Consider the following 105,446-nt stretch of genomic DNA (forward strand, 5'->3'; position numbering starts at 1 on the left):
TTAGTTCAGGCCCATCTCGGTAATGACTCTGGGCTTCATTTTTCATTGGCCTGCACCTTTGCGGAGCCATTGATGCTGGTGCAAAGCAAGTATGCATGGTAGCACTTTGCACTCGTTCGGAGGCTGTGCAAAGGGCAAGATATCTGAGACTAGTGCCCCAAGGGGATGTGAGTTAAAGAGACTGGCAGGCAGCTTAGTTCCCAACTCTGACCTCTCCTAACATCATTACAAATCTGATCTCACCCACATCAGCTTTGCCCCAGCTTTAAGAGAGTTACTTTGATTGACACCAGTGTAAGTCAGAGGAGAACCCGGCCCAGTGCCTTTTGGGTTTTAAATATCATTCTGGGGTTTTCAAATCAGTCCCTCGATAGTTAAACCCCTGGTCGCCATCAGTCCCACGCTGAAAGGCCACTGCTAGCTACGGAACATGCTGCAGGTTGACTGCAAACTCTGTTTCCAGACTGGCCTCCTTCCCCCAGCTGCTGACACTGGTCACCAGTCTGGGACCCAAACAGGGGAGGAATCCCAAAGAGAGTCACTCACTGGACAGCGGGGAGGGCAGTCAGGAAGAGAGGTGATGAGTGCTTGGCAAACAGGGAAGCATTGTGAGATGAAGGTTGGCTGCGTGGTCAAGCCCTGAGGCTCAGGAGATCTGCGTTTAATTCTCAGCCCTGCTACCGCTTCTGTATGTGACTTTGGGGACTCTGTGCCTCAGTTCCCCACCTGTAAAAATGGGAGTGGGAGTTCTTCTGTTGTCTGGCTAGTCTAGTTAGCATCTCCTCCAAACTCCTGCCGCTCTCTCTCTCCCTATGTGTATTAACAGAGCCCTGCCCACAGAAGTCCTGATGGCAGCAGGAGTCTCTAGTTGCTATTACATTGCATTGGCCTGTGGTGTCCTGGAGGCGGTGCCTGGCTCCTTTGTGACCCACCCAAGCTGCCCCCTCTCCAGCAGGTTGGTTTCTTGAACCTTGTTACATTATAGCTGTCCCTTATCAAACACATCACAAGAACCTCATGGACACATTCAAAAAGGGGGCAGGGCAGCTGCTCCGTCCCCCTCTGGAGCCTCAGCTCAGCTTCCTCTGATCGCATCCCCGGTATTTATTTTTCACATCCCCTGCAACATCGTGTGTGTTGTAACCTGTGTAAATAGCGTATCATCTCCAACAACCACGTGGCTCAGAAACTATTGCCTTTATATTATTATATATATTAAAAAATCCCCTCTCTTCTATTTTTGTATGGTTGTGTCCCAATCCTTTATGTATGCCATGTAACATGTAAGTTTCCTATTCCATATTGTGTGGGGGCATTTTACTGCTATGTTACATTTTGGGTTATAATTAAAAGGAATAAAACTAGTTCCACGTCGTTGTTTTCTTTTAGTAATTTCTAAAGTGGAGGCCGTGCCCAGATTCATAGAGCTGAAAGCCAGAAGGGGCCAGTCTGATGAACTAGTCTGACTTCTTGCATACCACAGGGCAGAGAACTGCAACCAGGGATTCCTGCAGCAAGACACAGTAATTTGTGGTCAAGCTAGAGTATGTCTTTAGGAAAGAGACATTTAATTTGATTGAAAGATGGCGAATGCTCAACAATTCCAGTGGATCTTTTTTTCCAGTCTGAATGACAGCCCTGGAGACAAGAGTCTTCTGTCATCAGGTGCATCCTGGGTAGGAACTGCACCAACTTCCCCAGCATTGTATCTCAGCCCTGACCTTGGCCTCTCCACTGAGATTGACAGCAACGGGGAGCAGTTAGTAGCAATGGAGGTGGTGTTTTTATGGTCTCTTGTCCCAGATGGGGGATTGATTGAGACCTCCCAAACTCATTTCACATAGGCTGCCAAACAGCCATCATGTGGTAAAGCCATCTGGGCATCACTGACCAGAGCTGTATCCGGCCCTACAGGCCAATTTACACCAGCACGTAACACTAAATGGAGCTTCTCCACTGTAACAGAGACCACTGAAATCAGGGGAAGCCTTTCTATGGCCCTCATTACCATAGTATCAGTCTTTAATGTATTTAGCCTCACAACACTGCTGGGAGGTGGGGCAGTGCTGTTAGCCCCATTTTACAGATCAGAAACTGAGGCATGGAACAACTGGGTGACTAGCCCAAGGGCAGGCAGGGCGTCTGTAGCAGAACGGGGAATTGGATCCATGGCTGTATAGTCCCAGGCTAGCACCCTAACCACTGGACCATCCTTCCTCCCTGTTAATCTCAATAGGCTTTGAATCAGACCCTCGAGAGGAAATGTTTCAGACTCCATTCCCAATCCACGGTCAATCCAGTCCACTTGTCTTTGTTAGCAGACAGCTTGTTAAAGTTGGTAGTGAATCAGGGCATTTTGGAGGAGTCCTTAAGGAAGTGATCTTCAGGTGAGATCACTGTAGATACTCAAGGGCAGGTAGCGTAACCCGTTCAGGGAAATTACACAGGGGTTAATCACGCAAAATGCCTTTGATCAGACTGGGTGAGCCCGTCAGTCCTTTCTCCACCTACTGCCCCGGGTCATATTTGAAGGTGGCTATTGGTACATCCCATTGTCGAGGCAGTACGGACTTGTAGACTGGGCACTGGCCTGGGTGCCAGGCCTTGGTTCTGTTCCTGGCTCCGCCAGTGACCTGGTGTGTGACCTTGGGCAAGTCACTTCCTCTTGGTTTCCTTCCCCGTAAGACAGGGATAATGAGACTTGCCCAACTTTGTACGGCTCTTTGAGATCTCCAGTGTGATAGCACACTCCAGTGGCCCCTTGAACAGCATGCAACTTCCCACTGTGCAGCTCAAAAGCCCTTAATGCAATTGTATACATTCAAGCCATATTGCTGCAAAGTTGGACCAGAGTCACTTTAGTTCCGCCCCAAAATGGCTGGGGAATATCACCGCATTCATGATCTTTGAGCTGGTCTCTGGAGCTGTGGGTGTCACGTTTACTTCGTCCATGGACACATTAGATCCTGTCTCTGGTTTTCTCTCATGCCCCTTGCTGAATTCAGTGAGATTGAGAGAAGGGTATGGGGCCAGATCCCGGGGTCACTTACAAGTGAGGATACTTTGAAGAAAGAATAACTGAGCTGCATGAAGTTGTTTCTCAGTTTCTACTTTTTACTGAGAAACTTCTGCTCCCATAGCTGAGATTGGAGCACAGATTAGCTTAAAACAACAACAGCACACAGCACTGGCTAAAAGAGCAGGACAGAAAAGCAAATTCCTGGAGGCTTTGCACAGGCATCAGTCTGGCTGGTGCAGACTGAGCCAGAGGGTGTGTTTGAGTGTGTGTGAGTGTACACAAGTCTCTGCAAGTGTATGTGTGTCCATGAGAGAGGGTGTGTGTACAATGTGTGTACAAAGTATCTGAGTCTGTGATTATGCATTTGTGGGTCTTTGGGGCCACACGAGTCTCTATTAAGCGCATGGGTGCTTGCCTGTGTTAGCACGTGCCTGTTTGTACATATGTGCGAGCAGACCCATGGCAGTCAGGCCACGCCCACAGCTCTGGGCAGGTGCATGGGAGCCCTGTCTCTAAGGTTGCTTGGCACAAAGCATTTATAGTAGTCGAGATGATCAGCTACATAGATAGAGCCAGATTTAATTCCAGCATTAACCAAGCCTCTGGTTTTGCACCCCCAAAACGCATGCAGGTGCAACCAGCTGCTTCCGCCAAACATGCCCTTGCAAATAACTGGGGGTGCAAAACTGCACCAGAAAACTCTGTTTGTAAAGAGGAGCCGGTGTTTGAAAGCCTGACCCACACGGTCGCGAGGCAAAGGCAGGACAGACTGGTAAACCTCTTCTTCACATGGGCGAGCAATGACCTCTCTGACTGGTGCTTTTCCTTACTATTGTTTGGAATACAATAGCGCTGACTGAGATCCCTGAATGAGACATCGTTCAGGCCCCAAAGAGCAACTTGCCCAACCTCATACAGCAGGGCTGTGGGTGAGCGGATGCCAATGCCAGCTCCCTATCCACTAAGCCACACGGCTTCCCACATGAGCAGATGTTTACCACGGTGAGTAAAGGATTTACAGACAGATTAGCTTGATCAGCGGAGTGCCTGGGACATTGGTCTTCCGGGGTAGAACAGTGCCCCTTATTACTTTAAAGGAGCTTTCTTCCTTAAGTGAACACACATCCCAACTTGGAATCTGGCCACCCAGATTTCTCTTATGAATAGGGCTAACAACATCAACACTGCCCCTGCTGCAGACATATCATCATGTGCCCTAGCCGGCCCCGGTGGGCTTGGAGGGGCCCCTCGGGGCTAGCAGGTGAAGAATGCACTGTGCACAGTTGTGACTGGAACGAGCCAAGCCCACGGCAAGCATCTGTTTCGACTTTGTGTTGGGTTTCTTCCAGCCTGGCCAAGTCTCCTCTCTATGCAGAAGAAAGAAAGAAAAAAACTCCCTCAAATATGTTCCTAATATCAGCATGTGCCATAAAGGTTTGGTATTTCACAACACAACTCCGGCAATTGAGACCCGATGTGTGACTCCTCCGACACCCCCACACAACCTCATCCTTTGCGAAATCGCAGGAGCCGCAGTCTAAGACCGGCTGCGGCGATGGCTGGGGATCTTCACCACAGTTGCTGTGTGTATGTTTGGGGTAGGGGGAACACACGAGTCTACTCAAAGAGTTTGCTCTCAAGGGGTCATAACTGACTGCAGTGCAGAGACCTAGCACAAGACCTAGGCACAGAGCAGACCCAGCACAGGCCCCGCCCACTGGGCCTCACAGAACTAGTACGCGCCCCTCCCCCTGGGCCTCACGGACCTAGCACAGGCCCCGCCCCCTGGGCCTCATGGACCTAGCACAGGCCCCGCCCCCTGGGCCTCACGGACCTAGCACATGGCCTAGGCACCAGCCATCAGCACCAGTTAAGTCCTACTTTAGCCCTATGGGTGGATGTGGGACCTTAGTAGCGCCCAACTCCCACCATGGTTTGCCACTGGCGGGATTTCAGCGGAGCTGGTGTCACTCCCGGCCTCATGCAAATTTGAGCCCCGCTGAGTGGGGGGGGGGGAGGAAGGGGGAAAAGCCCCCTTCTTATTGGCCGTCTGCCTCTCTGCCCGCCTCCTCCAGGGGCAGAGCAACCAATCAGAGCTCTATCTCCCTGTCCTGCCCCCTCCCCTCCTGTGAGCACCGCGTGGGCTCCTCTCCCTGTCCCTGTCCCTGGAGCTGCCCCCCCTGGCTTGGGAGGGGTGAAGAACCGCAGGGGGCATGGAGGTGAGGTGCTGAAATGGGGGCTGGGGAGCTGCTGCGGCAGAACTGGTGGGGGCTGGGTGGGGGTGGGGCAGAAGTGGGGTGAGGTGGGGGTGGAGGAGCTGGGGGGCAAAACTGGTGGGGACTGGGTGGGGTGAGGACAGAACTGGAGTGAGATGGGGGCTGGGTGGGGGTGGAGGAGCTGGGGGCAGAACTGGTGGGGGCTGGGTGAGGTGGGGGCTGGACTGGTGGAAGGTGAGGGCAGAACTGATGGGCGTCTGGGGGGCAGAACTGATTTGGAGACGAGGGGCACAGGGTTGATTTGATCGTTGGGGGACAGAATTCATTGCCGGGGGGTGAAAACTCCTGCAGCAGGGGCCAAAATCCTCCTACCCAATATGACTGGGAGCATGGGCAGCATTAACACACTTTCTGTCTCAGTCTGGGCAGGGGCAGTTCACCAATTGTTGGGCAGACTGAAAACCCCCCACATAATCTCTTTGTAAATAGACACATGTTTTGGGGGGCCAATTTCCTGATTTGTTGGCATCCAACTCATTTATTTTTTGATCTCTTGAGGCTGGCAGTACCCTGTGTGGGACTGAAAGGGGGATCACGCCTTCTGCTGGGCTCTCTAAACAGAGGTGAATTTCAGATTTCTCCATTCCTAACTCAAACCTGTCCAGGTCCCATGTTCCGCCTTTGCTTATTGACGTTGGGTCAGATTGTGCTCCCCACTGAGCATAGACATGAGATGCCACCGAACTGCTAGGGTTTGGGAAGGTCAGGAGGCCAAGTAGAGGGTATCCACAATCTGCAGCCACGCTCTGTGTCAGCATGAAGAGGGTGGGGGATGAGGAGGGGGCTGATGGCTCCAGGAATATGTTGACCTGGTGGGTCCATACCCAGCTGTAGAGTCCAAAGGCTGCTGCAGTAGTAGCCGTAGTACCCTGCCTCTGTCTGGCTAAGTATTTATGAGGGTCCTCTCAGTGAGGTATCTGAGTGCGGACACAACTTTCCCGCTTTGTCTGAAGGCTGTCGCAGAGAGATGGGTCATATATCTCACTGTTGTGGTAGGATCCATGGTCATCACATCCCATACCCGTCCCTACACCCTGTGGGAAGTAGTAGTAATAACAACAACCTCTAGCTGTTATCATCCAGAGATGTCCAAGCAAAGGAGGTCAGGATCCTTATCCCCATTTTACAGATGGGGAAACTGAGGTGCAGAGAGGGGGCGTGGCTCCCCCATGGTCACCCAGAAGGCCAGTGGCAGAGCCAGGAATAGAACCCAAGTCTCCAAAGTCTCAGTCCAGTGCTTTGCCCACTATGTGTCAATATACCTAATGTACAGATGGGGAAACTGAGGCATGGTGAAGTGAAAGGCCTGATCCCATGAGGTGCTGAGCGGTACCCACTGCCCTCAGTGAAGTCAATGGGACATGAGGGCATTCAGCACCGTGAGGGATTGAGACCTAAATGCCCTGCCTCAGATCACAGAGTCATAGCAGAGCCAGGAGTCCAATAACCCATGGTCCCTTGCTATAACCCTGAGATATCTTTTAAATGTACTAAACTGGGTCTCCTGGTTTCATCACTAGCCTTGCAGCTTCCAAAGGGAACCTGCTGTTTCAAATCCACGGCCAGATTCGCCAGTTCACTCCCAGCATGAGCCCCGTTTCGCTGGCCAGTTCTGTAGGGTTGATTGCATTGCCAGAACTGTGCAAAGCAGCTGGACCATACCTGTAAGTCTGGTCCCCTCTCGTTACCTGATGACTTTAAATGACGCCGCTAAAAACTGCCTAGTGCTGCATTTCATGCAGGTATTTGCATGGCCCAGACTGCAGGGCAACTAGATACCCATGTCTTAAAAATGTGTTAAACGGCTGCTGAATTATTGAATCGGCATAAAGCCCCAGGCAATGTGTTTTTAATTATCTGCTGGCTTTCAAGTAACTCGTCCCATTAACATCCATGTGAAACACACAGCCAAGGCCCTGAGCTCATTGAGAGAGGAACCCATGATTTGCCAGGGGCCCGTAACTCCCTCAGGATGATAGCGATTCCCTTCCTATCCTTCCCAAGCTAAGCCTCATAAACTTCTATTGCCCCCAGCGCCTATGGCGGCATTCAAAGATTCCTGTCTTGAACGCGGCACCAAGCTGGTTGGAGACTTGGATACCACCCACATGGTTCTCAGACTGTCCTCCTTAGATGGTTAAAAGGGACTGTGGAGCGAGACCAACTGAATTCGAACCTGACCAACTGTTTCTACGTGAAACAACCTCCCCGGATATTCTAAGGGCTTCAACCTCGGAGCTGGGGTCAGCGTCTCAGCATGGCCTAATGGAGCCTGGGAAACTGAAGCCCCCTCTGCACTAAAGCTCCTCTCTCATTCTGAAGATGTCCCGACACTACTGTTCCCCTGGCTTCAGTGGGAGTGGACCTGCACCTCTGGTTAGTCCTGTGGGTTCCCAAAAGGGTCGATCAGCGGGGGGCGGAGGAGGGAAGGGTGGGTGCGAAGGAAGAATGACCTAGTCCGATGTCTCACCAACAAAAACTCTGTTCTTGGCTCTTCCATTGACTTGCCGTGTGAACGGTGCAAGTCTCATCTAGTCTCTTGTGGGCTGTAAGAGTTTAGTCTAATTTTAGTCGTTGGGTTAGTGTGTGGGTGTGGGTGGCCCGTGATACACAGGAGATCAGATGCGATGCTTGGGTAAAAAGAACAGGAGGACTTGTGGCACCTTAGAGACGAACCAATTTATTTGAGCATCAGCTTTCGTGAGCTACAGCTCACTTCATCGGATGCATACCGTGGAAGTGAGCTGTAGCTCACGAAAGCTCATGCTCAAATAAATTGGTTCGTCTCTAAGGTGCCACAAGTCCTCCTTTTCTTTTTGCGAATACAGACTAACGGCTGTTACTCTGATGCTTGGGTAGTCTCTTCTGGCCTTAAACTCTCTGACTGTAGCTCACTCAGTCTCTCTGTGTCTTGGTTTCCTTATCTGGCAGGGACAGGGAACTGTACGAATGCTTAGCGATCGAGCTGGTTGGGAAATTTTTCAGGGGAAAGGGTTGATTTCGACACATTTCCCATTCTGAAAAAATTTGGAAATAAAAAAAAAAGGTTTAGAAATTGTCAGTGTCCCATTTTGGACGGTTTTGAAATGAAAAGATCCAATTTCAGTTCAAAACAAATTTCAGAGTAGCAGCCGTGTTAGTCTGTATTCGCAAAAAGAAAAGGAGGACTTGTGGCACCTTAGAGACTAACCAAAGTACTCCTTTTCTTAGTTCAAAACAAAACTTTTTCTTTTAAAACGTAAGTGAATGTATAGTCAAAGGCTTTTTAAAATAAAAAATGTTGAAACTGAAATAAGCATTTTGAAATGATCAACTGAAACATTTCAGTGGACCCAAAGTGACTTTTTTCCAGATTTTCAGTTTGCCAAATTTTTGAGATTTCCACTTCTCATCCTGATTCGGGACAAGAAAGTTTTTTGAAATCTTGACAAATTTTGCCGGACAGGAAATACATTCCCTGCCCAGCTCTTCTTCGCATCAGGGTCCCTGATCTAGAATGCTACCATAATATAACCATTATTCGTATTCCAGTAGGCGCTGTACAAACAGAACAAAAACAGTCCCTACTCCAAAGAGCTTACAATCCAAGTATAAATCACAAGATGTTCCCAAAAGGCAGCTGGCTCCTTAGAGAAGTAGAATCTCTTGGAACTTGCGTCTGGGGCCTGTGGCTTGTTTTGCTGTTGTTATTTCTGTTCTCTCTCTGATTAAATCCAAATGCTTTCAGCTCACCAGGGAGGTGCATGTCAGGGTCGGGCTGCATCTAACTTTACCTTACAGTGTGTATTGTGTGTGGCTAGCTCTTTCCTCCTTTGATTAATCCATCCTGTCTGGCAGCACCTTTGCCCAGGGATCTGGAGCTTTCCCTTGTTCCTTTAGTAACAATACTGAGAATGAAATCCTGGTGAAAAATACAAGCTTCTCCCCTGGCTGGCTGCTGGCAGTGTAATTAATTCATTTGTAATTGATTAATATGGTGGAAATGCAGTTTGAAAAACAGGACAGTCCCTGCCCCAAAGATTTAGCAAAGCTAACGTGCAACAAGAGACCACGTGGAACAAATGGCAAGGCAAAAGTGTACTGATCGTGGTTAGTAGAATAAGCAGTGGACTAAACACGCCCATCGCCTTGTGTTCTGTAGGCATCAAGGCAGAGGGGATTCTGAGGGAGGAGAACATAGGGCCTTTGGACTCCCATACCTGTGGGGATCTGGGCCTTTATTGCTTTTTTTACAGGGAGCTCTTCCCAGGCAGAAATGCCCTCGCTGCTCAGGGATCAGTGTCTCAATTTATTGCAGCCCAGTGTGTTGCCATCAGAAGCACTCTTATGATGTGTTTGTATTCCAGTAGTGCTAGATGTCCATGCCAGGGTCAGTGCCCTGTTGGGCTAGGTGCTGTATGTACACGTAGTGAGAGACAGTCCCTGCCCCAGAGAGCTGACAGTCTAAGTACACAAGACAGACTCAAGATGGGAGCAGAATATCTACAGACGGGCACCTGAGACAGAGTGATGAAGGGCTAGATTTCCAAAGGTATTTAGGTGCCTAATGATACAGGTAGGTGCCTAGGAGGATTTTCAAAATGCCTCTGCATGTTAGGTTCCTAACTGCCATTGGTTTCTTGGGATGGGCCTGGACTAGAACCCTGGACCTAGACGCTAGATGCACACTCCATACAACCCCATGCCCCACCCCTTCCAAGCATGGAGGATTGGAATCTGGGTCTAAACCTGAATCCTCCAGGACTTTCATGAATGGCTGTCTAGTGCAGCCCCACGGTAAGGTTGGGAAGCGTTTACCAGTGCCCTGTGGCGGAGGGGAAGGAGGAAAAATGCTCCAGCCTTTGGCTCCAGGGGTGAGGCATCCTGCTCTACACAAACGATAGGTGCGGGAAGAACAGACTGAAGGGGACTCGGGAGTTTGCAGCTGGGCTGTAGAACCAAAGGTTGCCCCGTGGTTTTTTTGGGAGGCAGTGTTATCGAATGGCTAGGGCTCTGTACTAGAAGATCTATTCTTGACTCTGCCATTGATCTGCTGCGTGACCTTGGGGAAGTCACTTCCCCCTCTCTAGAGGGAGGATCATGACCCTGGAAAGTGCTCTGAGATCTACAGCTGAAAGAGCTACGTGTGCTGGCAGTGGAGATTTTCAAAAGTGACTTAGGTGCCTACATGCCATTGGTAGCATTCATGCTCCTCAGTCCCTTAGGTGCTTTGGCTAGCCTGCCCTTGTGTCTTTTCTGCATAGCATCGTCCCTCTCTGCCCCTGGAAAGCCAGGCCTGCGCAGAGAGCGATGATGAGACATTGGCTGGCTCAGGGGCAGGGCCAAGAGCTCACCCCACGTCCACCTGCGTAAATACAGTATGTCACTGCAGCGCTCGCCTCGCTGCCAGCCCAGGGATCGCTGGCTCTCTCTTCTGTCTGCTGGTGGGGGGTGGGTGCAGGAGCCAGGGGCAGAGGGGCTGTGGTTTCACAAGAGAGGTCTTTGTTCTTTTCCTCGAGGCCCGCTCCAGACTCCCATTCCTTTTCCGGTCAGCCTGCTGGGTGTGAATTTACTGCTGGGTTTTGACAGCCTTGGGAGGCTGGAGGCCTCTGCTAATCCGCAGCACAGACCGTGCCAGGGCAACACCTCTCCCGTAAAGGGCCTCTGCTGGCCCCTGGCCTGGGGGAGGAGGGATTGCTTTCCAGTGCCCATTCAGTCTTGGGCCTCTCTCTGTTGCAAGTGCTAATTGTTCCCTCATGCAGCTGTGATGGGGGCACTTGTCTATTGGAAACTTGACTGAGACCTGCCAAACTCATGCCACCTAGAATGGCAAACAGCCACCAGGATGCAACACCTTTGTCATTGACAGTGTGGGCTGGGCCCATTAAACCCCTTCCAAGTCATCCATTCTCCCCCAGCTCACGAGCAAGAGACATTTTTATTGTATGTATCACCGTAATACTTAGAGGCCCCAACCAAGGCCCCATAGGTGTGGTACGGTGTAAGAGATAGGCCCTGCCCCGAGGAGCTGAGTGTCGATAGACAAAGGAGGGATTATACTCCCCAATTTATCCCCAGGGCACTGAAGCCCAGAGAGATGAAGTGACTTACCTGAGGTCACTCACTGTGTCGGTGGCAGGGCAGCGAACTCAGTTCTCCTGCCTCCCATCCCAGTGCCTTAACCACACAAGACCATCTGCAGGGTTGATAGGCTTGTATGGGGCATTCGCTGGGGCGAAGATTTTCAGAAGTGGCCCCTAATTGTGGGTGTCCAGCTTGAGAGCTGTAGGGCCTGATTCCCAGAGGTGTCGCTTGATGCAATTAACTGGGGCTTCCCAGCCCTATGCCGCACTGGACCCAGCACGGCACAGCAGCTGCTTCACACGTGGCCGGAGAAGTGCTGTTTACGAGCTGCAAGGTTTAGGGCCCCAGTGGAAGCCGGCTGGCTCCAGTCCTGGCCGGGAGTGGATGACTCAGCTGGGATTCCTGCACACGGGTCACTCGGCTGGGCCGGGCCGCTCTTTGGAGCATGGGGCCGCCATTCGTCCCTGCCATGGAACCGCCAGCCGGGGGGGTCTACAGCTCGCGCCTCGAGAGGTGGGTGTAGCTGCCTCCCGCTCAGACCCTGCTTCCTGGTTCAGTGTGGCCAGGAGGGCGGGAGCAGAGAAATCTCAGTGTATCTGGAATAGGGTCACTTGTTCCACAAGGAGGTACGATGGCTTTGCAGGCAAGTGAAAGGCAAACTCCAGCTGAGCTCCAGGCAGCGAGACAAGACAGGTGGGCGTGGGCCACTGCAATGGTGGGAGACCTCCCAAACTAGACACCATCTCCCCGATCAGTCTCTGTCCTGAAAAATCACAGTTTCCCTCCAGACTTCAAAAGACGAAGACATCATTATCTCCAGTCTGCGCCGCCTTCTGCCTCTTCTCAGGCCTCTCTAGATCATGATGGTGTTGGCTAACCCCATGCTATCCCCATCCTACAGCTCATGGGCTATTGAGGAGTGTCTGAGCTGTGTGCAACGTTGGGCATGGCCTGTCATTGACCAGGGGGCACCTGGCCGTGTGGTCATCGAATCAGCATTCTGCATTCAGTCTGCACCTATGAAAGGAGCCGTGGGGCTGGCAGTCCCAGCCTCAGCGCAAGGCCCAGAGGTAGCCAGGATTAGAAGCTGTGACTTAACAGGATGAGCCTCCCGATGCAGATCATAGTAGGCAGTATGTCAGCGTGGGGTGGCTTGGGAGAGGCAGTGTTGACTAGTCATTGTAGCAAAGGACTGCAGCAAAGGTGTCTTTTCCCAGCTCTTGGGAGGAGTGCTGTTTAGTGGCTACTGCAGCGGACTGGGAGCTAGGAGTCCTGGTTCTATTCCTGAGGCTGCTCTAACTTACACCAAGCACTGGGCAGGGAGCCTCAGACAATGGGGAGCATATAGATGACTTAAAGCTACCTTTACCTTACCTACTTCATCCCCTCCCCAGGAACAGAGTAAGACAGCAGGGGGTAAAGGGTGCGGGTCTCTGTGTCCATGGGATGCTCTCTGGGGTTTTTTAACATGCCTGGGGCCTATTGCAAGCCAAGCCTGCTTGGGGATGATGCATCCCAACTGGTTAAGAACATAAGAACGGCCAAACTGGGTCAGACCAAAGGTCCATCTAGACCAGTATTCTGTCTTCCAGCCGGTTTCAGAGTAACAGCCGTGTTAGTCTGTATTCGCAAAAAGAAAAGGAGGACTTGTGGCACCTTAGAGACTAACCAATTTATTTGAGCATGAGCTTTCGTGAGCTACAGCTCACTTCATCGGATGCATACTGTGGAAACTGCAGAAGACATTATAACACAGAGACCATGAAACAATACCTCCTCCCACCCCACTCTCCTGCTGGTAATAGCTTATCTAAAGTGATCATCAAGTTGGGCCATTTCCAGCACAAATCCAGGTTTTCTCACCCTCTGCCCCCCCCCACACACAAACTCACTCTCCTGCTGGTAATAGCCCATCCAAAGTGACCACTCTCTTTAAAATGTGTATGATAATCAAGGTGGGCCATTTCCAGCACAAATCCAGGTTTTCTCACCCCCACCTCCACCCCCCTCCAAAAACCACACACACAAACTGTCTTCCAGCAGTGCCCAATGCCAGGTGCCCCAGAGGGAATGAACAGAACAGGGAATCATCCAGTGATCCATCCCCTGTCGCCCATTCCCAGCTTCTGGCAAACGGAGTCTAGAGACACCATCCCTGCCCATCCTGGCTAATAGCCATTGATGCCCATACGCCCATCACCTCCTCTTGTGTGGTCTCCTGGAAGTAGCACTCCCAGCCCAGGTGACTGGTTGGCTGCTTGAAGGCGGAGCAAGGCGTTCAGCTTCAGTTTCCCTGCATTAGCTTTACAAGCTGGCTGCTTTCCCCCCTCCCCGCCCCCCCCCCCCACAGCTGTTCTGGGGCCAAGCTAATAGATATCTAATTCCACCCCAAGGGAAATTGTCAGCTACAGGATCTGGCTGGGGATTGGGGTAGGGGGCACTGACCCAGCTGGCTGGGGCTCAGGAATGAGCCCCGAGGGCTTTGTTCTGTGTGACTCAAGAACCAGAGGCCACTGGGTAGCCCCCCCACTGGGCAGGTAACATCCCCAGGCTCATCAGCCCAACCACACGTCCAACAGGAAAGCAACATCAGCCCCCAGCAGCGACTCCCTTTCCACCCGCATTATGTGTGGCCTGTGCTGGTGGCCAGCCAGGTCCCAGAAGGAGTCTCGGCTCGTTTGACCACTGTCGCCAGTTGCGTCATTGCAGGGGGGATTGAGAAATGGAGGGGGAGGTGGAAACAAGCCCCCGGCGGTGCAGCTTGTGCGATGGGTGATGCCAAAGCCTGCCCCAGCACACGACACCACCGGCCACCAAGGTACAACGCCTCCTGGGGGGCGGAAGGCACCAGCCCACTTCCCTTCTCTCTGTCTGGGGGGGGAATAGCAGAGGCAGGGGCCGCTGGATACGCCAAGGCAGGGATGAAAGGCTTCTGGAGGAGGCGTTGACTCACTTAGTGATCTTAAGCAAGTCTCTGCCCCAAGCTGTGCCTCAGTTTCCCCATCTGTAAAATGGAGAGGATAATTACTCCTGAGGGCATTCTGCGCCAAAAAATTAAATATTCTGCGCCAAAAAAATTAAAATTCTGTGTACAATATTTTAAAATTTGGCAAATTTTATTTGTCAGATAAATGTGGAGGCTCCAGCATGGCACTGGGGAGTACAGGCCACTGGCTGCACAGAGGTGGGAGGTCACTGTGCAGCTCCCTCCCCTCCACTCCCCCTCAGACACGGACTCAGCGGTGAGGCTGCACCCAACCCTGACACAGCGCAATGCCCGGGCCTGCCCCAGAAACACCCCATGGCCCTGCCCCTCCGTGCCAGGCAGGCTCAGCAAGGCAGGATCCAAGTGTGGAGGGGCTTAGTGTGGGGGGATCCAGATTTGGGTTGAGAGGGTTCTGTGTGGGGCAGTCTGGGTGCAGGCGGTTCAATGGGGGATCCCGGTGTGTGTGGGGAATCTGGATGCACAGGGGTGTGTTGTGGGTGCAGTGGTAATGGGACTCTGCAGGGGGGTCCACGTGAAGGTGGTTGGGGCTCAGCCGGGGGGTCTGGGTGTGGCGGGCTCAGTGGGGTGGGGACCCAGGTGCAACAGGTTGGGGCTTCGTGGGGTGGGGATCTGGGTGTGGCTTGTTGGGGTGATCCAAGTGCAGGGTGAGTGGGGCTCATAAGGAGGTTTCTGAGTGTGCTGGGGTGAGGCTTGGCAGGAGGGTCCGGATATGAGGGGATCCGGTTGCATGGGGTTTGGGCAGATCGGGGAGCAGCTCCCTGTACAGGGATCCTTCCCCCTGCAGCTGAGGAACAATGGGTGCAGGAAGTATGTTTGGAGGGGGGGGGGCAAGTTTGCAGAGCTTCCTGCAGCCGGGGGAGAAATCTGGGGGTAGGTCTGACCTGGCCCTGGTTGCCTTGCAGGGGAAGAGGAAGTCCTGTCCTCCCCAGCCCAGCCTGGACTAGCAGCTGAGCCTGGCGCAGGGTAGGAGCCACCAGCCGGGTCTCCCCCAGTTCTGCCTCCTGCCCCACAGTGATTTACCTCTCTGCCAGTTGCCCTGGTCACCCAAAACATACTGCTGGGGAGGGTCGCATGACCGTTCTTGTGGCTTCCCTTTGCTTCCTCATCAGAAAGTCATTGTTCTACAAGGAAACAAATAAATCTGCGGGGGACATAAATTCTGTGCATGCATAGTGGCACAGAACTCCCCAGGAGTAAATAATCCTTCTGGGAGGCCTAATTTTGTTAGTATCCACAAGGTGCCCATAGAAATGCCTGTAAATAATATCTGGAGTACGATACCTTGCATGGCAGGGGGACTAAGTCTAGGCCTAATGGGACACCAGCCACACCTGCAAGCCACAACCACCCTCCCCAAGGACTGCAGACCTGTCAATCATTGCAGACAGGCTGTATCCCCTCAGTGCTCTTTATTTCCAAGCATTTTACAGCCATGAGCCCATTAACTTGCACACCCCCACCCTGGGAGAAGTAAGAAATACTGATCATTTTGTCCACCACTGGGATGCACCCACCTCTGGGGTGGAAGGTGGCAGCTGTTTAACAGTCTTGCCGGAACACTACCCAACAGTTTAAGTCAAGAAGTGAAGGAGAAAGCAATGGAAACTGCAGAGAGAAGTTGAGAGGGGCGGGACAGAAGGCAAGAATTTGACACACCAACTTATCCTCCCCGGGCCAAGTATCCTCTCATGTTTGGGTCCTCTGAGGGATAAATAGCTACAGGTGTATAGTCTCCAGCTGTTGCTAGTTCTGGGGGAGGCAGTGTGATCTAGTGGTTTCAGCAGGATTGGGGTGCCGGGGGGGGGGCAGGATTGCTGGCTCTATACCTAGCTGTGGAAGGGGGGTATGGGCTAGCGGTTAACCTGACACCCTGACTGTTGCCAGAGGTTATTTACGGGTTACAAAGGGACGGGGCGTCAGTCGCCTCTGAAATAGTGTCTCTAGCAGCATAGTGCCCCCTAGCCGCAGCCAGACAAATGCTACGTCGTCGCATTCACAGGCTATGCCTGTGCTCGTCCTTGATGCCGCGAGGCTGTCTCCATCCCGGCCCCTTTCCTTGCAGGGTAGATGTGTGCTGGGGCTCTTTCCGCTGAGTTCTGTGGGCTTTGGATCGGGCTGTAAGTAATGCAGCCAAATACGCCCCCTGCTGGCAGACCAGAGAGCAGCAGGTCCCTTCTTGCGCTACGGGCATACCAATGGGCTCTTACTCTGGCTCCAGAGGTGAGACCTGCCCCCTTGATCCACTGACCCCTGGCCCGGCTCAGGTGCACCCACCCCCTAACACGGAGTGCAGCTGGAGAGTCACTGCTCCTGAGGATCTGCTCCAAGGCTTGCCCCAGCTACAGGCCCAGACTGGGTGTCCCAGCTATCCTGGTGCAATGAACCCCTTCTCCTCAATTCCTACTAGTGCAGAGGGCTCACCCCGTGCATGCCAGGGCTGCAAGGACCAAGCATGTGGCTGCCTCTTGCACACAGGGCTGGGGAGAGGCCTGGGCAGGCTCCTTGTTTGTAGCTCCACCCCGCTGCCTCCTTAGGCTGGAAATCTCCAAAGGCAGCAGAGGCAAACAAACGGGGCCCGAGCTCGGGGAGGAACCCGTTTTTGAGGCGCAAGCAGTGATGGTTCCAGCTTCTCCCAGCGAAGCGTTTCTGTCCCTGCAGGGTGATGGCTGGAGGGATACTAGACCACAGGGCAGGTGTCAATGGAGGTAACAGGATGGATCAGCCTCTGCCAGGTTTTCAGGTGCCAGCTGGGCAGAGGTGTGTAAGTGGAACGCTCCAGCGTTGCGGGCCCAGAGGCTTTGATGCTGGTCAGCGTGAGAGTGGGGCCCACGCTGCCTTGGGGTGGCTGTCTGGGACAGCACAGTGAAAAGGGTTTCGGTGTAACTGAGGCCAACAGTGGGGGTCTGTGTCACCGCTAGTGGCTGGGCTACATAGAGGTTTGTGAAGTGGACACAGAGGTGGCTTTTCTAGCTCAGTCCATAGAGGCCTGTGTGCTTAGATCCAAAGGTTGCAAGTTCAATCCTGGGTGCAGCTGACCCACCTGGGCTGTTGTATTACATCAAGCAGGATACATAGATTAGGTGATGATCCTCCAGGCAGTCTGGGAAAGGCATGTATCCTTCTGTACACCCATTTCGTGAGGCTGCGTAGGACAGGGAACTGTGGGTCCAGAGAGCTAGGCTTGTCCTGAAATATCTCAGGCAAGATCATGGGCATCACCTGTCTACCCCTTTCACCTGAGCATCTCCAAGCACTTCACAGATACTAACTCATGAGGCGCTCAACAGCCCTGTGAGGGAGGTACCTTTCTCCCCATGTTACAGATGAGGAAACTGAGGCACAGTGTGAGGAAGGGACTCACCCCAAGAGCTGTCAGTGGGCAAGTGGGAATAAAACACAGAAGCCCTGACTGCTAGTTGCCACTAGACCACGTGTCCCTCACAGAGCTGGGAATAGAATGCAGGAGTCCTGATGCACATTCCCCCCATCCTGAACACCAGACCCCATAGACTTTATAGTGAAATGCATGTTAACTGCCCAATAGAGAAAGATCCCTCCCTCTTTTTCTCAGTCCCAACTCCTCCCTCTTCAGAATGTCTGTCACACAAGGAGCCCCCACAGCTCTCATCTCCAGCATTAAAAGCGCTTCAGCACATCCTGGACCCAGGAGATGTACTTGGAAATCCGAGTGTAGATGTCTGGGTACCTGCGATTCCCACACCTCTGCCCGGAGAAGGAGACTATGCCATGTACCCTGCCCCCACAGACGAGGGGGCCCCCGGAATCACCCTACAATGCAAGAGGAAACCTGTTAGTAAAGGACGAGACTAGCTAAGTCTGAAGGAAGAGGAAAGTCTTAGGAAATCAAAACGAAGCCTGGAGCTGGCCCTGTATCACCCTAGGCAGAAGAGAAGGGTCAGGTCTGGACTGCAGTGAATATAAAGGGGATTTTTACTGAAGGAGGCTGCTGGATGCAGACAGACCCTGGGGTTCTCCCTGGCTCCCTATTCCCCTGACTCCTGGCCTGGCCTCGAGAGGCACAGCGCTGCTGCCTGCACTCCAGATAGCAAGCCACCAGTGTGGGGAAAGTTTCTGTGGCAGTAGCCTTACCAGGCATGGATGGGTGTTGTGCTGGGTGTGAAAGGCCACACTGCTGGGGTCCTACAGGGCACTATCCCACAACACTGAAGTCTAAAAACCACTTGGGTGACTGGGCGCTGGAAGGAAACTCGGAGTTCTGGCTGGAACTGACCGAACCAGGTGGAGAACTTCAGTGCTGGAATCGGAGCGGGCATGGATCTGATCCTGCAGGTGTCATGGCTGGCACGGACAAGGCACTACGGTGGGGAAGATCACAGCACCAGCTATGGACTGGCGCCGGAAGCAGCTTCAGGCTTCCCTCCAAAGCTGGGTTTGGCAGCGTGGGCTCCGCAGGGGCGCCTGGAGGAGGAGAAGGCGCTTACCGAGCAGACCCCCTGGAGGGTGCTGTTGAGGCTGGCCGCACACAGCATGTCGTCGTTGACGTGACCCACCCACAGCGCTTTGCAGATCTTCCTGTCCACGATGGTCGTCTTGGTCTCCCTGAGCTCGGTGGGGATGGTGCCAAAATTGGAGGTGTCGCCCCAGCCCAGCACTCTGCAGACAACCCCGGGAGAGAGGTCGGTGTTGGGTCGGGGGAGCCTGATCCGCTTCACAAACTGGGTAAAGATGGCCGACTTGTTCAGCTGGGGAGACGAGAGCAAACGTGACCCATGTTAATACTCGGGGGGCGTCTGTCTCGTGCTCGTGGCTGAATCATGTAAAGAGGTTCACGAGCCTATAGCTGCCCCGCCTAGCCAGTGGAGCTGGCAGGACAGGCGCGGCCCTGGGTTCAATCACTGCTGGGGGGCTGTGATACAAATACAGTCCCATTTCTTGGTTTATCCACACCCACACCCACACCCACACCCAGCTCTGGTTTTGCCTCTTCGAATGCACAGGAGCCTGTCTCAGCATCACACGCTGTTGAAAGCAGCAACCCAGCGGCTCCCATTTACTAAAGTTGCTGACTCGCAAAGTCACGCAAAGAGAACCCGTCGAATGTGATCGCTGCAGGGTTCGGGTCAAGCCAGCGATGGTGCAGCCATCCATCCTTCAGAGCCTCTGCTCCCTGCCTTCCTCCACACTCCAGGAGCCAGATCCAGCTTGGCTGGAAAGCGGGTGCAACTCCACTAAAGCCCCCAGACTTGCAGAGGGCTGAATTTATTTTTTTTCAGAGCTGTAAGGCCACCTAGTGGCTGATTTAGTTATTCCTCTCCGGAGACTCCCTCATTCCACTGCACAGGTGGCAGGGAGAGATTTTTCCATTCCGCCCAGGGCTGCGTTTCCTGTTCTGACCCACATCCCGACTCCTGTGCCACCTTCAGACAGGAGACAGGGGCTGGTACTGGGGCTGCTTCTGTCCTGCTGCCGCCGAACTATGTCGGGCTGTCCCGCGGCTGCCATCAGCAATGCCCCTTGCTGTGTCCCAGGGAACCCCAGGCCCTGGCTGGGGACAGCCGGGATTGCAACATGACAGTGAAACCGACTTCATTTTTGTCCCTGTATTTCACCTCCTCCTCCACAGTCTCACCTAAGGCCAATGCAAACCACTCACGTTCCTTTGAACCCACCAGCTTTGAGCGGCTTTGATCTGGGCCCCACACAAATACCTGCCTCCCAGCTCTGTGGGCTGCACTCTTAATGTGAACGTGACATCAACAGATTAGTCATTTAACCCTCTGGTTGGCATTTGCTGCAGTGGGTCCAATTCAGCCCTGTTGTGACCTCTGCTGGCTTTAGTATGGTCATCAGACCCGGGGGAAATTTGAGCCTGATTTCCCAGTGGGGGTGGAGGATGGAAGGGTAAGGAACAGAAGATGGGAGTTTGATTTCCCGCCCCCCCCCCAAAAAAAAAAAAGAAAAAGAAAATTCTCTCTAAACTCTGAGAATTTTGGAGCCGCTGAAGGTTTCCATCAAGGTTGTGAGCTTCTCTGTTTCCACCAGGGATCTAAGGAAACTCCTGTTGTGACCAGAGCAACTCACTTCCAGCATGCGGATGTCATTGTGGACCGTCCGGGCATTGAAGTGTGGGTGCATGATGGACTCCCGGATGCTGAAGATCTGCTGAGAGGCCTCCTGGTGTTTCAGGGAGTGAGCCCCCAGCACGACACGCAAGGAGGGGGAGTGTCTGAAACGAGAGAGGGATTGAAATCAACCCGGGGCTGGCCTGCCTGGCACAGGGCTGGAGCCAGGAACAGGCCAGAGAAAATAAGGGGATGGGAGCACAAAATGGGGGGCATGCCCACCTGAAAGGGGCAGGAGCTGAGCTGCCCCTGCTGGGATTTGAACCTGTGTCCCCAGCAAGGGTAGAGATTTCAACTAGGTGCTTAAGCTTTGTTGGGCTGGGCTGAGGGCTCCTGGGAAGGTCCCTGAGCTGAGCAGTGGGGCAGGATATCTTCCACCCCTTGCAGTGAATGTCAGGGGAGCAGGGTTTATTTCACATCCTAGGGGAATGCAGCCATCATGGCCAAATGGGGTCCCCCAAAGCGCCGTGACTTACCTGGGAATCACACAGTGAGCCGCCGTCATCACCCACTTGTGCCAGACCAGGAATCCCCCGCAGACGTGCTGGCCATCCAGCTGGATGGAAGCAATGTAGGGCCGGGAATGGGGCTTGACTTCATTCCCCCCGATAATCCAGCTCCCCAGGGCACCTGTCCCAAACCAAACAGCTGTTTGGGTGGGGGGCGGGAGGAAGAATCCACCATCGAAAATGGATGATCTTGGGGGATGGGGGGGCAAAGCAAGGATTCCCAAAGGGGCAGGGAACCATGGGGCTCTGGGAATGGCTATGTCAGAGCATTGGGGAGACGCACCAGGGGCTGGATTATGCAACCCTGACTCAGACGAGTCGTCCCCTCGGGGTCAAATCCGACTGGACGCAGCTCCATTCACTTCCACAGGGGCTGCGCCCACGGGCCGGGAGGTGACATCTCTCCCCCAGCCTGAGGCACAGGCCCTAAGTACACCCAAGGTCATGGGGAAGATGCTGGGATTAAAGCTCAGCCCTACCTGGCTCCCAGACAGAGGGCAGTAGATCAGACCTCTCTTGAGGTACTTATGCTCAGGAGCATGGGGGGAAATCCTGGCCTCACTGAAGTCAATGGCCACTGTCAGAACGCTGCTTGACATTTGAAGCATTTCTCTTTACACCCCCTTGGGCGGCAGGGCTATCATCCCTCCCTTTACACAGGGGAAACTGAGGCATAGAACTGAAGCAACTTGCCCAAGGTCACGCAGCACATCTGGGACAGTGCTGGGAATTGAACCCAGCTCTGCCAAGCCCCAGCTTGGCCATACTTACTAACCACTAGGCCATACTTCCTCTTTCTGTACATAGCCACCCACCGCAGCTGTCTCAAGACCCTATGCCCTGCCGCTTCTCAGCATCTAATTGCTCAGCCCAGGAGCGTCTGTGCTCAGACACCCTCGCCTCATGGGTCCTCCCCACTGAGCCCCTACTCCCCTGGAGGGGCATCATAGTCTGTTTTCCTTTACCTGCCGGGATGAGCACAAGGAGCAGCAGGCTGGTGCTCCCCATGACGGCTCTCTTTGCTCCTGCACGCTGGGGGAGGATGGTGAGTGCTGACGGCTGAGGCTCTGGGGGTTAAGTAAGCCCGGAGGGCATGGGAGGGCCTTGCAGTGCCACTATCCCACATAGCTAGGTTGCTGCTAGGCTCTCGGCCTGCCCTGCTGGACTTGGTTCCTCTTCAGTTTGCGGGCTTGTGCAATCCCTTCTCCCCAGCCCCTGCGGTAACAGCCACAAGGGAGAAACCTCAGGGTTCATGCAACTTCAGGGGGGCAATTTAGACACACAAAGAGGGCATGGGCTCTGTGCCTTTGCAGGGAGCGGATGTGTTATCAGGCAGCGCAGAGGCCCCAGCAAAGGGGTCCTGCAGATATGTTATTTAGGAGCTAGCTAATCACAGGGATCCCGTCTGCCCTTGGAATGGCGGAAAAGTCAAGGTCCTATTACACCGGGTCCTGCCCACATGCACAGCAAGGAACAGTCCCCACCCCAAAGTGCTCGCAATCGAAACAGACAGGACAGACATAGAATTCTTATCCACATTTTACACATGGGGACTGAGACCACAAGTGGGACTGTCCCAAGGACAGCTGGGGGCTGCCAGGAATTGAACCCTGAGCCCAGGTGGGGAGGGCTGCTTTAGGCCCATTTTCTAGTGGACAACCCCTGAGATGGAGAGAGGCTGGGTTGAGTTTCAAGACAACCCTGGTTGTGTGTCAAGTGAGCCTGGCCCAGTGTATGGGGTTGGGTGGAAAACAACCTCTCTAAGCACTCGGAGGGAGGGACTGTCTCTTCCTGCATGTCTGTACAGCACCTAGCACAAGGCCCTGAGCTCTCTGGCTGCTGCTGCAATACAAATAAATAATGATTAAAAAGCATGTGACTATGGGAGGCCACATTGCCTAGTAGTTAGGGTCCTAGTCTGGGGCACAAGATGCCTGAGTTCTTGTCTGACTTTTGCTACTTACCTGCTGTGTGAGCTTTGCCAAGTCATTTCCCTTCCCTATGCCTCAGTTTCCCCATCTGTAAAATTAAGATCATAGGCCCAGTGCCTCAAAGGTATTTAGGCACCTAACTCGCATTGGGAGTTAGGTGTCTAAATACTTCTCAGGATCTAGGCCCTGATACTTATGCCCCTCTGAGATGCCAGAACAGGTAGAATAGACCTCTTAAGACTTTCCATAGCACTGCAGTACCACAGCTCAACAATACTGTGCGTTTCCCCCCCAAACCCAGGTGCGACTTGGTGGGTTTGGCTCAGTTTTACTTTAAAAAAAAAGCAAAACCCACTCCAAACAAAATGTAGGGGCTGGGATAAAAATGGGGAATAAGACCACAGGGATCAAAACTAGGGAGACAAGATTGCCACGGACCCCAGCCAGCCACACCCATGGAGCTTCCAAGAGATCTAGTCAGTGGGTGACTTCTGCACATGTCAGCTGGAAGTGGACAGTCATCCTGCCAGCTTCACCTCCACAGCACCAAAGCTTCTGCAGTCAGAACTTGGCCACAAGCGTGATGCAGGACAGAGTCTGGCTTGCTCTGCTAGAGCTGCACACAGGCTGCAAGCTAAGGGGAGGAACCCTGTATTTGCACACATGATAAAGTGTGCACCTGGGAATCGGGGACCTCAGAGAGCAGGTGGGAGGGGTACAAAGAGGCCGGTTTTACACAGATGCTCTCCTGGCTTTTACAGTGGAAGAATTTTATATGTTTGGCCCACAGGACAAACCTGAGATCCAAATTTCAAATCCTCCCCAAGAAGATCAGACCCAGAATTTTATTTCCATGAGAGAGATCAGGGACTGGTGTGAATTTAGATTCCCTGTTCAAATGCACCTGCAGATCTGACAGCTTGGTTCAACTCATTAGAGAGATAAGGGCCAGCTGTGAAATTTGGCTCCAGATTCCAACCCCACCCATTGATGTAAGGGTTTGGTCCAGCCCATTCTAGCGATAAGGGTCAGCTGTGAAATTTGGATTCCGATTCTAAACTCACATGCAGATCCAGATGTTTGGGTCAGCCCACTATAGAGACAGGAGAAGTGTGCAAAGGATTTTCCTGCCAGTGTTTAGGAAGGGGTTTGTGATTTGGAGCGCTGATCCTATCTCTGCTAATTGGATTCAAATTCATCCAGTGTTCTTAGGCCTATAAAAGTGGAGTAATTCAGGCTCCTGCTCTGGACTTAAGGCTTGAATCTTTCACCATATGGATTTCCCAACCCTAGTAGTGGTTTTAGATTCACCATCTTTGCTTCCTGAGACAGTTTCTTAAAGGAAACCGTTGTGTTGAGGGGGGAAAAAAAAGCCCAGACTTTCCTGGCACCCAAAATTTCTCTCTTCTCCCGCGGCTGCCACTTCCCCTGGGTTCACACAGTATCCAGCCAGCAGGGTCATAAACTAGATCCAAGCGCTCAGTAGAGCATCTTGGCTCAGCTTCCCGCTGGCAGAGACACCACTATTTAGTACATGCTCAGCCAAAGCGGTTTGTTTAGATACTATAAACGCACCCACAGCCAAGTCGAATTGCAGTCTGCGGGGCCACCCTGGTGCCAGTGGGGACAGAACTCAGGTCTGCCGGTTTTTGCAGACCACTGAGCAGTTCTGATTCCCTCCAGTAGAGGCCAGGGGTGCCACATACAAACGCACCCTCCATTCCTCAAACCTTAGATGGTTTCAGTTCCCAAGGAGCCACCGGCACCTGCTAAGGGCGGTCCTCTGGGGGAGGAAACTAAAGCCCCCCCCAAGCAGCCCTGGGGAGATGGGTGGCTACTGGGGGACGGGAGAGCTCTCACAGTGGTGGAGGCGGGGACGGACCTTAGCATTGCAAGCCAAGGTGGGGCTGTGATTTGTAGCTGGGCACTGTTGTAGGTGCAGTCTTCAATGGGGGAGAGAGCGGACATCCAGGGCACTTGGCAGGCGAAGGGTAGAGGGGTAAACACCCAGTCAGCACAGGGGACGGTCCAGCAGAAAAACTTGGAAGAGTCTGTCTTCCGCCAGGTTGTCGGCTGAGCCCCAGTGTTGGCTAGTAATCACCTGAGAGCCATCGGCACCTGACTTACCCTGGGCCATTGTCTCTTTGCGGCCATCGTCCCTCCAGGAGGAAGACAAGCAGCCAAAGCAGGGACTGCTACCCTGGGGAGGTCAAATGGGGCCCAGCTGGGACCACCCGGAGCATTAGCCACCCACCCCTGTTGTAGGGGCAGTAGGATCCAGGTCGTGCCTCCCTTCTCCACCATGTGGCTTTGGGGGGAGGAAAACGGAGAGGAGGGAGACAGGGACTCCAGACAGCTGGAGCAGAAGCAGGCCTAGCAGGGGCCCATCGACCATTCGGAGAACTTGCTGCAGTTTTGATCAGACTTCATGTGCTCTCTGCTGATTACTACTAAAACGCCAATGTTTTCCGGGCGAAACTTGCCTTATTTCAGCACCTCTTTGGGCGCGCTCACCAGCCGTGGCCAGTTTGGGGCCCCAACTCTCTCTTTGTGGCCGAACTTGCCTCTCTCGGTGCAGTCCCACCGGTAGAAGGCCCTGGTGGATGCAGCGTTACCTGTCGTGGCAAAAACAACCCTCCAGGAGCAGAGCCACAATACTCCATCCCTCTAACAACGACTGTTCGGGTCCCAGGGAGCAGAAGTTAAAATTGCCTGCGTGTTTTTGAAATGCCTTTCTCCCTGCTAGCCCATGGGTCGGCGTAAAGCTACAGCTGCCTGGCCCAGGAAAGAAATCCTGGCCCTCCTCGGCCTGTGGGGGGAAGGGGCAGTGCAACAGCGGTGTAATAAACACAGGATGAAAGACATAAAGCCAGACGCTGCAGAGGGCATGCAGCAGCCGGGGCACAACTGGAATGAGCAGCAATGCCTGGCCCAAGGGAAGGAACTCAGGCAGTCCTCCCAGAAAGCAAGGGAGGGCCCCAAAAAACCTGAGACCTCACCCTCCAGCCTTGCTGCTTCTGTGCAGAGCTCATGGTTGCACTTGCTGGGGACTCCCGGCAGCTGCCAGTGACAAAACTCGCTGAGGAGGGCTGCATGGAGGATGCAGACCCTCTTTGAGAGCCAGCCGGCCCTGGCCCAGAGGAGGAACCCACTGAGGAAGGACAAGGGAGCTCAGGGAGCTATTTTCTTTCCTAGCTTTTTAAAATAAAAAACAGCAAAAACTTTCTTTATGGGCCCCGAACATTAATCTCCCCTCTTATCCCTCTTGCCCTCCTCTAAATGATGGCCAAAAGTAGAAACAAGGAATGGCCTTTTGAACTGGCCAGTTTATTTGAATGAGATGCACCGGCAGGCAGGCCAAAAAAAACCCCAACCCAAGAGAGAGCCAGGGTTGTAAGAAAGCCAGAAGCCGTTCTGAAGTGCCCCTCACCCAGCTTGTCCTAGAATTTAAGGCCAGAAGGGAGCACCAGATCAGCTAGCAGAATCTCCTGTGTTATCACAGGCCACCAGCATCCACCCAGCTACCTGCCACACACTAAACCCAACAACAGGAGTTAGATCAAAGTATTACGGCCCGCCAGAGACTAGACTATTCTGTGCCCCAGGAAGAGCGACAGGCACCAATGCCCGAGGTCCCTGCAATGGCAGGGAATTGGTTAAGGGAGATGTACCCAGATAATCCCAGCAAGTGACCTGCCACTCTGCTCCACGGAGGAAGGTGGAAAAAAAAACCCAGGTCACTGCCAATCTGGCCTGGGTGAAAATTCTTTCCTGACCCCACATATGGTGATCAGTTAGATCCTGAGCATGTGAGCAAGACCCAGCCAGCATCACACAGGGGAGAGAGAATGCTTGGTTCCACCTCAGAGCCCTGGCCTTCCCCATCTAGTGTCCCACCTCCAGCCGTGGCTATCCCTGATGCTTCAGAGGAAGGAGACCAACCCCCACCCCCCATACATTGGGGCAGGGGAATTCCCTTCCTGACCCCCTGCAAGTGGCCAACTAAAGCCCTGAAGCATGAGCTTTAGGAACTCAAGTCATAAACCAGAAGGGGACCCCCCAGGGTTGCTGAGCCCTACCCCCCACCATCTCAAGCAAATCCATCATACAGTCACACTCACCAATGTATCTCAGAAATGATTACGTTGTTTGCTCCCACAACTCCCATTGGGAGGTTGTTCCAGAACCTCCCTTCTCCGATGGTTAGAAAACCTGAATTTGTTCATGGCCCATTTACACCCATTTGTTCTTGTGCCACCATTGTCCTGTGGCTCAATAGCTCTTCACTGGCCCTGGTATATATCTCCCTAGTGTATTTATAGAGTGATCACATCCCCTTTCAGCCTTCAATTTGCTATGCTAAACATGCCAAGCTCTTTCTGGCTCCTCTCGTAAGATAGGACCCCCCTCCCGCTCTGTCCCTGATCATGCTAGTAGCTTGTCTCCACATCTGTTTCAGTTTGAATTCATCTTTCTTGAACATGGATGACGAGAACTGTGCACAGTATTTCAAACAAGGTCTTACCTGGGCCTTGTACAATGGCCTTAATACTTCTCCATCTCTACTGGAAATGCCTTGCCTGATACATCCTAGGGTCGCATCTGCCTTTTTCACAGCCACATCTCATTTGCTAGCTCATAGTTGTCCTGTGATCAACTCACCCACCCAGGTCTCTCTCTCTTCTGTTGCTTCCAACCGATGAGCCCCAGTTTGTAGCAGAAATTCTTCTTATTAGACCCTAAGTCTATTAGACCTTGCACTTGGTACTGCTGAATTTCATACCATTGTCTCTCCAGTCTTCAGAGTCATCCAGATCTTCCTGTATAATATTCCGATCCTCCCCTGTATTGACGATGCCTCCCAGCTCTGTATTGGCAATACAGGTCAGTAGCACACTCCTACTTTTTATGCCGATGTAAATAATAAAAATATTGAATAGAATTGGTCCCCAGACCGATCCTGGAGGAACTCCTCTAGTCTGACAATTCATCTTTCAGAGCAACTTGTTACCTTCTCCCCTTTTGCCAGTTTCTTATGAAGTTTACAATTCTGATATTAATCCCCCTCTTCTCCACTTTGAAAAATTTCCCATTTGGTATCAAGTCAAATGCTTTACTAAAGGCCAGGTATATTAGATCTGCTGCCTTTCCCTTATCTAAAAAATCAGCTTTTTTCCCAAAGAAGGGAATCATGTTATGCTGGCATGATCTACCTTTGATAAACCCAGGTTGTATTCCATCTCCTTTCCTGTTTACCTCCATCTCTTTAATATTTTTTTCCTTTTATAATTTTGTCCCAAAGCCTTGGATACTACTGAGGTCAGACTAACAGGTTTGTAATTGCCTGATTTATTTTTTCCCCCTTTCTTAAATATAGGTCTGACATTAGCGATTCTCCAGTCATGTGGTGCTGCCTGCAAATAGGTAGATTTATTAAGAATCCCTACTACCGGACACGCAATCTCATGCACCAGTTCTGCCAGTATTCTGGGAAGGAAATGATCTGCCCTGCCCTGATTGGAGTTCATTAAGTGCTTTAAGTTTTTCTTTCACCTCAGGAGGTCATTTCAATTTTTGTACACTCATTTCCATAAACTGTCCTGCCTTCATGCCTATGTTCCACGTTATCATCCTTTTTGAAAACCAAGGCAAAGTATTCATTTTAGTGTTGAGGCCATACCTAGATTATCTTTAATCTCCTTCCCATCCACACTGCGTAGGGCCCAACCTCAGCCTTCCTTATTCTCTTTATATTTCTATGACTAAAAAACCTCTTCTTATTTATTTTCATTTCATTGGCAAGCGCTAATTCAGCTTGGCTTCTAGCAATTCACACGTCATCCCTACATTTTCTAACTCCAAAATGTCACTTTCTTTGCTGATCAATCTTTTCTTCCATTCCCTACAGGCTCTCTGCTTACTCCTAATAACCTTTTTACTACGGTTCTTCATCCAGCTGGGTCTGGAGAATTTCCCTACCATTTTTGCCCCTCGTGTGGGATGCAAATTTCAGATCCTTTTTGTATAGTTGAAGAAATTCCAAAGCCTGCTCTACATTTCAGCCCTTGAGGTCTTCAGTAGCAGAGCAGGGAATAAACCCTCCATTTCTTGAGTCCCAGCCCAGTGTTCTGCCCACTAGGCCACACTGCTTCCCTTACTCATTGCAGGTGGCTTTATGGTCTAAGCATTTTTTTTTCAGTTGCCCATGGTTCACATCCCAAAAGGGTCAACTCCTCCCTCCTGTGGAATGGTTTTTTGGATGATTATTGGTATTATAGCTGCGCCTAGAGACCCAAACTGAGATCAGAGCCACGTTGTGCTAGGCCCTGATTATTATCCCTGTGTTCCACACAGAGAAGCTGAGGCCCAGAAAAGGGAAGAGCCTTCCTCAAGGCCATGCAGGGAAACTAGCAAGGTCAGAAATGCAGCCCAGTTCTTCTGAGCCCCAGGCCAGAGCTCAGCAGTGAAGAATATAACGTTCTGATGGTGACTTGCGGGAGAGCTGAGCTTTGCCCTATTTGCTTAACCAAAATTTCCCCTCACCCGCCCCCTGTGTTGTGCATGGTTTTGGCTACCTCACTGCCACCCCAGAGCTGGCTGCATTTCTGACTTTGTACGGATATGATGCAGCACGCTGGGTTCCTTCTCAGCTCCTGTTTCTCCACCCCAGAGCTGGCTGCATTTCTGACTTTGTACGGATATGATGCAGCACGCTGGGTTCCTTCTCAGCTCCTGTTTCTCCACCCCAGAGCTGGCTGCATTTCTAGCACTGTCCAGATAGGGCTGGTAAAGCACGCTGGGGATGCAAGGAGCCCTGTACTTTCATTTCAGAACAACACCACCACATTTCCCAGGTGAGCTCAGAACGGCAGCTGCGGTCATTGTAAAGAAATCGAAATGCCCCAGTCCCTCCTTCCGTCCCCTCTTCCTGCAGCCTGTAAGACCGAGCAGGCTGGTTTTGCACCATGCTGAGTCAAGGCCGGACCTGCAGGCTGTCAAGTGAAGCTTGCTTAGGAATTTGGAGACACACGGATGTTAAGGAAATGGGATCGGGGGGGGGGGAGGCGGGGCGGGAAATAAGTCGTACTAGCTCAGTGAGTCCATCCCTGTCCCGGCAGGTTGCAGGATGCAGGGGAGCCAGGTCTGGGTTGGTGCTCACAAGCTGTCAGGCACTTGGAAGGGATGCAGCCTCCTTATTGAACATGTCCAGGCGCTGCTCAAGGTCTCCACTGAGCCTTATGTTCCTGGAGACTCTCCGAGCAGCGGCAGTGACAGGCGACGCCCAGCAGAAGGTGCTGTTAGGATGCTGGAGAAGGGGAAGGGGAGGGAAAAAAAAATCCCTTCACATCCCCAGCTCAGCCATCCACCGCCAGCCAGCCGCACTCAGGACAATAACACAGCTGTGGATGCTGAACGGCCACCAGCCGCTTGCCACCTCTCCCACAGCCTGCTGCCTGTGAGCGGAGAGACAGCAAGGCGGGGACTCACCCAGGGCTGGCGTTTGCCTTTCCCTCCAGAGCTTCGCCTGGATCCGCGCAGGGCTGCGAGCCAGAGGGTGAGGCAGCTGGGGGATTGCAGAGGCTGGGAAAATGGAGTAAGTACCGCTTTTCCCCCTGCTCCGGCCCCGGGCATGTGTTGGAGGCTATGGGGAGACCAGGTGCATCCAGCCATCTGTCTGTCTGTCTAGGTACTTATATAGCCTTCTGTTTATATAGCCTTATATAGCATCTCCCCTCCCCACTAAGCCAACCACCCTGTCCCCCCGCATCCATCCGTCAAAGCCTGCTGAGGTTGGATTCAGGGCTCATCTCCTGCTGACGATGCCCCGGCCTCTTCTCAGGAGCTGGCCTATCGGGGCTGGCTTCTCCCTCCAGCTGGATACAACCTCCCCTTGCCCCTGCTGGTCCTGCCGGCCAAGGTGACAGCTTGGGCTCCACGAGGCCGGGGAGCCAGGGGGCTGCGTGCTGGGGGAGGTGGGGAGTGTGGCGGGATCTTCCTCTCTAACCACGGCCCTGGGCATTTGCGGGTTGGGGAGAAGGAGCGGGAGGGCCTGTCTGACGTGTTGCCACCGTTCGGCGTGATCACGGGTGGGTGGGGGTTGGCGCATGTGAGGGTGCAGATGCCCCCCCCGCCCTTGCCTGGATATTTGTGCAGTGACTCAGAAATCCGAGCGTGCTGTGCCTCTTCATAGACAGGGCCTCTGTGGTGTAGCGATGCTGACCTTATTGTTTGCATATGGACGCAGGGCCCGGAGAACCAGGCTCAGGATCAGGGCCGTGCTGAGTCGGGGGCTGGGCAATCCCATAGGAGATGTGGGTGCCTGCTGCAAAGAGCTTCGTGTTTAGAAAGACAACAGGTGGAGGGAGGGGGGAGAAGCAGCGAGATCAGGCAATGGAGGGACATGGCTTGGCGGCCCCGAATGGGCCTGGGAATTGTGTTTCCCCCGCAGGACTCCAGCAGCTTCGTCCCCTCAGAACTGCTGACTCCAGGCGTAATCACCTGGGAGGGGACGCAGCGGGCTTGCCGCGGCTCGGTGCTCCAGGTAACCGGCCGGAGTGGCTGGTGCTGGTGTGTCTGTTCTAACTAGCACCCCCCTTCCCCGGCCTCAGCTGCTCAGGTCTCAGCCCTGGGCAGGACGAGCAACAGGGTTTCCTGTGGCAGTGGAGGATCAGTGCCCGGTCTGCCCCCTTCTGCCGTGGTTCACTGTCAGGCGCTGGCAGCCCTTGGCGAGCAGCGCCCAGCTCACCGGTGGAATTCCGCTGGGTTCCTGGCTCCTCCGGGGTGGCCCCTGCCTCAGCACTGGTGACTGACCATCTGGGAGCCAGATGCCAGGTGCTCAACAGGTCCCAGCCGTCTGCTTGCCGTTCGGGTGGCTCGCGCCGGGCCTGCAGCAAGAGGGGGTGTCCCAGGGCTTCCTCTGGCCACCCTCCCTCCGCTGTCAGCCTTTGATTCTTCCCTCGGAGCTATCAAAGGAACCGGGAGGCGGCTCATCTGGTCAGTGGCTGGTGGCGGGGGGGAAAGCTGGATCCTGGGGAGGCATTTGAGATGTATCTCTGAGGCCTGAACACAGATTCTCTGCAGGGGGTGGAGGCAGGAGAGCTGGCTGCATGGGGAGCCCCCAGCTACTCCATCCCAGCCTCTCCCAACAGGAGGCGCTGTGTGGCATGGGGTAGGAGCTCCCAGGTTCTCCACTCTCAGCCTCTGCTAGTAGGAGGCACTGTCAGGAGCAGGACAGGTTAATTAGCTGTCGGAGGCATTCCAACCTACCCCAGTCTTGACACCTTCTACCAGGAGGCACCTCATGCAGTGGGGCAGGAGAACTAGCTATGGGGAGTTGGCAACATCCGCAGGGCCGCGGAGGTTCACTGCAGGGAGTGGGGTCCGAGCGCTGGATGGCAGGAGTTGATGGTGATTTTAGTCCCAGCCTCCTGGAGCAGGAGTTGCTGCAGGAAATGGCTGTAAGCCAGACTGGGCTGGGGGGAGTGTGTGGACAGACTGTAAACTCTGATACCCATGGATTCCTCAGATCCCAGCCATGCCCGGGCTGAGAATGTCCTGGGAGCATTTCCACGGCCCAAGATCTTGGCGCCAGGCCATAAGCACCTGCAGCTCAGTTGGCTTTAATGCCTGTTAATGTGAGAGCCCCCTGTTCCAGCTGGCAGAGGAGCATCAGCCTGCTGAGTAGCCAATGGGCTAGAAGCCCCTGTTTTTGAGGGTTGCTGTGGGCTGGATACCTGGCCATAGGAGGCCTCGGCAAATCCAAGCTTGATGCTTTGGGAAAACTCCTTGGCATGTCTAAAGTGGTTTCTCTTTCAGCAAGAAAAACTAGCACGTAGGCTGCAAAACCCCACCATTGCAGACAGCACCCGTGGTAGGAGGGAGCATTGTCTAGTGGGCTGGATAGCAGGCTCAGAACCAGGATTCCTGGGTTCGATTCCCAGCTTGGGTCGGGGAGTGGGGTCTAGTGATTAGAGCAAGGGGCCTGAAATTAGGACTACTGGGTTCTAATCTTTAAAAAAGGGAAGAAGGAGGATCCTGGGAACTATAGGCCAGTCAGCCTCACCTCAGTCCCTGGAAAAATCATGGAGCAGGTCCTCAAAGAATCAATCCTGAAGCACTTGCATGAGAGGAAAGTGATCAGGAACAGCCAGCATGGATTCACCAAGGGAAGGTCATGCCTGACTAATCTAATCGCCTTTTATGATGAGATTACTGGTTCTGTGGATGAAGGGAAAGCAGTGGATGTATTGTTTCTTGACTTTAGCAAAGCTTTTGACATGGTCTCCCACAGTATTCTTGTCAGCAAGTTAAGGAAGTATGGGCTGGATGAATGCACTATAAGGTGGGTAGAAAGCTGGCTAGATTGTTGGGCTCAACGGGTAGTGATCAATGGCTCCATGTCTAGTTGGCAGCCGGTGTCAAGTGGAGTGCCCCAGGGGTCGGTCCTGGGGCCAGTTTTGTTCAATATCTTCATAAATGATCTGGAGGATGGTGTGGATTGCACCCTCAGCAGGTTTGCGGATGATACTAAACTGGGAGGAGTGGTAGATACGCTGGAGGGCAGGGATAGGATACACAGGGACCTAGACAAATTGGAGGATTGGGCCAAAAGAAATCTGATGAGGTTCAATAAGGATAAGTGCAGGGTCCTGCACTTAGGACGGAAGAACCCAATGCACAGCTACAGACTAGGGACCGAATGGCTAGGCAGCAGTTCTGCGGAAAAGGACCTAGGGGTGACAGTGGACGAGAAGCTGGATATGAGTCAGCAGTGTGCCCTTGTTGCCAAGAAGGCCAATGGCATTTTGGGATGTATAAGTAGGGGCATAGCGAGCAGATCGAGGGACGTGATCGTTCCCCTCTATTCGACATTGGTGAGGCCTCATCTGGAGTACTGTGTCCAGTTTTGGGCCCCACACTTCAAGAAGGATGTGGATAAATTGGAGAGAGTCCCGCGTAGGGCAACAAAAATGATTAGGGGACTGGAACACGTGAGTTATGAGGAGAGGCTGAGGGAGCTGGGATTGTTTAGCCTGCAGAAGAGAAGAATGAGGGGGGATTTGATAGCTGCTTTCAACTACCTGAAAGGGGGTTCCAAAGAGGATGGCTCTAGACTGTTCTCAATGGTAGCAGATGACAGAATGAGGAGTAATGGTCTCAAGTTGCAGTGGGGGAGGTTTAGATTGGATATTAGGAAAAACTTTTTCACTAAGAGGGTGGTGAAACACTGGAATGCGTTACCTAGGGAGGTGGTAGAATCTCCTTCCTTAGAGGTTTTTAAGGTCAGGCTTGACAAAGCCCTGGCTGGGATGATTTAACTGGGAATTGGTCCTGCTTTGAGCAGGGGGTTGGACTAGATGACCTTCTGGGGTCCCTTCCAACCCTGATATTCTATGATTCTATGATTCTATTTACAGCTTGGGAAGGGCTGTAGGATCCAGTGGTTAGAACAGGAGACTGGGAACCAACCAGGGCTTCTGGGGCTAACTTTCTGCCTCAGTTTCCCCACCTGTAAAATGAGGCTAATACATTCCAGCCTTGTGGCACAGCTATGTAGATTAAGTCAGTAATATTTGTAAAGGGCTGTGAGATCCTGTGATGCTAGAGAAGGATGACAAGGATTAGAATCATAGAACTGGAAGGGACCTCGAGAGGTCATCTAGTCCGGTCCCCTGCACTCAAGGCAGGACTAAGTATTATCTAGACCATCCCTGACAGGTGTTTGTCTAACCTGCTCTTAAAAGTCTCCAATGATGGAGATTCCACAACCTCCGTAGGCAATTTATTCCAGTGCTTAACCACTCTGACAGGAAGTTTTTCCTAATGTCCAACCTAAACCACCCTTGCTGCAAATTAAGCCCATTGCTTCTTGTCCTATCCTCAGAGGTTAAGAAGAACCATTTTTCTCCCTCCTCCTTGTAACAACCTTTTATGTACTTGAAAACTGTTCTCATGTCCCCTCTCAGTCTTCTGTTCTCCAGACTAAACAAACCCAGTTTTTTCAATCTTCCCTCATAGGTCATGTTTTCTAGACCTTTAATCATTTGTGTTGCTCTTCTCTGGACTTTCTCCAATTTGTCCACATCTTTCCTGAAACATGGCGCTCTGAACTGGACATGATACTCCAGTTGAGGCCTAATCAGCACGAAGTAGAGCGGAAGAATCACTTCTCGTGTCTTGTTTACAACACTCCAGCTAATACAGCCCAGAATGATGTTTGCTTTTTTAGCAACAGCGTTACCCTGTTGACTCATATTTAGCTTGTAATCCACTATGACCCCCAGATCCCTTTCCGCGGTACTCCTTCCTAGGCAGTCATTTCCCATTTTGTATGTGTGCAACTGATTGTTCCTTCCTAAGTGGAGTCCTCTGGAGTACTTTCCTTCCTACGTGGAGTACTTTGCATTATTCAGATTAAATTATTATTAAAGCCAACTGGCTGACTTAGTTGGGTCTTGAGAGTCAACTTGTGGATGATACGCCTGGGTGTATGGAGGACGCTCCTCCAGGCATTATCTGCACACACAGGTGTTGATGCATGCCTACACTCAGAGAGACCGGGCCTGACCTCACACCACTGTAACTGTGTCATTGACAGGGGAGTTGCTTCTGGTTTGCATTGCTGTGTGTGAGAGGGGAATCGGGCCTGCGGCAGGAAGGGAGAAATTGCCCTGCTTTTCCTGAGGCAGGAAGGATGGTGGAGTGATTAGTTCCCTGTCTGGGGATATGGGAGAGCCGAGCTCATTGCCCAGCTCTGCCACAGGCATATTGGGTGACCGTGGGCAAGTCTCTTAGCCTCTCTGTGACTCAGTTCCCCAACTGTACAACTGGGGCAGTAGCTTCGCTCAACCCCCCAGTGGTGCTGTGAGCATAAATATACTGTGGACTGTGAGGGGCTCAGATACTCTGTTGACAGGGGTCATGCAAGTGCGTTGATAGATGTTTCCATGTGGGGATGGCTGCCTCTGCAGGTAGATTATAAATGTACCAGCTTCTAGTATCTGAGAGGGAAAGTTACAAGTGGCTGTCTGGAGCTTAGTCTGGCCTTCCTGGGAGCAGGAAAGAGCAGTGGTAACTCCCACCACCCGGTTATCAGCAGGGCTTGAACCTAGAACCCAGAGCCCAGACCTCTACCACATGAGCTAAACGTTAACCTCTCTCTCTTGGCTGGTAGCAATAGCAGGCTCTTATCCTCTGTGTAGGGGATGTATACTTTGCAAGTATGTTATACAGGCATCCGGCTGCTCTCTCTGCTTCTGCCGTTATCCCCAGCGCCCTCCTCTGACAACAGATGCTAGCAGGCTTGAGCCTACTGGAAGTCAGGAGCAAAGCACCCATTGAAGCTAAGAGGAGCACAATCAGCACAGCAATGAGACCTATGTTAGGATGCTCCTGCTTCCTCTCTTGCCCCGGGCCGAGTGCCAGCAGAATTCACATCAGATGCCATGTCTTCCCCATCACTTGGTCTCTAATGGGATCTATTTTGCTTTTCATATTGTGGGGGCCAACGGACTGCCCTGGCCCATCGGGTACCTGATGCGCCTTCTAAAAACCTGCACAAACTTTAGGCCAAATCTGGAAGTTCTCAACTTTGCAAAACTGCAACTGACTCCAGAGAGAGCCGGGACTTGCATAGAAATGGAGTCAGCGCTCCCGAACTGACCCACTGCAATGAAAATAGCCTGGTTGGGGTCATTTAAATTCCCTGTCAGTTTCGCTCTCTGGCTGTCCTACCCTAATACAGCATTACAATGTGTGAGCTACAGAGCGTACAGGGGGATGTGTTTGCGGGGGTTGTTTGTCACTTGTGGCCTCTGGATTTATTTATTTTTAATTTGATGGGAATGTTTTCTGGTCTTTTTAAAAAGCAAAACCAAACCTAAATTTGAGGTGACGCAGTTCCCCCTTCCCCACCGGGCACACACTCGAAAGGGCATGGAGATGCCCATTTCTAAGTATTGTGCCACTTTACAGGTGGATTCACTGAAAAGCAAAGTTCCGCAAAGCACAGTGGTTTGGGGCGAGGTTTTGGGCAAAGCCTTTTTTTGGCTCAGAGCCACATGAGGTTTGAGCCCCGCTTCAGCCTGAGGTTCATTCTGAGTTTGAGTAAACCCCAAAACTTGCAGGCAGGTTCCCTTGATGCCTCTATGTTCCATCTGGCTTTGCCACAAAGCTGCATAGACCCAGCCTCCCCACTGTTCCTCACAATCAGGCCCAGTCTTGTTTCTCGAACCGTGGAGCACTTGGTCTTGGAGCCCCAACGCAAGGAAGCACTTAAGCATTGAAGTCAGTGACATTTAGAATCGTCAAATGTTGGGCTGGAAGGGACTTTCCCATGTGGATCATCAAGAGGTCACCAAGGCCAGTCCCCTGCGCCAAATCGAGAGCAGGTAAAGCTAGACCATCCCTGACTGGGGTTCCTCCAACCTGTTCTTAAAAGCCTCCAGTGACGGGGATTTCAGCCTCCCTTGGAAGCCTGGTCCAGAGCTTAGCTATCCTCAAAGTTAGAAAGGTTTTCCTCCTATCAATCCTAAATCTCTCCAGCTGCAGAGTAAGCCCATTACTTCTCCATCCTACCTTCAGTGGAAAAGGAGAGCAATTGACCCCTGCCCTCTTTAGAACAGCCCCTGACAGATTGGAGGACTATTCTCAGGTCCCCACTCAGCCTTCTTGTCTCAAGACTAAACACGCCCAGTTTTGTTAGCTTTCCAGCAGAAGCCTAAAATTAAGCACGTCCTTAAGGGCTTTTTCCTGAATTTGGGGTCTGGATTTGTAGCTGGGGCCTGGGGTTATTCTGGGGACTTTTAGAAGGAAGGTTTCATGCCAGCTTTGTAAAGCCATGGCAGTTGTTTGGGATTTGGGTCCTAGTTTATTTGAACCACAGGGAGGGGTTGGTTAAAATTTTCCATCACTCACTCAAAGGCCTGGAGAGCGCTTCTCAATGCTATTTTTTTCTTTCCTCCTCATGGCACCATTTGTGCTGTTAAGTAAATGGAGATTTTATTTTTCCCCCTCTAACTGCTCTGATTTGTCCCCTGCTCCGCCTTTCTGACCTCATCTGCACCGATGCATCTCGTTAGAATCATATTCCCTGCGCCTTCTCCACTGGTGACTCCAGAGAAGAGAGTCATTTTTTAATATGGGGGAGAGGGGTGCGATTTTTGACGTCGAAGGCTTGGAAACTATGCAGGGAGGTTGTGGTTTTTCAATGGAGTCTAGAGTCTCCTGCACCAGGATCGTCCATTGGATCCACATGGACAAGCCTTTACTGAAGTCAGGGGAGCAATGAACCTCTGGAGAGGTTGTGACCTCTAGCGGGGTCCCCATTTCATGACCCAGTCCTGCTGAGACACAGACAGACAGGTGTAGGAGTTATGCCGAGGACGGATGTGACAACTGGATGGATGGCTTCCCCCCCCGGCACATAAGTGGTGGATGGAGGAGGAACTGTGAGAGCTGGATGGGGATCCAGAGCCTGGGCAGAACAGCAGGAGATGGGCCAGCCGTGAATTGTGTTCAGAGCCCCAGAGGGAGGGGGCCCAGCGGGCAGATCAGCACTTCCTGGCACAGCCCCTGCCTGCCGCTGAACAGAGCCGGTGGCGTATTTTGCATTTCACTCATTTCCAGCCTGTTTTTATTTGAATGTCACATTTGGCGGGTTATTTATTTAATTCATTAACTCAGGTTTTAAGAAGCTGAGTGAAACTGACACTGTCCATCTGAGAGGGACTGATCTGACAGCGGGTCCCAGAGTCTGAGGATTTGGGTTCTCGGGGGGTGGGGGTGGGGAGGGTTGATCCCATCTCCTAACCGGAAATCTTGATCAAGCTAAAGGCTCAACACTGGGGGTTGCTGTGTTTGTATTACAGTAACACCTAGACCTCACCACCCAGATCAGACCAGGGCCTTTGTCATGCCAGGCATTGTACATACTGTGGGAGTCAGTCCCTGCTCCCCAGGGTTTACAGGACTCAACCGACAAAGGGTGGGAGGAGAAAGGCAGGCAGAGGAGCTAGGGTGCCTCACCCCAGGTCACGTAGCAGCAGGGGCACATTTAGGAATAGAACCTGGTTCTCCAGATTCCCAGCCCAGTGCTCTGGCCCTTAGACCACACGGCCTCTCCAGGCGCTAGCTTTGGCTAACTGGCTAGGAGTTTGGACCCAAGCTGCTTCCAGGGGAAGCTGTAAACCCCCCGCCACGGACAAGTCCCCGTCCCTCCAGTTGGACGTTTCTCCCTCGCCCTGGGAAGTGCGTGGTTGTGGCTCAAGGCATCAGTCGGCTCACGGAAGGTTCAGAGTTCATATGCTCACCCGGGAGACGGGATGTTTCTCTGAAGCGGAGCAGCCCAAACCTCAAAGAGCTCGAAGGAGCGGAGGCCCTCTTGGGAAAAGGCTGGCACCGCTCCTTCTGGGCCTGGCAGGGAGTAGCCGTCTGGGGGATGGATCTGTGTGGTCGAGCTCACCGGATCTAAACTTCGTCAGGGAGTCCCGAGCTGGGCGGTTTTGATCTGGCTCCATCTCTGTTGGCTGCAGGGCCAGCCAGAAGCAAGAGCTGCCGTGGGTGCAGGGATCTGAGCTTTCTGGAACCCGGGGTTTTGTCTGAGTTGGAGCTAACCAAGAAGTGAAGCAATACTAGGGAAAGGAACTGCAGGGAAACAGCCCACTGTGGCCTCCGGTTGTGGGGGAGGGGTTCATTTTCAGAGTTTATCCTAGTTAAAGCTAGCGTAAAAATTGGAAGACGTATGAAACCTCATGCTTCAGGGCATAAGCCAATCTCTAAATACTAGGGATCAGGAAGTTTATTGCTCCTTCCTCTGTAGCAGTGGGCACTGGCCCCTGTAGGGACTAGACGGGCCGTGATTCTGATCCCGTCTGGCCATCCCCATGTTCAGAAGAGCTGAAATTCCAGTGGAAGTCACGAGGAGCTCATCACGTCTAATTACACCCAGGTGTCTCTGGTTGGGTTCCCCAACAATAAGACGCTCTGCCAAAAATCAGCACCCATCTTGGTCTTAAACTCAGGCAAGGCTACCTCGCTCCAAGGATCCATCCCCGCTGCCATGCCAGGGTGGGATTGCACCGTGTGTAGACATACCCACAGCAGCACAGACTGTGCGAGCCCACCCAGATCCCTTCCTGATTACTTCCCTGGCTAGCTCATACTGCCTCAGCTTCACTGCTCCAGGACCCAAGTTAGCGAGATTGAAGCTGGCTCAGGGGTGTTTACATGCACGCACTCACACTCTGTGCTACCCCAAGGTACACACCTCACTCCCATTACCACAGCACCAAAGCTCCTCTCCTGGGAGGTGGGGCAGGGAAATTATCCCCATTGTACAGATGGGAAACTGAGGCATGGAGCAGCTAAGTGACTTGTCTGAGGTCACGCGAGCTGGGCCAGAGCAGGAATCTGAACTCAGGTCTCCTGTCTCCGAGGCGAGCACCCTACATTGGGCCCTCCTTAATCTCCATGTCTGGAGTTCTTGAATGAGGTGGTGACAGGGTTAAGAGCTCGCAGCTGCAGTTCGTCTCATCCATAAACACCATGGGTGTTTCTAGGCAGGACCTCGCCTGAGTGGGGCTTCTCTTACCAGAGAGGAGCTGGAAACCACCGTGTCTCAAGGCCCTTGAAACCATTGGGAAATAGCTGTAATTTCCCAGTCAAACTGGCTCCCAGAGCGTCTGGCATCAAATATTCAAAGACTCCATTTTCTCCTGGCACGCCCAGCCCATGTCTGAGCTGGAGAATCCATCAGGCAACTCTGCTCTGCTCTAATGCATCCTGCACTTTCAGGATCCTGGGGCCGTCTCCTCTCCCTCCCCAGCTTCTCACCCCCCCCCCCCCGAAAGGCAGGTGCTTGGGGATCAGGGATGCTGAGCCCTTCTAGGTTGTGGTAAAGGGAAGGGAAAGCAGCGAACCAGTGAATAGCGGGAGCAGCTGATGGGAGAGGAAGGAGGGAGGTAAGCTGCATTTCAGTAGCATCCTTCATCCCCACGTGTCTATATAAATAATTGCCACTGGGATGCAGCCAGCTCTGGGGCAGAGGGCAGACAGCACAGAATGCACCCCATTTCACACGGCGCTCAAATGGCTTTGGTACCAGGCTCATTAGTGTCCATGCAGAGTGGACCGAGTGGTGGTTTCTCACTGTCAGGACCCAGCTGAGGAGGGGCTGGCTTGACCCTGCTGGGCTTTGAACCCCCGGAGTCTCGCTGCAGAGCTGATGCTGTGAGCACTAAGGGCCACATTTCCTGGGTGCTCAGCTTGCCAGACTTTTGGATGAGCTCAGCTCCCAGTTAGGCCCAGCTTTGGGATTTTCAAAGGACCCAAGGGAGTTAGGCACTCCCCTCCCGCCACCCTGGGTGAACTGCACTGAGATTTGGGTGCCTCGTTCCCTGAGGCTCCACTGAAAATCTGATCCTGGATTTTCCAAAGAGCTCAGGACCGGGCTAGCCCCCCACTCGTGAATGTCTGGCCCAGAGGTGTGTGAGCAGCGGAGGCAGGGAACAAAGGAAGGAAAGCAGCAAACAGATCAGAGGAGTCCTCCTATTGCCAACGCAGGGTCTCATGGCGGGGTTATTGATTAGATGTTTCCGCTACAGGAATTTGTCCAGACTCCAGCAAGAGGAGCCGTTCTGGGCCCCGTCGGTAGCAGTGCTGGATTCTGCATGCATAAGCCCCCTGCTGTCCCGTTTAGCTACTTATATGGTCCCCATCACCGTGGTATGTGAGCCCCTTGCAGTTGTTACCAGACTGATGTTCATAGCGCCCCTGTCGGGCAAAGTGGTCCAATTGTCCCCAGTGTACAGATGGGGGGTGTGGGCCCAGAGAGGCTAAGGGACTTACCCAAGGTCAGACAGAGAGCGGGTAAGTGTCTCCCATGGTGTAGGCTAGTGCCCCAAAGAACTGGCCCATCCTCTTGCTCCAGCCCCAATGGGTTGGCCGAACGCCAGACTGGCCTGTCTCGTATCCTCCAGTGGGTTTGACCCTTGGGGAGTCATTTCGCTGCATGCCATAAAACGATGCTGGATTTCCGAATGTGATGGGACAGGAGTGATCACCGGCTATGGCATGATCCTGGGCACAGGCCACATGAAGGGCCACGGGCACGGGATGGGTGCGGGATATGGTGCGATGCTGGGCACACGTGACAGGGCCACGGGGACGGGGTGGACGCTGGATACGGTGTGATGCTGGGCACACGTGAAAGAGCCACGGGGACGGGGTTTGCGCTGGACACGGTGTGATGCTGGGCACACATGACAGGGCCACGGGGACGGGGTGGGCGCTGGATACGGTGTGATGCTGGGCACACGTGACAGGGCCACGGGGACAGGGTGGGCACTGGATATGGTGTGATGCTGGGTTCATGTGACAGGGCCACGGGCACGAGGTGGGTGCGGGATATGGTGTGATGCTGGGCACAGGCCACATGACAGGGCCACGGGCACGGGGTGGGTACAGGATACGGTGCGATGCTGGGCACACATGACAGGGCCACGGGGACGGGGTGGGCGCTGGATACGGTGTGATGCTGGGCACATGTGACAGGGCCACGGGGACGGGGTGGGCGCTGGATATGGTGTGATGCTGGGCACACGTGACAGGGCCACGGGGATGGGGTGGGTGCGGGATACGGTGTGATGCTGGGCACATGTGAAAGAGCCACGGGGACGGGGTGGGTGCGGGATACGGTGCGATGCTGGGCACACGTGACAGGGCCACGGGGACGGGGTGGGTGCGGGATACGGTGCGATGCTGGGCACACGTGACAGGGCCACGGGGACGGGGTGGGTGCGGGATACGGTGCGATGCTGGGCACACGTGACAGGGCCACGGGGACGGGGTGGGTGCGGGATACGGTGCGATGCTGGGCACACGTGACAGGGCCACGGGGACGGGGTGGGTGCGGGATACGGTGCGATGCTGGGCACACGTGACAGGGCCACGGGGACGGGGTGGGTGCGGGATACGGTGCGATGCTGGGCACACGTGACAGGGCCACGGGGACGGGGTGGGTGCGGGATACGGTGCGATGCTGGGCACACGTGACAGGGCCACGGGGACGGGGTGGGTGCGGGATACGGTGTGATGCTGGGCACACGTGACAGGGCCACGGCCACGGGGTGGGTGCGGGATACGGTGTGATGCTGGGCACACGTGACAGAGCCACGGGGATGGGGTGGGCGCTGGATACGGTGCGATGCTGGGCACACGTGACAGGGCCATGGGGACGGGGTGGGCGCTGGATACGGTGCAATGTTGGGCACACGTGACAGGGCCACGGGGACGGCAGAAGTTTGAGAATCTCTGCATGGGGCCTGCACGTTGGGGTGGGACAATCCTTTATTTTGACTGTGACAAACTGGGCAGCGCTAACTCTCCCAGTGCCCTGGGCATGCTTAGCCCAGTGTTACAGCGCCAGAGACCGGGGTGACCAGTTCCTCTGTGCAGGACGGTTGGTGGATGACAAACAGGGCCTATAAATGAGAGACGGGGCACCAAGTATTGGGGCAGGGAGGTGTCGGAGCTGGGGCTTCAGCTCATCACCACAATACGGCGCCTGCCGTGACATCGCGCTGAGGATCTGAGCTATCGTCAGCCTCGGGGAGGGGCAGGGCATTGGTCAGGGCCCACTGTGGGGGCAGCGTCTCTGGGATGTGTCGCCTCTGTGTCCCAGTGGCTTTTTCATCCGCTGCCTGTCCCGGAGTCTTCATCCCAACCAGCTGCCCCTGCCCCTGCTTAGCTCTTCCAGGGCTCCCGGCTGGCGGGGACGCAGTGGGGGCAATGCAGCTTCAAGCCACATTAACTCACAATGGGACTTCTGCATGGAGTCATCCACGGCCAATGGTGCCCCGGAGAGAGGTGCATGGTTGGGAACCCTTCTGAGGCCCACAAAAGGAGCTTCTACGGGGTGCCAGGATGGGGACAGTGCTGAGGATCCGATTCCATCCCCCTCCCCCCCGAGACAGATCCATGCCACCTGAGTCCCGTCTGTCCGCTGGAGCAGAGGGAGCGATGCTGTCCACTGTTCCCCCTGCGATCCATTCTTCCGGGGCCCCAGCATGCTCCTGGGAACTAGTCCGGCTCCCCCCTTCATTTCTTCAGGATTTTAACCCCCCTGCCACCCTGGAGACCTGTCTGTTCCATGGCCCCCATCACTGCTGCAGGCAGCCCCCAGTGGAGCAAAGGAAGCTGTGGAAAACCTTGGCTCCAGGCCCATGTTATCTGCACTCTTGGGAGATGGGGTTTGGGAGGAACCGGTCCTCTCTTGACCCCTCTCCGCGCTGCTGCGCCTTTCCATGAACTGGGACCTCTCCTCTCGCCTGGCCCTGCTGATTGTTGATTTGTTTGCTTTTGTTGTTGATTATTGTCAATTACTCACCTCTCCACAGGGGTGGCCCCCTCTCCCCCCCACCCCCCCGACCCCCGCTCAGCTGTGGATCAAAGGCACTGAATGGAAGCAGTGCTAATCACCAGCTCGTCAAGGTGGATTTTATAGACTGCTCTGCAGACAGACCCGTTATGGTGTTGAAAAGCAACTGTGGTTTGCTCCACCCCAGCAGCAAAAGCGGGTTTAGCTCTCGGCAGAGTTAGAGGGCATGGGGCCAGATCCTCAGCTGGTGAAAGTCGGGATAGCTGTATCCCCTTCCATTTTGCTATACTGATTTACCCTAGCTGAGGATCTGGTCTATTGCACTTAAACCATCAGCTGCTGCCCGGGCCCACCTACACTAGGGCTTGCAACCTTGCAAATACCCATGGAGCCAAACCGGTATTCGCAAGAATGGGGGCTTTTGGCAAAGTTTCCCTTTGTGGGACCACAACTGGCCACCAGCCCCTTCCTGCCTGCCCCTGGGTACAGACAGCAATTGGTTGGGGCAGGGCTGGAATGCGGGGAAAGGGAGCCGGGCGAGAAACTTGAAACAGCTCTTTGCACATTTGGACGCTATAAAGGGAAAAACCAGAGGAAGGCAAATAAACATTATTGTTCCATGTCACGGGGAACGAGACAAAAGGTCATAGATTTTCCTTCTGAGCGTGGAAAAAAGGCATGGTCAGCATGGGTGAGAACGCCGGGCCAGTGCACTCTGTGATTGTGGGGGTGTTTTTGTTTGTGTGAGAAAGGGAAGCCTGTGGCCTGTGTGTTTGTATCTGCACATGCAGCAGGAGACTGACTGCGGGGGTGTGAAAGAAGGGGGATGGGATGATGTGGGCTGGAGAAGCAGGGGAAACTTGGGGGGCGGGACACCGGGTGAGATTGTGGGGCTGAGGCTGCATGGACGGATGTGGATGAGACTGGGTGTGTGGGGTCTCCAGCAGGTGAGCCCGTGTGTGTACCAGGCTCGGTGGGGAGACAGAGGGGTGGGTGACACTGTGGGGTGTGAGTGTAGGAGCTGGGGGGGACGTAGGGTGTACACACGCCCTGTCCCCTGTAGCACAGCCCGGCAGTTCCCGGGCAGGTGGCTGGCTGGAGCCGTGCCCTGGGCACCTCTGGGTATATTTGTTTCCGTAGCAGATCCATCACTCAGCCGCAGATCCACCTGCCTCCCCTTCTGCGCATCAGCCGGGTCCCTTGGTGCCTGGTTAAGCTCCGTTACCATGACGACGTTGCCAGGGCACCCGCCTCCCAGTGGTGTAAGCTATAAATCACCAGTAAGTGGCTTCCTAATGGGGAGAACCAGAACCACGGAGGCCCCCCCCACAATCTGCTCCAGTGGGGCTGGGGGACCAATACCAGCCCTGGCCCAGATTCCAGGCCTATCAGAGGGGCTGAGATGTGTGGGGAGAGAGCCCGGTCCTGGAGCCCAAAGGTGATTAGTGATTTGCGCAGTCGTTTCCCTCCTCTCTTCCCCCAGCTCCGATTTGCCATCGATAAAACATCAGGAATGGGGCTCTCCCTGCAGGGGAGCAATGGCAGGGGAGTGGGGGGGCAGCACAGGGACCGGCTGCCGAGACAGACCCATGCTCCCCCATGCACCTGAGCCAGCTCCAGACGGCGCCTTCTGTTGTCCTCCTCTTCCCCAGCTACCTCCCCTTCCTGCTCAGATGCCTCTCTCCTTCCTAGGCTCCCCACACCCTTCCCTTCTCCTTCTCCAGCACCCCCTCTCCCTTACCTCCTTTCCAGACTCTTCCCCCATCCACCGCTTCCCCACCTGCCCTCTCCTCTCTTTCACAATACTGCCCCATCCCCCCTCTTCCTGCTGCTTCTGCCCCAAGATAGAAAATTGCCCCAGGAATCGCATCAAATAGCGTGTCCATGGGGGATGCCCTTAGCTACAGACATGTCGTCCCCATCGCCACCCCACCCTGCTGGGGACGGGCTAGGGAGCTGGCAGCCAAGAACGTGTCACTGGGTGACTCTGTTTCTCCCCATCTCAGCAGGCTGGGTGGGTTTCCTGCCAGGCTGCAGGGAGATTGATGGGAAGTGGAGGCCAGGTACCACCCCTGCCCTGACAAAGCACTTCCAGTAACCCGCCTCTCTTATAATAAAACCTTAATTAACTTAACCAGCCAGCAGCTGGCTGGAGAACAGAGCGAAGCCTCCCTGCTTGGCTAATTGCTTCTCCTTCACCAGACACTCCCAGCCCTTCAGCTTCTGGTCCTCCTCCTCCAGGCCATGTCCACATGGGGCCGGCAATGTCCATAGGGAGGACGCTGATGGATTTGCCTAGGGCTGGGTGCCCAGCCTACGAAACAGCTGATATGGAGACAGAAGGGTTGTCCCCTCTGTGGGGTGGTTTTGTTCAGAAGGGTGTTGGCTGGCTTTCCTGTCAAACATGGCAGCTTTGGTCCATGGGTGTGAATGTGTGTGTCTGGGATCCTTCTCCCTGTTTTGCTTCACGCTCCGTGGTACTTGCTTCCCAGCCTCCCACGACACCCGGCCACGCTTGCTGCATGATGAGAATTGAGAGGATCCTAAGTGCAGGCTTCAGATGCCAGCAGACGTAGAGGTGCCAACCCTCCGTTCATCTCTGCCAGCCACAGATCCAATCCAGCCGCTCCAGCGAACGGAAGGGAAGGGAAGGGAATATCTTGGCAAGGTTTCTAATAGTGGTGGATTCTATTTTGACTGAATACATTTCAATCCAAATTAAAAACCCAGCAACTGTTAAGTTGGGGGTTGACAGCTGCCATCTTGACAGACCAATGGGGGACTGAACTGGGAACCTTCAGAGCTAAAAGCATGAGCGGTTACAGCTTGAGCTAAAATCCTAACTAGTGATGACACAGAGGCCCCCTGAAATACACATTCACCCAGGGGTTTCATTAGCACCTTTCCTGAGCAGTAGAAAAGTTCCCAGATTCTCATTAACTTTAATTAACAAAGTTCCAACACAAAACAGCACGAAGAGGTTCTTGGACCCTAGGGCTTTGCAACAGTCACTATCCTGCATGGGGGAGAGAACCCAGATCTGCCTGCTCCCATGTTGCAGGCTCCTACTTGGCTGAACGAAAGGGGAATCTCCCTGAGGTGTTAGCAATACCGGACCTATGACACACAGCTAAGCAGTTCTGATTACACCTATTAGAGCAGTGATTCTCAACCAGGAGTCCGGGGCCGCTTGGGGGACTGCGAGCAGGTCTCAGGGGGGGCCACCAAGTGTGGCCGGCATTAGATATGCTGGGACCCAGTGCAGAAAGCTGAAGCCCCACCGCATGGGGCTGAAGCCCAGGGCCCTGAGCCCTGCCACCTGGGGCTGAAGCCTGAGCAACTTAGCTTTGAGGGGGGCCCTGTGGCGTGGGGCGCCGGGCAGTTGCCCTGCTTGCTACCCCCTAAACGCCAGCCCTGGCTTTTGTATGCAGAAACCAGTTATTGTGGCATGGGGGTGTGTGTGTGTGGAGTTTTTATAGCAAGTATGCACACATAGTCGCTTGTTCCATTTTATATTGCCTGGGTCTGATTATTAAAGTCTTGGGTGTAAAAAAGCTGAAATGGCTGAAAACTTAATTATTGGATGGGAACAGATGGCAAATCCCAGTGATAACTGGACCCAGTGGGATTCTAACCCAAAAGCCCTCAGCCGGGCTGGTTTTCATCACCTCACACTGACTCAACAGGCATTCTAGGCTTTGGTGGGCACACAGAGTGACATTACTGGAATCGTATCTAGACCAGGGGCTCTCAACCTTCCCGGACAACTGTACTCTTTCAGGAGTCTGAACTGTCTTGTGTACCCCAAGTTTCACCTCACTTAAAAACTACTTGCTTACAAAACCAGGCATAAAAGTGGCATCGCACACGGTTACAGACAACCTGCTAACTCTCTCATTTCTACCATATAGTTATAAAATAAATCAGCTGGAATATCCATACTGCACTTACGTTTCAGTGTACAGTACATCGAGCAGTATAACCAAGCCATTGGCTGGATGAAATTGTAGTTTGTCCTGACTTCGCTAGTGCTTTTTATGTAGCCTGTTGTAAAACGAGACAACTGTCCAGATGAGTTGATGCCCCCCCCCCGGAAGATCTCTGCGAACCCCCAGGGGTACGTGTACCCCTGGTTGAGAACCGCTGATGTAGAGAGCACCTTTCTTCTTGAAAGATGCCCATCATTTCACAGTCGCCCCACTTCACATACCACTAAAATGTCGCTGCCCCTGGGGTGGAGCACGGCGAGTGTGTAATGATGCCACTGCCAAATTCAGGACAGGAAAGGCACAAGAATACTGTATCCAGGGGAGCGGTTTGGTTAGGGGGCGGGTAGATGGAAAGAAATTACCCAGTTGCCCAAGACTTCGGAAAGTGCTGTGGGCTCTTTAATGGCGAGAAGCAGGTCAGCCCTTGGTTATACATCTCACCCACAAAGCAGCAATGAACTCTGCCCTCCAGCCCCTGATGTGGGATGTGGGGTGGGCGCTTGCAGAATTGCCCAAGGTTTGACAATGTACATAGCAAGTTCTTCGTGCTTAACAGGTGTGATTCTCAAGGAACTTTTATGCTGCTCAGACCCCATAAAAAACCCTGAAAGTGGGTGGAAATGGCCCCCTGGGAATCCCCTCCCTGCCTCCCCGCGCAGGGGGTCTCCCCAGCTGGTATCAGGCTGATGTAAGAGCTCTGCAGTGGCCTTGCTCTCAGACCTCCATGTATGGGGTGGACTGTGGGCATGGCCCAAATGCCCTGCAGTGATCTGGACTTGGCATGTGCCTCCCTTGCTGTAAAGGGTTTGAAGCAAAATTCTGGATCCAAATGCCCCGGAGCTCTGGGGAAGTTTGGCCCCAAACCCTGCAGCTCCGACCGAGTGGTGGTTTGGGGAAGGGGGCCGTGGGGAAGTTATCCTTTTCCACCCAGCATTTCAGTTTTACTTGTCACTTTCCTATATTCGCCACTTTGTAAATGTTCTTTCTAAGCAAAAGCATCTTCTTTTCTGCCTGGGCCTGGCCCTGCACAGAAACCTTATCTAGCAAACCCAGAACAGAAAGATGATCCCTGCCCCAAAGAGCTGACAATCTAAGGCAAGAGATTACAGGTGGATATGGACAGGGCTGTGCAAGGAGACAAGCCATGAGGGCTTGCAGCTGTCCCTGCCCAGCTGTCAGGCATCCAATGAGCGCAGCTGGGCCACAGCAGAACCACCAGAATAAGGTGATCCGCAGCTGCCTCTTAAGCCCAGCAGCTGCAGAGGATCAGGGGAGGCTCAATGCATGTGTCTGTGGGTTCTTTACCAGCCCTGTACTCCCCTTACTCCAAGCCCTGCTCCTAGCCTTGATCCAGCTTAGACCCTGCCCTGCTCCTGACTCCAGGTAATCCAGTTCTGACCTTTAGCCCTGGTTCTGACTCTGTCTTGGTCTTGGGCTCTGGCTTTTGGACTCTGATGTTAGTTCTAAAGGTGGGCTCTGATCCCTGGCTCTGACTCTCTCTTTATCCTGGGATCTGGCATTTGGGCTCTGACCACTAGGCATGACTCCTGCTGTGACCCTGAGGCCTGACCGCCTAAGACCTGTTCTCCTGACAGACAGACAGTGCTGTCACTCAGACTCTAGTGCGAGAGGGAGGCTTCCAAATAAAGTGTGGAGAGAGATTTCCTAGCATCCCATTTGAATCCCAGGCAGCCACATCTTTCCTGCAGGGCGGGTGGATACTTTACAAGTGGCCTTAACTTGAATCCTGAGTTAGGGAGACTCCCTCTCAATTGGAGAGACTTGGCAGGATCACATCTGTCCCCGAGACTGCCGTATGGGAAGGGAAAGAGGGTCTGGGCTTAAAGGTGACCTGCAAAAGAGCCAAAAATAATTGGTGGCTGGCTCCTTTCTGCAGAAAAAAGATCCTGAAAAATGTTTGTTTTCATGGTTTTTCCTGCTTGTGTGACTTTTTTGTTTGTTTGTTTTTTTTGTTTTTTTTAATACATTCTCTTGCCTTAGCTTGTACCCTCTTTTGGGAAGTAACATTTTTGTTTTGTCTGTACAGCGCCTAGCAGTGGGGTCCTGGGCCACGACTTGGGCTCCTAGGTGCGACCGCAATACACACCATAATAATCAGCAATGCCGTAAATGGACCCGCCTCATATGATCTGTGAATAAATCTGTAACCGCACGGTAAACCCAGCCAGTGCTACGTTGAACTGACTCATCGCATCTTGTCCTGCATCAGCTACAATCTGCCGAGTCCGATTTTACACTGCTGGGCATCGGTTTCGGCTCGTCACCTACCCTGCTGCTAGTAGCTACAAGGTTTTCTTGGCTGACGCCATGGCAGAGATCAGTTTGAAGAGGGGAAAAAGTGCTGGCTAAGTGGATTGTGATGGGGAGCCAGGGAGCAAAGCTGGAAGGTGCACGTGGGTGAAGCAGTGTAGCCTAACAGACTGCTGGCAGGGGCCCGTGCAGTGGAGTATAACCGTACTGTTCCACCTCTGTAAAATGTGTGCCAATCCCAGGATGGAAAGCTCAGTATAAAGGTACTATAGTAAAACCCGTGAGCTGTACCAGCCCCTGATTCTGGATTTCAGAGGTGTCAATTCTTGAGTCTTGCAATATTGGGTGTTTTTTCTGAAAGCCCCAGCTCCTGGAGTCTTGTCGTGATGGGGGAAAAGTTCACTTTTCTTTCTTTGAAACAAAAGCTGAGTTTCTCTCCCTAGTGGTGGTGGAGAAACCTGTGCACCAATAAGTGTCTACACTGCGCACACTTCAGCCTGGGTCTGTGGGGCCTGGGCTGGCTGACTTGGTATTTCCAAGCCTATGCTTGAGCCTCAGCACTGCTTTGTAAACCTGGATTTACAATTGCTGGAGCTGGGTCTCACGGCTGTGCTTACCGCGTCCACGCTGCGCTACGCCGACCTTCTGATGCGTCCACACTGCAGACTGACAGGGCATGGAGCCAAGTTGCAGTGGGACGTGGGCTTTGACCCACCTCTGGAATCGGTTGCTAGGACCCAGCTCCTGAGTGCTGGCTGACCCTGTGTCAGACTGACTTGTGAGTGGGAAGAAGAAGGGGGGTTGGGTTCAAACATGGGTGGTCGGCCAGGCCTAGTGTGCAGAGTAGACGCACCCGGCTCAGACACCAGAAGGCAAATACAAAGAACCCAACGTTTACTCTAGTTTGGGGGTGCGGGGGGGAATAGTGGGATTTCTTTGCCTTGGATTGCAGGAAATTTTCTCTCCTAGGCTGTTACAATTACTGGCTAAGATTGCTGCGCTGACCTTTCTCCCTGCTTTGTGCCAGACAACAGCTCCTATCCAAAGGAAGCGTTTGTAAGCTTGCATCAGGATTTATGTATGTTCAGACACCGTAAGCTGTACTGCAAGTTGCATAGAAGACGGGGGAAGGGGATGCAACCCAGAAAGTCCCCCAGGGGGGTGGGGGTAGAGATCAGCTGTTCTCCACCCCTGTTATTTATGTTCTGTAGCTTCTGCTCCTCTACACAAACGCTGGCCTTGGCTCGGTAAGCCCCGATACTTGGACACCGCTCCCCTCCCATGATCTCAACTAGTCAGAGTTCAGCAAGAAACAATGGGGAAAGGGAAGGGTTCTGTCCGGGCCTCAGAGCCGGGGATGTGTGGGGTTTTTTTTTGTTTTGTTTTGTTTGTATTTAAAATGATTTGAAATTTTGAAGTTACTCATGTAGCAGCCTTGGAACAGAAGGCGGGTTGCCAAGCATGCCGAACAGGATAGGCTGGCTAGAGAGGGGGTGGGTGGGTGGGTGGGGGTGTGTGTGTACACACTTCCCCAACGCAATCACAGCATTCCTTCAAGTCTCACACAATTAAACAATACAAAAATTAAACCTTCTATGATTTTTGTTGTGTTTTGCGTTGATTTCATGCCCTTTAAGCATCCCTAAGAAGGGAGAGATTAATGAGGGTTTTTTTGTTTTTTTGTTTGTTTTTTTTAAACAACTCCTTCTTTTTCCCTGTTTGCTGAGTCTGGTGACTTCACTGCAGATCTCCCCCCCTGCACACGCATCCCCAATACACGCCCCCCCCAACACACACACACACACACACACACACACACACACACACACAGACAAACATATGTGCAGGCACATCCCTCCATTCCCAATATATCCTCTCTCCCTCACGCCCTTCCCTCCTACAGCACATTTGTCATTCTTTTCCTCCCACGGGGCTGTGTGTGTATGCATGTGTGTAAAAATGTGTTTGCAAAACAAACACACGCACACACATTCTTTAATGAGACTTCTTCCCATTCCCAACCCCCACCCCTCTCGCAAAACCCATCAGCTGAGAGCATAACCTGAATTCTCGAGCTAGCCAGCTGAAAGAACGGAAAGGAAGTGGGGCGGGGGGAGAGCGGCAGCAGGGGAAGAACCAGCGACAGTGGACCCCTGGAAATTCCCCTCTCAAGGCGATGGGATCAGAGCCAAGTTGTATGGGCTGGGGCTGGAGGCTACGGTGATGGGTGTGGGGCTGGGCTGGAGGCTACGGTGATGGGTGTGTGACAAATATGAAAGAGAGCGAGTTGTCCAGCAAGATCCTGAGCTCTCTTGGGATGAGGCTGGGGGGTGAACGCTCCTTGCGAATGGGGGGAAAGAAGGAGGGGAGGGGAGGAACTGAGATGCTGGGATGGGACAAGCAGCCAGCTACAGACTGGGAAGAAGGGTCCCAGGTGTTCCTACCTGCTTCCAGGCCCATTCCAGCCTCTCTGGATCCCGCTCTCTGCTCAATCCTGGATGCACCAACCCCAGCCCCGCTGGGTCCCACTTTCCCCTCCAACCCACCTCGGCATGTGTGAGTTTAAGGGGGGGGGTGTAGAGGCGCTACTCCCATTTCCCCCAGTTCCATCATCTCTGGGTGATGCCCAGTAGGAGCTGAGGGTATTCAGCACAGGATTGGGCTCCCAGGAGCCCCTCCTTTGAGGTGCTCCCCAGCGGGAGCTGAGAGTGGTCCGAGCCGTCCAGGATCGGGCCCTTAGCTGAGTGGAGAGGAAGCAGATATTTTCAGTCCCTGCGCCCAAAGTAACAGCAACATCTAGGTTGCCCAGAAACGGGATGGAGCTTCCCGGCATCTGCAGAACAATAGTCCCAGCTAAATCCCTAGCACTGGGACGGGGCTTTTTGTCTGCGAAGGGCTTAATTAATGGATCCACCCCACTTGCCTCACTTGACCCTTCTCTATGTCGTTCCCCTGGCCTTGTAACAGTGATCGCAAGCTCTTCTGGACGGGGACTCTCCCCGGGGGTGTGGATCATCTACAGAAGTGGGGGGGATCCTTCTCTTGTATGCGTCACTGTTCAGCAAACTGCTGCCTCCCCAGGGGTGGCAAGGTGTTGCAGGTGTAATGCCGACAGACCCCAGTCCTCGGGATCGAACCGGGGAGCTTAGTGCATGACCCCCTGCTGCAGGAGCTAGAAGCCAGCTGCCTCTTAGCTAAGGCTGTAGAGCAGACTCCTTCATCTCTCTCTGTAAGTGGTCTCGGCTACATGGGACAGAACACCACACCCAGGAGGTGCGTGGGTTACACAGGCCTCCCCCTCCAGTCTTCTAACTGTGGGCTCCCCCGGCACATCTTTCGCCATCTGCATCGCTGCCCTGCAGCAGTCACGCTGCGGAGATTGGACTGAGCCAAACTTCTGCCTTGTGGCAACTGCTCTGGCCGTTCCAGCCAGCAGCCAGTTAACCCTAGCTCAGCTCTGCATCCTGGCTTGCAAACAGGTGGATGTAAGTTAGGGCTTCTGAAATTCATCAGCCTGCCTGTCTCTATCCCCCAGTAGCCTAATTCTGGCCCAGACTGACCCTCTTCCTTTGCCCGCCGTGGGGAAGTTATGATCCAGCAGCTTGGGCCTGTCTGTATAATGGGTCAGACCACAATCACACACTCACTACCAACACACACATGTGAGTCTTCAGAGACTTCTCCCTTGACTACCCGGCTGCGAGTCCGGCCCCAGGAAGACCTTGGCAGAGACACAGCAACTGTATCGCATTTGATGCCAAGACGTGCCTTGTAAATATGAATAGCATGGAGTCAGCGTCTCCCTGTGCAAGCGCGGCTGAGCTGGGATCCAGAAACCGGTGGCACGATTAGCTGCAGAAAGACCCTCATGGGCAGGGGCTGCCTTGCAGACGTTGGAGGGCATCAGCCAACAAACACACTAGGCATGGTTGTGGGGTCGCAGATGTAGCCAAGTCATTGCATCGCAGGCTGTTTAATGTTTGATGCCAATGTAGTGGAAGAAAGAGAGACATTTTACTTGCATTAGAGAAAGAGCAGAGAAATCTTTATGCTCCTGAGACCTGGCTGCTTTATCCACCCTGCGCTGCCTCAGCTCTGTGTATCACTGACGTCTGGGGGGCGTTAAGGGCCATTCCCACTGGCCATTCCCAGTGCCAGCGGAGGCCGTGATCCGTCCAGAAGGGGTTTCTCAGTCCTTGAACCAGATCACGCCGTTGCCAAAAGCATGCTACTGGGGGGAAAGGGTCATTATATATTTTTCCCCTCTAAGGACCAGATAAGGGGGCTAGCAACTGGGCTGGGGGTTCTGTGGGGAGCCACTGCTGGAAATACAGGCTGGGAGCTGGCTAGATTTGTAACTGACAAGGGTGGAGAAGTGATTGTGCAGCTAATATGATCTCCGTGTGCTGAAGGCATCAAGTTAGTTTGTAATGACATCAGGAACTGGAATCCTTTCAGACCGCACCTGTAATATGGGCCCCCCTTATTAATCTGGATGATTATGGTAGCACGTGGAGATCAACCAAGATCAGGGTCCTGTTGTGCAAGGTGCTGTACAAACAAGGCATGGTAGCAGTCCGTGTCCCAAAGAGCTGACAGTTTAAGTGGACAAGGAGAAAGGGATTTAACACACAAGCAGAGGGCTTGCAGCAGAGGTGCACCCCCTGGCTTGAAGAGGTTTCCATCATAGACAGGGTTTCCAGTTTAGTTCAGTGGCTTTCATAGAATCATAGAATATCAGGGTTGGAAGGGACCCCAGAAGGTCATCTAGTCCAACCCCCTGCTCGAAGCAGGACCAATTCCCAGTTAAATCATCCCAGCCAGGGCTTTGTCAAGCCTGACCTTAAAAACCTCTAAGGAAGGAGATTCTACCACCTCCCTAGGTAACGCATTCCAGTGTTTCACCACCCTCTTAGTGAAAAAGTTTTTCCTAAAATCCAATCTAAACCTCCCCCACTGCAACTTGAGACCATTACTTCTCGTTCTGTCATCTGCTACCATTGAGAACAGTCTAGAGCCATCCTCTTTGGAACCCCCTTTCAGGTAGTTGAAAGCAGCTATCAAATCCCCCCTCATTCTTCTCTTCTGCAGGCTAAACAATCCCAGCTCCCTCAGCCTCTCCTCATAACTCATGTGTTCCAGTCCCCTAATCATTTTCGTTGCCCTTCGCTGGACTCTCTCCAATTTATCCACATCCTTCTTGAAGTGTGGGGCCCAAAACTGGACACAGTACTCCAGATGAGGCCTCACCAATGTCGAATAGAGGGGAACGATCACGTCCCTCGATCTGCTCGCTATGCCCCTACTTATACATCCCAAAATGCCATTGGCCTTCTTGGCAACAAGGGCACACTGCTGACTCATATCCAGCTTCTCGTCCACTGTCACCCCTAGGTCCTTTTCCGCAGAACTGCTGCCTAGCCATTCGGTCCCTAGTCTGTAGCTGTGCATTGGGTTCTTCCGTCCTAAGTGCAGGACCCTGCACTTATCCTTATTGAACCTCATCAGATTTCTTTTGGCCCAATCCTCCAATTTGTCTAGGTCCTTCTGTATCCTATCCCTCCCCTCCAGCGTATCTACCACTCCTCCCAGTTTAGTATCATCCGCAAATTTGCTGAGAGTGCAATCCACACCATCCTCCAGATCATTTATGAAGATATTGAACAAAACCGGCCCCAGGACCGACCCTTGGGGTACTCCACTTGATACTGGCTGCCAACTAGACATGGAGCCATTGATCACTACCTGTTGAGCCCGACAATCTAGCCAGCTTTCTACCCACCTTATAGTGCATTCATCCAGCCCATACTTCCTTAACTTGCTGACAAGAATACTGTGGGAGACCATGTCAAAAGCTTTGCTAAAGTCAAGAAACAATACATCCACTGCTTTCCCTTCATCCACAGAACCAGTAATCTCATCATAAAAGGCGATTAGATTAGTCAGGCATGACCTTCCCTTGGTGAATCCATGCTGGCTGTTCCTGATCACTTTCCTCTCATGCAAGTGCTTCAGGATTGATTCTTTGAGGACCTGCTCCATGATTTTTCCAGGGACTGAGGTGAGGCTGACTGGCCTGTAGTTCCCAGGATCCTCCTTCTTCCCTTTTTTAAAGATTGGCACTACATTAGCCTTTTTCCAGTCATCCGGGACTTCCCCCGTTCGCCACAAGTTTTCAAAGATAATGGCCAATGGCTCTGCAATCACAGCCGCCAATTCCTTCAGCACTCTCGGATGCAACTCGTCCGGCCCCATGGACTTGTGCACGTCCAGCTTTTCTAAATAGTCCCTAACCACCTCTATCTCCACAGAGGGCTGGCCATCTCTTCCCCATTTTGTGATGCCCAGCGCAGCAGTCTGGGAGCTGACCTTGTTAGTGAAAACAGAGGCAAAAAAAGCATTGAGTACATTAGCTTTTTCCACATCCTCTGTCACTAGGTTGCCTCCCTCATTCAGTAAGGGGCCCACACATTCCTTGGCTTTCTTCTTGTTGCCAACATACCTGAAGAAACCCTTCTTGTTACTCTTGACATCTCTGGCTAGCTGCAGCTCTTTTCAGCACCCATGGCTTGCAGTTTGCACAGCCATGCAAACTAATGACACAGGGGATTTGATCCCATTCCCGCAATCCCAAAGCACAACAAAAAGTGGCCTAGGGCCCTGTATAAAATTACAGCTGAATCAGGGGATCAGGTTGCACATGGTAAAAGGGTATGTAGATGGGTGGTAACTGTGCTAAGGCCTTGGGCCGTCCAGGGTTTTCACTGGAGCTGGTTGGAAAATAACTATTTTTTCATGAAAAATTTCAAAAGAAGCAGGAAAAAACCGATTTGCAATCTTGGCACAGATCTTTCCTGCTTAGTCTTTTCAATGAAGAAATGTTAGATTTTTCTGACAAATGTTTCCCAAAGCCAAACAATTTTGCATCTTCAGTGCTGGGAAAGTGCAATCATTTTTTGTTTCCAGGCTTCCACTAAAAACCAGGCAAATGTCATAGGCAATGAAAATGTTCATTGAGTTGCCTAAACAAGTATCAAGGGACAGTTTTCACCCACCTCTGGTTTTAACTCTATTCTGGGATGATGGTTCTGTCCTGTCTACATTACAGCTTTGAACCAGGACGTAACTTAATCACGCTGACTTGATGAATAGATTCATCGAATTTAAGGCCAGAAGGGACCGTTATGATCATCTGGTCTGATCCCTGACACTGTCCAGAAGATCAGACGAAGCAAACTGGAGTTTGTGGGACATGTGAGTGAGACGAGTGGAGGAAAATTGCCAAAGCAAGTTTTTTGGCAGGGAGTGGTGCCAGGGTTAGGGGGCGCCTGTGGCAAGCGTGGTGCGGGGATGTGGCTGGGATGTGGGATGGTGCCCTTCTCAGGGCTGTGAGAAGACTGGAAAATGTGGAGGAAGATTGGCGGCCAGTGGCTCCCGTTCATTGTGATGGGACTCTGTGACGCTTTGCACTTTGAGGAGCAGGCCAGAGAATTTCATCCAGTTACTCCTGTACTGAGCCCAATGACTTGCGTTTGATTGAAGTATCTTCCAGCCGTGCTTGCTGTTGTGTGTGGCGTAGCTGGGGCGGCAGCCCAAGGCATCACAGACTAGACACCCGGGATCAGTAGCCCCTTCTAGGAACTGGGCTGCTGGCTTTGTAAGCTGAACTCTGCAAGAGGGAGCCGGCTGGCTGCACGATTCTCTTCCCCTGGAACCATATTAGGGTGAGGTAGGGTGTGGGTCACTGTTTTCCGTAGTTCACTTCCCTGTAATGGGTTTTCCTTCTGTATCTCATAATGGGGATAGGAGAATAAATGCTCATTGTATTCCCCACCCTCTCCCCTGGGACCTGTTCAGCCCCCAGGCCTATTAAACACATAACTACGCTCCACTGCCGGGTAGTTTTATTACTTATTAGCAATACAGCAGCACCTGGTGGTTCCATCCTGCCAGGCGCTGCACAGGCAGCCGCAAAGAGCTCACGACAACGGAAGGATTATTACCCCCCAATTTACAGAAGGGAAACTGAGGCACAGAGCAACCTTCTCCAAAGGTGGCGAGAGCAGGGCTGGGAAAGGAACCCCCATCTCCAGGCTCCCACCACAGAGCTGTAACCACGCCACCATCCTTCCTCTCCATCCTGGAACACCTAATCTGGGAGTAGAGGTTTTCAGTAAGAACAGGTGCAGCATAGACAATGGCTGCTGAGGCTCCCTTCACCTCTTAGCTGGCGGGGTCCCCTCTGTAGGGGATGGAGTGAGCCGCCTGGAGCCCTAGATCAGAGGTGAGGAGGCTGGTTACGAGGGAAAGAGGCCTGGCAACCTAACAGGCAGGTGTGTGGCGGCGATGGTGGGCAGGAGGGATGGGTGTTGTCCGAGCAGCCAGGAAATCCCCCTCTTCTCCCGACGGCTGCAGTAAGTGTCTACAGCAGCAGCCTGTTCTTCCAGCGAGCCTTGCTGGGTGCATTTCCCCTTCCCCTGTGGTCCATGGGGAATAACTGTGCATGGCCCATTTTGATTAAACCTTAAAAGCTGGCCAGTCTCTCCTAGTGGGGTGGGAGCCAGGCAGCTGCCCCTGAGTCACTCTGGAAGGTGAACGGTGGGTGGATGTCACATGATCCCCTGTCCTTCAGCTGGCCTGGCACCAGGGCTCACGTCCAGGGCAGGAGCTCCTGGGACGCACGTTAATGTATTTGCCCTTCACCAGTGGCATAAATTAAGACTACAGAAGCTCCCTGCCCCCACCCACCCACCGACACACACATGTGGTCTCCCTCCCTCTGCCTGATCCAGAACTAGCTGGGCCCTGGGGCATCCACCGGCTGATAAATATGCAAGGCCGTGATTTCAAAGCAGGTCCTGTGAGCTAGCTTTGGGGGTGGGGAGGGCGTGCTGCACAAGAACCAGGGGTCCCTTTCCCTGCCGCTTCCTTTATCGCCCCCCAGCGGGGTGGGTGCCAATGTTCCCCACAGCCACAAGTCTGGTTCTGGGCCAGAACATCCCTCCTGCCAGGGCCCTGGGCTGACAGGACCCCGCAGCTGCAGCAGTGCAAGTGAGGCAGGAGGGCAGCTGGAGCCCTTGGAAGATGTGGGTGCAATTCTCCGCTCCGCCACCGACTCCCTGTTTGACCCTGAGCAAGTCACTTCATCGCTCTGGTTTTCCCTATCTGTACAAAAAATCCTTCCTTCACCTGCCTTTTCTGTTTCAAGAGTAAGCTTGTTGGGGAGAGACTCTCTCTTACTCGGCGCAGTGCGGTCCTGAGCTCAGTGTGAGGGGGGCACAGTCATATAAAGTGGAAGGGTGTTAAATTCTGGGATTTGGGGAACTTCTTCCCCCTACCCCAACACTATGAAAGTTCCCAGCCCTATGTGCTCTGTGTGGCACTAAAGAGCTGGGGGCACTGTCCGTAACCGCGCCGCTTTGCCACAAGTCTGCCTCCCGCGCCGGTAATGCGAATGGCCCTGGGCCTTTGGCGAAAACCCCCCAGGCCGGGGGGGGGGGGGTGTTTCCTGATTCAGAGGCGCTTTGGAAACCTCGCTGAGCTTTTCAGGCGTGTCTGAAAACCAGACTCTCTCCCCCTCCTTCCCACAGGGAGGCAGAAACCATCGGGGCCTCGGCCACCTCAGCCGGCTCCACCACTGTTAAAGATGCAGCAGCAGCCGCAGTCCTAGCTCCCCTGCTTCGGGCACAGAGCCTCTGGTGGCTGCCGCCGGCATGGGGCACCCACCCACATGCCTCCCCCAGCCCCAAAGTGCAATCTGCAGCCCCACCCATGACGGCTAAGTCCAGGACCAAGTGTGACCCCGTGTGGTGACAAGAGGCAGTACGGGCTGGAACTCGAGGGCCGGAGGGTGTGTCTACACTCGCTGCGAGTGAACCTCCCAGCCCACGTCCAGGGGCTTGTGGGAGCAGGCTAAAAAAAAAATCTGTGTAAACGTTGCTTTGAGGTTAGGCTTGAGCCCATGAACGGCAACCTCCACGCCGCTATTTTCAGTGCGCGAGGGAGCCGGCCTGGGAGATCTCACTGCCAGATGAGGTGTAGCCATAACCTGAGAGAACCCCAGGGTCTGTTCATGTCCGGCAGCCTCACTAAAGAATTCCCTTCATATTCCCTAGAGCTGAGCCCTGTCTCTTCTCTGCACCTTTTGCCATGGCCAAGCAAACATCTGCTCCCCAAAGGAGCTGTGCAAAGAACTCGGTTTTGGGGTCACTGGCCGGACCAAAAACATAAAAACAGTCACTTTGGGTCAACCTCCGATGAAAAGTTTGTTTTTCTTTGGCAAACAGAGAAGTTAAAAACCGGAGGGGAAGCAAAACCTTTCGGGTTTGAGTTTTTTCTTTTTCTTTTTCTTTTTTTTAAATTGAAGTGAATTTTTCGACCAAGTCACTTTGAGTAAAAAAAAAACAAAAACAAACCGCCCCCAAACATTTTCATTTTTTAAAGTCTATTTGTTTTTAGGGTTTCCCTTCCCTCCTGTGACCACCACAATTCAGCAACCTCAAAGTTTCTTGACCTAAATCTGCATTTTTTTGGGGGGGCCAAAAAAAAAAAAATTCCAACCAGAAAAGCCTGCCAGCAGCTGTCCCAGCTTTTACGGGAGCAATGAACCTGCACAGCTGGGGCAATTGTATGTTCCTGTCAATGACCAACCAAGGGAGAAGCTGCAACAGAAAGTCCTGGGGTCTGTGTGTCGTCACCTTCTCCTGGACCTGGCCGTGTTCGCCGGGGCTATGTATAGATGGAACAGGGACACTCCTTTCATTGCTGTTGAACTGTTTGGGCTGGGGCATTTATGGAGGGGTGGGATCCAGCTGGCTTCCTGCAGGTGCAAACGCCCCTGGCTGCGTGTCTGACTTTGGCAGCAGAGTGAGCCCAGGGAGGCTGGCTAAGTGGTGTGTTACTGGAGTGCTGATGAGCAGGGCCCCGAGCCTTACGCAAATCACAGTCACAGCGAGGCGACGGGGAGCTTCAGGTGGGTCAGAGCAGCAATTTCAAGCTGTTTGACGCCGATTTCTAAGTCCTCACTAGAAAGGCTGCCCTGCTCGCCACGGAGCCTGCAGCTGCTCTGCTCCCGGGCTGCGACACTGTCCCAGCGCACGGCTGAGCAGGGTTGGGCTCACTCCCCGGATGGGCATCCTCGAACCACAAAGGGGCGCGTTCCACCATGCCAGGTCCCGTTGCTGTGTGTATGACAGTGGGGGTTTGAGATCCCAGCTGAAATCTGTGCAGCACCTAGCACAATGGGGCCCAGACGCACAGCAAGATAGGGCCACTGCATGCTTCCCCGCACCCCACAGCTTGCAAGCTGAATAGACGAGAGGGCTTTCCCCATCCTGGAGCTGAGCCCCATTGGGGTTCCCATGTCAGGGCAGGGAATGAAACTAAGATCTCCTGCCTCCCACTCCAGGGCCTTAGCCACAAAAGCAACCTTTCTGTAGGGAGTATTCGGATTTGGTTCTGACCCGAAACCCCGGGCTGTGTGTGCTGGGCCTGTCTCTGTCTTGAGACACAGCCCCCGGCAGAACCCCAAGGCCAGCCACGGGGGTCTCGCAGCCCGCAGCATCGCTTATTCTGGAGCTGCGGCAAACGCAGGCCGCAGCCACCTGCCTGGTGTCCTCTCTGCCTGCCCTTGGTTGTCCTTGTTCGGAGACAGCGACAGGCCTGCTCCCAGGACTCGGCGAGAGAAACGCTCGGATCCCTCCCTCAGCACGGTGGCTCAGGGCCACACTCAGCAGAGAGGGCAGCAGGAGGAATGAATTGTCCAGAGGGAGTGACGGTCCGAGCTCTGGGACTGGTGTCTTTATACACCCGAGGGTCTCTTCTTGATTCCAGACTAACACCCCCTCCACCCCGGGGGAAGCTCTGTAGGTCTGAAGTTTAGGTTCTTCTGGATCACGTCTGCCCAGAGGCTGTTTGAGCTGCCACCGACCTCCAGAGTGCTGGGAAGCTCCCAGGGGCCGCTTTGCAAATGTTACGTTGGCACTTCTAGCTTCGGGAAGTGAATGGAAACTGTCCCCACAACAGGCCCTTCTGCAGCCCACCCCCTGCCCATATTACCATTGTATCTGAATGCCTCACAATCCTACTCAATGTATCCTTACAAACCCCCGAAGGGAACAGTGCTCGGTCCCCATTGCAGCACCAGGGAACAGGGCCAAGAGAGACTAAGGAATGCAGGAAGCCCATGGCAGAACAGGCAGATAGGGGTTCGATTCGCAAGTTCCCTGCTACTGTCCTAAGCATTAGGCCTCTTTCCCCTCCTTTAACTTGAGCTACACAATTTGGCCCTAATATGACAGCAAGAGCCATGGGAACAGGCCCTGCAATAACAGTTAATGGGCTCATAAACACGAGGCCTAGCTGTTGCCAAATTATTTGCCGGGATCAAGGCTCATCTGTACCCTTTTTAACTAGATCAGTTTGAACCTGGTATAGTTAAATTGGTGCAAACCCCTCGAGTGGTCAGTTACACTAGTCCAAAGGTGCTTACACCCATATAGCTTAGTCCTGGGCAACAAAGGGAAATTTTTTTGGGGGGGGGGTCTAACCTAAGGTGTGAATAAATCCATCTAGTTGTACCAGTATAATCCTCCAGGTAGACTCCTGCCCCAGGGTAAACATGACCTTTTTTCAGGTGAGATTATGTTGCTTGAGAAGGGGTTTAAGCTAAACTGGAAAAAGAAGCCACTGTTCTACAAGAATAAGCCCAGATCTACACGACAAATGTTTGCCAACACAGCTCTGTGTGTGTGTGTGTGGAGGTGCAGAGATGTGATCTTCGGCCAACAAACAAATGTGGGTGGGAAAACCGAGACACAGAGAAGCTAAGGCAAGCTGGGTGAAGTTTTCAGATGAATAACTGATTTGCCAAAAAATGCATTTTGAGTATGCTGGAACCTTCTGCAAATTCGGGTCAAATCTGGCAAATAGTTTTGACTGAGCAAATTTTTTTATTTTTATTTCTTTTGAAAGTCAAACTGTTTACACTTTTCATTTCACGCCCAGGTTTTTGTTTAGAAGGTTAGTTAGTTCGTTCCTTTCAAAAGAAGGGTAAAATAAACACCCACGCGCTAAATGAAACAAGCAAAAAAACCCCAGTCGTTTGGAGTCAAATGAAATGTTTTGTTTGACCCTCCCCCCCCCCCAAATTGTTCTCAAATTTTTCCATTCGGCCACCAAATTGAAAAATCATGTCTTCATCCCGTGCTGAGGCCATGTCTACACTACCGCTTAGGTCAGTACAGTTTACGTCACTCAGGGGCGTGAATAAACCTCCCCCCTGAGCAACATCACTCACACCGACATAAACCCTGGTGTGGACAGCGCTGTGTCCCACCAGTATAGCTATTGCCCCTTGTTGGAGGTGGATTAATTATGCCAACGGGAGAGCTCTCTCCCATCCGCATAGAGCACGAGAGATCTTACAGCCGCATAGCTGCATGGGTACAGGTGCGCCTCTGTAAGGGCACTAGTGTAGACATAGCTGCAGGCTAAGTGACATGCCCATGGTCACACGGCTGAGCAAGGACTAGGACTGAAGTTCCAGACCTCTAGAGTATGCTGCCTTCTAATTAGGATGCAGTGATTTGGGGAGTGCAGCAGGTTTCTATTTTCCTAACTGGATCTTCTCCCTCCCCATTGATTTCACGCCCAAACCCTCCCACCTCCCTACCCCAGCTCCTCTGACTTTCACTGGTGCTGAAGCAGCACCTTGGCAGTTGGGAGGATTCCTCGCCTTCGGACAGCTCCTCACAGCTGGAGCGACGCTGTCTGCCGTACTCTGAAGCAGGCAGGGAGTTAGCTTGTCCACAAAACTCCATTTGTCTGGTTCAAGTCCGGCTCAGGGACACTGAGCCCGCAGTGACCGTGAAATCCAAAAGGCCACGTGGGATCCTGTGGAGACGCTGGGAGACCCCCATTCACAGGCTGCCGGGCCAAGGAACACTCTGTTTTAGCAACAAGTGCACAGACAGGATACACAAAGGGACAAAGGGAGGGCTGCAAAGGAAGGGGAAAGTTCAGCCATTGTCTGGGTGCTGTGTCCGGTTTGCTGCGGGCCACAATGATTCTATTCACAGACACACACCCACAGCATGCGAGAGTCTCCCCTTCCCCAGCTCGTCTCTTCTCCTGTGCTCTGACACTCCCTGCGTTCGTTTGCTCTCGTTGCAGGATCACGGAGGCTGGCGCCATTCAGCAGGAGAGGCTGCAGGCCATAGCGGTAAGTGGTCCTGTCCCATCTCCTTCCGTCTTCGATATAGTACAACAAATACACTGGGCCTCGAGCAGTGGGTCTGGCTGCAAGTAGCATTTCGTGGCAACATGGCTGGCCCCCCTCCAGACCAGGGGGTGGTAATGTCAATATGCCAAAGCCCAAATCTGGGATGCAGGGCGTCACACTTGGCTGGAATGAGGGATAAATAGAACGTATTCGTGCAGCAGCATTATAATGCCAGTGGGATCCCTTTCTTCAGGGTGAGTAGCTCTCTCTGTGACCCCAGGGCAATGGTCCGTTAGTTCTGATCTAAGTACACTGTCGGAGGCCATGGGAAGCGGAGCGTACATTAGAGTAACCCCGAGGCTGCTCTCCTAGGAGGCCAGACAGGGCCCTGAACTGGCTCGGAATACGGGGAGTGCAAAGGTCAACTTAATCCCCTCTTCCTCCCTACTGTTTCTGCCTTACATGCAGGAGCAGCAGGCTCCCAGTCTTTCCGATCGCTGCCCCTCCTCATGGGTCTAGTTATTTCCCCATTTCTTCACACTGGCATTGCTGTTTGATAGCCAAGCACGGCCATCCCAGAGACCAGCACCCTGGAGGGAAGGGGAGGTGTAGACCCCAGGGAACCATGGGCAGAAAGAACACAAAGAGACTCAGAAGATTAATCCTGACAATCCGTTCCCCGCCCCATCCCCACGACCCTTCCAAAAAAGGTATCCTTGAGACTACAGGGAAATCGTGGATAACTAACGCAAAGAAAAACAATACAAACCGCCAGGAGCTGGTGTCACAGTTACCTGCTCTGGAACAATGCTGGGCTGGTTTTTGGAGCAGAGGAATGGGAGTCAGGATTCCTGGGCTCTTTTCCAGGTTCTGCCACTGCTTCCCGCATGAGTGTGGGGAAATTGCCAGGCCTTGGTATCCCCAAAGATAGCTACTTGTCTGGGCAGTGGTGGGGCTTAATGGTTGAATTAACGAACGGCCTCCGAGAGGCTGGGGTGAAAGGCAAAAGAATGTCTGATTATTCGTTGCTATTACTAGTTCCCCAGCCAGTGCAATGGAAAGACACCCAGGGCCAGATCCTCAAAGGTATTGAGGCTCCTGACTTCTGGGGTCTGGGGCCCTTTGGATCAGGCCCCACAGGAAGGCGATTTCTTGCTTGCAAACAAGATTCCCATGCCCGCTCAGCGGATGGAGGTTTTGGCAGGGGCTGACTCACTCACCGTCTAGGACCCAGAAAAACGCCGGCTGAGTAAGCCGTAACCGGGCTCCTCCTGTGGGTCTGAATCCAAGCAGCTGATTTCCAGGGCGCTCGCATCTGGTGCCAGCCGGGCTGTGGGTGAGGCGAGATTCCCCTGCCTCTTGGCCAATGAGGGCGGATGGGGCTTGCTGGTTAGCTGACTCCTTCCCAGCTGCCTGGAGATCTGGCGGATGGTGGTGTCCGTTTCTATGGGACTTTCGCAAGTGTGCAGAGGCATCCGGTCAGGGCCATGGTTCACTGGTGGGGGCCTGACTTCTAAAGCCCGGGGAGAAACAGGCTGTGTAAGGGAGCAGAAAGGGGTATTATTGTCAAGAGAACAGGAAGTGTCATCCAGCAAGGAGCTGAGCGCCCCCTACAAGATGCCAAGCGCCCTCCACTCCCAAAGGATCAGGCCCACAGACATAAGGTGGCTTGTAACGGGAGCTCCCCAGCTCCGGGTGGATGAGGATGCAGATGTGGAGAACCAGCGCGGAGGCGTGTAACTGCTGGACGGTGCAGTCTCTGCCTGGTCCTCCTTTGAGACGGAGCCAAGCGGGGTCCTCTCCCCGCGGCCGCATGTTGGCTCCCAGCCTGCACCTTTGTGTGGCCGCCTTGCCTGCCAGCTTTCCAGGCCCCGCCTGCAATCGAGCCGGTCGCTGCCACAAAAAGGGCAAATTGTTCTGGGCCAGGGAAGAAAACGTGTGACGCTTCCCAGGATCGGGACGTGGCTGAACTGACTCGGATGAAATTAATCAGGACCGATCCCAACAATGGTGCAGTGACTGGAGGTGGCTCGGATCTTCTCCAAGGGCTGGGGAAATCCAGTTCTCATCTTGTTTCCAGGTGGGGGCTTTTGGAAAAAGCAAGGCCCAGCCTATGAGGCAGTGAAGACTAGTGGACAGAGGCACTAGATTAGCACCCAGAAGATCGGGTTTCTATTCTAGGCCCTCCCACTGATCTGCTGTGTGACCTCGAGCAAGTTACTTCAGCTCCCTATCTGTGGTCTGGGAGTAATCACCCTTGTGGGAGGTCATTCTGACTGGTCTAGCCCTCTGTGTCCTAGTGTTGATGGATTAGAGCAACCCTCTAGCAGGAAGAGCACTCTTGGGGTTAAAGACTTGGGAATCATTAAGAAAGAGATAGATAATAAGACAGAAAATATCATATTGCCTCTATGTAAATCCATGGTATGCTTACATCTTGAATACTGTGTGCAGATGTGGTCACCCCATCTCAAAAAAGATACATTGGAATTGGGAAATGTACAGAAAAGGGCAACAAAAATTATTAGGGGTATAGACTGGCTTCTGTATGAGGAGAGATTAATAAGACTGGGACTTTTGGAAAAGAGACGACTAAGGAGGGATATGAGAGAGGTCTATAAAATCATGACTGGTGTGGAGAAAGTAAACAAGGAAGTGTTGTTTACTCCTTCTCATAACACAAGAACTAGGGGTCACCAAATGAAATTAATAGGCAGCAGGTTTAAAACAAACAAAAGGAAGTATTTCTTCACACACTGCACAGTCAACCTGTGGAACTCCTTGCCAGAGGATGTTGTGAAGGCCAAGACTATAACAAGGTTCAAAAAGAACTAGATAAGTTCATGGAGGATAGGTCCATCAATGGCTATGAGCCAGGATGGGCAGGGATGGTGTCCCTAGCCTCTGTGTGCCAGAAGCTGGGAATGGGTGACAGGGGATGGATCACTTGATGATTCCCTGTTCTGTTCATTCCCTCTGGGGCACCTGTCATTGGCCACTGTTGGAAGACAGGATACTGGACTAGATGGCCCTTTGGTCTGACCCAGTATGCCCGCTCTTATGTTCTTAATGACCCAGAACTGGGAGTCGAGGTGACTGGGTTCTTTTTCCAGCTGCGGAGAGAGTAAGATCTAGTGGTTAGAGCAGGGAATTATGAGTCAGGACTTCTGGGATCCATTTTCAGCTCTGCTGCTGCCTCATTGTGTATGCTTGGCCAAGTCCCTTCCCCCGTCTGGGCCTCAGTTCCCCTTAGCTGTAAAAGGGGGATAATGAGATTTCCCTGTCTCACTGCACAGTTTAGGAGGCTTGATTCATTTGTGGTAGTAAGGGGTGTGAAGAAGGCATGATAGAAATGCAGTGTTATCTAGTGGATAGGGCACCAGATTGGGAGTCAGGAGCCCTGGGCTCTATTGTCCATTCTGCCACTCACCTGCTGGGTGAGTCATGCCCCCTGCCTGTACCTCAATTTCCCCTCCCACCCTTTGTCTGTCTCTGTTTCATGTATAAGCTCTTTGGGACAGGGACTGTCTCTCAGCGTGGCTCTGTGCAGCGCCAGGCACAATGGGGCCCTGATCTCCGCTGGGCTTCTTGGCTTCATTGCAGTAGAAATAGTTCATCATAATAATACTTGAGGTCCAAGTTCGCTTTGGCTCTGGGAAAACAAGAATTCTGGGCATGTGTGTGAATGTTGTTCCCTTCAAATCAGGGCAGGCATCAATTGCAAACAAGAGACGTTATTGTCTGAGTAGCACAGGCTCCCATTTAGTCTGAAATACACGTGCTTCAGCCAGTGTAATTAAATTAAAATTCTCCTGGGAGAACACGGGGGTAAGTGAAGGGCAAATATATTTCACAAAAACCCGATATATAACGCAAATACATTGCAGATGTCCGATGAAACCCGGGGCTGCAGCATGTTCGCCCACCCCTCTGGCCCCTTCCAGCGGGGACTCCTAGCGGCTGTAAAGCTAATAGGATGACAACAATTTACAGAGAGCCTCGTTGAGACCAAGGCCCTGCTGTGCCAGGTGCTGTACATGCACATAGTGTGAGACAGTCCCCTCCCCAAAGAGCTCACAATCTGAATAGACAATGGGTTATTCTCCCCATTTTACAGATGGGCGAACTGAGGCACAAAGCAGTGAAGTGACTTGTCTAAGGGCAGGGGAAGTCTGTGGCAGAGCCCAGCTTTCCTGAGTCCCTCTCTAGACCATCCCTTTTTTTCCCCGCTAGGGCCCAAACTGGGACAGCCGAGAACTGATTTTCAGAGCTGCTGAGGGCAGTCTCCGGGCTGTTCTACTTTATACGAGCTGCTAGCAGCTGGCCGCTAACTGGGGATCAGCAGAGCCTAGCGGTGTCCCAGCTGGGCCTGTCGCAGCGGGAGCGAGACCGAACACACGGCAGGTGCGGGGTGAGCTGAAGGGGAATGGGGAATTCCAATCACAGCTGGAGGGCTTGGGCCTCGATATTTGTTCTTTTGTTGTCGTCCTCCTTAATCTGAAAGGGAAAACCTCGAGCCAGGGAAAGCGGCATGTTTGGTCTCAGTGCATGGAGTAAGACACAATAGCTGCCTTGATATCAGCTGTTAGAATGAGCCTGGCTCCTGCCCAGCTCTCTCCCCTCTGTCCAGGGTCTCCAGGTCCGTCGCTGTCGCTCAAAGGCTAAGTGCAGCGAATCGATCTAGGCACAACCGCCAATCCCAGGCAGTGGGGCAATCCCAGGCAGCGGGGCAATCCCAGACAGCTGCTTGGAAATCCAGGCCCTCGAGCCAGGCAGCAATTCCCCTTTCTCCAGGCATCAACGATGGGATTTAGGATGCGTTCTCTGTGCCACGGGCTGGGGGGCATTGGCTGGGTAGCTGCCGGGCATTGGTGGTGCAGCGGTTTGTTGGAACTGTAGCTGTGGGGTGTTGGTTGTGCCGTGCGTGGCGTAGCTGTGGAGTGTGGTTTGTTTAGCGGTCGTGCATTCTTTGCGTAGCTGTGCGTTGTGCAGGTCGCCGCTGAGCACTGGTTGTGGATGGGGCAGTGGTCAAGCATTGCCGGTTAGTGCAGCGGTTGTGCATTGTGGCGGTGGCGAGCGTGGGGAGCGTTTGCGTAGCTGGCCAGGCCCGGGTAGTTGTGAAGCGCTGTTTTTGTAGGTGTGTAGTGTATGTGTGTATTTGTCGTGTATTGTGTAGCTACAATTTCTGGGTAAGATAAAAATGAGGAAAAAGTGGGGCGGGAGTGGAAGGAACAAACCCTAAAGGAGAAGAATGTTGAGGGGGGGGGAATCCTCTCTGGCCTGCCCCATCCACGCCTCCTGCATATCACAGTGATGGAGCCGCAGCAAGGGCTGAGACTGGAGAAATCTCAGCTGTTGAGTTGACTAACTTGGGGGAGGGAGGGAGCAATTTCCTGAGTCAGTGAGAAAGGTCAATCTAGTTAAAATTGACTCTGAGAACAGGCCAGATCCCCGGCGGGTGTAGATCAGCCTCGCTCCCATTGGCGTAGATGGGGCCGTACCGATTTACACCTGCTAAGGACCTGGCCCGACACCTGCCCACTGGGTAAGGGAAACCAGTCCCGCCGGCGACTCCCCATTAGTCTGGGAGCTCGGCGACTTCGCAGGTTCCGGGAGGGGCTGACTGAATCACTGACCCACGGGGGAAATGGCTGCAGACCTGCCCCAGGGCCCATGTTTAAGCACACGCCTGGCTTTAAATGGGTGAGCCAGGCCCCCTGAAGTCAACGGGACGCCCCACCTTCTTAAAGCTAAATCCTGGCACGGCTGTCCTAACAAACATGATTAATCATGAATTCATCCTTTTCTTTCCCCCTTCTCCTCCTTCTCCTTCGACTCTCAGGAGAAGAGGAAACGTCAGATCGAGATCGAAAATAAAAGGCGGCAGCTCGAGGACGACAGGCGCCAGTTACAGCACCTAAAGGTAGCGATGTGGCTCTGGGCCCATGCCGCAGGGCTGAACCCGAGTGGGACCTGAGCCAACCCCAAAGCGTGCCCAGAACCGCAGCCCAGTGTCGCTGAGAAAGAGGGTTCAGGGGTTCACCTGGGGCTTACGAGACACGGGGTCAGTTCCCAGCTCTGTCACAGACTCCCTGTCCAGCCTTGGGCAAATCACTTAGCACCAGATTGATCAAGGTATTTGGGTGCCTAACTCCTCATTTCAGGGGTTAGGCACCAAAATATGTTTACAGATCTGGCCTGGAGCTTCTCTAGGCCTCTGGTGCTATCTGTGAAGTGGGGTGATGCTACTGCCCTACCTCCCAGGCTGTTGGGCAGTGAATAAAGACTGTGAGGTGCTCGGTAGAGCACAGTGATGGACACTTTTCACATGGTTAGTGGGGTGGGGGAACCATTCCCCCCAAACTGTGCGACCCTTCAAATGTGCTTTATCCTTTCTCCACCTTCCCCTCTGCACCCAGGTATTCAGTTCAGTGTTTCATTGCATGGTCACCTTCCAGGAGCAGGTATGATGGACTCGAGCAGCGTTTCTCAAACTGGGCTCCCTGAGGGTATTCCAGGGGGTCCGCGGGTCCCGCTGATCAACTCCTCTCCCATCCCTTCCAGCGCCTCCTTCACCCCGGGGAACAGTAGTTCCCTGGCGTGAAGGAGGTGCTGGGAGGGAGGGGGAGGAACGGGGAACTCTGGGTCCGCGCCACTCCTGGAAGCGGCCAGCACGTCCCTGCGGCCCAGGGCGGGAGCAGGGGCTCTCCGTGCGCTGCCCTCAACCCAAACACCAACTCCGCAGCTCCTATTGGCTGGGAACTGTAGCCAATGGGAGCTGCGGGGGTGGTGCCTGCAGGCAGGGGCAGCACGTGGAGACCCCCTGGACCCCCGTCTAGGAGCCACTGCCAGAGGGATGTGCCGGTCACTTTCGGGAGCCGCCCAAGGTAAATGCTGCCCCCCCTCACCCATCCCATACCCCAACCCCCTGCCCCAGCCCAGAGCCTGCACCCAAACTCCCTCCCAGAGCCCTCACCCCCTCCTGCACCTCACCCTCCTGTTCTAGCCCTGAGCCTCCTCCAGCACCCAAACTCCTTCCCACACCCAAACTCCCAGCCCAGAGCCTGCCCCCCCTCCTGCCCCCCCACCCCCTGCCCCAGTCTGGTGAAAGTGAGTGAGGGGGCGTGGCCTCAGGGGAGGGGGCGGGGCAAGGGCTGAGTGGGGTAGCTTGGGGGGTCCCCAAAAATTTTTAAATGAAAATGGGGGTCCTCGGGTTGCTAAAGTTTGAGACTCGCTGGACTGGAGGGTGAGCAATTAATATTGCCACATCTGGGAAGAGGCCATGAGAAGCTGTATTCCTGGAGCTTTACAGATCAGGGGTAGCAGGGAAAGATCCGGGATGCGGACATGCCGCTTTGAAGGGCTTCCTCTGAAAAGTTTCCACAGCGGAACGAGCAGCTTGGAGAGCAGCCATCCCCTGCTCACTTGAGCCAGGTGGCAAAGTCTGGGGGCTGACCCTAATGACTCACTCGCCCTCAGAAACGTGCCATGGCACGAGACATCCCCCTTGCTAGAAACAGCTGCGATCACCTAGAGACAAACCCACTGGGCTTTGGGTTTCCCCGAAGGCCTGATCTGAACAGCATGGCTAGGCCAGGGCCTGGCTCTGAGTGTGTCTCTGGAGAGGGGAAAGCAACATTTCCCCAGCACAAAGAACGTCCCTCGCTCCTCCCCGGGACTGCTAGGCTGTGCCTGAGGACCTCTGACATGGGCTGGGAGGGCTAATCGCTTTTCTGATGAGCCCCAGACTGCACAAGGTTTGAAACCACACCAGTGTAGCAGGCCATGGCTGTGTACAGAGACAGCATGGTCACGGGTGGGACTTGAATCTGCAACCACGAGGACCCAAAGCCTATGCTGCTACTGCTTGAGCTAAAGGACCAACTCCTTCATCCCTGGCAAAGTGCTTTTGGATGAAAAAATGTTAGCCAGCTCGAGTGGGTGGTTTGGTTTTCCTAGGTGGGAGGGAAGGAGTTAATGGACAGACCCTGAATGAAGCATCCACTGGGAGTTTGACCCGAGTGAGAGGGAAGTGGTGAATTCGCCATCTCTGGATGTCTTCAGATCAAGATTAGATGCCTTCTTGGAAGTGGCTTTAGCCAACATGATTGGGCTCAATACGGGAGTGACTGGGTGAAATTCTCTGGCCTGCGGGATACAGGAGGTCAGACTAGCTGTTTTAATGGTCCCTTCTGGCCTTAAGCTTGATGAAGACACCTGAGGATTCACGCTCAGATGCGATGATGATGGACAGCAGTATAGATAGATAGATTCAGCCCCATGATGCAGAGTGATGTCCTTGCTAATGTTCTGCAGGGCCATCATCCCCTTGCTAATGTGTGTTCCTGGGAACACCACCCGCACCCAGCGGCTCCTCCGGTAGGAGGTGTCATGGTACCGCTCCAGGAGGCCCATTAGGGGAGACCCCAGTGCTCAGCCTTCTCCCTGATATGTTGGTGGCACAGGATTGTACCCCAGGTGCTCACACCAGTGTCCCTAGTGCAGAGGATGAGGTGGGAGGAAAGTAACCGGTCTCTCTGTATTCCCTTCCCAACCCTACCTAGTCCAAGGCTCTGAGGGAGAGGTGGCTGCTGGAAGGAGCCCCGTCGTCCGCCTCCGAGGAAGACGAGGCCATGAAGAAGCAGATGCAGGAAGACGAAGTGAAGACCAAGGAGCTGGAAGAAACCATCCAGAGGTAATGGCGAAGGAGTATATGGAGGGCACCCCCCCCGGAGGTGAGGGGAGCGGGAGGCCACTGGTGGGTGCAGAAAAGAGCGCACAGGGTAGGTGGGAGCTGGTCCCGAGAAGAAAGTAGCAGGGTGCCAACAGCTACACCAAGAGGTTGGAGGCAAATGAAGGTGCTCATTGGCTTTGCACTAACAACTCACTTCCCTACACCCTTCACCCCACCCTGGTCTCCCTGCGTGCCCCTTCCCTGGCCTGTCTCTGCAATGTCACGGACATTTGTAGCCCCACTTGTGAGTGCCATGCAGATCAGCTGGAAGAAGCCATGTTCTTCAGGGCTGATGGGACTATCACGCACAGGAGACCCAGTTCCCTTTGCATGTGGACTAGCTGGCTCCTGCTCGGAGAAACAGCCACCTGGAAAGGGACCCATGGTGAACCCCAGGTTCACAGCACAGGCCTCAGACCGCACAGAACACACGATTCTGGAGCGTTCGTCTGGGGTCTGAGGTAGCGTGGTTTGAGCAGGTGCCTTTGAGTCAGGATGCTGAAGTGCTAGGCCTGATTTGGGGAGGCAGTGTGATCTAGCGGTTAAAGTGGGGGTGAGGCACCAGGACTCCTGGACTCTATTCCTGGCCCTGCCACTGATTTTATTTGTGTGACCTTGGGCAAGTCATCTAATCTCCCTGATTCTCCGTCTGATTCTCCGTCGGTCCATCCCTACCTCACCGTGTGGTTTGTACGTAGAGCTTTGAGATTCTCTCATAAGAGGTGGTAAATATAAGCTATTCTTATAAGTGGGGCTAAATCCTGAGCTCTTGACTCAGACCTTTGGCAAGCAAAGCCCCTGTGGCAATCACTGGGCATGTTGCCTGAGCGAGGACCGCCGGATTCGTACTCCTGCTAGCAGCGAGTTCATGTTGAAGCCCTGAAGACACCTCGTGCTATTTTGGCTTCTCCAGTCCTGGAGTGTCTCCCGCTCTGCTGTACCTGGGGCCGGGTGTCAGGGGGAGAGCTGTGCATAGCGGTGGGGGGCTTTGGCGGGGAATAGGATGGAGGGGAGTGAAGGATTATGTAGGAGGGGCAGCTCAACTTCTTCAGGCGCATCCAGCCGGCTGGGTGTTGCCAGGAAATACAACGGGCTTGAGCTCCCCGTTCCCACACGGGGAGCATTCCAAGCTCCCTCCGTCCAGGAGCTGCTGACAGAGGCACTTTTCCCGTCCTCTCCCCACGCCGTGTGGAGCGAAGTCACTGTCCGTGCATCCGGGGCAGAGTCACAGCTCCATAGCTGGGCTGCAGAGCGGGGCACCGGGGACTCTGTTGGCTCTGCATCCCTTTCTAAGTCCTGAGGTTTTTTTCCAGAGCCGTCCTCCTCCTCTGTCACTTTAAAGCCTCCCGCAACCCGTCCAGCAGCCTTGACCTTCTGACTATGGTGTGCTGGCAGCTAGGGCCGGTGGGAAATTTTCCATCTAATCTGTTTTTGGCTGGAAATCAGGGAGTTCAAGTAAATGGGATTTTCCCAAAAAGTTTCTGCAGGAAATTTCAAAATGCTGCCCCGGTGCCTCGGAGGAGTTGCAGTTTGGACTCCCATTCGGCTATGTGGGAAACTCATCCAAACTTCCCCTCCCCTGAGGTATTGTTGATGTATGACTCCCTCCCCGCACCAAAATGAGCCGGGGTTTGGAATAGCAGCCGGTGACGGATTGGGATCATGGAGGGGCATCGGCAGAGCTGGATGTAGAGTGTCTGGGGTTGGAAGAGCCAGGGGCGATGGGTCAGGACTGATCTGCAGTGGAGACGGTTGTATGACATCTGGCCTTGCTAACACTGGCCATCTCCAGCCAGTACTGTTAGTTCGTCCCCTCCGTTTCTTAAGTGCTAATTTCCCTCCCGGTTCAAAGGCCAAGCAGTTTGGTTTTCCCCCTGTAATTTTCTCCTCATGCAGAGGGGATTTCAGAGCGCACTTGCTTTGTCCTTGTGGGGAGAGGCCGACAGTCACGCGCCCAGAACCCTCGAGCAGCCATCAGCGGCAATTAGGAGACGACATTATTTAAAGTGAAAATCCAATCGAGACTGGGAGGGGGAAAGGAGGGAAATTGAATTTGTCAGGAACCTGTGACACTGTAATGCTGCCCCCGGGGCGGTATGCCTCGACACAGATGGATTCGCTCCCCCAGCTCTCTCCCTAATGGCATTTGTGCTTTTCATGTTGCTGGAGGCTGCCGAAAGCTTCCCAGCTAGACACACAAACTCAGGGCTGAGGGGCAAGGAGCACTTGGTGCCATGGACAAAGCTCCATGACAATATACAGTGGAGGGATGATCCTAATGTTGGCTGCGGGAGGGAGGGGTACATTAGCTGGGCCTTTCCCATCTCTAGCTCGTAGCTCCTAAGAGTCTATGTCTCGCATCCGTCTAGACCCATTTTGCTTTCTCAGTCTCAGGGACAAAGTGGGTTTATACCGTCTCAGCTGATCTGTGTTCCTGAAATTGATCAGAGCCGAACGCCTGTCCCCTCACCACCTGGGCTCTGCCTTTCCCTTCCCCTCCACGGATGACAAAGGGGACGCCCCCAAGGAGGCCAGTCACAGCTGCTTCTTGCATGGCTGCACCACCATCCACAGACAAATTGGACTCCGCATTTCACAGCGAGCACCAATCCACCCTGCAGTTTCAATGGGATGTGACCGAGAGCAGAAGTGAACCCAGTCTGTGCATTGTTACATACGTGCTCAAGGTCCTCGTTAGAAGCAGTGGGAAGTCTCGCCTATTGCAAAAAGTGCAACCGTTTCCCCTTCGCAATTCGGAGATTAAGCGGGGACATGAGCGCGGTCTTCAAATAGTTGAAAGGCTGCCATAAAAAAGATGGAGAAAAGTTGTTCTCTCTTGCCAGAGAGGGCAGGGCAAGAGGCCAGGGGTTCAAACGACAGCACAGCAGATTTAGATTAAATCTCAGGAAAAACTTCCTGGCTGTAAGAACAGTAGGACGATGGAACTGATGCCTCGGGAGGCTGTGAAAGCTCCTCCACTGGGGGCTTTCTAAAGGCGGCTGGACAACCATCTGCCTTGGATGGGTTAGACACAACAAATCCAGCATTTTGGCAGGGGGGTCAGACTAGATGACCCTTTAAGAGGTCTCGGGGATTGGGGCGGTCACTTTCAGACTCGTTAGAACTCTGTCACCAATCAGAGTACACTTAAGCATGTATGCAATGTGATTGGCTAATGGCCTAGATGGCACTGATTTCTGGGGAGGAAGATATGGATTCCCTCACGTGGCTGTTTTCAGACCGCTGTGATCTGGGATTTGTCTCCTGTACATAGCAGTGCGCACGTGGTATCAGATATTTATTGTTATTTGGTAGGTGGCATTGGCTGGCTAGTCGGGAAGGAGTCGGACTGCTATTTAGCCTTCCAGTGGATATTGAACCACGGCAGCAACCAGATCTGGAGTGCTGGCTTTGCAGTCATATATCTTAGGAGACTCCGATGAGTTAGAAGGAAAAACGAGAGACTTTTACCCTCTCCCACTAACCTCCTTCTTGTTCATTCAGCTGCCAAAGAGCAGAAAGAAAAAGCCAGCAGCAAAGAAGCCTTGCTAGGAGAGGTATCCCAGCAGCCAGAATGCAGTAAATTACTCCCTCTCTGTCATGCTGGCCATTAATTACAGAGAATCAGTGCAGATATAGGTCAGATCCAAAGAGGCCATTGTGCCTGTTTAATGGCACAATGGATTTTTCAGAGACCAGAGCGGGGAAGGACGCTTTACAAACAGGAGACCAAAATAAAAATCCGCTGAAGGGGACACTGTCAAAATAAAAATTGTGAATGTCCAGTCCGGATGGTGATCTCAGCTATAAGTACAAATCTGGAGGAAGTTCACTGACACCCTGGTTCCATACCAGCAGAAGTGAGGTCAGAACGAGGCCTCTTTGGTTAAAAATTCCCTGCCTGAATGGCTAATAACCACAACCAGTTGGGAAATGAGGACAGGTTTTTATGAGAAATTGTGAAGCTTTTGGGGGCAAAAAGCTCAGCAAAAATTGAAATATTTCATTCACCTAATAACATAACAAATATTTCAGCTGACTAATAACCCCGGAAACCCAAGGAACATGATTTTAGTCTGATCCAAAGCCTGTGGATGTCAATGAGAGTCTTTGTATTCACTTTGATTGTTTTGGGATCGAAACCTTGCACCACGTTGGTTTCAGTGAGGCTGCTCAGTTGTAACAAGGATTACATTTGCCCCACGTCCACTTTGCCAACTCTTGCGATCTAATTTTAATTTAATTTTATCGCGAGTCTCATGATGTTTGGAGCTTTTCTTAAATTGCCAGCTCCCAGAGTCATGTGAATGTAGAAAAATCTTGGCTTTTATTTTTAAAAAGTTTCTGACCTTCACGGTTGCAGAGAAAAGTTTGAAAGCATGAACATAAGAATGACCATACTGGGTGAGACTAAAGCTCCATCCAGCCCAGTATCCTGTCTGCTGACAGTGGCCAATGCCAGGTGCCCCAGAGGGAGTGAACCTAACCGGTAATGATAAAGTGATCTCTCTCCTGCCATCCATCTCCACCCTCTGACAAACAGAGGCTAGAGACACCATTCCTTACCCATCCTGGCTAAAAGCCATTAATGACCTGTGTGTGACTTAAAGGCTCCAAAACCAGAAAGCAAATACCCAAGCTATATTATTATCTCATTTTTAAGCCAATATTGTGATTTTTATGGGGCTGGACTCCTGATTCTTGAATGCTTGAGCATAACAATTCTGCAGTTTTAAAAATCTGATTTCATTCTCACTGCTGATACTGTTTGTTTATGGAGGATTTTTTGTTTTTGTTTTTGTTCTTTTGCATTTCACGCAGGTAGCAAAACTAGTCTCGTTGGTTTCATTTCCTAGTTTTCACCACGCGATGCTTTTGTGATCAGGAGACAGTTGCTGCAGGCTGGGATATTCCAAGCCTCCCCAAGGAGCTGTTTGCAAAACTGATGCTTGTTTTAAACATTTTCATGTCTGGCTCAGTGCTTTGCAAAAGTAGGGGAGTCCCGGAGCGGTTCCGTTTCATCACATTTACACCGGGTATATTTTCATCTGTGAGTAAGGAGCGGGAAAGCACTGGAAAGGGACGCAGGAGATCTGGGTTAATTCTCAACTCTGCCACCAACTCAGTGTGCGACCTTGGCCAAGTCCCTTAGGGTATGTCTACATTGTAATGTAAGCCCAGGGTTAGTAGAACTCGAATGAGCAGATCCCGGCTTTGTGAACTGAGGGCTTAGTGTTTACACTCATTTGTAATCCCAGGTTAGGAATTATTAAACCCCGGGATCCAGCCTCTGTGCTGCCTTATGCAGGCCCAAATCCAACCACCCATATCCCAGACTTCCTAGTGCCCTCCCAAAATGTGGCCATTCTCGCACTTTGTTCATGGTGCAGTGTTGGAAAACATTATTATCCACCAAATTTGACTGTCCAGAAGACTGAGAATGTCGACCCATGGGATTGTTGGATACTTCTGGCAGATTCCCAGAGTACCAGTCCAGTGGGGCTGCATCTACACTGCAAGGCAATAGGCCTTGAACTCTGGGTTCTGGCTTGACTGAGGCACTCAGACCCTCCACCCCATGGGAGCCTGGATTTGAGCCCTGGGTTAGCACGATTTGTGTATTGATAGAAGGGGGGTTGGCATGAGCCTGAGTCTGAACCCTGGGCTTACAGGTGTGTCTACCCTGCAATGAAATACCCATGGCTGGCCCACTTCCGCTGACTCAAGCTCACGGGGCTTGAGCTGCAGGGCTGTAAAATTATGGTGTAGATGTTTGGATGTGGGCTGGAGTCTGAGCGCTGGGACCCTGCAAGAGGGGAGGGACGTGAGTATGTATCCAGAGTTCTGGATGGGCTTGTACAGCCCACGCGGCCCCATCTTCACAGCTAGTCACATGGGCATGCTGACCCACACTGCAGCCCCACCGCCGATGGCTGTGTAGACGAACCCCTACCGTTCTAGCCCTTGTGACCCCGGCAAGGTTCAAAAGCGAATAAGGCAAACAAAAGAATCCTGGGGCGTTTTTAAAAACCTCCTCATTTTTAAGCCGGTTTCCTGAGTTTCGGGGACTTAACTCAGGAGTTCTGAACATTTGGGGTTGGCTGTGTTGGTTTCTCCCTCTGTAAAATGTGGCTAATGAAACTCCCTTTCTCCCACCCTTTGCCTGTTCAGACTGTAAGCTCTCAGTGCAGGGATTTTCTCTTAGGAGGTGTGGGCCCGTCACTGCAGAGTTAACTTGAGCTATAGCCTCGCTCAAGTGAGAGCATCCACACTGCAAAATTACACTAGCTACACAGAGTGGTCGTGTTCGCGGCGGACGAGTTATGCTTACGCCAGCTGTCGCCTAGATCCCCTGGTGGGCCAGCCAACTTGAGCTAGACGCACCCCCAACCTCAAGTTAAGGGGCTTTGCGTGTGGACAGGATCGAACTGGGGCAACACTCGAGTTAATTTTGCCAGGTTTAACTTTGAGTTCAAACAGGAATTAGCCCAGGGACGTTCTCTGGCCAGTGCTGTGCAGGGGTTCAGGCTGGATGACGGGAGAGGTCCCTTCTAGCCTTATGATCTATGAGTGTATGCCGCCTTGTTTGTACGGCGCCTGGCACGATGGTGTCCTGGTCTGGCTGTGGCCTCCATGTGCTGTTTTATACAGATAACAAGAACAGTTATCTGTGATCTGTTGAGTTATCCTTGCAGAAGTGGTGTAACAGAGAGGCGAGCCAAGCTCAGGAGTTATAAAATCCTCAACTCAATCGATGGTCCAGTGGTCAGGTCATTAGCCTAGAACTTGAGACCTGGTTCAACTGCCTCTGTGACTTAGGGCAAGACACTTAGCCTCTGTGTGCCTTATTCCCCATCTGTCCAGTGGGGATTAAAGCCCTGCCCTGCCTGACAGGGGTGCTGTGAGGAGGAATACATTAAAGATGGTCAAATGCTTGGAGATCTCCTGAAAAGCGCTCTATAAGAGCTAGGTATTTATTTCTATTGCAGGAATACCTAGGAGCTGCCATCATGGACCCAGGGTGCTAGGCGCTGTACAAACACAGTCCCTGCCCCAATGATTTTATGCTCTTTAAAGTTCCAGTGAATGGTTTTTGTCCGAAGCTACATTTTCTTCTACTCTGTGCAGCCCTCGTACTGTCACCAGAATTGATCAGATTCTGTAGCTGCCAAATTTCAGCCTTTTAAGGTAGATGAATGATCTTCCCGCAATAAATGGTTTTTTGTCGTCGGGCCAGCTCTGTAAACGGCTGCCTTATTTTCCTGATTATGATTCAACCATCTGTAGAGAAGGGAGGGGAAAATGGGGTTTGACGCTAAGTTGTTTGGTGCTAAAAAGGCAAAACTGCGGCAAACACTCGGGAATCCTCTGACCGCAGGGGCTTAGGGAGAGACCAAGTGCGAGCACTGGTTAATGCTACCCAGTGTAATTCCACTGCTTCGGCATTTTCCATTGAAAAATGAAATTCTCAGTGATGCTAGCATTTCGTCTTTCCTGAAACACCTATGGTCAGAGGGTGACCAAGGGATTTGCAGCTAATGGATTAGCGCACAGCTCCCCTGTGCGGTAGGTATCTCTATTTACTGGTAGGTAAACTGAGGCACAGAGCAGTGACGTGACTTGTCCAAGGCCACGTATGGAGCCAGGAATCCACGCTGTGTATCCTGAGACCCAGTTGCCTGCTCGACTCACTTGACTACACTCCCCCTCCCAGAGTTAAGACTAGAACCCAGGTGTCTTGACTCCTGTTCCTCTACTCTGACCACTAGACCGCACTCCGCTTCCCAAGCTGGGGCTAGAACCCAGGAGTCTGATCCTCACTCCTATGCTGTAAGCCCCAGCAAACAGTCACCTCGCACAAAAAAACTGCAGCAGGGATTGTCCTGGTTCTGACACGTCACCCTCTACCCATCCTGCCCCTTCCCCTTTCTCCTACCAGCTCCATAACTTCCCTCCTCCTGCACGCTCTCGATCCCACTGAGCTCCCGCAGCCAGATGTCGCTGAGCAGCCCAGACTAGGGTGACCCTTTTCCAAACCGGGATGGTATTTTTGTCCTTTTTTTTTATAAGCAGCAGGAGATGCTGTTGTCCCGGTGGCAGCGCTGTGTGAATGGTAAGTATGGTGAGGTGCAAAGCCTTGAAATAAGTGGCCCACAGGATGCGGTGACCAAGGGCCCCGATGCTGCAAAGGCATCCGTGTGGACAGATCCATCCACAGTGGGTCAGCAGAAAGAAGGGTTCGCCTGCCTGGGATCCTTTTGGCAGATCGTAGCTAAAGTTCAGCATTGTACACAATCCACTCCCAAATGTATGCATCTCTGCTCCAACATGGATTCCGAAGTCTCTAGCCTGATCTTCAGAAAGGGCCAAGCCCCTGAGCCACTCTGAAAATCCCGGCCATTGAAGGTGCTTCGGTTGGGTCTCCAGAAATGGAAACACCCCAAATCACTAGCCACTTAAAAAACAATCTTGGGTGCTGCCAGCTGTTACGAATTACACCTGGTAGGACACGCACACAACTGCTGCGAATTACACCTGGTAGGACACACACACCAATGCTGCGAATTATACCTGATAGGACACACACAGTTTGAATCTAGGCTGAGGCACATAAACAAAGTCCACAACGGCAGAGTTCCCAAAAGACACTATCGAGCGTGGTGCCCCCCTGCTAGCCAGGAGGGGACCCTGAATACAGATTATACAAAGGTTATATACTTTTTAGCAAAGCATGTTGCCCTCGTGCATCGGAAACCTTAGCCAATATATAAACCCTTGTCTTATCTACCACCTATCCCTGCTTGGTGCATTTCTCGTGCTATACCAGTATGTTAATTTCACAGCATGGTCCTAAAGCCATGCATCAGTAACCTTTATTATTAGGATGGGAGGCCTCACATCAAGGCGAAGAGACAGGGAGTTAGAGACTGACAAAAACCAGATACTGGGAGTCAAGGCAGGCTGGAGACAAGGAGGAGGAATTTTACAGGGATTCAGTATCTAAGGATCACTCCTCCTGGTATATGATGTGCTGGCATTTAAACAATGGTGGGCCCCAAACCAAAATGTAGTCACATGTGCTAACTTTTCCTTAACACAGCCCAATGGACTAGAGAGTCCACTCTCAGAGCCCTGGGTATTGGCAGAGAGCATGTGGCATGTGGACAGGAAATCTGCAGCTCCTTTTGCCTTCTTCCATCCACAGCCAACGTCCTGCCTTGGAAAGGGTCGTGCATTGTTGGCTCATTAGTTCAAGGCTTTGCACGGGTAGCTCTGATTTGTCGGTGGCTGTTGTCCTCCCCTAGCTGTTATAAACATTCGGTGCAGGGAGTGAAAAGCTCGTGGACCTGGTGAAATCCTGAAGGGAAACAAGTGCAATCAACAGCCGTGCCACTGTCTCTTGCCGTTCAGGACTGCTGAGCGCCAGCAGCTGCTGCTGAAGTCAATGGAAATGAGGGCGGATTCGGCTCCTCTGAAAGTCAGGCCCTCCGATCCTCGCCACTGGATACTTAAATTGCCGTTGTTACCCACTGGCTGGTGTGTGTCACTGTCCCTCCCTGCGCCTGACCCACAGAGGATATGGGTCTGTCACAGCTCTTAGAACCAAGCTTTTTAGCTCAAGCGGCAGAATTCGTGTGGCGAGCTCCGGAGACCCCCAGTTCAGACCCTGACGTTGGCCAGGATGGCCACCGCTGCACCATAAAATGAACGTGGGGGTTTCTCATTGGTTGTCACGTAAGGGCCCTGATTCAGCCAGGCCTTCAGCACATGCTTAGATCCCATCGGCTTCAAGGGGCACAGGTGAACTGGGAGCGCCGGCGGAAAGGGGTAGGCACCACAGAAGCCCTCGAAATAGAACTTAAATGGCACCTAGGCCTTGTGCTCGCTCCTTTATTGATTCACTCCCTGCGGGCAACGTGGCAGGAACAGAGCCTGGGGAATAATCTGACTGAGGACGGAGAGGGGTGGCTTGGCGGTCCAGAGCTAGGAGGGTGCTCCGTGCCGTGGGAATGGTGGGGAAGAAGTCGCAGAGGTAGTTGTAGGAGAAGTGGGACATTGTGGCTGGAGTGGAGGGGGCAGGAGATGATGCCCCCCTTCGAGGATTTAAGGAGTTGGATGGGAGTCTCTCCCTTGGGGAATTTGCTTTGCAAAATGACACCGTGGAGAGCCATATCCTCAGGTGGTGTAAATCGGCACGGGTCCACTGACTTCAGTGGACCTAGTTATACCGAGTATTTGGGTTACACCAGTTGAGTGTCTGGCCCATGAAACATCGATCCGATGGTCTCCGCACACTCCCGCCTGTCTGTTTGTCAGTCTCCGCACACTCCCGCCTGCCTGTTTGTCAGTCTCCGCACACTCCCGCCTGTCTGTTTGTCAGTCTCCGCACACTCCCGCCTGCCTGTTTGTCAGTCTCCGCACACTCCCGCCTGTCTGTTTGTCAGTCTCCGCACACTCCCGCCTGTCTGTTTGTCAGTCTCCGCACACTCCCGTCTGTCTGTTTGTCAGTCTCCGCACACTCCCGTCTGTCTGTTTCTCAGTCTCTGTACACTCCCGCCTGTCTGTTTGTCAGTCTCCGCACACTCCCGCCTGTCTGTTTGTCAGTCTCCGCACACTCCCGCCTGTCTGTCAGTCTCCGCACACTCCCGCCTGTCTGTTTGTCAGTCTCCGTACACTCCCGCCTGTCTGTCTAGCTCCTTCAGCCATGTCTGGGTTCTACCAGTTAAAAACAGGCGGTGGGGTCTTTTCCACCCCTCTCTCTCCAACACCCACAGCCCCATTTGAATTTTAGGGCCTTATAAATAATAATCTGCCCATTGGAGGAGCTCGCCAGCTCTAGATCCCACCTGCAGCCTTTAGGCCTTCCTGTTTTGCCGGGGGGTTGCATCGTACCAATTGGCCCTGTTCCATGCACCGGGGGTTTAGCAAGGCATGGTTAATGCAATGGTGAAAACAGGCCCTTGCGCGAAGCCAAGGAAATTAGCAACAACAAAACCTGGGTGGGTCGGTTTAAATCTGTGGGTGGAGGCAGGTTTGGGGTTGGCTGAGCTCTGGCTGCGTCATACAGTCGTCAGATGGGCAAGATTGGTGCCCTCTGCTTCATATCCTGAGCCTGATTCTCCTTGCATTTCCATGAGCATTCGTCCTTTGGTTTCCATGAATTACAGCTGGTTTGCAACAGAGTAGGGGCCCCATTGAAAACCAACGAAAGGGCTCCCCTTGGCTTCAATAAGCTTTGGCTCAGGCCATGAATGAGATCAGAATCAGGCCTCGGTGGGACGGGGGTACAGTGACAGGGCATTGTGGGCACTCGAGGGAAGAGCAAGGGTGCTGTAGGTCAAGATCGAAGTGTATGTTGGGAGCTCTGAGAAGGCAGTGGGATCTAGTAGGTAGAGCAGAGGGGGCTGGGAGCCAGAACTCCTGGCTTCTATCCCCAGTGCTAGGTGCTGGTGGGGTCTAGTGGGTAGAACCGAGGGGGCTGGGAGCCAGAACTCCTGGCTTCTATCCCCAGTGCTGGGTGCAGGTGGGGTCTAGTGGGTGGAGCAGAGGGGGCTGGGATTCGGGAGGTTTAATTGTGATCTCTTTGGTTCTGTCCTTCCACCTCCCTTTGCTCCCAGGACAAGCTGGTGGGGCGGGACCTGTGCGGGTGGGGGGGCTGATCTTGGCCTGGATAACATAACCAAGCATTTTGCCCTCAGGTTCCCCGGGGGTCTCTCTTGTACTTGGCTCCTTTGTGACTAGTTGGGCTGACACTGGGGGCGGTGGAGGGAAAGCACCTGCTGCCCCCTCCCACCCCACGCTGCTCAGCACCCTCACTCTGTCTTCCAGGTTAGAGAAGGAGCTGGAGATTCTGGAGAACGGGGACTCGGCGCCTTCCACCAAGGAGAAGCTGGGGAAGGAGGCAGCAGTGACAGCAAAGGAGGAGAAAGCAGCAAACGCACAGAAGGTCAGGAGAGGGGGAGAAGGGGAAGCTTAGCCCTGGCTGGCCTCAAAACCTTCCCTTAAAGAGGTCAATGCCATTAACCCCCTAGAGTACCGTGGAGCCCAGAATCGCAACGGTATCTCCGTGCACAGGTTGTCATGGAGGGGTTGGGGGGGGGTTAAAGGGATGCCCCGCGAAAGCATCTCTGGCTATTCCCTTGAGACAGCTGTGAAGGGGCAGCAGGGACAGAACCAGCTGCCTCCGTTTACCCTCAGCCACCCTTGCCCAGGGCAGGGCTTCCGTTGCTGTAATGCACCAAATGGCCTCGAGTCCAGGCCTTCGGGGAAACGGGCCTGGAATCGGTTCCTCTGCCGTCGCGTGGCGCGTGCGTGTAACGGCGGCTGCCCGAGCTGCTGTCAGAAATGTCTGCACCCCGCACACGAGGCCCCGGTTTCGCGGCTGCCTGCAGGTAAAATGCCGCCAGATCGGAGGGGCAGCATTGGGTATCCACTCGGCGCAGGGCTTGGGGGCGGTTCCGCTCAGGAGTATTTTGCACGTGCACCGGTGCAAGCCGTGACACAGAAGCGAGGCAGGGGTGACTCGGGCATAGAGTATACCGTGCTGCGTGGCTTTATTAACAGGTGCGATCGAAACCGGCGACAACCAGCGCCTCTTCCCCTGAAAATCAAGCCCCTGTTGTCCCCAGGGCAGAGCTTTGCCCCCAGCCCACATCCGCCCCCCGAGAAAATCCTCGCGCCTCAGCCACTGCGCTCGGGCCAGCCCCACAGCCCTGCCCGGTGCGCCCCCGCCTTGCCATCGCAGAGCTCAGCAAGGCCAAGGCACGCTGGCGAGCTGCCCGTTTGTGCGGTTAATCAGCCGCGTGGCCCAGCCTGGCAGGGGAGCAGACGGTTGTTTGCTGGGGGGGGCGGGGCAGCTGTCGTCAGCGGCTGTGCTCAGCCACGCCCCCTGCTGGATCAGAGTGGATACTCAGGGCCCTCCGCACGCCCAGCCCGGTTTATGGGGATGTGGGGCTTCGCGGGGAATTAAGAGGCCGATGGTTGGCTGGTGTTTGTCACTGGGTGGAAATAATTGTGCTGATGAAGACCGAGAATGCTGGAAAGAAGCTGGAATCCGCATGACTGAGTTCTGCAAACCCATTCACCGCCTGGCTGGGAAGCTCGACCCCCAGGTGAAGGACAAGGACTCAATCTAAAGGGGACTCGCTGCCGTTAGCCCTAAAGGGTCTATGACACAGCAGCTGAACGGCCCCGATCCCATCCGTGCACGTACACGCTGGCCAGTTCCGCACCGTATTCCCCATTCGAAGTGCGCTGATTCTGGGCGCTCCATTGTCTCTGCTTGCACAGACCCCACGTCCTGTGATTTGAGCTAACGAGTCTCAAGCCACATGGTTAGAATGAGACGTCCCCGATGCGCTGCGCTGGCAGGCAAGCCTGCAGCAGCGAGCAGGGGAGCCATTTGCTGTTCTCCTGGTTGGATTAGCTAATGCATGCTTGGCTGTGTGGAGGCCTTGGGTGCCGTAGGAGGGCTCGGAGTTAGCAGTGCTTCCTGTAACCTCTCCGTGTTCTGTCTTGCAGACTCCGCTGGGCACAGCTAAAGGTGGGTTCTCTCCTGTCTCATCCATGGGATCTAACTTTCCTTCCTTCGTGGGCACAACCCATGCTCCCCTCATTTAAGAGCGAGCTCCCCAGCGCTCCTGCTCGGAGTGGTGGGCTTTCTAGGCAGGAGAAGCAGAACGAGATGCCTTCTGCTGGGCCGTGCCCTGGCCTCGCAGTCCGTGGTCACGCTGCACGGCTGGGCAGCACTCGGACAGGCTTGGCCGCTGGATGCCAGTCAGTGCTGAGCTCCCAGTCGCCTCGCTCTGCAGGGAGTGGATCCCCAGGAGCAGGAATGGCTCCTTCAGTCAGTAGATTCCCCTTTGCTTGGGTGCCACCCAGCGCCATCCCAGCCCTGGAAATGCCCCCAGCCACAGCTCAGGGTGGGTTGCTGGAGTCACCCACCTTACCAACCCCTTCCTTTCCTCCAGCATCCCCTTTCAAAACCCCCTTCTCCTCTCTCCATTAAGCCCAGGGGCAACAGCTATCAGCCTTCTCCGACTGCGCCCGCTTTCTGCAGAGTGAACTAGGAGCTAACCTAAGGCACGAAAGCCCATTTGCAGGGGGCAGCAGCCTCCCAGGTGGTGGAAAGGGCCTCCCCCCAGCTCCCCGGGGCGCGGGGTCAAAGAGGCGAGCTGGATGATCGTTACTGTTGCAAGCCCGGCGCATGCAGCGGTCGCTATGAGCACCCGTGGAACAGTCCTGGCACGTCCCCTGTTGTGGTGGACGTTATGGGGCATGGCTGGGAGCAGGGCATGGTGGGAACAGGGCGTGTCCCCTGCTATGGCAGGTCACCTGGATAGAGAAATTTCCAGCTTGGGAAGTCAATTGCTTTTCTTCTTCTTCCCCAAAGCGGAGCAGAAGATCTCCAACAGCCCCTTGAAGTTGGTGGAGGCCACTGACATGATGAAGGCAGGTATGTACGTCGCCTCTTGTCCCAGGGAGGATGCTCGAGTCCTGCTGCCCCATGGTACTTAGCGCTGGGTGGGGGCAGGATGCCGTGGGGCTTCACCAGGGTTGTTTTGTCTTGGAAGAGAAAATCGCAGCAAAGCTGTAGATCTCAGACCAGGGCTGCAGGTGTCTATCAGCGTGAGTTGGGGACAGGGGTGTACGGCACGGGGGTCAGGAATAGGGTTCGGGTTAGGAATGTGCAGGGTGGGGTCGGAGTTTTCAGCTAGGTGGGTTGAGGTTATTGGTATCCATCACTCGGGGTTAGACTCGCAGATATCCATTAATGTGATGGTCCTTCAATACAAGTCGTACGCTCTGCACGTGGAACCGTTCCCCGGGGGAACGGCATGCAAAGCCCCCTGATACCAGACACATCCTATTAGGGGCAGGCTGAAATCCGCCTTGTACCAGGAAGTCAGCACTTGGATCTTCCCGAGCTGGGTACCCAGCGTCTGGCGCATCCAAAGGGCTGTGCCCCAGGGAAACGCGAGTCACACACATCTAACATGAGACACGGGGTCGCCCGATGCAGTGCTAAGTACACAGCCCCGTGCGTTAAGGATGTGCTGGAGGAGTTTCCCTCTTAGCCCGTTTCCTGGCTCTGTATTTGGTGTGGCACTTGAGTTGCCGGGGAGAGTTACCTTCCACGCATAACCTTGCCAATCAAAGCCAGTTGGCTGGCTGAATCTTTATTTGATTCAGTCCCTCTTGTTGTGGCTTCTTGAGTTTTATACAAGATCTAGTGTAGCTGCCAATCCAGCCTCTTGTATCCAATCCTGCAGGGACCAATCTGTGGGGACACATACACACACCCTGTGCATTGCACCTTTGGCCTCTGCCTTTGCATGGCTATAGACTAGGTGATCATGGGCCCCGGCCCATGACGTGCTGGCTCCCTTTGAGGTCAACAGAGGCTGAGGGGACTCCGCCCCAGGGGTGTCATTTCAGAAAAATTCAGGGGAGTCAAGGGGCAAAACTGTATCGGCATATAGGCCATTATCTGTGACTGTCATTCTGGGAGGGGGAGTGGAAGACAGAATGGAGCCTATAGACCTATGAAAAGTTGGGGGAGGGGCAAACCCAGGTCTCGCAAATTGCCCCCCCTTGCCCAATAGCACATGATGCCCCTGCTCAGCACCTGGCAGGACTGTGGCCCTATTAGGGCATTTCAGTCTCTAAGGACTGTGCTGCTCAAAACCCAAAGCAGGCTCTGCCTCAGTTTCCCCTCCCTCCAGGTCCACAGACCTTTATGAGGGCTTTGCCTCGCTGGGGCCCCTTATCCAGCAGGCTCCTGCTCCCTGCAGGGATCTCTTTGAGGCCTCCTGCCTGGGAGCTCTGGAGAGCTGTCACCTGCCCTTGTCCCAGCCGGCTCCCTCCCCAGGCCCTCTCCCCAGTAGCTCATCCAGCCCTCCAGTTCCTTTGGGCCTATCCTAGGACTCCCTCCCCCCCCCCCACTCGGGCTGCCACTTAGATCTTCCAGCAGACCTAGTTCTAAGTCCCCTGCTCCCATCACCTGATCCCCTGCCCCCCGTTCCTGTCACCTGGGGATGGTGGTTACACCTGGCAGAGGCCAGGCTGAGCCCCAACCTTTTAAAGGGCCAGCTCACCCTGTCCCACTCTCCTAAAGCAGACCCCACACTTTTCCAAGCTGTGCTGTATTGTCACGTAGCAAAGGTGAGCTCCGCAGGTGGGTCTGACTGAACCAAACCAAGCCCAAAGGAACAGCGGGAGCAGGTTCTGTGGCCCAGACCCTCAAAGGTGAGGAGGTGCCGAACTTCCATTGAAATCAATGGGAGTTTGGTGTCATGAGACCTATGCGGATCTGAGCCGGTAGTCTCGTTCTGTTCTCTAGTGGAGGTGGATCTGTGATGTCCCCTGGGAAGATGGTTGACTCAGGAAATGAAGACACAGTTCCACACACAGAAAATTCAAAGTGTTGGGGCTGTTTCCATTTTGCAGGGCTTGAAAGGGATCCATTTGCCCCCAAAATTTTTGGTGCTTTTTCACCAAAATTCAGAACGGTCACCCGAATATGTTGTTTATCAAAAAAACTTGACCTTGGTGGCTTTTCTTTTTTAACTGAAAACCAGGTTTTGGGTAAATGAAAAACGTCAATCATGATCAGGTTTAAAAATATCCATTAAAAACACCCCCGGAGAATTTTGTGCAAGACAGAGAGTTTTGATTTTTATTTTTTTTATTTTTTTTGCAAAAATTTCAGTTTAAAAAAAATGCCATTTTTCAATTAAAAAAAATGGAGGGGCAAAAACTGTCAGCCACCCTATGAGAGAGGAACGGGCTTTCCCAGCCCTCCTGTTGCCTTGCAGTGCATGTGTGTACTAGAGATGCAGCAAATGATGCTGCTCACCGGGTTCTCTTTACCAGTAATTAGCGACTGGCTTAAATCGGAAACCCTTCAGCCTTTGGGAACGCTGGCGCTGGATACAGCTGGGTGACGTTTTTCATGTGAATAGTTTTGCTCCTCCCCCCCCCCCAAATTGGAAATGTCAAAATGCTTCCAGTTTTTGTTTCAGAGAGATGTTTCCTTTCAGAATTTACCTAAATGTATTTTTAAGAAAATTACAAACATTTCGAAAAACCCCAAAAGCAAAACAAAAAAACTTCGTTTGGGGTCGATCCAAACTGGTTTGTTCCATCTGAAATGAAATGGGTTTTTTGTTTTTCTATTGCATCAAGAAAAACTGAACTTTTTTCATTTTGGTTCAATCCGAAGCAATTATTAAATCAAGCTTGGCTGGTTTTTCGGAAAGCTCCACTCTAGGAATTGTTTGGGGGCAGGTCTTGGGCCTGGTCAGACTACATAATCACAGTGCTCCCTGCTGGCCTTGCAATCTAGGAACAATTATTTGGGGAGATTACTCAGTTCAGCCACCAAACCGAAAAATCAGTTATTTGCCCAGTCCTAACTGTGTATCCAGACTTTGAGCCCATCTCTAATAACTATGAGAAGTCCTACCCACAGTTCCTTCCCTGCAGGATTGGCTCAAGCTTTCAGTTGTATGTCTCTACCATATGGCAGTTACCCCCCCCCCAGGGCGCCAGGAAGGTGGAACTCAGAACTTCAGCGAGTTTGTATCTCCAAGAGGCAGGGGGACAGGCACCTGCCCATGTGATGGGCAAAGGACAGGCCACTCCAAGGCTCACGCTGTGCCATAGCTCCAAAAGCATTGCTGTGAATTTCGATTCCCGACACTGACCAGACATAAAGATGGCATGGCTATTTCTCAACTGCCTCCAGTGGGGCCATTTCACACTGAGTGGGCACCGACCACATGTAACTACCGGGCCAACCCCAGCCCTGCTTTGCCAGAGCTGCGTGGCGAACGGTTGCGTAGATGAGCTACGCCTTGAGTCCTACAACACAGTAAGGTCGAGCTAATGCCAAGAACAATCCAAGCTACAGCCGCAGAACCTCGGCCTTCCGAAGTGGAGATACTCGTTAACTACACGCTTGTTACATACATGTAAACCCAGTTAATGTCAAGTGCGATCCATACAGCTCAATTGGTTTCCAAGCCCCAGGCGGAAACGTTATTTATATAATCTTAGATGCTGTTTCTGGCCTTACCCTTTTACCCTCTTATTTTTTGAAATCATGCTGCAGCTGCACTCATTTGGGTTGCCTGTTGATAGAAACCACCTTACTTTCCCTTGGGTTGATTTCTTTCTTTCTTTGCCTCCCGCTCCTTGTGGCTTGCTGGCTCAGAGGGAAGGACACGTTGCCTCCTAGCATGGCTCGTCTAACCCCCCAACACAGCACTGCAGCCTGGCTGCTTAGATAAAGCCGGCTGGCTAAACTAAAGGCCGCTTGCAAGCCAGCCCAGCTCAGCTAGGAGTGCTTGGCAGTACAGATCTCCGTAGGTACATGCAGCCATTCTGCTGGAGCTCTGGTGTTTGCAGGTGAAGTGCAGTGGGGCTTAGCAATGTTACATGACAGTGGTGAGGCTGCGAGACTGCAGGGAAGCTACATTCCTGTGGCAAATGATTTGCTTTAGCCAGGTGAGTACGGATTAAGCCTCAGCTACATTCGAGTCCACGGCTCTGTCGAGGAGCTACCAAGCCAAGGGGACATAGCAGGCCTCCTGGTCCAGGTGTAATGTACTAGAGCGGGGTCCGAGGTGTTCCCAGCGACGGGGATCCAGCAGTCGAAGCGCCAGAGGAGATCAGACGAGCCCAAAGCCAGGAAGCGCTGCACAGATGCCAGCAGAGCTACGCCATTTGATGCCAGCTGAGAATCTGTCCCCGGGCCTGATTCTCCACCACCCTGCGCCTTGCATTGTCACGGGCCCCTGCGCAAAGCAGGGGGGACACGCCCCCAGCCGCGGGAGTGGGGAATTCCAGCTGGGGGAGTGTTTTGCACCCACTTTGCACAGAGGGGAGCAATGCCACAGAGCACAGGACAGCGGGCAGGTGGGCTCATGGGGCTAGCTGTTCACTGGAGAAGCCGAGCCCGTTGTGTCTTTGATTCATATCAGCTCAGTGGACTGACGAAAACAAATCCTAAATTTCTTCTGCCTCCTGCATCCAGCTGAGAGAATCCGAGAGCAGGTGCTTTCCTGCCGTTCTTACTACAATTGAATTTGAAAATTGGGGTTTTTTACTAAATGTGCAAAACTGGAGTGAGGGTCAGATCCCTGCTCAGAGTCCTCAGCGGGGCCTGATCCTGCTGACCAACTGCTCAGTGGAGAGGGGCAAGCTAGACCCATCCCTCAGCTCTCTGGACAGACAGGTGACAATGGAAGCCGTTCTCTGCCCACAACATCACATCAGCTACCAAGAGGGGAGCCCGAACAGCCCCAGAGGTAAGGGAGCTCACGGCAGCACTGGGAGGGCCGGGTGCTAAGGATGCTGGAAGGTAACGTACATCCTGCTGGGAAGGCAGTGCTTGGGACCTAGGGACTGCCTGCCATGCACTCCTTGCTGGAGCCCACAGTGCCGCCTCTCCCCACCCAGCAGCTCCGAGCTCTCCCAGTGGCACCCGCACCTCTCCATCTTGCGCCCCCTTCCCCCTCCCCCACGTGCTAGCTGCCTGCTTCTGAGCACTGGAGCCTTGTAGCGGGGTGGGAGCCGGGGGCTGGTTTAACTCTCACTGTCCTGTTTGTGTCCCAGCCATGTACTCAGTGGAGATCACAGTGGAGAAGGACAGAGTAACTGGCGAGACCAAAGTCCTATCCAGCACCACCCTGCTCCCCAAGAATCATTGCCTGCAGGGGGTCAAGGTGTACGAGGATGAGATGAAAGGTACGGGCCCAAAGAGCATCCCTCCCTCCCCAGGCATCCTGGAGGCCAAGAGGGAGGTGAAGGGAGAAGGTGACTGTAGGCACTACCAGAGGAGCATCACTGTCGGCGGCAGGGCCAGTGACCAGTCACTGCCGTCTACCGCTCTCCGGCTTTCCTAGGGACTGGCAGACGGGCCCCTGCCCTGGCTGGGGTGGATCATTGGCACCAACTACTCAGGGTTAGCAGCTAACAGCGACCACACCCTGAGTCCCCGCTCAATACCCAGCGCGATGTTGCTTGCACCGAACCAGGAGAACAGTAGTGTTCTAAGGAACAGCCAGCATGGATTTGTCCAGAACAAATCATGCCACACCAAGGTGGGTGCACAAGTGCTTGAAACCCTGTGCTCAAAGAGGCGTGCTCAATGGTTTGCTGTCCAACTGGGAGGGCGTCTCTAGGGGCCAGCTCTGGGTCTGGCACTAGGCAATATTTTCATTCATGCCTCGGGTAAGGGAGCGGAGGGCCTGCTGATGAAATATGCAGATGACACCAAGGTGGGAGGGGTTGCAAGCACTTTGGAGGCCAGGATTAGCATTTGAAATGACCTTGAGAAATAGGAGAGTTGCTCTGAATTCAACAGGATGAAATTCAGCAAAGACAAGTGCAAAGTGCTTCACTTTGGAAGGAAAAATCAAATGCACACCTACACAATGGGGAAGGCGACAGTATTACTGAAAGGGATCTAGGGGGCCTAGTGGATCACACGCTGAATATGAGTCAACGGTGTGATGCTGTTGTGAAAAAGGCGGTTATCGTTCTGGGGTGTGTTAACCAGAGTGTCGGATGTAGGACACGGGAGGTGATTGTCCTGCTCCCCTTGGCGTTGGTGAGGCTTCATTTAGAATTCTGTGTCCAATTCTGGGCACCCCATTTTAGGAAAGCTGTGGACAAATTGGAGAGAGTCCAGAGGAGAGCAACAAAAATGATGAAAGGTTCAGAAAACCTGCCCTATGGGGAAAGGTTCATGAAACTGGGCACATTTAGTCTTGAGAAAAGACGACAGAGAGAGGATCTGATAACGGTCTTCAAATATGTAAAGGGCTGGTATACAGAGGGTGGTGATCAGTTCTTTTCCATGTCCCCTGAAGATAGGACAAGAAGCAATGGGCTTAATCGTCAGCAAGGGAGATTTAGGTTTGGTATTAGGAAAAGCTTTCGAACTGTAAGGGGAGTTAAGCTCTGGACCAGGCTTCCAAGGGAGACTCAAATCACCGTTATTGGAGGTTTTAAGAACAGGTTGGAGGAACCCCTGTACAGCTTTACTTGGTCCTGCCTCAGCGCAGAGGGCCTGACTTGATGACCTCTCGAGGTCCCTTCCAGCCCTTCATTGCTCTGATTCTCTCTCTTGTTGGAGGATGTTCGATAAGCTCTTGCATGTCCCAGGGTGGCCCCAGGAAATGGAGGAAAGATGCACAGGGTGCATGACCTAGTCTAGAGTTGATGCATAGATGTGTGTGGGAGGTAACGTTGTTTAGGTCGAGGCTGTGTGGTGCCATGACTTGGATGCTGGACTCTGGGTCCAGTTCAGTCCCTGGCTCTGCTACTTAATTTGTGTGACCTTGAGCAAGTTGCTTTCCCTGCCCTGTGCCTCAGTTTCCCTAGTGTGTGAAACTGGGGGATAATAAGACCTGACTTCCTAAAACGCTTTGGGGTCTGTGTTACCTTGTGCTCTCGTTAAGAGCCTTGATGACTGCAGCTATCTTTTGGCTTTTGTGTTGGGCCACCGCACCAGCTGACAGCCGCTTCCCGGGACCGTGAGCGACGGCTGTGGGGAGCGGATAGCGAGAGGGGGTGGGGTGCTAACTATCTGAACTCAGTAGTGATTTGCTGCAACCTTCCCCTCACCCCTTCCCAAAGCAACAATCCGCACCGGTTGCTGGGACACCTGCCCCAGCGTGGCAGAAGCTGCATGCGTTGCTGGACATGGCAGCTGAGGTGTGATGGGAGGGATCCAAATGAGTTCAGACTCTTTTGGTCAAGTGCAGCTGTGGCCTTGGTTGCCGCCCGGCGGGTGCAGGGAGGTGTTGGGGCTGCAACAAGCAAAGGCACCTTTAAAGGTTGCTTCACCCCATGTAGCGTTCTGCAGATGTTGGGGGGATCGCTTTGCAAACAAGGGGCAAATACAACCCCGTTTTCAGTGACCATCAGTCCCCGTGACTGGCTCTTATCGAGGGTGGGCTGCGACCTTTCCCGGTCCATGGGTAACCGACGCCGGCCCACAGCTACTCCACACATTGGGCTTGGATGTGTGTTCTGCTTAGATAGGTTTGTAACAGCGTGTCCACAGGGTGCCGACAGGAGCTCTGAGCTTGGGGCTCCCCTGGTATTTAGGCTGCCAAGTTTGCTCTGGTCAGGTGCTTTGGGTTTCTCTCCTGGCCTATCCCATGCTCTGTGTGGGGGCTGCAGTATTCCGCTGCCTCCCATTATTCAGGACAGTAGTTGGCTACGTAGAAAAAGATGCACCGAACTAACCACGTAATGAAAAGCAGAGCCACCTTCCCTAGGGATAACATGTCATCACCATCCTGGGGAAATCAAACCCAAATGCCTTCGTCTGGAGCATAAGAGCCACCTAGCGGCTGTGTATGCTAATCTCAGGGGTGGGGATTCTTTCTTACAGATCTCCCAGGTCGTCATCCCTGTACTGAGGATGATCTAGATTATGCCTGTGGATGTATCCTAGCTGACCAATTCTAGGACTGGTTTCCTATTTAAAAGGTTTTTTCCTTTGTGGGTACCCAGTGTGATCCATCCCAAGCACTGCTTTAGAAGCGATCGGTTCTCTTCGCCTGGCTGTAGATGGGGGTTTGCTGTGGATTGCCCAAGGAATAATTCCCTGGACAGTAGCAAGTGCTGATCTGGGAGTGTTGCTGGATGACAACCGCTGTTTCTGGTGATTGGGTCGAGGGTCCAGCAAACAGCGGAGTCTGGGGTGTGTCTGCCGCTTCGAAGAGCTCAAAAGCTGCCTGACCCAGAAGGGGAGTTCTGGGTGTGGGTCAGATCCTAAACCAAGATATATCCAGCTCCAGATGGGAGAGATAATGTGAGATTAGCTCCATAGATTCCTGCTGTCTGAATCCTAAACCCCCAGACCTGGCTTGGTTCCAAGCCTTAGTCTCACCCTATCCCAGATCCAGGTACCACCTCTCATCTCTAGACCAGCCTGACACATGCCCCTTGGCCTTCTTCTGAGTCCTCACTGTCTTCTCTGTCTCTCCCACAGTGGTGCACGCGGTCCACATGGAGGATGGAGCCATCGAGAACGGGGTCCACCCTCTCAGCTCCTCTGAGGTGGACGAGCTGATCCACAAGGCAGATGAGGCGAACCTGGGCGAGGTCTCCCAGAGGGACTCCAAGACCAAGGAGCGTGAAGAGGCCAAGAAGGGGGGTCCCGAGAGTAACCTGCCCAGCCAGAAGACCACGCCCCGGAAGGAGATCACTGGGGTGCAAGCCAAGCCAGTGGACAGCCCGAGAATCCTGGCCTCCGGTGAAGGGGCAGAGCCTAGCAAAGAGCAGCCGGTCACCATGATCTTCATGGGCTACCAGAACGTGGAAGACGAGAACGAGACCAAAAAGGTCCTGGGTCTGGGGGGCACCATCAAGGCTGAGCTGGTGGTGATTGACGATGCCGACACCAAGCCAGCAGCAGCCGGAGCGGCAGACTGCACGGGCAAGGACCACGCCCCACCCAACGGCAGCACCGTGGAGCCCGTGGCCGCCCTGCCGCAGAAGGAAGACAGCCAGGTCGGGGAGAAGCCAGGGGCCAACGACACGGATCCCAAGGGAGCCGATCAGGACCTAGACATGAAGAAACACCGTTGCAAATGCTGCACGGTGATGTGAAACGTCCGCCAGCTCCTTCTGACCTCCCCTCATTGTACAGCCAAAAAGGACTGCCCCCCACCTTCTGTTACCCTGTTCCTCTTAGTTCCCTAGGTTCCACAAACTCCAAGTGACACCGTATTTTATTTACTTACCAGACACAACTTCTTTTTCTTAAGAGACTTGGGAATCAAATGCAGTGTTTGTAAAGTGTATAATAGGCAGCACCATCTCCTGGCCGCGGCATCGCTCGTCTGACGTCCGCTTCCATGCAATATGCCAATGGCGCTGAATATTATATGTATTATACACGCTTATTTTTCCCCCTTGCCTTTGTCTCTCCCCCCTGCTCCCCCGTGCCATGGTGGGGTCTCTCAGAGATCCTCAGCCCACCAGGGATGGCCATCATGGAACTCTCCCACCTGTAGGGCTCCCATTTTTTTTATTTTACTAATGGCTTTTCCCCTCGTTAAATGACACCCTCCGCTGTTATCCGAAGGATGCTGGAGCTGATCTCACTGATATGGGGGGAGGGGCTCAGCAGAGGGTCGTCGGACTAAGAAGCCTCCTTAGATGGTTTTTCAAAAACTGGCTGCTGTTAGGACTTTCTTCCTGGCCTTATGGAAGGGGAAGGAGGGAGACCACTCACATCCCAGCTCTTTCTCCACACGCCCTGGCGTCAACGGGCCACGGTTTAGAAACACCCAGGCCACCTGCTCCAGCAAGACAGAAGCTCCTGTCCAGTGGCAGCTTGACTATCCCCCGCACCCCGGGTTCATTTCGACGACGGGTCTCGGGAAACCCGACGCGGCACAGACCCAGCGCCCCAAACCACAGCTCCACAAGAAGTTTGAAGCAGAGGTTTCAGCCGGCACGTGAGCTGCTGGGCCGAACTTAAATTTGGCCTGATCTTGCTGCTTAGAGTTTTTAAGCACTAACCTGAGCCTTCAAACCAGCCGCAAGATGAACTGTTTCCACGGCAAAAGGAAACGGACACTCCCTGGAGATGAGACCTCTGCAAGGCGTGTGTGATGTTCCAACACAGCTTGGCCAAGGTCCGTGGGGGTGGTCTGTGAGATGGACCTGTTGTTTCAACACCTAAAGTTGACCGTTCCAGGTGCAACGTGCAGCTCCAGAAAAATGTAGCAGTGTGAAAAATAAACAGGTCCCTGCTGGATTTCCAGGCAGCAGAATCAGTCATTCCGGAGTCACTCCTTCTCTCAAGGAACTTCTCAGTCCAGCACTCACAGTGGTGACCACAAGCCTTAAGGTACTTTATTGACCCCGCTGGTTTGAATGCCGGAACCGGGGCCTATCAGCTCCCACACCCCTGTGATGTCATGTCATCTGCTGGTTTCTACAGAAGAGCGGCTCCCTCATTTCTTAGCTGGCTTTTCTCTGCTGGAATGACAAGGCCGTGAAGGGGCGAGGTGGTTGGAAGGATGTTGACTGCGTCTCCCCTGGCATTAACTTTTCTCTTGTAGATGCCACGCCAGTAAGGACATCGGCCACTGAGCTGATGACCAGAGATGCTCCCAGTTGTGGACAGTGGATGAAATTGGAGGAGGTCGGCCCAAGTCGTGGCCAGCGGGAGAAGGGTCTGCTCGTCGGGAGTTCTGGAGGGTTGTTCTGAACATGCTTGTGGTCATTAACCTTTGGAGCCCTGTTAGCCACAGGTAGGGCCCTGTCAGCACCTCCACCCACTCAGCACCAGCAGCCCCCTGGCATCAATGCTGTCGCCTTCTCAGCCCAGGGCAGCCCTCCCACGCAACACGCTCGTGTGGACAAAGTCTGAACCCTCCAGTCCCTTGGCTTGTCCTCACTCGAGCCAGTGAGCCAGGTGCCTTATTGCTGCTTGGGTGGGGGGATTATGATTTGCCTTTGGCATCACCTAGTGGCATTGATGGGTCCCCTCGAGCCAGTTGCTCGTTCAGCATATTTGGCCCTGGCAAAGCAAAAGGGTTTTCACTTTGTAGCCAAGGAGCCCAGCAAATGGCTTTGAAGGGGTGCATAGTTGGGCAGCTGCCACAATTGCTTGGAGACGCCCCTAAACCAGGCCCCAATCCTGCCGTCCTTGATACCTGTGCATGCCTGCTGACACTAACGGGGTCGTACCAGCTGCACCTGAAAGCAGAACCACCCCCACTCCCACGTAAAGAGATGGGGCTGGATTCTACTCTCGGCTACCCGCTGACTGCTGTGGGTCTGCCCCAGAGCTTGGGGACTCCTCTGGGGGTCACTCACAGAGGTTCCCCCCCTCAGAACATGTTTATTCTTTAACGCTGTTATGCTGAAGGAGGGTACCTGGTTTTTAAAGCAGCTAAGTGAGTGGCGATGCTTTGCTCGGCTCAGAGCAGGGGAAACTTTAGTTCTTTTGCTACTCCTGGTTCGAGTTTGTAGCTGGCCGCTGGGCCCCAGCCACCTCCAGGGAGCTTCCGGTTCTTCTCCAGGAAGAACCATTCTCGGGAACACCTCGCGGGAGCTCTTCAGAACAGATGCCTCCCTGATCCCTAATCGTTTTCCTTGCACCCACTCTCCCTGCAGCGCAGAGCTGTGGGCGTGGCAAGATCAGGCACTCGCTCCCCTGATCACGCCCGATGAATTGCAGGCCAGACCCCAGCTGGTGTAAATTGCCGGAGCGCCGTCAGCTTCCGTGGAGCGACGCCAGCTCACTGACACCAGCTGAGGATCTACCCCAGGTTCTGCAGCAGAGCATGACCCGGGAGGCAGTTCTGCTCTGCAACAGCCAGATTGGCAAGGATGCTGCAGGTCCCCCAAAGGCAGCTTGTTGGCTGGCTGCCTTTGGGCCCGCATCCAAGTGGGCGGCCCTTTCCTGCAGAGTGGGTTCCATAGGGGAGGCAATGGGAGTTCGGGATAAACCCCATCCAGCAGAACAAATCAAGCAATGGGCCACGACCCAGTGCTCGTGGGCTAGTGGCTCGGGGCTAGCGGTGAGATCACATGGATCGTGTCCTAGGGCTGCTGCATGCGGGTCTCGGGTCTCCTTTGCTGTGGCAGGGGCTGAAATAGGACATGCTGCAGGGTTGGTGGTCGGTCTAGAGATTGGAGCTTGTGTAGCGCTCGTTGCACAAGGAGAAGCTAACGCTCACTTCGTGTTGGGTTCGGGACGGCAGAGCCAGGGACGCCTTGGAGCTGGGTCATTCCTCTGCAGTGAATCATTTATCGATACGACTTTAGACCGGTTTCCCACTCCGCAGACAGACTTGGATGCTGATTGCAAATTTGCTCATTACTGGAAACAGGTCGACAAACGCTCGGTGAAAACGAGCTTCCGCCAGCGAGATGTTGGCAGACCACTCGCTCCGGGAGCTTGGCATTAAGCGGGGCATCAGGTTGCGGACCTGAGTCGTTGGTATCGCCTCGGCTTTCCAGCTGGAGTGTTGAAATTGGTTCCGAGCGGGGACGAGGGAAGAGATTTGAGGAGGTGCCCCTGGGAACGCTTCCTGCACGGAGCACACGTTTGCACGCGCGTGAGCGAGCCGTGAGCTTCCCAGGAACGTTCTTGCAGACAAAGGAACATGAAAGCTTTTGGGCATGTTGGCGGTAATCACGCCTAATGCCCTCAAGGTCAATCTGGGCGCCAGATCTCCAGCTGGGGTGACTCGACTTGGTTCCATGGGAGTCACTGGGTCAGATCCCCGTCTTGTGTAAGTCAGCCCAGTTCCATTGACTCCAGTGGCTTTATGCCTTCGGAGGGCCTGGCCCCGGGAGTGGATGAATGCTTTTTATTTGTTGAAAATGTTTGCCCGGCACTAGAGGCTCTGGGGCCAGATCCTCACCTGGTGTAAATGGGAAGCCCAGTGGCGTTATGCCAGTTGACGCCAGCTGTGGGGTGCATTGGTGCCATCACCACCATCTTTCCGCCAGGATGTAGGACCGCGGGTTCCAGGTTGGCCAGTTGACGGGTAGGTGATAAGTGTGGGGAGGTGGTGCCATGCAACTTTCGTTTTCACCCTGTTCTCTCACGTCATCCTTAGAGGTTGAGCTCACACAGGTGTTGCCCACCGACAACGGCAGCTTCTACACAGGCATGCTGGTCCTGAAGGGGGACGTCATCCTTGCTTCTCTGTTATGTGAAAATTACCGCTGGGCAAGATTAACAGCATGTGCCCTGTGGGCTTAACTGGACTCCGCTGATGTCAAGGCTACTTGCTGTTTCTCTGCAGAGGGGTAAATTTCACCCTAATGTGATGTCTCAAGGATTAACCAAAGATCAGGCCCCTGACTGCACATAATGGTCTCCCTCCTTCTCCCTCCCCTTGCAATTTGTGTAGCATTCGCTGTTAGAGCATTTCCCCTGCTGTGCAGCTTGAAAGGATCCTGTGCTCGGTGTTGCCCCGGTGGCTACTCCCTGCCACACCCAGCTGCGGTTTTCGCACCTTTCCACTCCGTGCTGGTGGTTCTTGTCCCTGGCATTAGTCCTTGTTTGGTGAGTCATCCTGAGAGGAATCGGGATCGTGGCAAAGCTTCTGGACTACAACACATGGGCCGCCTGCGTGCCCATGGAAATAACCCACCCAGGGCCAGACCCATTCTTCCCCCTCACTCCACTGACTTTGAGAGGGGCCCAATGGGAGGCAGGAGTGAAGTTGGCACCCAAATACTTTTTAACCTCTTGGTTTCTATGTGCCCACATGCCTGCACGCAGAGAGAGACCTCACGCCCTGAAGCCTTGATCAACGGGGAATACATTTTACAATCAAATTGTTATTGTCATGTCTAGCGCCGATCCAGCAAAGCACAAAAGCCCGCGTGTAACTCTGAGCGTGTTCTTTGCTGGACCAGGGGTCCCTCGCCTGTTTGCACCCGGTTCCGTTTCCAGTCTCCTCAAGTTCCCGTTCAAAGGTTCTCGTAGCGGTAGGAGGGCCGGGCCCAGAGAAGCAGATCCTGGTTAGTCACTTGTATTTTTTCCACTAGGCTGGCCAGTTCTCTTCAGGCTGTGACAATCATTTCCCCAGGGGCCGACGGAGGCCGACGCTTTCCTCTCAGTGCTCAGCCTCCGACCCTTGGCCTTCGAACACAGCAGTATCACACATGCTTCTCCCCTGGGATTGGGGTGTAGACTAGCTTCCCCTTGTGGCCCCTGGAAGAGGCACCCGACTGCCCAGCATTGGGTTTGGCACAATCCAGGATGGACGCTGGCAAAGCTTCGCCCGGAGCTGATTCCACACCCCTCAATTATTTCATTTAACCGATGGTCTTCGCCCACATGGCTGAGAACTTTGCCAAAGAATAACGTTAAGGAACCTGGGGCTTTATCTGTAATCATGGCTATGAAACAGGGCGCGGGTGGGAGGGCCGTAGTGGGAGGCCACAAGTGGCTCGCTGGCTGTGAGGTTCTCAAGGGGGTGAAGAGGAGTGTGGCGGGGTGGTGGGAGAGTGACCCAGCTGTACAAAGAGTGACGTTGGCTGCCCTTGCCAGGTGGCCATTATCCTCCCGTAGCCCCTTCCTTGGTCCCGTGCCAACCTGGCGTGGGACCAGACTGTGTCCTCTCCTCCACGGCCGGTGGCTGCTGAGAATCAGCCAGCTTCATGTCACCTGCTGGGCAGGGATCTGGCTCCTAGGGTTCCACAGATCCGGCCTTAGTCCAGCCCCGGGAGCTCTTGCTGTTCTGGGGGCAGCCCCGTCCCCCAGTCCACGCATGGGTCATATGGGGAGTTACGCTATGGGGCAGAATTCCCCCAGGTTCCAGTTTAGCTCTGGACCCAAGTCAGGCTTAAACCAGGCACAGCCTAGCCACCTAGGGCCCGAGTCTGCTCCTGATGAGCTTTCTGCTGCTGCTGTTAATGGACTCAGGATCGGGCCCTTGATTCCTCAACCGGATCAGGGTGGGGGTGGCTTGAGGGGGAGAAAGCAGGAGCCCAGCACATTCTGAACGGGAGACTGGTGTGTGGCCCCCTCCTATAGCCCCTTCCCCCCCATCTGCCTGGCCCCTTCCCAGCCGGTGTATGTACAGGGTGGTCCCTCTGTGAGTCCACCCCCACCACCCCGCCATTCCTCCCTGCCCCCCCCCCCCGCTGCGTGACTCGGCTGAAGTGCACTTCCCGCGCTCCTGTGCTTTTTAATTGTGACGAGCCATTTGACGTTACAGCCCCCATTGTTTGTAATACACCCGAACTAAGCCAATAAACGGTGTGACTAATCAGGTGGATGCCTCTGCCCTCTGCTTTGGGGCCAGCCCCACAGGCCCACGCGGGGAGATGGGGCGTCACCCCGGCTCCTCTGCGCAGCATCTGGATTCTTCGCCACGCTGGTCCGTGCATGGACACGTCCGATGGCTCGATCTCGGGATTTGCATCAAAGGCTGAGAGGGGCACAGATGCTGCAGTAAAGGGAGGCCATATAAGTATTCTAGATCGAGGGGCATGTATGGGGATGGATGGATTGATAGATGGGTGTGATTGGGGGCTTTTCCCTTTCCCTGGTTATTCTCCCGCAGACAGGAAGCAGAAGACCAGAAGTCCAAGTGCAGGCAATGTGATGTTCATTGGGGTTAGTTTCAAGCAAGCATACGCATAGCTCTGACGACAACCCAGAGCCTTTTCCGCAAGGTCCCCCCTCCTTAGCAGGCATAACTACACCTGTAGTGCCCGCCCTCGGTCCCACCCCTTACCATTTACGGTCCTGTGCCATTTTGGAGCGTCGTGAGTCTGGGGGCTTCGTGCCACCTCTTTTGGATCCCACGGGAGGGGTAAAGAGTGAGGTTGTGCTTCGGTCAGGGACAGGCCTTTCTTTGGCCCATTAGCGTTTCTTATACCTTCCCCCCGCCCCGCCCGACTGGCTGCTTGACCTTATCTCGGGAGAGGAGTTTGAGGCAGGACTGTCTTTCAAGAGTATGCTCGTATATTACCCTCCCACTCTGCCGAGGAACACTTTAGCTCTGTCTCTTATCTCTGTTCCCCTCATCTGCTTGTGGGTAGACGTAACACATCTGCCCAGTGTCCTGGTTCACACACATTAGTAAGACTATAAAAATATCAAAAGGCAAACAAGACCGAAAATTCTCTCTCCAGCAAATATAGAGGCCTGAATACTAACACGCCGAACAGGTGTGTATGGGGATGGATAGATAGATGGGTAATGTATGGGGATGGATTGATAGAGGGGTGCATATGGGGATGGATAGATAGGTGTGTATGGAGATGGATGGATGGATAGATGGGGCATGTATGGGGATGGATGGATAGATGGGGCGTGTATGGGGATGGATGGGTGGATTGATAGAGGGGTGCGTATGGGGATGCGTGGATGGATGGGTAGAGGGATGTCTATGGAGATAGATTCGATAAAGGGGTGTGTAAGGGTGGGATTTCAAACCATGCCCCCTCCTTCGGATCAGGATTTTGGTGCAGGCCATTACACACCTCACCCCATCCTGAGCCACAAAGAGGATAATGACCTACTACTGCTACCAGCCAAGGGGGTAACTCTTGTAGCTCAGCTGGCAGAGGGGCATGCTGAAGCACCTGGGTTCAAATCCCGTGGGGGTGGGAGGTTCATGCCATGGATCAGACCCTTTCCCAAGCTCAAGTCCCCTCCTCAGATCATTGAGGTGGAAATGGCCTGTTGGTTCCGCTCCTCTGACTCCCGGAGGGTCTCTGCATGATGGTCTCCTGCTAAGGACCATGTCTGGTCTCGCATGGAGCACTGGGCCTTCCCCGGCACCTTCATGAGAGGCCTGAGCTAGCCCAGCCTGGGGATCCCCAGCCTGAGCGAGCCCTGTGATTGTGCCAAAGCCTCCAACAAGGGAGAGCCAAGGAAGTGGGCATCAGGAGGGGAAGGATAATACAGACCTTAATCTCCTGTCTGTGCAGATAATGATCTAGGCACAGGAGAAGGGGAACTGCACTGACCAGCCAGGAAGCCATTATCACTGGAGGATGTGGCTGCTGGCAGTGACAGCCGCCCCACAGCCCCATTAGCGCTGAGGGCAGTTCTGCTGGAGCGATGCTGGTATTTCCAGCTGCTTGTGCACGGTCTCTGGTTAAAAACGAAGGGAGTGGGGCAGTCTGCGCTCTTGTGAAATGGGGAGCAGAATAAACTGGGAGCTCAGGACAAAGGAGGATAAGCATCTGCAAGATCCCACAAGCCCTTAGCATGCTCTGTGGGGAGCTTTCTTGGCAGGGTGGGGCTTGCTGGCTTGGACCCTGCGGGGTTTGTCTCGGCTGAGGATTTGGGTAGAGGAAGGGAAGCGTTTCCCCACCACATCGCTCGCTGCTCCCTCACCTGTGCTGAGCTGTTCAACAGCCGCTGCACTCCACCCCAGAGGTGGCTGCATGTCAGAGGTTGGTGAAGTTAACCCCATCTGTTG

General features: G+C 53.4%; 3 protein-coding genes across 6 annotated transcripts in view; 2 read left to right on the forward strand and 1 right to left on the reverse strand.

Moving 5' to 3' along the window:
• The window catches only part of FSTL3 (follistatin like 3), a 24,290-nt gene extending 22,926 nt beyond the window's left edge, over positions 1 to 1,364 (forward strand). For both annotated transcript variants that reach the window (XR_014709620.1, XM_084614404.1), the window contains one exon: positions 1 to 1,364. This exon is cut by the window's left edge. The gene's annotated coding sequence lies outside the window, so the exon portion shown is untranslated.
• A 14,391-nt stretch (positions 1,365 to 15,755) lies between these two features.
• Positions 15,756 to 22,321, reverse strand: PRSS57 (serine protease 57). 2 transcript variants are annotated; one of them, XM_084614659.1, is made up of 5 exons: positions 21,944 to 22,101; positions 20,946 to 21,099; positions 20,429 to 20,573; positions 18,829 to 19,089; positions 15,756 to 18,154 (listed from the first exon to the last, which is right to left on the reverse strand). In XM_084614659.1, exons 1-5 carry the CDS (start codon positions 21,984 to 21,986, stop codon positions 18,002 to 18,004), a joined length of 756 nt encoding a protein of 251 aa, XP_084470785.1. In that variant the 5' UTR covers positions 21,987 to 22,101; the 3' UTR covers positions 15,756 to 18,001. The 2 variants fall into 2 exon arrangements, with proteins under 2 accessions (XP_084470785.1, XP_084470786.1); XM_084614660.1 differs by lacking the exon at positions 20,946 to 21,099 and having other exon boundaries at positions 21,944 to 22,321.
• A 7,948-nt stretch (positions 22,322 to 30,269) lies between these two features.
• Positions 30,270 to 103,282, forward strand: PALM (paralemmin). Of its 2 annotated transcripts, XM_084614657.1 has the most exons (9): positions 30,270 to 30,503; positions 64,718 to 64,766; positions 70,609 to 70,689; positions 73,331 to 73,461; positions 85,330 to 85,447; positions 87,022 to 87,043; positions 87,893 to 87,955; positions 93,121 to 93,252; positions 96,515 to 103,282. In XM_084614657.1, the coding sequence occupies exons 1-9, from the start codon at positions 30,499 to 30,501 to the stop codon at positions 97,132 to 97,134; spliced, it is 1,221 nt and encodes a 406-aa protein (XP_084470783.1). In that variant the 5' UTR covers positions 30,270 to 30,498; the 3' UTR covers positions 97,135 to 103,282. The 2 variants fall into 2 exon arrangements, with proteins under 2 accessions (XP_084470783.1, XP_084470784.1); XM_084614658.1 differs by lacking the exon at positions 93,121 to 93,252.
• The last annotated feature ends 2,164 nt before the right edge of the window (positions 103,283 to 105,446 follow it).

This window comes from Lepidochelys olivacea, assembly GCF_965140295.1.
Source record: "Lepidochelys olivacea isolate rLepOli2 genome assembly, chromosome: 25".
Lineage (NCBI taxonomy): Eukaryota > Metazoa > Chordata > Testudines > Cheloniidae > Lepidochelys > Lepidochelys olivacea.

Excerpts from the sequence above, each read along its gene's own strand:
- PRSS57 (XM_084614659.1), bottom strand. The coding sequence starts at position 21,986 with ATGGGGAGCACCAGCCTGCTGCTCCTTGTGCTCATCCCGGCAG. Across the intron at positions 20,574-20,945 it reads GCTCACTGTGTGATTCCCAG|ACACTCCCCCTCCTTGCGTG; the intron begins GTAAGTCACGGC and ends CTCTCGTTTCAG. Across the intron at positions 19,090-20,428 it reads ATGACATCCGCATGCTGGAA|CTGAACAAGTCGGCCATCTT; the intron begins GTGAGTTGCTCT and ends TCGTCTCCCCAG.
- PALM (XM_084614657.1), top strand. Across the intron at positions 64,767-70,608 it reads AGAGGCTGCAGGCCATAGCG|GAGAAGAGGAAACGTCAGAT; the intron begins GTAAGTGGTCCT and ends TTCGACTCTCAG. Across the intron at positions 87,956-93,120 it reads CACTGACATGATGAAGGCAG|CCATGTACTCAGTGGAGATC; the intron begins GTATGTACGTCG and ends TTTGTGTCCCAG.